Source organism: Centroberyx affinis, unplaced genomic scaffold, assembly GCF_046629955.1.
Source record: "Centroberyx affinis isolate AG114_WGS23_722 - 3 ecotype Tasmania unplaced genomic scaffold, CSIRO-AGI_Caff_v1 ptg001095l_1, whole genome shotgun sequence".
Lineage (NCBI taxonomy): Eukaryota > Metazoa > Chordata > Actinopteri > Beryciformes > Berycidae > Centroberyx > Centroberyx affinis.
In genome coordinates this window covers 47569-162876 of record NW_027279640.1, presented here as the reverse complement: position 1 = coordinate 162876, position 115308 = coordinate 47569, and the positions used below count along the sequence as shown (strand labels likewise).

The window sequence follows — 115308 nt, the reverse complement described above, 5'->3', positions numbered from 1 at the left end:
ACTAATTTTACAACTTTAAATAAGAGAAAATTCTCCTGATGCAAAATAGAGGTTATTACAGTATCCACTGTTTTCAAAAATGTGTGGGAAGCCTGACCTTTACAGTAGAATACACACTTCATTCAGAGAAAAACAACACTAGTGACTGTTTTACAGTTCAGAGGGGAAAAGCAGTTTATTGGAAAGGGGAGTGGGACCTAAATCTAAACTGAAGTCATTCACAGACTCAGGTTTTCACTTCCACAGGGTCTTATCAGCCACAGCCTGGTTCTGGACTACACATTTAGCGGTTGTGGGGTTAAAAACCTGTGACCTCTCAGGCATGGGACAGTCACTGACCATTATGCCATCCTGCTGTTCTGCCAAGATAAAATAGTACTGTAAAAGTCTTATGGCTGCACACCAGACCCTCAAGCTAGGGCCACTGAGGAGAGACTGGCAGGCTTTTACACTTGTAGAGAAGGTCAGTGTTTAACATCAGCAGTGTGTAGGATAATCACAAATTAAAGGTTTAAATGAAATGAAAGGTTTCTGCTTGCAGTGTTTCCTTTGTTTCAGAGCGGGACACTGATGCATGATCTTGCTCAATAACACAAACCGCAATTTATAACATTCGAACTACCTGAAGAAGATCTTCATAACACATCAATAAGACTGATTCAATGCTTATGTCAGCTATCATAATGTGTTCATGTTATGGTGTATCATTTTTGACATATCAGTTGAACAGTGTGTTGAAACGTGTGATATGAAGCTTTTTTTTTTTTCAGACATTGTATTCCGCTTGTTCCTGGAACCATCCATTTATTTTTACCCACAGTCCAAATGCAAAACCAGCAAGCCACTGGTGACTCACTAATAACTCACTAGCTAGCCACCTACTTTACTGAAAGGACTTTTCATGGCTTTTCTTTGAATCATGTTTGATTCATAGGCCTAGTTAGCTGCCTGTCAATTTCGCTTTTCTGATGCTAACGTGAATGTACAAACTGAATGTACAAAATGTGAGGGACACTTACTCTTTTCATGAAGTGCACCAATGAGGTGAATCCAGGAAAAAAGACTTTATCCCTTACTGATTTCCCTTATTAAATCTATACCAATCACAAAGGAAAACCAGATTTTTAAGCCTTGAGACAATTGAGATGGAGATTGTGCAAAAGGGGCTGCAACTCAATCATAGGCGATTTTACCATAAGGCATAGGTAGGCAATTGCTTGGGGCCTCGTTCGCCAAAGGGCCTCATTAATTTTTTTTTTTATGAATTCCACCTGTTCTAAATGAAGAGCCAATGTATTGTTCTGTAGTATAGTATCCCCTTCTGCTTCCCTCATCTTGTTCTCCACACCTAGCAGTCGCGGTGCTGTGCATCAGATGAAGAGCTCTGAGTGTGTGTGTGTGTGTGTGTGACTGAAGGTCATTTGAAGTTATTCAGTTAGAACAGTTAGAATTCTCATTTGGGTCTGTCCTTTAGTTCTGTGGCTTTGTTAACTGAAAAGAGCTGCCTCCAAATAGTTTATGTTCACTAGCTATGATTGCGTTAAGCAAAATGGAGAAGGGCCTCACACATTGGTCTTTGCCTGGGGCTTCCAAATCACTAAAACCGCCCCTAAACTCAATATCAGGAAGATATTTTGTGCATTCAGTGTAGAATTACATGTATATAGGACAAAATGTACTTGTCAATGTTTCATAGACTTTTACTAATCGCATAGAGCAATTAAGATAATCGGTGGAAGGACAAGATGCAAAACCTTATTGCCACACTAATCCGTTTCACTCAAGACTTGAGCTGCTTTTTCAGAAAAGGGTTTTTTATTAAGGGATTTGATCCCTTAATAAAATGTTCTATGTTGTTGTATGGCTTTCTCAATATAATGCATCTTTCACAAGTTCAGCTGTCACAGTGGGAGCTGTCGCAAACAAACCAGTGGCTGTTTACTGTGCTGTGTGTCACCAAACCCTTTGAGGTTCATTACCAGAGCTAAGTACAGAGGATAAATCACTCAGGAGGGCTGCGTGTGACGCATCTTTCCCATCAACAAAGAAGTCATTAACTTAATGAGCAAAGTTGAGCAAGTACAGTTAACACATGGTGGAAACTATTGTACAACAAATGGTTCACTTGAGCGCCTTGTTCAGTAACAAAGTTTAATGTGAAAAGAGACATGTGACAACATACCCAACACAAGCCAATCAGACACAGGTTAACATGACAGTATGAAAATCTGGATGGGTGCTGTGTTACTCAAGGCTCAGTCATGAAACGACATGAAAGGACAGTTAATAGCTTTTTTTTATAACCATAAGCTGTGAAAGTCTCACATCAGCCTCACAACCTAAAACATTCAAAGAAAGATAAAACAGGAACGAAATAAGAAATATGAACAAGTAAGAAATAAAAACAAAAAGTGCCAAGTTATTGTGTAGCTCCAGCATGGACAATTATGCAATATTGGCACATCATCTGATAATGCACCTGGATGAGGTTTTAGTGATATTTTCCTTTAGTTGAACATTTCTTACTTTGATATAAAACCATAAAACTACCTTTTCAAAACAATGGGAAGTTTGTTCCTTTGTTGCCAACACTGCAGAGCACAAAACAAAATCCATAATAATGCTAATTATTCAAAGCACACCACTGTAGTTTAAATATTAAAACATTTTTATGTCTCTTGACAAGATATTTATAAACCAGTCATTATTTGTCAGATTTCAGCTCAATAGAGCCTTGATCAGTGTTGTTTTCTCTTACCTTTTGAAAAGTCTGACACTGAAAACAACATAATATTATCTGGGTTGCATCAACATTTTACATTTGTGTTTTAAGTATGGCTTTTTGGACTGAGGTCCAAGCATCAGAAATCCAAATCATTTTGAATCTCAAGAATAAAATCAAACACAGGAATGGAGTTCACTTCACTTTCAATCTTCCTGATTGTGAATCTTTCAAATCAAGAATTGGAAAGGGTTCATTTCAGAATCTGCTCTCCTCCAGAAACCTCTCTGATCCTTTTCGTTTTCAAAAAGCTGTCTCCAGATGAAAAATGTTCCTTGCACAACTGCACCACTATGTACCTAATGACCAGCCCTAGCTTTTTGGGTGGTCTAAACTGAAATATGAGTTGTGGGACCCAAATTGCACACTGACAAACCTTTAACATGAGAGTGTACATTATCATGGGTGGTAACTCTGGTAGTGAGTCATCTTCAAATTAGGGCCAGTCAGGGCGTTGCCCCGTCAGACCATGCTAAAACAATATATGTATGTATTTTAATGGCATTTGGCATGCCATTTATTAGACAGTACAGTTGAAAGAGACAGGAAAGGGGGAAGAGAGAAGGGGATGACATGCAACAAAGGTCCCTGGCCGGGTTTGAACCCACAGTCATATGGCACGCACCTTACACAACTGAGCCACCAGGATGCCCCCATGTTTTTTACAGTTGTAGGATTGACTTGTGGTGCAAGTGTGCCTCTCTGCCTAGCAATGTGGCCTTTTGGTGCACCTTTGGTAAGGCCAGCCTTATGGTGATAGAGTGCTGAGTATGTGAACTCCCAGTGCACATGTGCTATATAGGGATTTTCAGTTCCTGATGTACTTCACTTCCTGATTTACAGTGACATTACAGCCTGTATTCTTCTGTTTTCTCATAGAGCTGTGGTCGCCTGTTTTGTTGCCTGTAACCACAGTGCCAGCTAGTGGCTAAAATATTTATATATAGCTTTTTCATATGAGAATGAAACCATGAAGAAAGATATGTTTTTCTGAATGAGCACGTGTTATTGGTTAGCTGGTTAGGTAGCTCATTCATTAATTTTCTTAAAATGTTTATTCTTCTTCAGGGTGAGCGGGAGTCAGAGCCTATCGGTTACACTGGGTGGAAGGCAGAGAAACACAAGATGTCTCTCACAGGATGGACTGGGATAGACAGACAATCACTCACATTCATGGACAATACATATGGACAGTTTAGAGTCTCCAGTTCACCTGACTTGCATGTCTTTGGACAGCGGGAGGCCAAAGCACCCGAAGGACACCCATAGAGGAGAACATGCAAACTCTACACAGAAAGAATTGAATGTGCGACCTTGTTGCTGTGAGGTGAGAGTGCTAACCACTGAGTCACTGTGCCGCTGTTGGTCAGGCAGCTGATTAAGTTTTAGCTTTGAAAAGATTCTGGAAGAAGCTTTTGTATTCGGTCGGCAGGGTGACCTAGTGAGTGGGAAGACCGTCCGTCACAGTTGTGTATGAATTGTGCTAAAAAGACAAATAAACGTATTCCAAATCAGAATGAAAATGATTAATATAATATGTCATTATTTTTTTAAACCAAACTTTTGTATATGCGGGTCATTTTTGACCCTGGCCATGCATTGTAAAGGGTTCCAATAGGCTGTGCTGGGTTACGACAGTTCTTGTTTAAGACTAACTTCACTGACCAACTTGTGATCAATGTTTGTTAAATTTCTGTCAATTTCGGCTTAATGCTGTGTTGTGCTACAAATGGTTTTGTACTTGCAAGAAAAGTTGTGTATGGTCAACAGTCAAGCCATAAGGCAGCCTGAGTGGACCCAAATGCAGAGATGAGGCTGGAGACAACAACCAAGAAAACTTTACTGGCAGACTCTAGGCAACAGTACAAAGCCTGGGCTCAAGATCATAACACTATAGGCATGTGAATTCAGACTGCACAATTAAAGGATAACATAACAGAACTTAAATAGGCAACTCAGCATGTGAAACTAATGACGAAATGACACACAGGTAAAAATAATCAACACAAGGATCCCCAAAAGAAAAGAGTCTATGCTGCCCCCAAGTGGCCATCTGAAGCAGCAGCAGGAACTCTAATGTTCAGAAGCCACATTTAAGAATCTGGAATCTGAAACTCCTCTTTTATTGATCTGATAATGGGAGCCTCACAAATTTAACTAACTAATCTAACTGTGTGAACAGGTGGATTACTGCCCTTAGATGCAGAGTGATGCAAAACTTCATGGATTATTGTTAATTTGGGGTCACGTTTTATTATTCAATTTCATAGTCTAAACAATCTACCTTAATAGTTTTGTCTCAGTGATCTAAATTTCATATGTTTAGATGCAGGCCATTATTTGATTGTCTTTTGCAGAACATGATATATTTAAATGATTGCAGTATATCAGTATACAGTATCCACAATGTGTCTGGCCAAATTAACTTGTTCAAATCAATCACAGCCAGTAAAAATTCCCTAGATCTAGTTTTCCCATATATCATAGTCTGCATAGTCTAATATCAATATTGAATCTATATAAGCCTAATAGCATTGTTTATTGAATTGAATTAGAATTAGACAATGAAATCTTAACATAGATTTTGAAAGAACAACATAATGTAGGCTAGCAGATAATAGGAGGGCTCTCCACATTGTCACAAACTGAGGTGTTCAATGCCAGATTTTGTGGTGACAAAATCCATTACTGCCACCGTATCACTGCAAGAATGATCATCAAAAAAATATGGAAAAGTATTATCAGGTGGTAAAATACTCACTGTAAGGATTTCTTTTAATCTAACCCTATCACCCTGATCTTGACTGTGGAAAACACATGACAATAAAACTCATACTGTTCATGATCAAAAACAGATTAATTAAGAACACTGAGTTAAATGGGAGGGCTAGCTATAGTCTCATGGAGCATGGAGCATATAACCTTTGGGAATACGCAACAGAATAAATTTCTACTATGTGAACATGAAGACAAAGGATTGACAATATCATATCACAATATCATATCACAACATTGGGTAAACTAAGGGTAAATCTTTATTCATTTTGCATAGATATGACATTGTTTTAACTCTGTTTTAACTCAACTCCATGATCAATATCCATGATTCAGAATAGATGTCATCTGGAAGAAAACTCCAGAATCCCAGGGGGGGACACATCTGTGCACATTTATAGTATGTATACTGGAACTTGTCATAATTTTCACCACCAAGAGTTCATTGTCAGCCTTATGTCTAAACCTAACTTTACAACATGGCTGAAAACTGTTAATTTGACTGGAAATTCTACTAATTTCCTAAATGTATATTCCCTAGATTTTCAAAACTGAACCAGGGTATGTTCAATCTGAGGTAGAAAGTGTTCTGGTATGTTCTGGCCCATTTCCAGCAGTGCTAGTCCTTGGTGTGTGTGCATTCTGACAGAAACATGTCTTTGGATGGGTATAATATAGGTACTAATGCATTCATGTATTATCAGTAATATGATCTGGGCCCATTCATAACAAAATGATTCTCTCTCCTCTCATAGTTTGACAATGGTCAAAAGACTAAAACTGAAAACAGTACAGATTCAGTTTTATTTCAGTTAGATTTGGAGCCAGATATTTTAGTTACAACTTTGGTACAAGTTTGTGCTTTTATTTCAGTTTACTATGTTTCTTTTTTATGGTTAGTTTTATTACTAGTTTTAGTTAACTATAACCATGATGTGCTCTGAAGAAAGGACAGTTACCAGCCACATACAGTATATGGCTGGCCTCTGTCTTTTACCACCCACTACGGACACAAGAGGGCAGCAAAATACACAAAATACAAATGATCCAAGTATTATGTTGAACAGACTCATGAGCTTCCCATTTATTTATTGGTGTTAACTATTAGTATACTGTATTTGATAATTATGTGCTCTTATTGCCTTAATTGGTCAATTGTAATTTTGTTGTTTCAATTTTTCAGTTTTCCGGGGTTGTTAAAATCCCTTAACCGTGTGAGCCATCTGGGTCCCTTTCAATTCACCAAATGAGATCCAGATGATTTCTTAAGTTTAAGATTTTGACAAATTAATTTCTGTTTGGCTTCTGCGCTGTTACAGGTTGGTATAATGTTCCTTCAAATCTAAAACTATGATTTAAATTCTCAGTAAAACTGTACTGTAACAAAACAAGATTAAAGTGTCTTAATAATGCTTCATATCAGCTACACAACACTTTTTTGAATACTGATTCATGCCTGTGTAAGCTTTCACGTGGTGTTCCTGTAATAAGTCATTGATTTTTTGGTGGTTTCAATTTGTGTCAAAATGAATTAATTAATGTATTTATTTATTTAACCTTTATTTACCCAGATCAATTGAGAACAAATTCTCATTTACAGTGATGACCTGGCCAAGAGACAATAACACTATATACAAGTCTATACAAATCACATAATCACAATAAACAAACAACATGAGTCGGTTTGAAACATCACAATATACATAATATATACAACAGCAGAAATCTATGTATAGTAGCAGGGTCAGAAAAAGCAAAAGTCAGAAGTAAGTGCACTAATCAGAAACTGTCTTCTAATGATGATTTCCCTTTCATCTTGATCCATTGCATAGTTTTACAGAGATATGCCTAACTCACATCAGAAGTTTTTGCAGTGGCAGCTGAGTGGCTCTCTCTATGCTTTTCACCCTGTGCACATCAAACTTCAAATTCTCAAAATTCAGGTTTAAGGAAGTACATATCTATCTATCTATCTATCTATCTATCTATCTATCTATCTATCTATCTATCTATCTACATATATATATATATACATCATATTAAAATAACAACATAAATTTGTAATAGCATGTAATAATGTCATAACAATCGTTGGGATGTTTACATGCTTTGATGAGACACTGAACTCATGATTTTACCTGTGAAATGGTGTTAAATAAGCTTTTTCCACATCAAGAGTGCAATCCTTGCAGTATACTGTTGTATTAGCTGGCAACAGACAGTAGTTGTGTTCATTAGTTTTAAGGTGGTTAATGTTTTTCTAAAATATTATCTGGTGTGAAAATAATTCTTTGTTGGTTGATCTATCTTTTATGGAAGTAATGTTGAAGCAAAATTTGTAACTACATAAATAAAAGCACAATGAGGTCATGCCATTGAAAACACAATCATTGGATAAGAGGCATATTTAATTCTCAAAGCAATAACAGATGACATTGCTTTGAGCATGAACACTGGTTATTTATTTTGACGTCATTGCTTATGTTCAAAAAGACCTGATGGATAGTATGATAGATGGAACAAGTAATGGATGAGAAGTATGATCGAACAAGTAATTTGCAAATGTGTTTCATGACTAGTAATATAATTATGAAACAATACTGAATAATATGGTCAAAACATAACAATGACAGGAATTAACTAGTAACTGTATAAGAATTAGACTATTTGCCACTGATAGTGTTCTAGAGAAAAAAAAAGTGGATCCCTTCTTATTGCAGAAATAGACACTGTGTTGCCCGGAACATACTTAGTTTGCATGTGCATCATGCGAAAATGAACTTTTGTCACAAATATTGTTCTTTAAAAAAACATAAACTCACCACAACTGTATAATAATACACTAAGTACTTGGGACCTTATTTTTTTGTCTCTGTTAAACTCCAACTGAGTTATAAAGTAGAAAAGGATTCTGCAGTTTTATGATAATCTACTTAACAGTTCCTAATGATAAAACAGCCCCAAAACAGAAACATTTTCAGTGACACAAAACAGATTAGGTGGGAGAAGAAAATCTTGCCACAATAGTGGAAAGTTCAAGTTTGCTGAATAAATGTACTGATAATACACTAGAATGGAAATATTTTTTTGCTGAACAAGTATTTTTTGCTGAAAAAGTATATTACTTTTTCCCGGATTTCTTGTGTTTTCAGCCCGTAGATTATTGGATTCAGTGTCGGGGGGAAAATTAATGTCGAAACCCCTATGAACTTCCTTAAATGTGGCGAAATGCCCCTCAATCTGTATGAAATGATGGTGAAAAGACCTAGACATTCCAGCAGGAGGAAAACAGTTAAATGTGTCGCACACGTCTGCAGGGCTTTGGCTCTTGTATCGGATCTTTTGCTCCTGAAACATGCAACGAGAATCTGAAGATATGTGTACAGAATCATTCCATTACCTACCAGCTGTGTAAGAGCGACCGTAAAAAGCCCATAAATGTTATTGATGGTTGTGTTTGCACAGACCAGACTCAGCAAGGAGGGATTGTCACAGTAGGTGTGTGTGATTAGAGATTTGCAGCGAGGTAAACGCAACAGCAGGAAAAAAAGCACACCCATTAGAATTAAATTAAACAGCCACACTAGTGTGATTATTTTCATAATGTGGGCATGGGTCATAATAGTGTTGTATTTCAATGGGAGACATATGGCAATATACCTGTCATAAGCCATAGCAGTCAGAATGAACACAGCACCCAACCCATAGATATGAATAAAAAAAGCCTGGGCAACACAAGCAGAGTGTTGCATGGTCTTGGTGTCCGACAGTATTTCTTTAATCACCTGTGGAAAGAGTGCGGTGGAGCCTATAAGGTCGTTGATGGGAAGGTTCAGCAGAATCATATACATTGGCTGGTGCAGGCATTTGTTCAGGACGATGGTGAGGATCAGAACAAGGTTGCAGAGAAGTATAATCATGTAGCTTAGAGTTGCAAAAAGAAATGCAGGAATGACACTTTGAGAGGAGAGGTTAAAGCCTTGCAGTGTCAAGACAGACGATGTGTTGTAGAGGTCGCCCATTTTTTATTCTATTCCTCCTGAAAAACCTAAGAAAATGATCAATATTATCATTATTTAGTAGCATGGGAATTACTTCAAATTCATAATACATTCAGCAATAATGTGGAAAGATTGATAGAGACAGACAGTAATGTGAAAAGAATACAAATTCTAGTCAAATTTTATGAGTAGCCATAAATTATGATTAGCCATAAATTGTCCAAAGGAATACATTCTGGTAAGGCAGTGAAGAAAGATCTTACCAAATGAATGCAGGCATAAGCTCACACCACTTTACTTTGTGTCCAGTGCCTCCAACAGCACACACATCTCAGTTAAATATGACATCTAAATTACGATTTGGGGTTACAGTTTTGCACTAAAAGAAAAATACACAGTGAAGGCATATAGAAGTAAGAAGTAAGATTTCAAGCTGAATAAATATTTGAGTAAAAAACATCACTGTACCCTCACTACCCAGCACTGACAATAACAACTGGTAATGGTTTAGTAGGGTTTGTGGCTTTATAGGAGTAAATAGGAGTAGACTCCTTTGAGATCATACAGCTGATCATTAGATTGTTATGGAAATGACTTGAGCGTTGTCTCACAAGGGGCCATGTTTTGGAAAATATGAAATTCAATAGGTTGTATGTTTTGTTACATGCTTTGTGACATCTGGCTTTGCAAGAGGTAGATGAACCAATATATATTAAATACAACATTTATTTTAACAACAGGGTATTCACAGACCTGTAAAAAGTCTAAAAAGTCTTCAATCACATTCTCGAAATTTAAGACTTTAAAAGTATTAAAAGCTGTTAAATGCAGTTTGTAGGTTTTACATTTTAAGGGTTATGGTTTTCTTTTTTATACAGTTATGTTGTTGTACAAATGGCTTTCCTTTTGTTGGCAGAGCAAGCTGCCAACAACTCATTATCAAACTCTGTTGAAAACTTTTGAAAATTATGTTTCATATTGTAGGTTTCATGAAATTAGAGTCAGTTTGGTAATGACAGAAAATAAAAACCGACCTGCATTTACCTGGATTTATCTTCACCTTTTCTGAGTCCACAATTTCCTAATCATTTCCTAGAAGGAACTGTTAATTTCTTGGGAAGTTTCCTGGAAAGAACCATGAAATTATGTAGTACTTATTTAAGCAGTCCGTTTGGTGGAGTCAATAAGATACTGTAAATTTCTGCAAAAAAAGTACTGCAAAACTATTTATTGGAAAAATACAAAAACAGAGGTCAATTTGGTAACCCACACCAGTAGTTATTTGTTGAACGTGTTAATTTTTTTTTTTGTATAACTACTACATCATTTCATGGTTTTGTCTTGGAAACTCCAAAAGAAATTATCAGGTACTTAACAACTACCAACTACCACTGAACTCTTTATCTATTTCCCCTCTACTTAGTACATAATGTAATGGTTCTTTCCAGGAAATTTCCTAAGAAACCTGGGGACATCATGCCCAATGTTCACCCAGGGACATCATGCCTAATGTTCACCCAGGGACATCATGCGTAATGTTGACTGCGGGACATCATGTAGGTGTGTTGACCCAGAGACAATATGCCTAATGTTGACCCAGCAAATGTAATAATAATGTTAATGAAAATGTTTATGAATAATCTTATGACATAGTGCTTTGTGTTAGAAATGTGTTTTTCTCATCTTCACAGGAATACACTCTCCACAATCCAGCAAGTGCTGAGGGAAAGGCTGGGAGAGGATTTTTCTTGCACTTTCTTTTGGAAAGTTCACATTGACATTTTAAAACTTTTTATAATCTACACCCTTATGATACAATGTATACTCTTTTATCTACAGGGCATTATGAATTTTAAAATGACCTCATCCATTGAAAACAATTGCATTTCTATTTTTCTTAATCTGCAAGCTTGACTCAAACACATCTTTTATCTTATCAAGCTTAGTACAATTTTAATATACTCCGTTTGATAGACTTTATGCTTTTCATTTTAGCCTCTTATGTTTCAGACTATGAATGTTAGTGCATTTGCATTTAAAAACTTTTCAACACACTGAAAAGGTTTGCTGTCACTCAGTTTGGTTCCGCATTTCTAAAACTGCGTGATGTACCCACTCTAATATGGCCTGTTCTGTCCTGGCACAAGTTCTTTTCTGGCTTTCAGTGTAGTATTGTATGTACTATTTTGGTCCTTTGGCCCACAATATTTGTCAATATGAACAACTCTCTTCCAAAGGTAGATAATGTAGTGAATTACAGAATGTTTTGTGTTCTGATCCTGTGTTTGTTTCTTTATATTCAAATGAGCTTCATTTTATTGCAGGGTAGACCTGAAATTCTGCTTGTAATCTCTTTAAATCATCCTGGCATTATTCTCACTGACTATACAAAATATCAAATATGCATAGACACATACTCAGCAAAGTTTAATTTGCCGCTGAGATTACTTTTATTAACATTTATCAAAGAAATCATAACAGTTCCACACATTAAAACAATTTATATATTTTTCTTTTCCACATGAATAGTTCATCTTTTATTTCTCATGGACTATAAAAATATCAAATATCCGTAGACACATGCACAGACATTAAATTTGCTATTAAATCATTTTAGTTGCATGTATTACCAAGGAAATTACTAAGGTTGCATACATATAACATTTTTCTCCCATATTTTCAGTTCAGTTCTTTTTCATTTCAGTTCCTTATCTCCAGTGAGATTAGTTTACATTCTCAACTGTCATAACATAAATTATATGATAATTTTCCTCATACATCTCAGCAGTTTTTCCATTATGTCAGGATCTGTCATTAACATGATTCATTTTCTCTGTCTTTCCTTCACATCAGTGCCTGTCATCATTTTCCTCATCATATATTAATATGAGAAATTACCTCAGCTGTTGCACATGATCCTTAATATTTCCAACCATATAGGTTATGGTAATTTTCATACATACGTATGAACATAGAGAGAGATATAGAAATGTGTAACTTATTCACATTAATTGTTTTTATTTTTACATGATATGGCAAGTATTCCAACATTATTTTGCCTGTACAAAGAGGCTTTATCTCTGCTGGACTTTGATGTCAAAATGAACACAGGCTGTGTCCATACAACACAACATGATGCATTGATTCATAATGTTGCCATAGAAAAATAAAGGTTTGATTACCCCACCTATTTGGGAAAGGTAATAGATACAGCACAAAAGCCAAAATTCAAGGCTTGTGCTTCTTGTTACTACTGGCTTGATCACACATTTCTTTTGAAGAAGACCATCATACTTTGCCTGAGTTCTTTTGTTTTCAGTCCGTATATGAGCGGGTCCAAAAAGGGGGGGAAAACTAGAATTGACACACCAAGAACCCTTCTCATGTAAGGGGACACACTCTCAAAGCGGTGAGAAATCACTGAAAAGGCAGAGTTGACCTGAAGGATTAAGAAAACTACTAGATGTGTGCCACATGTCTGAAGGGCTTTCCTCCGGGCGTCTGACTGCTTCGTCATTACACAAGTACGCAAGATCTGGATGTATGTGTACACAATCACTGTCAGTGATCCACCCAGCATGAAGGCTGTAACAAATAACCCATAGTAGTTGTTCACACTAGTGTCTTCGCACACCAGCTTCACTAATGACGGATTATTACAGTATACATCCACTATATTTGTCCTGCAAACTTTGAACCGTGTGACCAGACCAAGCAGTAGCAGGATCAACGAGAAATCTATGAGCCATATGAAAGTAATAATTCTCACCAAGTTATTTTGAGTCATGATAGAGTTATACCTCAAAGGAAAACATATAGCAATATACCTGTCATACGCCATGGCAGTTAAGATGAGTAAGTTTCCCGAACCGTAGAGGTGAATCAGCAGAGCCTGAACGTAACATGCAGGGTAGGAAATCGATCTGCTCTGTGACAAAATGCTGAGCACGAGCTGAGGGAAAAAAGCAGTGGCGCCCATCATGTCGCTTATGGGCAAGTTGAAGAGCAGGATGAACATGGGCTTATGCAGCTTCCTATTCATGGCAATAGTCATTAATACCAGCAAATTGCAAAAGAGAATAATTACATACGTAAGGGTGCCAAAAAGGAATGCTGGGTAAATATTTGAAGGGGATAAAGTTAATGATTCCATTGTCAGCAAAGCCCCACAAGTAAGAGAGCCATTTGTACACATCATTATTATGATAGTATGTTGTTATTGCTGGTTCCTCCTGTTGAAAAAAAGAGTGATATTTCTCAAAACCCTTGCACAGTGCACAATCTTAAACTGAAACAATATCATCATGCTTACAAAACAAGCAGTCTTAGATTAATTGCAGTAGGTTAATTTGGCTGTCGTCTCTTATCTTACCTCTTGCACAGTACGGTATGTTAAGCCTCAACAACAGTGGAACTGTAACATAAGATGTGCCGTAAAAGACATGCTCTTTTATTGGCGCTGAAGCACAAGGACAACCCATCAGATTGCCCAAGAGTACATGCAGAATGTTTTTGTTGAACTGAAATAGTGGGTGAAAAAAAATGCTGTTTCAAAATAGTTGCCCATAATGCCACTTTTATACAAGACTAACTTTTTAAAGACAGAAACATAAATGACAGGCAGAAAGAAACATTTTCTACAAAATTTAGATGTCCTTTAAGAACGTGTTGAGAACTTACAAAACAGATGCCTTGTTTTTCATTTGATTTTCTATAAATTTTCCAACTAGCTTGGCACCTCCCTTGTTGTTTAAAAGCGGCCCTCACACCCTCCTATTGCTGAAAATTTTCTCGTGTTGACAGAATCAATGAAGCGAGCGAATAAACTTAGTAATCTAGTAAACTTGCTACTAGGGCTGAGCGATAAAACGATAACGATATTAACTTATACTAAATATAAATATAACACATGCTCGATATAATGGTCGATAGAAATCATTGCTTGGTTGGTTAAGTAAGCAACTCCACACAGCGGAGAGAAAGTCTTGGAACAAAGTTTAGGTTACACTAAAGACCTGTGAGAGAAGCTCTGGTGCTGTTTCTTCATTATTATCTATGGAAAAGTTGTGCTTTCAGCGCTTACAACCCAAAACAGGTACCTCACCTCATTTTAGCGCCGTGAGTGCTGGACCTGTTCTCTCAACTTTGTCTGAAGCGCACCGTTTATCAATGTCACTTCAGAGTTATTAACCAATTAACCAATGAGGATGAAGCAGGGGCGGGACCAAGAGCCAGTGCCGTTTTGTAGCTAACGTTAGCTAGGCTACCGTAGCTAGTCTAGGCTTGGCTTAACATTTATCATAGCAACAACACCCAAAGAAGTCGTCTCAGCTCCCTGCTCCAGCGCTCACGGGGCGCTGCCAAAGCGCTCAGCACCAGCGCTTCAAGCACAGTCCTGCCTCACATTGCGGTGGCCTAGTTGCTGTACAAATCCTACATGTGCTTTATGTTTTGGTTGCTGAAGTTGAGAAGAGTGGTGGAAGGAAGGCAAAGAAAGAAATTAGTTCACTATTCGAGCGTCGGCTCAGAGGGACTCTTTGTAAAGTATGTGAGTTGCCAGATTTTAGATTTCAGGCATTCAATATCCTATTGATTAGTTATGTAAATGCTGTATTTTGCACAAAGGATATATGCTGACCGGAAATGACTACCTTACATTTGTTTTTTGGCAGGCACTTAACAGTAGACCTCATTTTCATGTTCTCTTCTGATTGAAAATAAAAAAAAGCCTCCAAATAAGATTGGTATATTCAGCTTTCATTCAAAAGGTAATTTTTAAGCCTGACCAAAATGATTTAGTTTATATCGTGATATATATCGATCTCGACTGATTAAAAAAATGTTATATCGTGATAAAGATTTTTGCCATATCGCCTAGCCCTACTTGCTACCTACCTCTTCACTTGTCATTGTGGGACATGTAACCTGCAATGGGAGAAAGTTCTGTCAAAGCAAGGCTGGTAACTGGTGAGACTTCGCCACCGGTTAGCTTAGCTATTAGCCTCCGTAGTGGTTTGTGCAAGTTGCTTTGCTGTGAGCTTCTTTACAAATGTGCTGCAGTTCCTGTCGGCCTCTAGTGGTCAGAAAATTTTGCTTATTCCAGCTTTAAAGCTACAGTAGGCTATACAACTTTTCACCTTTAGTTCACAAAGTGTTAGCTAGTCCTGCCCTCCTCGCTCACTTGGTCAAGTTCCCATCCAAACACTTGTCACTCATCTTGATGAGCTGTCTACTTTGCATCTAGGCTGAAGCTGAGGTAATCAGCATCTGTTTAGGGATTGAAGAAGCAGATGCTGAACGCAGACAATCTGCAGTAAAAAACAATGCCAATGTTTTTGAATGAGTTTTGTCTGCTGCACGTTTAACTTCACTGTTCTTTCTAACTGCTTCCCACCATTGCTGTTGTTGTTGTCATGACTTCCCTGCGCTGTGCCGCTAGCCTCATCTTGATAGCCAAAAAACAGCTCACCACTTGCCGTGCTCGATAGAACGATAGAAAAACGATAGACACACAGGGTCACAGATACACACAGACTGGTAATATATAGTATATCCTTTTTATTTATTGTTATTTTAATGTCAAAAAAGTTGCATATTGCAGCTTTAAATTTTGTGCTGATAGATAAGTAGCCAAGTGCAGTAGAGTGGGGGCTCCACCGTTCCACCGTATCCCACATATGAGTATTTTTCTCAAAAAATAAAACTTCTGCTCAATGTGAATGATGCAGCCAAGCAGGTCAGCGTTCAGCAAGGGGACAAGGCACAGCCAGGAGACAAAAAAAAACAAAACTCTGCAGCCAGATGATGATCGGATAAAAAACAGAACCTCTAAGAATATTAGAAAATAGATTTGCAAGGTGTAGAGACAATGAAAAAAGCAGATAAGATAAAGCTCCAATATGCCACTTTTCTGACACTAAAATAACAATAGATAAATAGGATATATTATACATTATCAGTCTTGGGCCATGTACCATTGTTTCTCTTTTCCTTCCCAGTGGTATAAAACTATTATAAAACCGTCCTTAAATCGTCAAACAAATTACCTTCAGGTTCCACTGCAATACTGAGGCATAATTGCAACAGCATAATATTCATAATTGTCTTGAAGTGTCTGGGTTTCTATTTGACAAAATATGGTTTTCAGAAAGTGAGAGCCTATACTGAACATATTTAATCAGAAACATCTGTCATTATGTTATATATTTACAGTTCATTGATATACACCTTCCTGACAAAGAAAACTTGTATGCTGATATTTGATATAAGCCTGAAATAAGAGAATATTTTCTCAGTAAGAATAACAATTTTGGATCTCCTGTATCACGCAGCCAAAGATCTCTCTTTGCAGAATTAAGGTTGTTTATACTGCATTAGCTATAGAAATACATATGTTCAGTGGTAAACCAGAGGATGACAGAATATATGTGATCTAGCAAAACTTGAAAGGTGAAATTCATTATATTCTGGCTTGAATAAGTTGCACTTTTGTTAATTTGTTTTGATTAGATGATATGAAAGAGAAAATTGGAGTCTATATTGCACATTTTGTTTGTGAAACGTACTGAAAACATCAGCATTCTTTGTATGTGTTATGCTTATTTGTGTTTGTTTTGGATTATCTTCATGTATGTATACAATTGCAGCACGAAGTGGATCTAGAGTTTATTGCGTTGTACACTCCCGGCAGGCTAGGCACCTCAGAGTAAATGATACTTGAATAAAAATAAGTATCAACATCACTGCCAACACTACAGAGTTCGCTCTCCTTTATAAAAAATAAAACAAAACCTCTCATTAAATGGGGAGAGGAATAGACTAGAATTCCAGAGGCAGTTTAACTGAACACTTTCAATAAAAATGTAATTAAAGGAATTGCATATAACATATGTATGAGACTGTAATACCTCAGGTCTGCCCAGGTTCACATAACAAACACAGATGTACATACTAATACAAACACAATACAAGAGATCACAATGAAAAAACATTTTATTCTAAAGTTGTAACAAGAGTACATAGCCTATTAACATGTTCTAAAGACTACCTTGAAGTAACAGCCTTATATATTAAAACCATATTAACACACATACAATTAGTCAAGTTTTAACACTCTTAAAACTTGCCTGTCTATGTTCCCCAAGTTATACAAAATCAAAACCTTTTTTTTACTTTTCCATCATGTTGTATAGAGTAAAAAAAATGATAGTTAATCTACAGCATAATTTCCAGCATTTCCACACAAAAATGATGTTTCTAAATGGTTCCTTATTGGGTTAAATGCTTGTTGGTGTGTTTTTTTACTGAACCTTTGAAGCACCACTTGCCATTTGAGATTCAATCAGTCTTTTCATATAGAACAGACAGGTTTTCAGTGGTTGTGGTACTTGAGTGATTGTTATGGATCCATGCATAACTGTTCATATCCATCAGGTTCCAAAAGTATCTGTTAAGGTTCTTGAGTAGATGGTTCTTGCATCAAAAGGAGTTATGTTTTACAATGGTAATGTGGTCTAAGCATCTGCAGAGGAAGTAAATTATCCATCAACAACATTTTAAAACCCTGGGTTAAATCACTCTGTTTGGTTCCATCAGACAATATGAATAGTAAACCTTTTTTTTTTTCAGTGATGGGAATAAAGAACATTGTTTTGCACAGTATGATGTTGGTTTTCCGTACCTCCAATTGGTCTTTCACGGTGGTTGTGAATCAAAAAGGTTACACTGTTACAGTAAGCTCCTGTGTATGATGACAAAGATTTAGACTGACACTTTATTTTCAAAGACTCTCAGGAGAGTGCTTCGTATTTCACTCGTATTCAGCCCATAAACAATCGGATTCAGAAGTGGAGGCACAAGAAATATTAGCATGCCCATTATCTTTTGTAAGTCAGCCGAGACGTTTTTGAACCTGTGTGACAAAATGGTGAACGTCCCCACAATCTCAAATATGATGAATATGACCAACTGGGCAACACATGTGTTCACAGCTTTCGTCTTTGCCTCAGACTTCCTCGTGACCAGGCAAGTGATCAGAATCTTCACATAGGAAAACGTCTGAACGGACACACTTACAAGTTGCATGACAGCTGTGTTAAACAACCCGATGATATTATTGATTGTGGTGTTGCCACATGTGAGCTTCAGGAGAGATGGGTTGTCACAGAACACATTCATAATAGCAGATTTACACCTGGGAAGCCTCGTCTGCAAAGAGAACAATGATACAATCAAGACAAAGTCAAGACCCCAAGCCAGAGAGACGATACAAACGACGACTCTGGGCGTCATTACTGAGTTGTAGCGTAACGGCATACAGATGGCAACATAACGGTCAAAGGACATCGCTGCAAGAATAAACAAAACTCCTCCACCATACATGTGGAGCAGGAAGCCTTGTAAAACACAGAGAGGATAGTAAACCTTATTTGTCCCTGTCACAATGTCTGAAAGCACCTTCGGGAGCATTGCAGTTATGCCGATCAGATCATTGAGCGGAAGACTAAACAGGATGAAATACATGGGCTTGTGAAGGTTCCTCTGCAGAATAATTAAAGTCAACAAGGTCAGGTTGCAGAATATGCCGAAAAAGTAAATAATGATACCAAGTAGAAATATAGGATACTTTCCTCCAGGTGGAATAATAAATGGGTCCAGGCTTAACTCAGAGCTGTCACCAAAGGATCTGTTTTCCATATTTACTTAGCGGTGTTTCTGAAAAAGCTAGGAGAAAAAACAGTCATGAAATCACAGTATTGTAAAGCAAGTAAATGTCTGAAGCAGTTAAGAGTTAGGCTACATCTCCTGGACAAAATATGAGATGTCACTTTGAAAGTGTTGCTACATAAAATGTTCTGAATTGCCCTGCCCATCTTGCTGTCTTTAATATCACCACAAGACTTGTTTACATCACCTTTTTCCTCCTCTGGGATGGTGGGGGGTTTTGTGTAAGTCAGATCAATAATATAAGATTACATGACGGTTTTGATTTAAAATCCTTTTAATCCTTTTTAATGTTTACCTGAAGTGTGACACACATTTCAATCATAGGTTAGCAATCCACTATGCTTCAAAAGAGTGTGATATGTTAAAGATATAATGGAAGAAGTGGTTTATGTTGGTGTGATATGGATTGGTTGGATTTGGAAAACCATTCAGAAGATGGGTTCAGAACCAGCCAATCTACATGTATATTCTATCTAATCTTTGTCATTTTCCTTTCTTTTTGAGTTGTGGCTAAATAAGGACAGTTAGTTATGGATATATACACAATATTGTTATTGTTAAAGGCCCACTTTTTCCTCCTTACAATGCTTCTAACCGTGAATTACTTCGGCACTATTGCTCAGTCCAGGAGTGGCATAGTTTGGAAATGTGATATTCTGTTCTATTTTCCGATACACAGGATGTGATGTAATAATCCTTTTGGAGGGAAAACATCCAATCGGCTGGCAGTACATCTTTCAAAAGAAAGATGAAATGATGAAAGAATGACAAGTTCAAGAATGGCAACTCCAACTAGGTTAACACAAACACTGAGGCCTTATTTCAAATAAATAAAGGAAAACAATATCCAAGCTTAGTCTGATGAGAATGGTTTTATGTGGCACCTTTCTCAACTTCAGTAGAACAATAATAACCCTCTCTTCATGGGTGCAACACGGTCCAGTTCAAACATTTCGTACATACATTTCTCAACTAAAACGCTTCAAAAAAAAAAAAAACCTTACAGAATCCAGACCCTGGTTATGGTAAGAGGTGCAAGGAGGATTTGGAATGAGGTTATTCTAAGCCACTATACCAACATACTAACAAAACCAATGTACCAGCAAATATACTACCAACAACCAGGGGAAGGTTGTTGGGAATGATTTTGTGCACCAAACCAACACACTAACCAACACACTAACAAATTACTTTATAAGATGTGTTTTTTAATTTATTTATTTATTTATTTATTTTTGCCTTTATTAGATAGTTCAAAGTTGAGAGAGACAGGAAAGATTGGGAGAGAGAGAGGGATACAATATTTAAGAAAGAAAGTCTGCACACCATAGCTCCCTTTATGTGGGGTAGACTTACTTTCTTAAATATTATATCACTTCTTGGTCCAGCACCTGCCTTGAATGGTACTTACAATAATTGCATCAGTACAATAAGCTTATTCCTAAATCACCAACATTAAAATCAGCTAATAGTGTGGAGCTCAGAGCTGCTGTGCCAAAGGAGGCCATGGGTGCCGTAAACCACTCTAACAAGCTGCACTGCTTGGGTGAGGGCAAAAGAGCTTATAAGGCATTACAAGCCTTTGCTAACCTACAAAAAAAACATGAAGCCTAGCCTAAAGCGACACAGCCCCCCTCCCCTCTCTGAGTGCTCACAATACGAGCAGAGTCTATAGTGGTGACAGGATTCTGATTCAGCAAATACTGCAGAGTGCAAACCTGCAGGATCAAGTGGTGGCTGCGATATGGGCCTCGCATGACAGCTGATTGTCTGGGATTACAATGTAATTCTTGTCAGTCTGGGCAGGCGACACTGTGGTGTTGTCAGTGGTGATGGAGAGGTCTTGCAGAGAGCAGGATGTGTGAGGGAGAAAGAGCGGCTCAGTCAAGGTTGAGCTTGAGGTGGTGGGTGGACATTCGACTGAGGAAGTGTCAGAGGAAGGAAAAGAAAGGAAGAATTGACTGTTGTCAGCATAGGAATGGCAAAAGAAGTTGTGGGATGTGATGACAGAGCCAAAAAAAAAGTCAGTGTAAGTGTAGTCAAATGTGTATAAGATAAGAGTGGTTACAAAAAAGTTGTTTAAGTCTTTAATTTACTTTTTAAAGTATACTTAAGTGTAAAAAGTATATCAACGTAATGGAACTGCAAGTATAAGTATACTTTTTTTGTTACTCCTTAGGACTAAATTGACCCACTTTTTAGGCTATAAAAGTACAGTAACTATACTTCAAGTATACTTAAGTCACTGTACTTAAAGTATCATTAGAAGTATAGGCCTAAGTATACTATACTCAGTACCTTTTTGCAAAAGTATAAAGTATTCAACAAGTATAAAAGTACAAGTATAACTTTAAGTACTGTACACTATTCTCAAGTGTACCTTTTGCAAGTACAACAAAAGTACAATAATATGTATATATAATATATGTATACTTGCTCTCTTTTTTCTTTTTTGTTTAAAATAAATGGCCACCTTGTAGCCAGACCGATTAGAGTCCAACAGGCTATTCTGTGACAGATAAAGTTGGTTAAAGGAAGCATGTTTTAAGTGTTTTAGAAAGAAATGGAAGGAGCGATACCAGTCTGTAGTATTTAATGTCAGATGGACTATGGATGAAGGAGCTCTTGCTGACCTGAAGGCCGATGGCATGCATATATATACATATGTCTGGAAGGAGCTGATGATAGCAATCAGAAAACGCTGGTGACTGATTGAGAGACACAGGTTTTATGTTGTAATATGCAGTGTGCATGATATACACTCTTAATGCAAGACTTTCTGTAATGGCTTCCAGTGTAGATCAGGGAATTTCATTCTGAGGATTCTGAGCCTTTTGGTGGCACCTTTCACCCATAGGGGCCCTTTTAAATACTTAAATACTTACTTTTTATATTATATTGATTTCTTTACAGTTACTTTTGCCCATTTTTCTTTCATCTGTATTATTATTATTATTATTATTATTATTATTATTATTATTATTATTATTATCATTGTTATTATTATTATTGTTATTGTTATTAAACCTATATAATCTATAATGACAATAAAAAATAACAGTAATAATAATATTGTTGTTGTTATTATTTGAGGCTTTAGATAGAGAGGAAAAGTAAAAACAAAATTGCCTTTAGAGAATAATATTATTTTCCATGAGCTTGTTAGTTGTTGGGCTGCTGCAACACTATTTTGTGGCTAGAGGATACATTAAAATGTGGCAGGATTACATCAGCCAGCTGCATCATTGTTCTGTAAAAACACATTTATTAATGAGCCCCTTTGAGGTACGATTAAATGATGTGTTATTAACTGTCTCACCTTGTAATTAATCCCTGGACAATTCAAAAACCTCTTGTTGATAATGGGATTCCTTGCTATTTGCTAATGAAGGGTGTTGTTTAATAAAACCCATGGGGAGGCTCTAACATGTGAGATCACCACATTACAACTCACTAGCGTTTGATTTCTGTCAATTTTCAACATTAAATGTATTATGTAAAACATTTCAACAACTTAGGTTCATGATTTAACAGTTGTGTACTACAATCTTTGCAAAACATGTGTTTCCTCCATGCACTGCGGGACTACATTGTATAAATCAGTAAATCCACAGTATGCTGATGTTGTGTTTGAAAAATATTGTCAAACAGCTCAACTTTAGATGAAAGAAAAGTATACTGTATAACAATTGTATTGGTCAGCCTGTCCATATTTGTTAGGATGCCCCAAAGGAAAGAAATTTAAAGGAATACTAATTGAAACTGAACACTGAAGCGGTCACATCAGGGCATTGAGAACAAAGAGCATGTATACACAAAAAAGGCAGTGAGGACATCAGGACAGGTTAATCATCTCACCCAAGAGAAATGGACACGATGGACTCTGAGTTACCTTAATAATTGATTTGAGCCTCTAATTACTTTCTATGAATAACTGCATATGGAGAGCCTGAATATAAGATATATTATTAGTCTGGTACTGTTTATGGATGCCAGATATCTAAACATCACTGCATTGAATTTCAATTTGAAATCTTTACTAAAAACTACAAATTACTACTTTTTACTATTATTATTATCATGATTATTATTAGACACTTTATTGATCCCAGTCAGGAAATTCACTTTCCCCCCACTTTTGGGAGGTCAAAGTGCAAGGTCAGCTACAGACACTTCAGCGTGATGAATTTTTGGCAGATTGAACCAGGGTCCTCTGCTTGAATAATATAGTCTCCCTCGTCACTAAGGCACCCTACTGCCCAAATATTACATAATCATAGTAATACATAATCTAATCTATAATCTGTACAAATACTTAACAACGCAACTTTCAAAATCATGGTCATTATCATGTTAATCCGATATGCCTTCAATTTGAATCATGCAATATGCCCTGAAATATCCTCAAATTAAAGCAGACAATCTGCTCTGTAACTTAATAGTCATTGTGCCATTCCTTAATCAAAGTAATACGAGTAGGGAACCAAAATATCAACAGTGTGTCACTGTCCAAATACCTATGGATCTTACTGTACACACAACAATGCGCTCCAGATGAGTAAGGTCAATTACTGCTGCTGCTGCTGCCACCTGACCCTAACCCACCAACAAATTATAAAATTAAAATGAAAAAAATTATTTTCAATCTTATCTTCAACTTGGAAACCCTGCAAACAAGTATTCAAGAACTGCACATGTCGATTAAAGTTTCAGTATTTTTAAAGACCAGTTACCCAAAAACCCATAATATTTTTTGATATCAATCCTATCCCAATGTTAAGAAATATGATCAAACCTTTACTTGGAGTATAAAGAGACACTATTAGGCTCGACACACAAAACGTATTTGGTTTTCATTTACAAAACTATGCCTTCAAACGTTTTCAGTGTATTGGTATGCCTTTGAAGTATTTTTTGCTTAACCTTAAATACGTAGCTAATGGTATTTATCGTTTGGGTTAGGTATAAGGTCTCCAATGAAGTTAATTAAGGTCAGGGTTCATGTGAGGGTGTGTAACCAGCTGCTCACACAACTTTCTGTTGAGAAGAATACAAACCCGACAGTTGGAATTGATTAATCCCACTTCAATCAACTGAGTCTACAAGACAGTTGATATTCACTATAAGTTAAATGTATTACTACAAGTTAGCCAGCAAACTCCATCCTCACAGCACATGATTCAGTCATGGTGGAAATGTTCACTAGTGTATTGAAATATGCCACTGTTCTGTTCACATTTACAAGGGTTTGTTTGGGTTTTCCAGGTCTGTGCCACGGGTCTCTGGTACCAAGTAAACTTATGAGCCTCCTTGTGTTTGAACATGGCGCTTGCATTGCCAACATGAGCATTAAAGCCTGCCACCAGGCCTATGGAGTCGGTAGACAGAGGCTTTGCCTGCATACCACCCACCATCTTGAAGAAGGTCCATACTCATGAGAAGACAGCAGTCAGCGTTGACATCATCACACTGACATCATGCCACTGTAGAACTATATTGAACAGTACAGAATCCAATAACAAAAACCTAAAATCTTCCCCATGCCCTTCTAGCATCAAAGTTACACTTTAAAGTCAATGAAAAAGTCAATTCAAGTGAGAGAAAGGCACTCAAACATTTAACGTTTGAGTGCCAGTAGCCTCAGGATGCTTTACCTCTGTGTCACCTGTATGTTCAACCAACATTCACTAACCAACATTCACTGAACACAGCATATTTTCCAGTGTTAATAAGTGTTGATTTTTCAGTGGCAATGGCTCTGTGACAGCTGTTCCAAACTATCTAAAAGTGTTATATTTCTGGACTGATATTAACACTGGCAAAGTGTTGATTTTTACACACTTTAGAGGACGATTTTACTGTGCAGCATGCCCATTTCGCTAGCATATGGTTTCAGTCACACATTACACTTTTACTGTAACTGAAACAAAATGGAAGACTGTTACACAATGGCTGTGCTATTATCTATGTTGCAAACATACATTCAAAATAAATTGGAAATCGAAAGTACTAGCTTGGCTTGTGAGAGCTAAAGAGAAAACACAGGTTGATTAAATCATTATTTTTGGTACTTAATTTCATGTTTCTGTCGCCTGCCTTTGTGTCTTGACGTCAGACATTGACACTGTATGCACTGACCTATGGAGCTCTTCATGGAACCTTAACTTTTAACCTTCAGTTCATCAAGACTCTTGAATTTAAAATTATTCTAATAGCATACAATAGATTTCTGTGTCAATCAGCCTAACTCCTGTGAAATAAAACCTTGTGGTACAGCACAAGGAGGAAACCTGTAGATGGCGTCTCCATATCAAATGTCACTCTGACCTCACTGATGACATGACACTTTGATGATGAAAGATGTCACGTTGTGGATAAAAGGGATCAGAGTTAGCTGCTGGGTCTGGATTCCCTCCTCCACAGGCCAGGTACATGTAATATCGTCTCCTGGAGCAAATGCTGTTGTTAATGCACACCACTGTGACTATGCTTGGTTTTAGTTTTTATTGAGCATTTGTTGTATATGCAGCATATAGGCCACCAACTTGTTATCTGGTTGTGTGTACAGGGGTACAAATTGCAAATGAGTGTATGATTACACCAACAACAAGTCTGTATCTTGATGGTATTAATTTAACCTTTTTAATTTAATTGTGCCTGTCATTACAGAAGGTAATTGTGTTTAGATGATGCTGGTATTACTGCGGAGCAGGAGACCAAACATACTAGTATAAAAAGTAAGTACTGTCCACATACTGCATAAAAAGAACAATTCAATGTGTGTGTGTGTATGTGGTTTCTTTTTTCTGTTTTTGTTTTGCTTTGTTTTGTTTGTACCTAAAAATTTAATGAATTGAACAAACTTAAAACAATGCATGGTGTGGCATACATAAAAAATAAAATAGAAACTTTTCTTTTTATTTTTTGCACATATTTTAAAAATGAAAGTATGCAAAAAAAAAAAAAAAAAGAAGAGGCAGAAGAAGACGGAAACAAATTGTTTTGATGCAGATTTTTTTTTCTCGTAGTGTCACCTGTCATGACCATGAATCTTTCTAACATGTTTTCCTTTTGTTTTTCTTCTTACAGGTTTACCTTCACAATAGAGCAGAATGGAAAGCAACATCACAATTTCAAGCAACGTCCTGAAGATGCAGGGCTTTAACATCTCTCCGCAGTTTACATACCCTCTGTTTTTCTTACTGCTGTTTGTTTACTTTTCCCTCCTCGTTTCCAACATCGGGGTGCTTGTGCTCATTATCACTGAGAAGAGTTTGCACCAGCCGATGTACATTCTCTTCTGCAACCTGTCCGTTAACGATCTAATAGGCAACACGGTCTTACTGCCTCGGCTAATGACTGACATCATTTCAACAGAGCGGCTCATCACATACAACCAGTGTGTCGCTCAGGCGTTTTACAGCCACACGTTCGGATCAGCCTCACATATGATACTGATCATTATGGCAGTCGACAGATATGTGGCCATATGTCACCCCTTGAGGTACAGCTCAATCATGACTACCAGAACTGTGATTGGGCTCTCCACCTCTGCATGGGGAACGTCAATAGTGCTGGTGTCTATTCTGATAGGACTCACTGTGAGACTGTCCCGCTGCAGATCAGTCATACAAAACGCTTACTGTGACAACGCATCGTTGTTCAAGCTTTCCTGTGAGGACGCGTCAATCAACAACATCTACGGCCTCTTTTTCACAGTACTGCTATTTTCTTCCTCAATGGGAAGCGTAGTTGTCACCTATTTTAGAATAGCTCTCATCTGCTGGATCAAGAAGAACAAAGAGCTGAACAACAGAGCGCTGCAGACCTGTGCGAGCCACCTGGTCCTTTATCTCATTATGCTCTGGTCAGGGTTTTTAACCATCATATTGCATCGTTTCCCAAATTACCCAGATTTAAGGAAGATTGCATATATTTTATTTCATGTCGTCCCCGCTAATTTAAATCCAATCATCTATGGGATGCAGACAAGGTCATTACGGGATAAAATCGTGCAAATACTAAGCAGAAAGGTGACTCAGTCCTAACACTTCTTGTCTATGTTCTCTGTCTAAAGCAAGGCTTGAAAGTAAAGCCACACAAGGTAATTATTTTCACCTGCGTCGTGATTGCTGTAGCGTTTATGTATCTGTTTTTATACCTTCATAAAGGCAGTCAGTTTCCATTGAATCAATAACTCATTCTTTTGTTTTCAAGACATTACACACCATCAGCAAGCACCTCAGTTGTCTTGGTGTGTGTTTTCTGTGGCCTCTGTTAGTTTAAAGCAAGGGAAAGTGTGTGAGCCCCTGTGATCATCAAAACTGTAGTTCCCTTGCAGATTAAGTAAATTAACTCCAATTAGTAGAAATGAATTAAGACGAGAGTTTAGTTCGCTATACTCTTGCACAGTTCATAAAAAATCACTCAAAACAGTTCCTGTACCCAGCACATGTGTTAGTTTTGTCCTTTTCTCTTTTTTATTCTATATGTTGGGCGCTAATAACTGAACTCCTGACCATTGACTATGTGTATATGTACAGTATATAAATATCTATAATTATTATTTGCATTTATTTGCATTATTTGAACTGCCTCTATGGTTTTATATTATGTACATTACCTCTGTTTTATCTTATTATCTCTTTTCTTTTTTATTATCTTCCTATATCTTATCTTATCTTATCTTATTCTTTCCTCTTTTTTACTGAGAATACCAAACATAATCAAATGGTTGGATTTTCACATGAAATCAAACTGTAACTGTAATTGAAATTGACTGAAATATTGCCAGGATAAAGAGTCTGAATAAACATATGATATTTATGTATTTATTTTCAATGAGGTGCAGAGATTATGGTAATGTTTCATGAGTATTTATTTATTTTTTAAAACTTAAAACTTAGCTGTCAGTAATGTGTTCTGTGGAAATTACTTACAGATTATTTTGAACTGTCCTAAAACTCCACAGAACTATTTTAACAGTATAACCACCTATTACAACACCTGTATAAATGCCCAAACTGAACAGCAGTTACTGTTTGTGACTGTGGTTGTAAAATGAATTGACATCTTTGGCACATTAATATGGATGAGGATTATGAACTTTTTAAAAATATATTTTTCATTATTCTTCTTTCTTATTCACACACCATGGTGGTTTTATGCTAACTGGAGTGCATTAAAGAGATAGTCATTGTGTGTTTTCAATAAAGATTAAGTGTACAGGACCAATAATATTGCAGTATCACTGAGACAGATTCCTGTACATTTATTGTATTTGGCCAATAAAGAAATTCTACGATTCTCAATTTGAACAAATGACTGTAAAATGTATGTTTGAAATAATTGCAAATACTGTCAGTATCATATGTCAAGTAATTCTATTCATAGTGCAAATATCTTCTGGCAGCATTATTGTGTAACAGGGCCAAACCAAAACAGAAGTGTAGCCCTGCCTCCAGAAATAACGTGTGTGTAGCCAGAAAGAGAGATGAGGTAACACTTGTCCCCCTTTGACACCTAAATGGCCTCTAAATATAGAACAAGACTATGACAAGCATGCACATTTTAGCTGGAAGACCCCATCAGTGCCTTGCTTCAAAATAGGGTAACTAAAAAAATATTTTACAGCCTCAGATAACTTGAACTGCCATCTTGGACCTGATATATATAAGTATAGTGCTATAGAAATAGTATATCATAATACTGAAACTTCTTGGGTCAATACTGTTCTTCATATATATTTTAACCCATGATCATATACTTCATGCCATCTCTTTTCATTTCTGCACAATAGTCAGCTCTCCCAGAGTTAAACTAAATGATCCCAGTGAGATTATGGTATTACATGTCTGTCTGTAATATTGCTTCATTCAACTATATTTCTATAAAACTGAGGTTTTTGTGGTTGGTGCTGAACTCAGCTGTCTCTTGGCCCTTTACTCTGTCCATCCCATAAATCACAATTCTGCAGTAATCTTTAATTCTTGTTTAAGTCTTGAGCAGCATACTGAAAAGCTTGTTCAGATGTGCTTTTACTATTTTAGGAACAATGCAAAGATTAGTTCAGTTTTATCCTTGATGCAACATAGTAGCAGAAAAAATGTTGCTGTCATTTCCAAAGTCGTATTTTCAGTATTATCCTTTGGATCATGCCTTCTAGTTGTTTCTGATTTTGTGACTTATACTAAATGTTTAGGGTAAAAAAAGACACAACATACAGACTGTACATTTTTAAACAGTGAAAGAGGAAAGTAATTGCATGTCATGTTTAGATTATTTTTTTCTCTTCAAACCAACTTTCAGAGCGCAGTCATCAACTCTGAATAGCTTTTGTGTATGTCTGTACCTGAAAGTGCATAAATGTCAAAACTGATTCAAAACAGAATTCTACTCCAGTGACTAACCATAAACTATTTTCCTTTGGTTTGGAGGAAAGACTCCAGCGTGCAGCATAAGGATCTGGGATAATACACATCAAAACCAAAGCAAATGGTTGTGACCTAGGGGATTAAACAGATAATCCATGTGATTTACAGTAAAACACTGTAACATTTGTTCTGATTTCATGTACATAACCTAGTCTGATTCTAATTCTTGACCTATTGACCTATTGACTCTCATCCTTGGGACCTCAGTATGTATTTTACAAAGCTGTTGGTGAACCAGCAGTCCCAAAGACTTCAACACAGAGATTCCTCTCAAAAGGAAACGCTCCATCCAGCCAGGGGTATCTTACTCCACAATCTGTTATGTACAGTATAGGCGTTGTGATCACAACTGTTCACCCCACATTCATATCAGTGCATATCAGTGTGCCTGTATGTATTTGTTTTTCTGAAATATGAAAAGCCCTGTTGTGGCCATTATATTGTCATCTGCAGTCCTCTGCTTTACAAAAGACAAATTACACAAAATGTACATGTACTGCAGAGGTTCTCAAACATTTTCATTTGTTGATTTAATATTGAATTGTATCACTGTCTACACCTGTGGTTCCCAACTCTGGTCCTTGTGATGTATGTGAGTACTGCTGGTTTTCATTCTAGCCATCAAATAAGGACTGATGTAGACCTGGGACACCAGGTGAATGCAATTAACTACCTGGTAGGATAGAAAACCACTGGTCTGCACCGTACATGGGGAGAAAATAGCAGTGAGAGTGAAACCTATGATCAGAATATTCTTCTCTGATTCCAGACCTCACTGCTCTCATGGAAACATCAGGACAACATCAGTTTTTTATTGCCAGAATCACATCATTGTGTGTTTTATTTGTGTCACAACTGTCCTTTGGTGTCAATAAAATAATGAATTGGTTTTGGGGCTATCCACCTGTTGTTCTACTGTCCTGCTGAGACACAATATTCTTAACAGGCCTGGCTATTATCATTTGCTCATGCCAGAGTATTAATGTTATTATTTTCAAATTTCAAGTTGAAAATATACATAGTGATGTCATTATGTTTACATCTATTACCACTTCTTTTTATCCCTTTTTTGAATCCCTTGATTTATTATTTCAGAAATAAAGAAATACAAGTTGTATGAAGACTCATACAGTAAAGCTGACCCTGATGACAATTAAAAGCACAAAAGTGAATGGATATGGTGGAAAATACACCAAAGGTGGACTAGTATCAGTAGCTCAATCTGTACAAGTTTATTAATTTGTCAACACACTTGCCTTTTCTTTGCAGAGCTAATTAACCTTCACACTGCATGGGGAAGAAAGTTAGGGGATGCAAGTTGTCACAACAAAACCTATAAACAAGAAAATTATAAAAGATGCAATTAAATTCTACTCATGGTGGAAGTAGGAGTGCAATGGGGGTGGGTGGCAAGGTGAGCAACAACTCCAGAATCTGAGTGTTTCTCTTAGCTATACATGACCACATAATTTACCTCAACCTTTGTTGTATGATTCCTTAACTTGTTAAACAAATGTACATTTGTAGAAATCAACCTTGTTGCTTTTTCTGATTTTCCTACTCGGACAAACCTGAAATGGTGCTATGTGAAAGAGGTTTAAAAATATTATCTTTCACATGCTTCTTTAAACCTGAGAAATTTCAATACAGTGCAACTACCATGGTTATTTGATTGATTACATAAAACTGAGTACATAATAAACCTTGTACAGACTCCTCAAGAGTTCTGCGGTTAGATGGCTTTACCCATGATGAGAAGGCTCATGAAAAACACCATTATGAAAAATATCCACATGAAGAAGCGGTCTAAAACCTTGGCTACCTTTTTCCACTCCCCAGTTCTTTTCTGTGTGGCCCTCTGATCTCTGTAACAGTTGGCGATATACTCAATGTTACGCAGGAGCTGCTTCTCGTGGCCTTGGGTGTTGCAGGAAACCTCTCTCTCTTTATTCTCTCCCTCACTCACACCTCCCTTCCTCTGTCGGCTTGTAGCCCCCGCTGAGTCTCCACAGTCCATGCTCATGAACATGCCATTCTTCCAAGTGCTGTAGTGGTTTGTAGGGTTCTTCCCCATTGAGCCTATTGGACTCATCATCTGCTCCATGTCCTCTCTCTCTTCTGTAATCTTGGAGCCCACGCCCTCTTGTCCTCTCTCCGCTCTGAGTAAATATTCCTCTCTGCTCGGTCCAGCTTGTCCATTCATGGTACAGTTGGTGTTCTTCACAGGCGGAGGCTCCTGTTTCTCTGGCTGCGGTGACATGCAGTTCTCCCCTACTTCGTAAACAAAGCACATTCTGGCCAGATACTGCAGAATTACTTTCTTGGCCCACTTGGGCACAGGCTTGGCGTCCGGGCCGCAGTGGTGTATGTTCATGATGAAGATGGTCAGGGCGGTGGAGGCTGTGATCATGGTCATGGTCGCAATGTAATACTTTCCTGTGGAGGAAACAGACAGAAACATCAACATGTGCAGAATTCTCTGTGGAGTTGTAACTTACAGTCCTCACTAGGGATGGGACAGTATATCGAAATTCAATGTATCGCAATACAAAAATGTGATAATACGTATCATGGGGCAGAAAAATGAATCGCAGTATTAGCTACATTTTATTCTGCTGTAGTAATCACAAATCAGCCGGCTTGACCATCACAATTTCACAAACTCTCCATCAAAATTATATTATTTTCACTTTGTAATGACATTTTTACATTGTTGTTTACATTCTAGCAAGCCAATGCCATTGCTAGAAAGATGTGGGACTCAGAAATAAACATAATTCTGCATGGTCAGACTTTGTTGTCATTGAACTTTTATATATTACATAATATTGTGGTTTTATCGAATCATGAACCCCATATTGCGTATCGAATCGTATCGTGAGATAAGCATATCGTCCCATCTCTAGTCCTCACACATAAATTAGAATTCATTGCCACACATTCTTCCCCATGGTCTCAATGTGAACCCATTTGATCACCCTTACCAATAAGTGGTACATTCTCGGACGGTGGCATGATCTCTGCAACCAACAGCTGGAAGACAGTGAGGGCCAGCATCACAGTGACGCCCAGTGACACCTTCTCCCCAGAGTCAGCAGGCAGGTAGAAGCCCAGTGGGGCGAGGAAGGAGATCATCACACAGGGGATGAGCAAGTTGAAGACGTAGAAGGACGCTTTCCTCTTCAGTTTCAGTGTGTAGGTCACATCAGGGTAAGGGTCAGCGCAGCAGCCGTACTGAACGACGCTCTTCTTAGCCGGCATGCCCAGCAACTCCCACTCTACGTTCTCCACCAGGTCGGCCAGGTCGGCGCTCTCCATGGCGTTCAGGATGTCCAGCTGGTTGCCGTTGTAGGTCCAGGAGCCGTAGGTGAACCGGCACTGCTGGGCGTCGAAGGGGAAGAACGACACGTCGACTTTGCAGGAGCTCTTGGTAATAGCTGGGGAATCCCACATTATCTGGCCATCATGCCGGATCACCACATTGGTGTCCATGGGGCCCGTGAAATGATCATCAGCACTGAAAAACAGAGAAAACACTTCCAGGAAAAGAGATTAGAGTAATGAGTTTCACAGTCATACCAAAAACAAATTGATATTTTGGATTAGAGTGATCATTTCCACAATCATACCAAAAACAGTGCTATTTTTAATAATTCACACAGAAAAATAAAGGCCCCAAAATTGTTCTTCGGAGTGATGCCATAGAAGAACCATTTCTGGTTCCACAAAGAACCTTTCAGAGAACCATTTCTGTTCTCCTCTGCACCTGTATTGTGTTTTTGTTTATCTGCCCTCGTATAGCCTCGTTTGCAAGTGCACAATATATTTGAGGGGTTTGGTTATTTTCCACATTTATGCCATCACCCACCATCCAATAACTAAGAATTAAGAACCTTTTAGTTCCTTGGGATGAAGGTTATTAAATGGTTCTTCGATAGGCAAAACAAAGCTAGCACGAGATGATGCACTTCACCCATGCATGGTACTTTAAGCTTTTGAGGGAGTGGGTGAGTGTGTGTGTGTGTGTGTGTGTGTGTAGAAGCACTTTGTCATGACCTTCTTAGGAGTTTTTATATTTTAATACTATTTTGAAATTATAATGATACTTGTTTTAAAGTATTTGTTTTGATGTCTTATGAATCTGTATTGCTGTGATGTCTTGTTTTTAACTGTGGATTGTTGAATCTCCCGTGTGCACAACAAATTTACCCTTGGGTACTAATAACGAAACCTTGACCTTGACCTTGATGACTCCGAAGAACCATTTTCGGTTCCAGTTCACACCTTTATGTTTCTGTGTGTTCAGGAGGAGTTGAGGTTTTGATAGATCCTGTAGACCTACATATATGTAGGTCCAATTTCTCGTAGTAGATGGAGAATGATTAAATAAGAAAAGTGATCAGGAGGCAAAGGCACAAGCACACCAACTGAGAGAAGAGTCAACACATTCTGCAGAGTTGCACTCCTGCCTCAGTTTTGTTTCTGCGTTTTATAACTTTCCAGTAATGCTAAATGTCTCTATACTGGGTATCTGTGCCAATGTGTGATTACATGATATCAATTGCTATCAAGTCATCATAACCAATGTGTTGTAATGGCAGGGGCACCACTAGGAATTCTTGGGCCGCCGACAAGATGTGGTCTCCCCACCCAATGCATCTACTTGGGTGACACTGTAGTCTTTAAGGGCCCCCTCCTTTTTACCACACTAGCGGTGCCTCTGATTTGAACAGTTTGACATCTGTTAATCTTTTTATTGCCAGTGGATAACTATTCGTTACTTCACTTTCAGTACACTGGTGTATAAAAAGCAGACAGAGGTCTGAACACTCCCATGAATAATGGCTTCAAGGAGTGTTCAGCTTGTGCCTTTACACTGACAGAGAGGAGCTACTGTGGGACAGAGGGAGCACAGAGCTTTGTCTGATTAACCCAATACCAGTCCGACCTACTTGTTATATAGGACTATATCAGGTCTCCATACATAACTACTAGGTATGCGGATGGTATCGAGTCCATCATAATCATCTTTACTCCATGTGAGGTGTGCATCAACCCACACCTGCCGTATCCATAAATATGCAGTCAAAATTTGGTTACGCTCATCCTGTAAAACATTGTAAAAAATAAAATGATAGACTAGCAAAAGGAACATATAACAAGAAAGGTACAAAAACAGAATGATGTGATAAAATATCAAAAAAGCATCATTGAGTATTTGACATGTAGTTACAGAGATAACTTGCACTAGTGAAACTGCGCAATCTTGTGGCTACTTGTGTAAACTGCAGTGTTTTACCATGTCGATGATTTGCGACAGAGTGACCTGCAGGGTAACATTCAGTATGGTGTTCGTGTCCTCCACAGGCCTCAGTGCACTGGTATAGTTGGTGAATAAATCATTCAGTAGCTTCTGTGCGTATTTCCCATGGGCACACCAGCAGCCTAGGACAAGGGGAGAGGTGAGAATTTACAGTAACCGCTCCACAAGGCTTACCTGCTGCATTTCAATTGATTGTCACACAACAGGTTTTCTATGTCTTCTCTTTCAGTCAACACAAATCAAATGCTTACGAGGATAATCTGATTTGATCATTATCTAACTGAGCAGTGGAAGCTGATGCGTTAAATGAAAAAGCATTCTGTCCATTAACATGCAGCACAAAGGCAATGACATGGATGCTGGGGTGGGAAAAAAGGGAGAATATCAGAGAACATGTGAACAAATGACAGATGGTGAAAGGGGGGCAAAGGGGATTTCAGGCTGCCCTTCTGTAAAGCTGTAGAAAGAGATCAGGCAAATCTGCCATTATGAACCAGAATAGACTATGGCTTCCTCTGCTCATCCTGGGCGGGCATGTGTTGATTCAACTATTAATCCATGGGAAACATATCATATCAGTATCAAAATGAACATAAACAGCAAGCTTATACACCGATGGGCTGTGGCCACGGTGATGTGAGAATCCCAAGTCACTTTTAAATGATTTTTTTGGCTTTTGCTTAAGATATAGTAAATTCCATATTTAAATTCGATTGCGCATGTTTCATACGGGAAGTAGTCCTATATTACTTCTGCATTCATTCCACAAAATCACGTGAAAACTTGAAAGAAGGAGCATGAATGCCTGTGAAAAAGAAAAAAAAGGGAATCACTAAGTTCAAAACACTTTCAGAGGAGTGGATTTGGGCAAGCCAGATGTCAACCGTGAATCGTTGTTTCAGTAAAGCCTTTTGAGCTGATACAGAGAAAGTCCACATGAAGGATTATGGTTGATAGCACAATCCCTAAACAACTGGATTTAAGTTTGCGTGGGAGAGGAATGAAAATCTGTCTGAGACGAAACGGTGGAGGTTTGGATGCTCTATAGAAAATTACAAAAATATGAATGTTGTTTACGTCTTTTTATAAAACACATTACAGTTGATGAGGACCAAATTACAGGCTATGCAAATTTTCTTAACAGCTCATCTGCATCTTCACTCAGGCAATCTTAGCGATGCTCTTTCTCTTTCTCCCAGTCGTTCTCTTTAATTGATATTTCGTATAATTAAAACAGAATTAACCTTCGTATAATTAAAACAGAATTAACCTAACAGTGGAATCATTACAAGAAAAAAAAAAGATAATGTCAACATCTTACATCAGTTGTAAGGCAAACAAAATAATGAAATAAACAGAAACTTACTTGGGAAAACACTGATAAATAGCAGAAACCGAAATAAAGTCTGGATTCTCCATAGTTTCATCTTGCTGAAACAGGTTATCTCGATCCAAAGACCATTTGAACTGGTTTATAGCCGAATATATAATACTGCAGTTACATGGACATGTCCAACTAGGCTACCAAGTGCTTTGTTGATGCTTGATAGAAAAAGAGAGGGGCGGGGCGGCGGATTGACAGATAACCCAAGTTTTAATATAGTGCCACCACGTGTTTCCCCCCATACAGGCTACCATTATAGCCTTCCTTGGTAATAGACTCACAGACAGTAGGTTATACACATATTTATTTGATAGCAAACTTGAATATGTTTTGAAATATACATGTGAAAAATGTACATATCATCCCTGTTTTCTCACGTTTGCACAGCTTCAGCACCAAGGAGAGTTCCCGTCGTCTTGTGCGGCATCTTTCTAAAAATAACCCACTCAGAGCAGTACACAATGCATTGTTTTGTGCTTGTCGTTGTAACAATATCTCGTCTTTTGAAAGGGACACATCTTTCATGCATTATTCAGCGCCTGGTCCTTGATCTGTGCATGATTTTGATAGGCTGCGCCGCCCAACCGGAGCAGGGCAACGCGAGCTCACGGTGTTTTCCTGCCTCCGCTCACTTTCTCTTCCGGGTACTGCATGGCATTTCTCCGCGCATTTTCCTTCTGTCATCTGTCGCACAGCGAGGATATGATACATGTAGATGCAGGCCTGTCATTTGATATGATCGATTGCACTGGAAAACTACGTGGAATAAAAATGTCGTAGGTTTTAGACTGTCCTAGGATGGGTAGATGATGCCCAGCCCCTTCTGAGGCATTGCACTTCTTTGTTGGTATGTGGACTATGCAGATCCATCGTGCAGCCTGCTATAATAAAATCAATTGTAATAGCGTAGTTATCGACAAGCCCTGTGCGTGTAGTTTGTGCGTAATATAGGCTTACCCACAGCACACAGAGTGGAGGTAAGATTCATTCCCTTTTTTTTTCAGATGTTACATGTTTAATTAATCTTATGCATCAAAATGTTCCAAGATAACTGTAATTGGATAATGATAAACTGTGCACACCTGAGGCATGTTTTGCATTAATTGTCTTATCTTATCTTCTCATCTTTTTTAATCATTAAATTTAGCTAATTTGTATTGTTTTCTGACTTGGGGAAAGTTATTTGTGACACACTCATTGTAATATCAGCCTATGTCCCTTCAGTTTTCTAAGATCATAGTGTACAAAAGGTTAAAATGTCTCTAAATCAAACTTTTTATCACTGCTGCAGATCCAGTCTAGGATGCTGCAAGGTTCACATATCTTCGGGCATGAGAGGCCCCTGGTCATCAGATTATCATTCTCCACCTGTGTTTTGGGAACTGTCTGCCTACCACTGCTTGGCCTAACAACTTGTGTCTTCATATCCTCCTTTTTCCATTTTGAGGACTCTACTGGCACACATTGTCAGGTAACAAGTCCTTGCTTTGAAGAATGTTCAGTCAAATGTGTTGCTGACCTCACACTAATCTTTACTGTGTGTCTTTAGGTTCCTAACTACCTGCCGTCTATCAGTGCCTCGATAAGCCTGAGCCCGGAGTGCCACATCTGGCGGTTCTGCATCGGACTGCACTCGGCACCAAGGTTCCTGGTGGCTTTTACCTACTTTAAATTTTACAAGACCCGCTTTGCCTCCAGGTTCCCGGAGAGTTCACTCAGCTGCTTGAATCTTGCTTTTTCCATCTCTGAAAACTTTGGCCTCTTGCTCCTCACTTATGTGTCGTCCAGTGAGACGTACCGTGAGTATGATCTATATTTTTTAAATGATTTGAATAATGAATCCTCTTTATTTTAAAGGTTCACTTAAGCATTGCACTGTGGTTTTCCCTTTTGAAACACTGCAGGCAGAATTTGATTGACATTTTGATACAATTATTGACTGTATATGGGTTTTAAATGTATTTTGAGGCTTTAAAATATGTATGTTGGTAATGCTTGTAAATATAGAAAGCAGACCTGTGGGTTGAGTTACCATGGTTTATGAAAACTGTAAAATGTTTATATTCTACATATAAGTCAAACTCTTCATGATCCAATCAGCAAAATTAAGAAATCCTACTGAATTACCCCAAAATTTTCAATACTACTACAACAAAATGAGAGCAATAGCAAATTAGCAAGTTTAGACAATTAATTTTCAGCTGTGTCTTGTACAGAGTTGGTTCATTATGATCAATCAGGCAGGTTGATGCAAAGTTTATTCAAAGTTTTAAATTAGTTTGACATGTATTGATTTTTTTTTTACATCACATCTCTGTTAAAAATACCCTTTCCCTCTCTCTTTATATCAATTTTCTCTGTAGTTGTACATAAGGAAGGCTTTGTCCTGTTCATTGTCAGCTCCCTTATCTACATGTTGATAACCTGCCGGCTGTGGAATGTTATCAAGAAGTATTCACTAAGTCCTGAGGTGAGGAACGCCCTCTCAAACAGACTGACATCTCTCATGCCGTGTGCATATGACACAGTAACTGTATGGTTTACTTTTTCCTGTCATTTTTAGTAGACATTTCTCAGCATGTTGAGATATTGCTTTTGTTTCTAGGAGCAAATTGCAACATTCCTGAACTGTGACTTTCATGATTAAGGAATGAGAGGAACACTAAATCATTCAAGCACAGCTTGAATTACCTTTTAAAACTATTTAAAATCCTTAAAGGCATAGTTTTGCTCATTATCACATCATGCTGCATTGGATATAAAACAGTTCCTGGTACCTACAATGCAGTTTCCAATAAATCAACTCAGAACAATCTCAATGGAAATGAAATTTTGAAGTCCAAATACAAGGGACTATACCAAATTACACAGTCAGATTTACAACCAGTGTTTATACTGTTGATAAAAAAGAGGTTTATCTTGTTCTAAATGCTGTGCTTATTTTATCAGGTATTTCATCAGGCATATTTTGGTGCTTAATACTAATTCAGTAGTAACTGATTATCAACCATATATACTTTTTCTCCCTTAGGACGCTAAGTCTTACCATTGGAAAGTCCGTTTCTTGCTTCTCTTCGTATCCTTCTGCGCTTTTGCTGCATACTTTTATTGGAAGCACAACATGTACTGTGAATCAGGGAGTAAGTATAGCATCAACACATTCTGAGTTAACCTGTCAGGCTTGTTGACTGTGCTTAAAGGGAAATGCCACAAAATGTAAGAAACTACTGTACATGTTGCTCATATGAAAAGTAAATAATTGTGAAAGACTGAAAATACTGTAGGCTACTAACTTGATGGCAAAAATGTTGATGAAGATATATGTCTGTTATCCTATTGTACCCCTCCCCACTTCTTTTCACAGGCTACACATTCTTTGCCCTGTTTGAGTATCTGGTGGTCTTCTCCAATATGGCCTTCCACCTCACAGCAGTGTGGGACTTTAAGAGCCGAGAGGTCATGGTCATTTCATCCTCTGAGGACAAAGACTTCTGACTAGAGACTCAAGGAGTAAGTACCGAGTGTACAACCGCTCCACCAACACCTACTGGTGATAATGGCCTTGACCCTGTTCAAGAGGAAGAAGAATGGAAAGAAGGCTTTTTCCATATATTTCCATGATGACATCAAGTCCCCAAAAGTGGGTAGATGTCGGACTTAAAGACAAAAACATGCACTTGTGCTAGTCTACTCAATCAATTAGCTGTAAGTGCATTCCTTTGCCTCATAGTCTCATTCATGGATACCTCTACCTACCTTTGTTATATGTAATGTGAGATTTTAACTTTTGTACAATATGCAGCAAATTCGTGGTGAAATGTGTGCCAGAGTAAAGTTGTGGTTCTGCTTGACTTTTACTTTGAAATACTGAAATAAAAAAGAAGGTCTGCAAATGATGTGAAGTAGATCAGTGCTACAATGGAAGTCAGGATGCCTACATACAGTATTTCTATTGTATTCCACTGCAACCCATAGTGGAGTAAAAACTGGCATATAGGCTACTGTAGTTTGCCCTGTAGTAGAATTAGAATGTATAGAAAGGACATTCCCATATAAGTCAATATCACCATTTGTAGGTGAGGCTGGTACACTTAACATATCTGCCACTGATTGTCACAAAGATTAATATTGGTGTATTGCATCATATGAATTTCAATGTGGTATTTATTTTGAGCATTCCAATTTTCTGAGTCAGACACACATGAAACAATGCTAGAGTCTCTGCCAACATTATGCCATTTTACAGCATTCAAATTTACCAAAAGTGATTGCCATGATACACCAAGAAGCACTCTTTCTATTACAGCTTGCCTGGCTGTTTGGGTATATTTATAAGGTATATAAATGCTGCTTTTGTGAAAACATAATGACTTAATTAGTAGCTTTCATTTATTTGTATTTATATTTCAGCAGTATCTAGTGAAAGTATTTTGATAATTTGAAGATTACATTTATAAAATAGTCTTCAAATCTTCAGTATTTTTTATTCTCTATATTACATGTGCCCTGTTGTTAATCCAGGTATTACGATCACACACCTCTTACCTAACTGTGACCTACAAGTTAAGGCCACTGGCAGGGTGATGGGGGGGGGGGGGGGGGGTGAGAGGGATGAAAGCACAGATATCACATGAAAAGTAGATATTCCAGGGATTACACGAATTGACACATCTTATCTTACTAGGAAATATTGTAAAATGGTTTTAAATTCAATGGAATTTTAGATCTGTAAATAAAAATGAGAAAACTGAGGTTCTCAACAACACTTTTGGCTCATTTGAAATGTATTAATTGTTGATAGAGGATATTGGTCTGATTGCACATTGTAAGTATGAAAAAATAATACAATAAGAAAAAAAAAATCTAGTTTTGTAAAAGTATTTACTTTCTTCTTTCATTTGGATAAAACTGCAATAGAATGGTGGTAATTAGACTTGTCCTAACAAAATAATCGATATAACATTCCTATAATAATCCTATTGGGACTTTATGGTGTTTTTATCTCCTGCGGCATGACTAGGGCCTATATAACATTCCTATAAGATATACAAGTTACTTTATAGGTTTGCTGTGATATTTGGATAGTAGATAGATAGTGGAATAAAAAATAATTCATTTTACTATAGTGATCAGGACGATGTAACATGCCCACCAGACAATGCATGCCAAGCTGGTTGGTAGCTACTAATCCCCGCCAGATGGCATACTTGAGCTTTTTTTTTTTTCTTTTTAATATATATCTATAGCCATATATGCACATCCAGTACACACTCCAGAAATTAGGGGGCAGCACTTGTGACTGTACCAGAGACTCCGCTGTCTAACGTTAGAAGAAGACAAAACCCACATCGCTCCACATTTCTGCGGTTTTCCCGTTCAGTCAGTCGGAGGAAAGACCGAAAAGCTTCTGCAGGAGGTGGAGTCCGCTGTGCTTTGATTCTGGGGGACCAGACATCTGCTGCAATGTTAACACAGAGCTGAACCGACGGATCTGTTGGCTCGGGTATATGACAGGTAACTTGTTTGTTTTTTTTGTAATTCTATAACACAATATGCCAACAAGCGTTACTGCCCATAAAGACGTATTAGCCTAGCTTAACTACAGTTGCTGTTGCTAGTAACGTTAGTCGGACTTCGGTTACGTCCCGTGCCAGGCAGGTTAGCTTAACGTTAACGATGGCTAGCAGTCGTGGGAGTCAGAAAATGCAGTGACAGCCGACAGTGACATGAACTCAAAACACGGAAATGTCGCTGCGATAATTTTGTGATGGCTTGGTATTGACGCTGGTAATATAACATGATGTCAAAATATCCCCCTCCCTTCCCTCTTTCAGCTGACGTTATCTACCTAACCTAGCTAACCTAGCTAACGTGGGCAGTTAGCAACCAGTAGCGGTGGTGTTGACCAGGCAGCTGTCACTTTTCATAATCTTGTTATATTTGTCTGTCGCTTGCAAGCATGCTGGAAAGAAACAAATTGTAGCCAACGTTAGCAAACAAGATGACGTTAGTTTCACTTGAGCTAACGTCAATTCCTTATTACCAAGCTTGGCAGGCAGGAAGAACAAAGACACTTTTTGAGTAATGCTGGCGTTAGTGTGTCTGCTGCAAGAAATCTTTATATAACCTTATTTCTTGGTCTGCACTAGCCCCGATTCGTGCCGCTTCTGTCTCTTGGCCTCTCCTGAGTATTTTAAGAGACAAAGAGGATACGGTACGAACGGTGGCTGTTTAATTATTAACCTTAATTAATTGTTTACGCTAGTCAAAACGCTGTAATGTAGCCAGCCGTGTCAGAATATTCAAAGTAATCTTGTGCCTCTTTTCCAGCAAACATCAGTCATGGAGTTCAGCAAATTGGCGACCTTATGGATTTTTTGCTTGTGTCTCTTTGGGGAAAGTCGGACTGAAAAACCAAGTTCACCCACATCGGACAATCCGCATGTTGATTATGTGGTGTCAGGTGAGTACCCGGTGGCCCAATAATTCGCAATACCATTTTTAGGGATGTGTTTGGATCCATCGATCGGGCTAACCCGGCACACGATAGACCAGCAGTACCGATATTACGTGACATATCTGTTAAATTGTGCATGCTCTAAATGTAGCCACGCTGAGAATAGTCGGGCAGGCATTCTCCATTAAGCCCTGTCCTCCAACTTAGATCAAGGCACCCAGTCAAACAGAAGGGAATAACTAATTCATCTTGGTAGTTAGTGGAGGGAATGAGCAGGGCTTTCAGTAGCTTTTACTAATCTGCTATAAAAAACGATTCTCAGTGTATCATGAGTATGAAAAACAATACATTGTAGTTATATTTTTCTTCACAATTTGACTGTATAATACCCCTAACGATGTAATTGTTACTCTTCATAACACTTTTATTGTGTAAATGGTGATAAGAAATCAGCCTAACACAAGTCTATGCAGAACGCACAATGCTACACTGGTCTACATAATTAGACCTAACCCTAACCCACATGCACTCACAAACTTACCATGTGTGTCATAACTACTTGCTCAGTAACCTACTATATAGGCTTGCATTCGAAAGAGCCAGCATAAAAACTAAGGTAAAGTGTACCCTCTCATAACAGCGTACTTATGCAACAACATATAAACTAATGCAAACTATAAACTAATAAGCATTTGTTCACTAAATTGCATAGATGCTTTTTTGATTTCAAGTACTAGTCAACATAAAAATGTGCCATCATGAAAGCGATACATTCTTTAACATAAATTCAGTTTTGTCAGGTCCTGGTTCACTATACTGGAAAGGTACAGATCTTTTTAGATGAAGTCTGCTATCTACAGCTGCAATGATTAATCGATTAATCGATTAGTTGTCAACTATTAAATTAATCGCCAACTATTTTGATAATCCATTAATTGGTTTGAGTAATTTTTTAAGAAAAATAAATCTAAATTCTCTGATTCCAGCTTCTTAAATGTGAATATTTTCTGGTTTCTTTACTCCTCCTTGACAGTAAACTGAATATCTTTGGGTTGTGGACAAAACAAGACATTTGAGGACGTCATCTTGGGCTTTGGGAAACACTGATCGTCATTTTGCACCATTTTCTGACATTTTATAGACCAAACAACTAATCGATTAATCGAGAAAATAATCGACAGATTAATCGACAATGAAAATAATCGTTAGTTGCAGCCCTACTGCTATCACCTTCGTACTCCCTTTCCTCACTCCGAACCTGATTTCACATGAATGATGACGGCATTAACAGCGGTTGCCTGTCATAATTAAGCATATCTTGCACTACCAAAGGATCTGCTGATAATGAAGCCTGAATCTATTTCCCAAAAAGTATCAAGTGCTTATAGCATACTGTCCCAAATTTTTTGGAAAATGTTAGCAACCATAATAATATGAATCTGTTTACAAAAGGTCTATTGCTCTAATATACATTTTTAGATATTTGATTTTGACAGTAAATATCAGTTTGGCAAACAACTGGGCAAAGACCACTGCCCACTGCCTTGGTTGTGATAGCTTGGTTGTAATACTTGTTAGTGCCACTGAACATTTTGGTAAAACATGGAAGACGGTTGAGACATTATCTATGCAGTATGTACATACTGTGCACATAAGTTATAAGTTTTATTAATGTTTCAACGTCACAGAGGCTACAGCCGAAGAAAGAGTTGATTCTTGACAGTGGCATTCAAAGCTTGCTAGGCATTTTGAGTGACGATAGAAAATGGTAACTGCTGCAGTTAGGAAGTAGGGTCGGTGTGTTCCCCATTTACATGCAGACACACAGAATGATTTGCGTAACTTAAGGTCTTTTAGAAAAAAAAGCCAGGCTGGTATGTAAATATATTATCCTATCTAGTGTACGATGAGTTGTAGGTGGTAAGCTTGCTGTAGGGTAACTGTCATTCTTTGTTTAACATGGTGTGTGTGAGTGAGTGAGAGAATTAATGCCTTTTTGGTATGTGGTTTGGCAGGTACTCTTGTTACTCTGGAATGCCTACACACTGTTGCTCAAAAAAAGTTCACTTTTACCACCCGGAAGTCTATATTATACATCCTCCTTTTGCTGTTGTGGCTTCACGAAGAGCAACGGTGCAAAATACAAACAGCCACAGTTCATTTACATTTTACGTATTAAGCTGACTCATCCAGAGCGACATACAGTGAGTTGCTGCTGGTTGTTGCAGGGATTTAAACTGTGACAGGCTTTACTTTTTGTTTTGTCTCTCTAACCACTTAGCCAGCCTACTTCCCCATGACAAAGTTCTGGGAATTGAGGAAACATGGGCGGGAAACATGAGAGTTGATGAGTGGGAGGGAGCATCGCGTTGTAAGTGCTGGCCCAATGCTTAGCACTAGCAACTGATTGCACAGTATTTGAGTAGGTGGCAATAATTAACAATGAAACAGTGTCAATTGAAACATATGCACCTGAGCTTGGACATCTATTAAGGTGCCGTGAGTTTCATTCTGCTCACTGCCACCCCACGCAGTTGTGAGGATGAGGCAGGCAACGTCAAAAGCAAAGTTTATGTCTGGAAATTGATCAGTGTATTAATTTAGAATGGGGATTACATTTTGTTATAACCAATTCAAAAGTGGGTGTTTTGACCAGGTGTTGCACCAGAAAAATACCCATCTCATAGGCAGTCAGAATCAACTAGAATCAAGTATTCTATTGAATAAAGCTGTTATGTAGTGGTCAGAAATGCTCTATCCCACTTTTTGCTGCAGTGCAGTGGAACATTTTGTGTTGGCAAATTCTTCTTTGATTGAGCTGTGTTTAAGCCTTTTGGAATGCACCATAACCTTATAATTGAATCAAACAAGGCTATTGACTGTGAGAAGTTTTTTTTTTCTGCCAAGGCTACTGCCAGAACCTTAAAAGGAGTCATTTAGTTAGTTTGCTGTCTATACCTGTGTTATGTAATATATTCTTTTGTAAAAGGTTGCTAATTCACATCCTGTCTCTGGGAGATGATGTAAAGCAGGCGAAAACAATCCTTGAATCAGTTGAGAGTGAAAGCCACTTACTTGCGCATGTTTGAAAGCAAGGCTAACTCCTTAACCCTCGCTTTTTGTCATGATTTCTGTGTAACTTGGCAATAGAATTCAAACTAAAGTACTGTATGCTGTATTGGAAATGTGCTTCTGAGGATTTAAGGGGCAGTGAATTCAGTTCAACCAAGCTGCTGTGAAAACGATAAAATACACATTTAAACGTGTTGTTGCAGGTAGCTTGTCATGCTCTTTCACATAACTCCTGAGTGTCTGCAGAGCACGCCAAACAAGGTTTCCTCTTAGTGGGAGTGGCGGCATTATCTCTGATCTGTGGCAGAGGGTTTGTAATCCCTCAGGAGAGAGGGGGAACACAGAGGGCAGACAGGCTCCACTAGCTGGCTGTTTCATAACCATGACAAGGCCAAACCATTGACTATCGCTGGCATTTGACAGGTTCATGAGAGTAGTGAAAATAGGGTCAACTTCGTGCCTTGGCTAGTTCTTTATTGTTTGGCCTTGAGCAGTTTACAGAATGTAGTTTATTTTTTGTGTTGCTTACTGCCGTTTGAAGCAGCCTCCTTGAAGACTGTACTAAGGCAGTACGATGATGGCAAAAATGATGATCCTGATTCACGATTATCAATCCTGGATCACGATTATCAATCACGATTATTTGCTTCGGCTTCAGGAAACAAAATAATTTTATTGCACTTTTGCACCTTAACATATAATTTGACTTCTGCACTTTTTTCAGTGCAGTATTTTTCAAGTAGCAGCAGCTAGAAAGTCTTACTTTCACTCTCACTGTCTCACTCAATTAAAATATTAAATAATTACTACTTTATTTCGTTGTGGCGCAGCTACAACCGTAAGGCAAACTTTGCACTGAATCTGTACTTGTTTGTCGTCATCTAGTTTAAAACTAAAGTATCTCCAAATGACAGACGATGATCCCCTTTTAGGAACTACAACAAAGGATTTTTCTTTCTAATGCTGTGCCTATCATTTAATTCCACTATGCTCATGCTTTCCCAAAAATGGTCTATGTAAGTTTTCGCTCTTTCTTTCCCTCTGGAGCTGGCTGCCTCTCCATTTTAAGTCTCGCTTTGGTCACATGGGTGCATACAAAATTCCGAATTTACGTATAAACTACTGACCCTGCCTATCAAAATCCTAAAATACAACTGAAGGTGCACAAAATGTAAACTAATAAAACATATTTAAACTAACAAACCCCATTTTGAAAGGTACCTGAAAATAAACTGAAATCAAAATGGATGATAAATAAAAATGCAAAGCTGAAAATTATTAAAAGCCTTACGCCCCTGGGCATGGCCTGTGTTAGGTCTGTGTAGTAGGTCATCTGAATTCTTAGTAACATCCAGTCAATGAATGAAAGGCCTAATATAAACAAGGCTGTTGGCCAAAGGGATATTGCAGTTCAGTTTCCTTAGCAAGAGAGAAGGGGTAAGTGCAGGGCAATCCCCACAGGGGACGTTGCAAATCTGTCTCTTCTCAGAAAGCACGAAAAGTTAATAACCATAAAACTTTGCGACCACATCATAGGATTACTTTTCTCAAGAGAAGTTTCTCAAGAGACCTGTTGTATAGTTGAAATGAGTACTAGAGTTGTTGACACAAACGCTTGATTTTAAATATACCTCTTCAATCTCATGCTTAATTGTATATATTTTTGCATGCATGTCAACAGCTGTCTTGACAGGGCTGACATTTCCTGTTATTTATTGAAAAGAATTGTTTTGTTCCTGATAGTGCTGAGATAAGAGCATGACGTGCTTGGTGCTGGGTTAGGGTTTTCCTCTAATCGTATAACAACAGCAGGAACCATGACTTGGACTTTCCGTCAAATATCTGCTCAACATCATTCATTCTAGCTGTGGTTAGAGTGCCAAAACTGATAATGTAACTTCTCGCTTTCAAGAAGGATGCGAGTTTAGTTGCTGTTTGGGTAGTTTGGAGACTCGGAGGAAGAGGCTTTGGAGTAGTTCAAGCTTTATTTGCTCCCATCAAGTTAACAAAAACATTTACATTCTAAGCCCTCATGCATTTCAGTGGACAAGCTTTCACCCTTAACCTGGTGTTTTGTTTTGTTTATGATACCCTGCTAGGAAAACAAATGGAGGTTTATAGATTAAGAGGCCAATTCTCTATAACGGAGAATGAAGGCTAATGATTTCTCCTCTTATTTTGTTATCAATATTATTATTAGTAGTAGCAGAAGCAACATATTTTTGTGGTTACACTTTCAATCTTAGCAACAAAATATTCTGTGACATACTTGTTTCCAAGATCAGTAGGCCAAAAGAAAAGGTTTATTTTCACAGAGAAATGCAAATACTACTGACAACGCTGTGTTGACCAATCAGTATCAAAGTTGTCTCTCAGTGCCATCTTGATATGACTGTGTTTCTCCACCAGAACTCTGTCGCATTGATGAGCCACTGTGCCAGGACGAGAATGCTGTTCTCAGCTTCGAGGCTATCCGTAGTATCCACAAGCAGATGGATGATGACGCAAATGGCAACGTAGATGTGGCAGAGACAGACGGGGTAAGTACCAGCCTGGAGTGTCATCGTCTACAGGTGTTGGTGCTCTGTTGAAGGAGATACTCTGGTTTGTACGGTCACATCATCTAGCTTTACTCAGTGTGAAGAGGCTTACAGGTATCATTACTGTAATCCCGTCTGAGGGTTTCCTTGCCAAGATGGTCAAGGTAAATGGGATAAGTTACTGATAGCTGTAATGTCCTTAACTTGCACAGAGTTAAGTGAAGGATTTGTCGCCCACTTAACATTTTCGCTTCAGTGCTCCTCTTGTTGGTGTTTTTTGGCAAATAATTAACCTAATTCACACTAAGTCACACTCTGTAGCTTGCATGTATGCTGTAGACATTGGTGTTGCTACATTTGTACTATGTGGTTTGTATTTTTGGCTTAATCACAATTTTTGTAGTGTTGGGTGAATTTGTTTCATTACAGTGAACAATTGTGAACTTCAACGAAAGCACAGTATTAGAAATCATAGCTTAAATGTGCGAGGAGTGCTTGTGAGACGTTGGGTTTGGTGCTACATAGGGCTGGGCCATATGGTTGAAATCAATATCACAATAATCATAAGGATTTTTCGATATCGCTTTATATCACAATATGGCTCATGTATGCAAAATCACATGTTTAACAATCAAATTAATGTTCATCCCATTAAACCGAATGGTAATGTTAGGTGTGATGTCAAACAAAACTGACATTTCCAAATAATATCCCTACCATACCTCATTTTTAAATAAAAAAAATGCTTGTTATCATACATTTAGACAGCAGAGTTGTGTCACAATATCCCTAAATTACCATATCATAACGATATGATTCCACTGAAAGACAATAAATGATAATATTGAATTATCGCCCAGCACTAGTGCTACACTGACAGCAGTGTGGCCTGCAGCAGACAGCCTGCAGTCCTTTTAGCTTACAGCCTGAGCTCTAGTCTAAACTCTATGTAGTGGCCTTGAGGAGGCCTCCTCTGGAGCCTCATGCTGGTTTGGTTCAGTTGGTTGCGTTTGGTTCAGGCTAGACCAAAGCAAGCAGCCGTATCACAGCAGTCTCTGTGCTTTTGGAAGAGGCACTTGGCATGCAGAGATCCCTGAGGCGAAGAATCAAGTGCAGTGCAGTGAACACTCATATCAGTAGTGGCTTTGTGCCAAGAAATGGAAAGCTCAAAACGATTAAGAGCACTTCAAGACAATGGTCCTGGTTCTTGTTATGTTTCAGTGATTGAATAATGAGGTTAGGTGATTGCTATACTGAGGTTAGAATCTGCACCTGGCTCTTCTAAACTGAACCTTGGGCCTCTGCTATATTACACAGAGAAGCTGCTATATTTCTAGTGAATATGTTTTCAGGAGCATGATATTTCACCTGCAGTGCAGACCATCTTTCAGCCCTGTAGTGAAACCCTCCCACACAAATCTATCAAGAAAGAAAGGCATCATCATAATGACGTATTACTGTCCTCCACTCATGTTGCATGAGTTGGTTTTTGTGGGGGCGCAAGTCGTTATGTAGCCAAGATTTTCCTCTTCTGAAAGAAATCCAACCTGGTGGTTAAGCTAGCCTACAACATAATGGGCAAACAGTAGCAAGGTTTCCATTGGCCAAGTTTTGACCACTAAATACAATGGTACACATAAAACATTACAAAATGTGTCATCAAAACTGTGTTTGATGGATATGGATATTTGATGTGTTCTTCTGTATACTGACAAGGAAAAACACTCCATTGGAGGTGAGATTGGAATCCAGAGTACCAAACATTTTGGTACACTGTGCCATGTGACATGTTTAGGGATGTAACAGTATGAAATTTCACAGTACGGTACGGTATCTACCAAAATACCACGGTATGTCACGGTATAAATTTTTTTCCCCCTTTTAATTAAACGTACTAGGGCCCATCGAAAAAACAAACAAGTATTTTGCTTTGAGGAAAAATATTGCTTTATTGAACTGAAACGTGTGTGTGTGCCTGTACGTGTGTGTGTGTGTGTGTGTGTCTGTGTGTATTTAACTGAAACTCATGCATTAGCATTGTAACATTTACATAAAAATATTTAACGCAAGGGTCCTCCTTATGACCTAATATGAGAACGTTTACACAAGGGTCCTCCGTTATGAACGTATTTGTTATTTTGCATTAAAGAGGGAAAATACACATAACAATCTTATAATCTAGTGCAGTTTAATAATGTATATTAAATTACAAAGTCCACTGTTCCAATTCAATATTGCTAGCAACTTGAAGTGTGATGTTTCATTTTTCCCCCTGGCTGTCACGAGCGGAGCTGTGGATAGGTAACCCTCCATTGTAGTGGCGTGCGGCGCCGTGCATATGCGCATTGCGCAACATAAATTTATACCGTGGGCACAGTATTACAGGGAAAGGCTTACGGTTCAGAACCGTGGTTGCTTGATACCGCGGTATACCTTAAAACGGTATACCATTACATGCCTAGCCATATTATCCTGTGTGCAATATGTATCTGCTTCTCAACCCTTGACATCTTTATAGTCCTCACCATTAAGTCCTCACCATCATGTTTTTAATAGCTCAACAGACAGCATAAATGCACCTGTGAACATTTGTCTAATTTGCCCATACAACCCAGTATTTTGTAAAGGGCAATACACATTCCTCTGGGAACAGGTGCATGGTAAATAGTGAAGAAAGCAGTCGCAAAATGGTCTTGTGTTTCTACACAATTGCTTGAATGTTGGTTTAGACATTAGAAAGTAACTAAACCAGAGAATTCCAGTGAAACTAGTGATGACTGCAGGTCGAAACTATAGAGTGCAGACTGTCCTATTGGGTGACTCCCTCGAATCATTTGCATTTTTTGTTATTGGAAAGTTCAATTTTTGGAGTGATGCGTCAGAACAAACAAAGTATTTGGGTTTTTTTCGCAGGCTTTAGGCTGTATTTGTTTTAATAACATATCTTTATCTTTACACTATCTTTACTGGGTGATTAACACACGGATGTCGTATTGTAGAATAACTGAGTGAAGAGGGAATTTTGTGCTGTTCCAGGCCATTAAATCTCTAGTGGGAAATGTTATGCCCAGGCTCAAAGATACAGATTTCTTTTACAGTAATTTTCCTGCTATGGTAGTGTATAGTTGAGATATTTATAGTGTTTTATGGTCCTTTCACAGTGAGTGAGGCAAATATACACATAGGCCATCTGGATTGCCTTTTATGCAAGATCCATAATTAACCTACATGTTACTGTGACCAGACCATAGTGATAAAACTGGTCACAACGCTCAGTGCTCACAATAAATCCAAGCCAGTCTACAGCAAGGTTGCAAAATCGATTGAAAGTGTCTTTGGCCTCTGGATTTTCAACCATGTCACACATGTTGTTATTCAGCCTAACGCTGAACAGGACTGTTGTTCAGGATGTGTGCATTGGCTATGGTCTGATAAGGTTTGAATCCTTTGTGAGGTTAAAGTAAAACTAAAGCATTCTACTGAGTAGAGCACTCTCATTCCATTGAAATTAAGTAACTGCTCTTGGTGATTCACACTTGTATAAGACTTGATTATCGTTGTAACCACTCTATGAAATATCCCTGTTATCCTGCAGTTCCTAAGAGAGGATCTCAACTACCATGATCCCAAGGCCAAGCATAACAGCTTCCATGGAGACGACCAGTTCATCAGTGTGGAGGATTTGTGGAACGCATGGAAAGGCTCTGAAGGTACTGCACTGAAGCCTCTCTTTTTCCACTGAAGGCCAGCAGCAACTGCACAAAGCAGGCCTTCTCCCAGGCAGATTTTGCTCTTTGCATCTTTTTGCATTTATGAGTCTGAGTTGCACACTGAATCTCGCTCAGCACACTCTGTTCTGCTTTTGATATGCTCTGCCCATCCTGATTGTTTGATGTTGCCTCGGTCTTTGTTTTTTGTTGTTTTTATTATAAATGAAGCACTATCATGATACTTGTGCTTTTGGCTGCCAGTCCCGGAAGACTGCAGGGTTTCTGATAGCCATCAAAGTAGAGTTCAGGTTTTCTCCCATGACCAAAAAAGAAAAGGGTGGGTTCACGGTTTACTCTGTGTAGACTCCTCATTCACCCAACAAGGGAGCAAGGCAGATCAGAATTGTGAAGCAAAGTGCAGTCCACTTATCAGCTCCTGGCAGAGGGGCATCATTGAGTCTGTCAACACAAAATTCACATACACACATGGACATACTCTCACTTCCTTGTTCCTATCTGTTTGGCTGGCCTATCGTGTTCTCTTTAAGAGCAGTGTTCATTACACTCATGGCTTTTCACACCCTTTTTTTTAGCCTCCCTTCTTTTCTCCCTTTTTTGCTTATGGTTCTGTCTGACTTACCCCGCATTGCAGCTTCTTGTTAGGGCTCAGGAGGTTCTGAGCCAGGAAACTGGGTCTTTGTTCAGGCCAGCAGCATGCAGCACATTAACACAGGCAACCCACACTGTTGACTCTCTGCCAGGAGCTGTTTTGGAGTGGATTTCCCTTCCCCTGTTTTTATTGAGAGCAAGCCAGTGTATATATGTTATGATAACGGATACCTCTTAGCTGATTTAGGATATAGGTGTACACGGTCATAAAATGTTGAGTGGAATCACAGATGTCCCTCTCAAGTCTTAAGTTGCGTACTCTGTGATGGATATATATAGCCCTATCTGAGTACTGTAGGTGTCAGAGGAGTGAGAGTCGGTGAGGACTTTACGTTCATGTTTTTGGTTTGTCTTTTTCCCCCTCAGTGTATAATTGGACGGTGGATGAGGTGGTAGAATGGCTCATCACCTATGTGGAACTGCCACAGTATGTGGATGCCTTTCGCAAGATGCATTTTAATGGAAGTGCCATGCCAAGGTAAGTGACGTTACAAGCTGCTCTGACATTTATCCTAACCTACAGCACAGTTCTGAAGTGTGACCAGTTGATCATCAGTGAAATCCAGTGAAAACCTTGTATCTCCAAAATATCAACTTTTCACAAACAAAGAAAAGCAGCCTTGTTTTAAGCTTGGCTACAATTTTTTAATTTTGAGATAATTCTACCACCAAGGATGGTAGAAGTTCAACTGAAGTGAAAACATGAAAATCACTAAAACTGGAGTTATAAGGTTTTCACATGACAACATTGATATGCAATGTGGGACTGGTGTTACCACAAATGATTGACTATAGTGCCAGAAATTAAAAACCCTTAATTTAATTTAACCCTTGGGTTAAATTCCCTATTCAAGTCAATCAACGTCAGCTTTACAATATTTACTTTGTTGGCCAGCTTTTTTGCCTAAAATTAAACTGCTTTTGCAAGACATCTAATCACTACATCTACATCTGTTGAAGTAGCACAATCAGTGCATTAAACAATTAGTGTAGCTTCGATCTAATTGGTAGGATTCTGAAGATTTGTTAAGGGCTTGGATTACACATAATTTGAAATGGATTACACCCTTTATTGATTTGTTGTTCCTGACTGTGGTGGGGCTTACCACCTCTAAAACAATTTTGGACTCAGGTAAGTCATCTGGTCATCTAGTCATCTGCTGTTTTGAATGAAAATATACAACTTAAAACAGCTGTATAACTTGAATACACCTAAATGACTGATGAACTTTGTACAATCTAAATGGAGCATGACATCATGTGACAACTGGGTCTCTCTCTTGGCAGTGTCTATAACATACTTGAATAAATAATAGTATAGGCCAACAGTTGCATATTGATAAATATAAACATTGAGAACATTGAAAATGGAACTGATTGCTTAGTTTTGTATTTTAGCCTTTTTGCTGGCTTTTCTATCTGAAATACTAACAGAAATTAGGCTATAGTTGTGTTTCCAAATTTGGTGATCTCGGACAAGATTAGAATTGTTAAGAGTAATCAAAAATGGCATTGGTATAAATAAAACCCCATTGATTTATATCTGCAGTCACAGCACTTCAAAGGTGAGATTCTACCGAGGCACAGAAACAGTCCTAAGTACTAAGAAATGTCATGGTAAATTTGCGTTTCAGAAAAAAGCAGATGCTCCTGTGCTCCTCACCATTTCTACCAAGTAACAAAGTTATTTTAAAACTGTGCACAGTTCTATTCTTCTTTCTTTGTTCCTCCAAAACCGCTGCGTCTCTGTTCTTCTTCAGGCTTGCTGTGAAGAATGCCACTCTGACGCTCTCTATTCTGAAGATGCTGGATCGCAGCCACGTACAGAAGATGCAGCTCAAATCTTTGGACACTGTACTGTTTGGAGCCCCACTGAGTAAGTGAGGTTCTCCTGTTTTGGTACCTGTAGCTACTCTCTTTGAATAAGCTGTGAATTTAATGTCTGAGTAGGTTAAGGAGCCCTGTAAAAAGTTTAATACTGGAGATCATTCTCATTAATTTGAGAAACATGTCATAGCATCAGTGGTTAGAATATACAGTATTGCACAGTGGAGCCTTGCAATATTGTGGCTTGTGTAATAATTTTAGATCTTATCACAAGGGCTATGCAGGTGAACAGACAAGAGGTCCAAGTTACATTTAAGTTAATAGCCTATACAAAGTGTACAAATATGATGCTAAACTGTGACTGAAGATGCTATTGAATTGTGTGAGAAATTGAACAAATGTTGTAGTTTATTTATGTTAATGGGACCATTACAGATTACTAGCTTCAAGCCAATGAGGAAGGAGAATTGGACAAAGAGCTGCGTGGTGCAGAGATCAATAGTAAAATGTCATTATGCCATGTTTGGCCATGGGCAACACTCATATCAGACAGGCAAAAACAATGGCCTCATTTAGTCAACCTAAGCCTGTATTTACTTTAAATGAATATCTTCCTGATGTTTTAGTCAACTTTTTCCTTTTTTTTTTTTTCATTTCACATCAAATATGGCTTTTAAATCAACGTTGAGTGTCCCAGGTTATCCCCAGCTGCAATATTAACATGTCAGTTGTGACATCCCAACCCTCCAAAATACAATTTTAGTTTACTGTGCCATAATCAAAACTATCATCACGGCATCTTCTTAAGAAATCCAGTTCATTCTCTCTTTCAAAGTGTTTCCTAATGTCTTCTGAGGGAAGCCATTGGTATTCCAGTTCAGTAGTTTAGTTTTTAATAGGATGTGTTTGTTTTTTGTCTTGAAAGTGAAATTTAAATTCATGGTTTGGTTCTTAGGTAGTGACAATAACAGAATTTACCCACTGCTTAATGAAAGGGAGTCATAGATAAGCCGTGACCTGTTTCAAAATGCATGGCCATGTCGTTCACAGTAACACCAGCCAACAACAAAACGTCTTTTGTAGGCTGAATGATGATAAGAAACATGTCATTGTTGCCCCATGACTCCTGTTCATTTATCGTTGGTGGTGGCTATTTTGACGCTGTTCACTGACTAATGACAGAGAAGCAAACCATGCATTCCAGTTTTACCTGGGCCAACGTTTACGCCCCAGCCAAAGAACATATCATGTGCAGGAAAAAATGGGATGATCCTTTAAGTATCCCGTCTAGTCTAGTGTAGAGAAACCAGTTCCCGGTCCACAAGACCAGCTCTGTCAATTTGAGGGGTTGAGGAAGTGAGCTGAGGTGAGAACAGGCTGCTCTGTATTCAAGACACACCTCTCTGCGCACTGAGACAAATAAACACACCACTCCTCCTCTCCCTCTCCCCTCTCCACTATCTCTACTCCAGTCTGCAGCTATATAGAATGTGAGCTTTCAGGTTTTTGGTCTTGTTTAGGGAACTGCAGCATCATCACATTTGACGGGGTGTGTCTCAGCAGACATGCTTTCGTGAATAGCGAAGTACAATGGAAATTGAACTGGTTCCCCCTAGGGTTGACTGCCTTGGCAGTACAATGTTAACATGAGAAAACATGTTCCCAGAATGACTGCCAAAATGCTCAGTGTTTTCATGTGAAGTCACATGATTATTGTGTAGGGCTTTGTGTGGAGAGGTTGAAGCATGGCACGCCTATACTGGGGTTTTGCACTATTAGGCCTGGAAGTAGGGAGAGTATCAGACTAGGGCTTATGTAATGGTACAAAATATTAATGTTGCCCAGAGCCTTCCCTTCCCTTGAAGTTCTGCACACTGTCTTAACTGAGGCAACAGTAAAATATACTTTGCAGACAAGTTAAAAGGGGAATGCTGCATATTTGGAAGAGGAGAGCTGATGAAAGCAAAGATATGTAAACAGTTGTGGAGAAGCAAGAGGAGGAAAATTAATGAGCCCTCCATAGTAAGTGAGCGGTTACAAAGGAAAGTAACTGCAGAGCGGAAGCGTGTTTAGTGGTCTGTGTCTGGCATGTGTCATTGTGCATGTGTTTTGTTGGAGTCCCACCCGAAGGAAGACATTAGAGAGGGCTGTCTGGTTTTGACAGCCTCTCAAAGCCAGGGGGGTCCGGCTAATAGTCACACAGACTGCCTGGATATAGCAGCAGCATTTTAAGACACATTTCACAATGGATTGATCCTAATCTGCCTCAGAAGTGGACACTTGTGTAATGATTAACACAGTTTTACCAAATTGGACTCACTTAGTTCTTTGTTTGTGACTCATTTTCCACAAAATGGAACTGTTCACCAAAGGCATAATAGAACAAAAACACATTTGAGTCTAGTCATTCCCAGTGTAATGGTTAATTAAATGTTACTTTGGACTGTCTTGGTGGCATTCCTTAAAGGCAGTCATGCAGTATTTATGAAGTAGCAAATTACATAGACTAGACTGAGGCGATAACAGAAAAGGCCAGCTAGTGTGTAGGCTGTTTTGGACAGATAATGTTGTAACTGCAGTAATTAGACCAGCATCAGGAGTAGTCTAGCATCAGGAACCTATTTCATATGACCTCAGGGATACACAATATTTCTCTGAATTGGTTGTGCTGGCACCCAGTGCAGACCCAAGGTAAATTGAGCATAAATGTATTTTTTCTTTCTTTTTTTTCTTTTTATTTATTTTGCACAGTTTAAAAACAAGAAAGAGGAGACATGAGAAAAAAAAAACAAAGGTAGCAGTATATAGTGCAGGGAAGAGGCAAGAGGCCCTTATTCATGGCTTCTACCTAAGTAATAAACATCATTACAGCACAGTGTTATTAAATTATTTCAGTCAAATATCATGACCACATACTGTATTTGGGAGTTGTGCGATTGCGGGTAGGAAGCAATGATCGGCTTCACATAATGTGATGAGTAAATATAGCCTAAGCCTCGTGATCTCTTTGCTGTGTGGTCTTGTTCTATAGGACTGAGAAGAGACAGTGGCACAGGCCCATAGCTGTACTGTACTGTACTGTACTGTACTGTACTGTAGGTCCCCAGTCTGCCAGCTTGCCCTGCTGCTTCCAACAGCTTGACTGTACTGCTGTTTTGGCTCTGACTGACCTGTGTTTGATCTGGATTTTGTAAGCAAGCCTACAGAAATATACACACGTCACCCTGGCTGATCACTGAGCACAAACATTAGAGGCCTAGTGATTTTCCCATTACCCTACATTGGGCTCATGAAAAATGGGCCGTGTGCCATGGGGAGAGACATTGGGTCACTAGGTTCCTTGTAAATAACAGCCAGTGTACAGGAATTAGTTTGTAAGGCTCTTTCTCCTAGCCGGCATGTCCTCCTCGATCTTATCTACAGCGATGCAAGTCCCACATAGCCTGGCAGGTTTGCTTTTTTTTTTTTGCCTCATTTTACTTCCTTCTTGTCTCACTACAGGAAGGAAGTAGTGTTTGTTGCAATCTCATTCCCTCACACACCCTTTGCAGGTTTGAAAGAGAAAATAAGCAAAACAGTAAATGGGATTTAGGTTTCATATTGAAATTCATTGAAGAAAGTAAATCTGATTTCCTGTAGCTATATTGTAGGTATGTTTATTTGTTTGTTTGTTTTTTTGAAATCCAATGAAATCCTAGCTAGACTTGTGAGTTGATCACACGTCTGGCCACGCTGTCGCACATGACGTTTGGCATAAGGTCAAATATGAGGAATGCTCTTTTGGTCCTATCATCTTCTTAAGCCAACATTGCAGGTGTTTCTGTTAGTGGCACAAGCAAAGAAGTAACAGGTACTGCAATCAGGAAGTAAAAACAACACTGGTGGTTATGAATCATCATAGTGTTGTTCATCATGATAGACATAGAATCTAATCCAGAAGTAAAGTAAGGTAACAAGTAGGGAATAAGCTCTGTAGTTATAGAAAGTTTATTGTAATTTGAGTTTTTGTTAATGATTTATTGTGAGTGATTTTCATATATGGAGTAATTGGTTTAACTCTATTGCAAGGTGGCAACATCCCCAGGTGAAAATGTTGCAAGCGACAGGAAAGTTCAGCTTGCAAGATCATCTGGGGCCGGATTCGCAAAACCCTCCTTAAGAAAAAAAATCTTCTCAATTGCCATTTTGTTCTTAACTTAAGTCTTAAGAAAAAAAATAGTAAAAAATGCTATTCTCAAAAACAGTCTTATGTATTTTCTTAACTTTCTTCTTATGTTTCTTCCTAAGAAAAAACTTTATTTGGTGTAGGGCCAGGTAGGCCTCTGTCTCATGTTTATTGAAAATAAGATAGCAAATTTTACAGTTACCAACAGCAACCAATGTTTAAGTCTTTGCCCTAGTTGCCCTAAATAGGTTTTTCCCCAATTGTTTTGTAGATTGAAGCACTTTGGATTGCCTCCTAGCCTTGTCTCCTAGCCTCAAATAGGGCCTTAATTCAGGCCCTATTTTGAGAAGTTCTTGAGTTGGAAAATTAAAGAAATTAGTAAGAAATTAGACTGTTACTAAGAAAATATTGAGTAATTGCACTTAAGAGCCTTCTTAAGAACTTCCTAAAATTTCCTCGTATGTCATTTGTTAAGAACTATCTTAAGAACACATTGGTGAATCCGACCCCTTGTTCGCAAGTCTAATAAATCCAGGCTTTTTGAAAACTGCCACATAACAGTGATATTTTCTGATTTGACAAATGACAAAAGGACCAGATTTAGAGATTTAAGATTTAAACCCTAAATTGATTCAGTGTTGAATTTTCCTTTTTTAAATGGCCTTTGGAAATGTTCTCCTTGCTTGAAAGATGATCTCAAATCTCATCTGAGGCTTTGTGGCTAATTATAAATGAGGTGGTTGCTGCCTGGCTGGCTGTGACTGTTTGGAATTGAACGGCTATGAATCCCTGAGGATGACAACATGACAGCATACTCACACCTCACTCCCGACTGCTCAGGAGACCAGAAGGACGAGAGCTATAGTTTGATTCATCACCTCTGCTGTGTAGCAGAATGTCGCAGTTCCCATACTTTGGTTTTCTGTGTGTTGTTTGTTAGCATCAGTTACCAGACTGAAATAGGTTGTGTTAAGCTGCCTTTATCTTGGTGTTTTGGACTAGGGCCAGCTTACCCCAACCTGAACTTGTACTACTGACTCTCTTCTATTTGTGTTGCTTCACAACAGTTGCAGTATGACTAGGCTTTGTTCAAACTGCCATCTTTTTTTCTTCCAGATTGACTTAAACTACACATAGAATCCATGTCAATTTGTTCAGTTAGACAGGCTTCACTTTTTCATCTTGATATATCACCATACTAAAACATATCTCTTCCTCTTTATTCTTCCTGTCTCCCTAGTGAATAGACATAACCACTTGAAGGATTTCATGCTGGTCGTGTCAATAGTCATCGGCATGGGCGGCTGCTGGTTTGCCTACATCCAGAACCGCTACTCTAAGGACCACATGAAGAAGATGATGAAAGACCTGGAGGGCCTGCAGAGAGCGGAGCAGAGTCTGCACGACCTACAGCAGAAGTGAGAGTTTTTCCCACCACCCACAGGACAAACCGTGTTCTGCAGCTGCTTCTGGCCATGCTTCTTGGAGAGTTGTATTATGCAGACATTTGTCTTGCATTTCCACATTGATCACAATATTGAATATTGAGCAGCTTTTGTTTTAAGTCTTCACATTAGAACCGTTTGTACCTCAAACACACACTCCCCATCCCATAGTGTAAAGTATAGATCTCATTCACTGGTGCACCCTTGTAAGTTGGTAATCTTAGTAGTTACAGTAAAATAAATTGGTGGCGGTGTCATTACTGATAGTGGAGGCATTTTCCCTTATGCTCATAGACTGGCAATATTAAATATGAGCCCCAAGAACTTTACTGTGCAAATAAGAAACATTTGATTGTTAAAAGTTTGCATATAGTGAATTTGGTTTGCTGACCCAAGTCATGGGCTTTTGTGGCAACTTTCACAAGACTGGTGATTGCATGTACAGAAGTCCATTTTTCAGAAACAGGAAGTGAAAGACTATATCTGGATCCTAAAAGGCTGGGAGAAGTTGACTGTGATTCACTGGTCAGACTCTTAACAAATGACTACACTAGGGCTGTCAATTGCCCCTAAAAAATTCAATCTAATGAATCAACTGAAATGAGTCAAATTCAACTGAAATGTGAATATTAATGATAACAATTTACATAATATTGACACATGAAAGCAAGAGTGCGAGCAATGGACAGTGTGTTTTTCAGTCATTCAGATTTGAGTTGGTCTTCTGCTGAATCTTACTGAGGGGAATCCAAATGTCTTCCAGACAGCGCTTGCAGGAGTTGTTGGGAGGAGTAGAAATCTCCTCGTCAGGGTGGGTGTTTTCTGCCATGATGCCATTAGCAAGCATGTGTTTGCTAAAAAGGAGCTAGCAGGCTAGTAGATTATCGCAAGAGCAACAGTGATGAGAGTCTAAGGAGCCAAGGCAGTGATGCGTTCAGATCAGTCGGCTGTTTAAAAAAAACAAAAAACACTGCTGTTTTTGACACATTTGACGGGCAGGTTGGGACTTGAGTTCGTTTTGATTTTTTTACATCAAAGTAAACAGCATTACCAAGGCATACAGTCATTTTTGGTTTCAATGTGACTTAAAATGTGCTGCATTCAAGACACCCTGTGCCTCCGGCGTTTACACATGGATAGGGCCTAGATCATTGAGGTGTGCCAACCTCTTGATCTTTTGATGGTTTGCAGGGCCAGTTCGCACAGCGGACATCCCTCCTGTGTTACTCCAGGTAACATGCACCCTTTCCATGACAGGTGCTGTGGCAGCCGGACAAGAACCACAATATCTTTATCTCTCGCCAGACACTGTTGCGCCAAAACACACAACCAAGGGCAGACTCCATTGTGTTGCGGCTTTCCAAACATTTTAGGTGCCATTGACTGTACATGTGACCATCGGGATGCAGAGTGCAGGAGAACAAATGTAAAGGAATGGGAAAAGAAATATTCTGTGAACATTCAATTGATATGTCATGCAGACAAGGCCATAACAAGTGAAAGCACAGAGCTGCAAACTTGAGTGTGAAGCAGTTCTTATTAAGAAACTCATCTTTTGATATAAAACCTGAGATCACTTTAGATTTTCAAAGCATATTTCATGCTTTTGTCCAATTAATGTCACAAGGACAAGTTTCCAATTCAATCTTTGCGCGTTGCAACTGAACTGGCAACAGATTCTGACAGCAGAAGGTAAAAATTATAGTTGAGGCAAAGCTTGGATTAGGTCACGTCACAGTCTCGAACTTTGACGTTGATTGATCAATAATAGTGCAGTTTGATAAATATTTCAGAGGACACACTGTCATTGTGTTCGGTTAAGCAGGGAGTGCAGGATAAAGGGCATCAGTTTTTGGGCATCATGGCCAGAGTAAGGGGCAATGACAGCCATTGCCATGTGGCTGCATAACATTCCTGCCCTGATGCTTAGGGACATTGAACAGCGGTGGATGAGCATCAGACATTTCAGTCTCTTTAACTGCCCTCATTACCCTTACAATTTGCTCTTCATTTCAGACACAGCCTATTTTCAGCTGGCTGTTTTGGAGACAGGTTTTTGAAACATGAGACGGAAAGCTTTTATGATGTACAGTGGATAGCACCGATAAGACAGAAGTCTTTGGTGTCTTCGATTGAACCAAATTCCTTCCTGTCTGTTTTCATCTCAGCCTTTGACCCCAGCTCTTATTCCATATACAGTAATTATTACACCTCTACACACAGCTTGAGCGTGTGTGCGCATGTTTTCTTACTTTTTGTACATTGTGTAGCGTTATGTGAACCTGTTTGTGCGAGCAGTGCAACAAGGGTAGTGGAAAGTATGTCTGTGTGCTTTGCCTGCTGAATACTGACCAACAGGCCCATTCACTGCTCCATGGGGACAAGCTGGGTGGTTCTGTGGCTTTATACTGTAATCAGTTGTGAACACGCACACCTGCCAATGTCAACTTTGAAGTGACATCAGGCATTTCTTTCCTACTAAGCTGTGTCACATGTTTAGTTCACTGGCACAGTGTAGACTAGCTAGCTTTTAGCCTATATCTTTAACACACGTGTTGAATAAAGGCCAACCACTGAAAAGTTTATTAGACCCTGCTTGTATCTGGATGCTGTAAACGGGTAACATAACCTACCATAGCTTGTGCATGTATTACCTTGACGTTTTTATAGCAAAGAGTGTAGTCTTGGAACAGATTTTTGTCATGCCTCTTGACACACCTTAATTGATACAAACACTGCATTATATCCCATATCCTGACAGTGGGAGTGGTGGGTCCTAATGCTTTGTCTGCTCATTCACTCTCACCGTAAAATATCTCTGCCATTATACTATAGTGGTGTGCAACTGGAGTTAAATCTCATCTCTGGTGGGTAAAGGCAACCACACACCTACGATGAATAACACATCTATTTGACTCATCATTTCACATTTATAGTCTGTTTCTCATAAAGTAGAATAATGTGTCTCTTAATGGAAAATAATTTGAAATGTCAATTGCATTTACTAAGGAATTGCAGCAGCTTGTGTATCCATAACTGATATGCAATGTTTTACATTGTTTGGAATTAATGAAAAGCTAGCCTGTGTATCTACTGCCAGAACCAAGTGACAGTGATTCTACTACTTTTTTAAATAATACCTGGAATACCTGATTCCCTGATTCTCTGATATCTCAGAGTTATTGCTAGTCATTTCACTGTTCTAAATCAGATCCCCTATATGTGTTGCTGTCTGGACAGCCAAGTAGTGGAGCTGTAGGGGTACTGTAAGGCATGTATTATATAGTAGGGTACTGTAACTAAGACTACAAGAGGCTGGCAGCTCCTGCAGTATGTGCTCTGGGAGCGGAGGGAGGGAGGGGGGTATGTCCTCTGTGTCTGTAGCCGTGCCTTTCTTCCTGATCCCTCCTGCCAGCTGCTCTCTTTCCAGACCTTCAAGCAGATCCTATGGCAGTATCAAGTAGCCTGGCCCAGCCATGGCTTCCCTGTTGGGAGGCAGTGGGAGGAGGCTTTGACTGGAGCTGGATTTCCTGGGTGCCTTTTACACTGCGGCCTGGCCCAGCCACGGCCTCACTGTTGGGAGATGGTGTTAAGCATGACTGCTTAACATGTCAGCTCTAGTGCTAATTCACCCACATTGGGACCGGGGTGTGCAGACAGACATCCTGGGCAAGGACTGGCAACCTCTAGACAGTAACATTGCATGATTGATAGGCGTTGATCACTGAGTTCACATTAATGTTACTCAGGCAGGTTAGTTAAATACAAATGTCATATTATTAGTGTGTAAAAAAGCCAATGTCAGTTACAAAAGATACCCTGCTGCTGCAAAATCTGCAGAGACATTGTGTTTCCTGTGAACCCTGCAATGCAGATCAACTGAAACAGCATTTGGCCTCTTTTCTTTGCGGGGCTGGGCATTGTAGCCTTGCCAGTGCTTTCAAATCTTAGCTGGAGAATGGCAGAGGTCAGGGTCGAAAGTATTAGCAGGACTGTCCACCACCCACATTTTCCATAGCCAGCCATCTGGATCACCTTTCATGGGGTCTCTACACTCTTCTCTGCCCCCTCTACTGTTATTGTCAGCTTGACAGGAGGAGAGCACTGCTCCCTAGTGACTGAAAAACAATATTACTCCAGCTTTTTTCCTGTTTCCTGCACTTAAATATTTACAAACAAAATCTCACTGCATCTCATAAATCTGTATTTTCTAAAGCTGTACACAAGATTTTTTCAGGGGCTTTCTCATAGCACACAGATTTTGAATATTTGTTATCTATGACAACTTTGGCACTAGTGAGCATATGCGCTGAAACTAGTCAGTTATATTTGAATACTGTAACTTGGGAATTCCAGTGTTATGTTTGCTTAGCTGTTCCATGGACAACTTGGATAAAAGCCATGGATCCCATCATAAGCACAGGCACCTTGAGAGCCCCATATCAGATATAGGTTACAATTAAAATTACACTACTTTTCAGCTCCACAATACGTATCATACTTTTACACACCTGTTAATATTCAAAATTGCTCTGTTATTGATAATATCTTGCGACAGACAAGCTTAAAATGTAGTGTATCTGAGCACTAATGATTATGTCATGCATGACAAAGCCAGTCTTCTGAAAGCAGACCTTTTTTATTTTTATGGACTAGCCTAAGAATATCCCACACACAGGCCACCACATATTGCATGTTCAGGTTACTACAGGAGCATCAGACACTCTGCTGAACTGTTCTAAAAGTGCATGCTGACAGCTGTGCCCTCATTCTTGGCTTTGCTCACTCTGATGTCAGTTCACTGTGAGCTGCCTGGCAGCTGACCGCCCTCCTTTGCTTTCTACACATTAGCCATTGTTTCCGGTGATGCGTTGCTGATGCAAGACCTACATTCCACATTCTATACGTGGCACTCGTATGGTTACGCGTCATGCTTGGCCATAAAAAATGACAGCGTCGTGTCCCTGAGTGTATGTTCTGTATTCTTCTCAAATAATAAAATGAACACTCGTTAAGCCTGGCTGCGGAAATTCATGAGGCGCTTAGGCTAAATTTGATTGTCATAAACAGAGATGTTCTCCTTCATTAGTATGATTTTTTTGCAGCATGGAGGGGTGACTTGCTCTGGCACCTGTTGGATGACATTTCTTTTGTTTGGCCTGTTCAAGCAGCCATTGATGTTTCAGCTGTCTGTCAACTGTCTGATTTTGACTTGGGACAAACTAAGAATTTTTTTTTTTTAATCTGTTTCTCTTTGACCCGTCCATGTCCTCAGGCTGCAGATAGCCCAGGAGGAGCACCGCACGGTGGAGGTGGAGAAGGTGAACCTGGAGCAGAAGCTGAGGGATGAGATCAACTCGGCCAAGCAGGAGGCCCAGCGACTCAAGGAGCTGCGTGAAGGAACAGAGAACGAGCTGAGCCGGCAGAAATATGCAGAGGAAGAGCTAGAACAGGTACAAAGAGTTTTTCCTAGTTCAAAAAGAGGCTTGGGTTGTACCTCAGTGCAGCTGGCCTGGCTTTGTCGTCGCAGCCAATTTAACACCCAAACCCTCTCTATTCCAATGTGATGCTTTTATAGACACCAGTTTTTAGCACAGGCTAAACACTGTCCTGGTTGGGGCATTTTTTTAGCTTTGAAAATCCAATTTTATTCATATTTCCATGCTTAAAAGGACCAGAACAGATACATTTGATACAAGTTTGTCAGTATTAATTCATCACCTTATTTGTTCCCAACAGGGATGTTTAGAAGTGGGAGGGATCTCTTACTTTGATTAATGAAAGATTATTTTTTAACTATTTAACACAATTTCAACTATTCCTTATGCTATGCCAGGATTAGCCCAATTTGGAAACAATGAATGCATAACAAGTTTTCGGGTGTCTAGTTAAACCAACAATGTTAGCGTGTAGGTTCACAACCTTACACATCCAAAGAGCTAAGCTGGTGGCATAGCTGTTGCTGTATTTCAGTTTGGTCACTGTATTTTCACACAGGACAGAGGAGGGTCTACCGGCTAGAAAGATTCTCTGCCTGTAACATTGAGAAGAAGTTGTTAAGAAGCTGTAAATTGTAAGCTTCTTGTTATCTGAAATGCAGCGTCTTCTACACACGGTTCATTTTGGCTTCCTCTCCTGTCACTACTGATAGAATGACATTCGCCCCCTGTTGGTGAAAGACTTAATCGCACCACAATCCACTCTTGCGGCCCTCTTTATATAGGCTTTTATTTAAATGCAATTTCCGAGCCGATTTAAATTCCCTTTTAAAAATCTTCCTTAGGCGGCTCGCCCAAGATTTTACAATGTAGGAAAAATCCTGAGTGCTGTATTGCAAAAGTGGTAAATGTGAGTTAGAGATGGACTTGTGCTTCTCTTATAGGTAAGCAGGTGAATAAAACATGAGGGGGATTGTAGTTGGAAAAAGTCTATAGTTCAGCACAAAGGAGAAGCATTACTATTATACAGATTTAGAGAAGACTATCAACACTTAAACTGAGTAGTGTGTATCAATTGCCAGGGAGGCAGCTGTACAGTATGTTTAGGTTTGTCAGGTTCAGATTGGCTATAGTATAAACACACCCACGAAACTCTTTGTCCATTAGGAAATTGGCAGTAACAGCAAAGCTCAGCCCACACAAGTAAGCAGGGGGCACTTGCTTAGCATTCCAGGACTATCACAGTGATCTAATGCAGACACCTGCGTCACTACTTGATTTTGATTCAGAAATAACAGTTGCTAATTTGCAACATGCAGGGCTATCAAGTTCAGTCTAGCTACAAGACGCCTTCAGTCTCTTGCTCCAGGGTCCATTGCAGGAGCATGTCAGGGATTTGCCTGATCGGAGTGAGAGTCACATTGAGGATTAGAATTGGATTGGAAACAAAGGGAGGTGTAGCACTGTTTGGCTCCTCTCTCAGTCCTGTAGCGGCCACACTGATGTACTAATGTAGGCGTAGCTCAATACCTCCCTGAATAACAACAATGGAGCTGCATTGAAAAACATTATAAATGTAGTCCCATTGCTGTTTGAATGTTGCAAATTTTCTGTCTTTGAGCTGCTTCAGAATATTCCTCCTTTATAAGTCTAAGTGCATGCGGCTCAGTTTTCCCGAATTACTTGTTAAATTGTCTATGCTCATGCACGGATGTTATTTTCTCCCTCAACACTAGGTTTGAAAACTACAGCTAAATCATCCCTCTGAATAAATGACAACATCCATACAGTACTTCCAGATGAAGGACTTATTAAGTTCCTACAATCAAAATAAATCCCTATTGTTTCTGGTTATTAGCAAAGCTCTAGGTTATTATTTATTACCGTTGACTGCCTCTTGAACCTTGCTATGAGTATGAGTGTTCTTGCTTCTTGTGTTGACTGTGAATAGTTTTTAACCTTTTTGACAAGAATGATACATTAATTTTAGATCCAAGAATACTCCTCTGATTTGTCTCGCTGATATACCATGTCCCAGTCCGGACTTGTTAACTGCTACTCCAAAGATACTATAGGACCATATGGATACTGTGTCACATGAGACTGTCTTCCCATCCCATAGATATTACTCTCACTAAATTCTTCGAAGAGGCTGTGAAGGCTGAAGGCCTTAACTTGCCTTCTCCTGTGAATAGCACGCTCACCACTGCTCGCATTCCTGACGATTTGAAGATGACAAGTGTTCAGCACCTTCTGTAAAAAACAAACCTTGATCCATCAGTCCTTAACAAATATCATCCTGCTTCAAAATTATCTTTTATATTTTACAATCAAGGCTGCTCCTAGAACTGGTGGGAAGAAATAACGCTGTACAGAATTTGTGCACATTTTAATTTGCCACCTGCCTTTTGACATTTGTTTTAGGTGCGCATGGCTCTAAAGAAGGCAGAGAAGGAGTTGGAGTCGCGCACTAGCTGGTCGCCCCCAGAGTCTCTCCAGAAGTGGCTGCAGCTCACCCATGAGGTGGAGGTGCAGTACTACAACATCAAGAAGCAGAATGCTGAGCGGCAGCTGCTGGTGGCCAAAGAAGGGGTAAGCCTGTAAACCTAAAGGGGAATACCACTCAGTTTAAGAGTTAACGTTATACCCTTGATCTAGGACAGTCCAGTTAATATCTGTGAATGATATTTCAGACTATTTTACATAGCCAGAAACCAGAGAACTAAGACTTGAATTACAATACTATAAAATGGATCACATTCAGGTTAAAAAAGGGCCTTAGTGCTATAGATCCAGGTCTTGCGAGAGAGCTGAACATGTTGATTGGTCATAGACCATGGGAACAAGACATAAATTCTAAATTTATGTCTTGAGATGAGATGCCCCTTTAACACAGCATGTGGATAATAACAGCAACAGAACGGAGATAAATGTATGGTCCTATGTTTTCACAGGCAGAGAAGATAAAGAAAAAGAGGAACACACTGTTTGGGACTTTCCATGTGGCCCACAGCTCCTCCCTGGATGATGTGGACCACAAAATCCTGGCAGCAAAGTAAGTCTTAGATTGTAGCGGTGACCTGGTTGTCACTTTTGATAAAAACCGAAATCATTACATATGTGGATTTGTAATATAGTGTTAGCTTTATCTTTGTATAATGTCTTACAACAGTGCAAATACTAAAAACTAGAGTTTTCTGCTTCCTTTGATCTCTTGCTACCCCTTGCTCACTGTTTACACCAGTTAGAATGATTTATTGACCACATAATCCCTGGAATCCCTTTCAGTATGTTCAAAGTCAGACTCATATGAGAATCATTTCTTTGGCATTTTAAGATAAACCTACCCAAATTAATCCCAAAATTAGGCACATCTTTGTAAGTGTTGTTTTTATGTGAATCCTAGTTCCGCACAAATCTATATGAAGGAATACTACGTTTTTGTATTTCATGGATGTCATTTCTATTAACCACACATGAAAGCTGCCATAATTGGCACAAAAACAGCGCTGTACAAATACACAATTGTAGAAGATAACTTAAAGATTCTTTATGCAGGATCCTATGTGCTGTGTATGTGTTATACACATTCAAATAATCTAATGCTAGGAGAAAACAAAATCACTAGCCTAAATGATCTCTCATTTTGTCCAGTTTGATCAAACTCAGGCGTACGTCACGGGAAATCTAAGCAACTCTCATGGCGCTTACATTGGGCTGATGGGTCTATACAGAGAACCTGAAGCAGGTTGTTTTTGAGATAAAAATATTGCAATCTTTCATTCAGAATACCACATGAATTTAAACACTACAGTAGACTATTACCTCAGTAAAGTCCCTCTGCCCCCCCTGCCTTCTGCAGAGAGGCAGAGGGTTGCTATTTAAACCCATTTGGCTTTTGTCTCTTTATTATACAGTGTTAATAATTAACAAGCGTGTAAGTCTCTATTGTTTTTCACTTACTGATCCTGCTCCTCCCTCTCTCTTCATCGTTTTTAGACAAGCCCTGGGTGAGGTGACTGCTGCTCTGAGGGAGCGGCTGCATCGCTGGCAGCAGATAGAGATCCTCACAGGTTTTACCATCGTCAACAACCCAGGTCTGCCTTCGCTGGCCTCGGCCCTCAACCTCGACCCCACCTTCATGGGTGGCAGAGCTACACCTCAACACTTCATCATGTCTGACGACATGGACGACATGGACGAGGATATCATGCCGCCCGGAACTCTGCAATGTAAGAGTTCGTCTGAATCTGTCGGCCATACTGTGGGGCTTAGTAAACGAACCCCTAAACACACCAAGGGCCTGCTGGGGAAGTCCAAAAATCAGCCTACATGAGAATTTGGACCTATTTTGCAACAATTACCTAAATTTGTCAATGTGGCCTCCCTGTTGATGGAGGGAGTGAGGGTCACATGTCTGTGATTGAATGAGTGTTGTTTTACAGATGTGCAATATATATATCTTGTAAATTCACAAAATTGTTTTGTTCTTTTACACACATCTCCATTTGAGTGTCTTTTGTTTAATGTTCTTCCATTTTGGATAAAAGTGTTTGCTTGACTCTCAGTCAACGATGGAGATTGAAGAATCCTGTGACTTTGCTCTGGAAATGGAACTTTGAAGAAATACATACTTCTTATTGACACCAAGTTTTTGTGCTGACGTATTTGTAGTGGTTGTGTCCTAATATGTGCTATATGACCCTTTGAATTTGCTATTGATTGGTCAAACAGCTGCAACTGAAGTGAACATGGTTTATGCAAAAAATACTCAATTAGCCCCTCATCAGGAACTGAGAACATTTACATTTGAATCCACATTTAGGTTGAAATTGAAAAGGCAACTATTCAATGCACAAAAGCTGTCCCTCAGTTTTATGAAATGTGTCTATTCAAAAACTAGATTTGTTATTTTCATCACAGAATTGTTGGGCAAGTAACACATCTTACACATCTTCTGCTATCAAGAAAATGAAAAAAAGTCTGGTGACCATAATGTTATGTAGCCTTGCTGTAATAGGCAACATTTGGTTTGCTATTATGGCAGAACGTAACACAGACAGAAGGTTTGACTAACTGCAGAGGAAAGTTGTACTGCCGAATCCCCTTGCGACTACAATAGTGAGTAAGTCTTTTAATCAACATTAATTACACTCCCTATCTCACTCCCCTTTCTCCCTCCACCACCTTTCTGGCCTTTGGCTCCCACCGCTGTGTCATTGGCCTGACTACAGATGCCACCTGGCTGTTGGAACGGCGAGCCAGTGACCTGTGGTCCGTCGGTTCAGACTGCCAACCCCTGTGGAAATATTCTGGTTGGCCATTTATTCATGCCCCAGTTCCGTCCTCAGTCTGACATCCCTGTCTCTCACCTTGAGTCAAAGCCACACAGAGCACCAAACATTGTTTCTAATTGGACGGTGCCCTGTAGATGGACACAGCTGAAAGGAAAAACCAACTCCATGCTGCGTTCATCCAAAACACCCCTGACCCTGTCTTCAGCTGCTTGCTTGCCAGATTAATTCCCTCTTCTTAATCTAGCCCCACCCAGCGCACTCCTGCTTTCTTCCCTTAGTGATTTGCCACTTTTGTTGATGGGCACTGCCTATTATAAAAGGGATTTTTTTGTTATTTTATATAATTTAAAGTTTTAATCTCTCCCTGTAGATGTACTAGACATAAACGGGACTTATCTGTAGTCTTATGTTTATTTATTTGACTTGGTAGTGCCATCACTACTGTTCTCTCCCTTTTGATTAACTTTTTTCCTATAATGCAGTAGGAGAGATAAGACAGAAGTGTTGGGATTTTAACTTAATGTAATGATGATCTGCAGGACAAAACAATTACATGGGCTTGGTCTTTGAGACATAACAGTGTTCCTGGAGGTTGAAATCAGTTTGTCTCAAAGACAAATAGCCCGACAGAAATTCATCCCAACACCTGAGTATCTTTCCACTGATCTCCCACTTTATTTCCCCTTTATATTCTTGTCCATCAGGTTATGTATTAATTACGAGTGGTTGTCGATAATGCTGTTGTTTTGTTCCTACAGCTCCGAGTATGATGTCCCTCCGCCAACGCCACATTGACCCCCAGCTGGCCATGGGCTCCCAGAGGTTGGTAGAGAGTTGCCTGTTGGCGGGGCAGCAGGGCGAGGGCACCCCGTACCCACCCAGGTCTAGGGCCACCCTGAGACAGTCGCGTAGCCAGTCCTTTGGACAGTTTGAGGCTCTCCCTACGCCTTGCCTTTCCTCAGCTGTCTCGCACCCCTCTATCATCTGCACATCCGGCCCAAATCCTCATTCCCTGTCCTCCTTGTCTTCCTCTTCATCCTGCTTGCCCAGCTCTGTGGGCGGCACCATAGGCCCTCATTCCTCCCATATATATCACACCTCTTTCCAGCCCATGGACACCATTCCTGACGTCACCTCCTCAGATGTCGCCGCAGGGTGCTCCCCGTACAGCGGCAGCTTCGGGTACCCGTCTGCTCTCACTCCTCCACACGCATCGCATGTGCGTGAGCGTTTTTCCCCACCTGCTGTCATTCCATTTTTTTAAAACGCATTTATCATAGGTAATTTCTTTCAAGTGTTTGTATCATCATTCTATCTTATCAGTTCTTTTCTTTGCATCTATTTTATTTTGCTGTGCTTTCTTTAGCCTTTCGTTTTCCTTATTGATTATTTTTTTGCTTAAATGCCACTCTCATTTTTATGCTTTTATTTTACTCTTTTCCAACCCCTCCCAATGCTCCTGAAGTTCTTTGCCTGTACTACTAACAAGTGTGGAGTTCCAGTGTCCAGGCTGTGCCCAGAGTGTCCATGGGTTTGCAGACGTAGCGTAGATAAGCCCCGGCATGCAGTGCTTCAACTTTAAACTACTTGGTTCTGTTCTCTCTCTCATTCCTACTAACTTGTTTTATTTCCCCACAGGGACCTTAATCGCTCGGACTCGGACTCCTCCCTGTCCCTGTCCCAAGTCGGTGATCGGCTGTCTGCCTACAGCTCCAAAGGCCACCTAATCAAGCCCACCTCTCTCATGCACGGCCCGTCTGCCCGCGCAGACGAGGTCGCCTCGCTGCACGCCCACACCCACAACGGAGGAAACCGCATTCATGAGGGAGCGGGTCAGGCCGAGGCGAGCCCCGACAGCCCCATACTCATGAAGAAGGTGTACGGCATCGAGAAGTCGGCCAGCCTGGGAGAGATCAACAGTCTGTCAGAGTCGTCCCGATCCCTCAGCCCCAACTCCACCGAACCCGACACGCCGTCGCCTACAGGAGGGCAGCCAGGGGCCGTGGGGGCCAAGGGCAACAGCCGCATCCCACAGCTGTCCTCCAAGAAGAGTCCGCTGGAGGAGGACAGCGGCTCGACGGGAGAAGACACAGATTCCGCTGCCAGCCGCAAGAAACACACCTTTAAGATCTTCAAGAAACAGAGGAAATAAGGGCTATGAACTACGAGCTGTCAAAGCTGTTTGACTGTATTCCTTTTTGTTCTGTTTTTGAAAAAGTCATTTTTTTTTTTTCTTTTTGGTTCATTAATGGTCAAATGATGGCACGATTTGTTTGCCGTTACATCATTTTGTAGGTACCTACTCTGAGGAACTGTGGGAGCAACCGGCTATTCAGTTCTCTCTCCTTATTTGGTCAATGTTGAATATGTGGGTAATGGGTAGGTTTGTATATTGGAATGTAAAGTACTATTTATTCTGCAGGAAATGGTGCCAGTCGCTCAAAGGGAAATATGTCTCCCGGTTGGTTTTCTTTCTTGTTCTTCAATCTATATCAGTTTGCATGTCTTCACTTTTGTTTGACTGATACTCGAATGCTCTTAGTGTTTGCTTGGTTCTTGTCCTTAATCTGCTTAGACAACACTTGATGTTTCTTTTCTTAATACCGAACCGCCTAGCCAACAAACCCAAACTGAATCTACGCTACATTTTGTTTTTTCACTGACTGTTATTTTTCTTATTGATGGCTACCAGTTGGTTCTGTCCGTCTTTTCTTGTCTTCTCCTTGGGGAAAGAAATGGCAGATTCAGGTGATCCTTGTCAACTGGTAAACAGAAGATACACTTAAGCAGCCAACCAAAGTTGTAAACACCGGTAGGAAACTCGGACTAGTGTGATAGACAACTTTAGTAGTTCTGACATATGACCCATCTTTCACTTTTTGCGGTGGGAAAATTCACAAACAAGACTATCTGCTCATGGTACGTCAACAGTTAAATAATATTGGCTTACTGTGTTTCCTCAAAAGTGATCAAACCAAATGCATGAAGGAAAACCAGCTGAATAATAGTTGAATTTGCTACCTGTGTTTTCACTCATCCAAAGTTCTCCAACGAAACATATACAGTGGAGACCTGGACTTGCGAATTTACAAGGACCATCAAAATGCAACATTAGACCATTTGCTAAATATTGAAATATTTATATTCTGAGTTGAGCATTTGCGTTGTTTTTTTGTTTGTGTGTGTGCGTGTGTGTGTATGTGAAATGCTTGGCTAAAATGTCCAGCTTTGAAGCCGTGCCAAGAAAGTGTAATAACTGATCAATTTTTAGATGTATACATCCTTTTATCCCATGAATTACGGGATGGGAGTGGTTTTGTTCCAGCTGACTCCCAGATGTTATCAGAAATAGATGTCATTACCAAAATGTTCAATGTTGCAAAGCTCATAAGCCCGAATCAGGAACTTTGTTCCTTTTTATTTAATTTGTTGTGGTTAGCCATTGTATTTGTGGGAGAATGAACTTTTTGAATTAAAAATATTCACCTTGTAGGAAAATTTCCTGAGGTGCAAGCTGTTTACAACAGTATATGTACAAAACAAATAATTTTAGCAAAAAACTGCATACAAAGCACCTGACCTCTGTCATTTTCTCCTTAAAAACAAAACAAAAAAACAACCCAACACAGCCTTGTTTTGCATTTTGTTTTAGAAGATTTTTCTCTGACAGGATAAATGGTATCCAACATTTGTCTATTGAATGTTAACTGAATCAGTGAAATGGGACTTTAAAGAGTAACTAAACACCAAACCCAACTCTGTGTAAAGCCTGTCATCTAATGGTAAAAAGCCTGCTACTGAATTTGAAATTGCCGTCTGCTGTTGACTGATCTTTGGTGCCAGGTGATGTCACCTTCTATAGAGTTTAACTGGTACCAAAGATCAGCCAATAGAAGATGGCAATTTCAGTAACATGCCTTTTAGACGTCAGGCTTTACACAGATAAGTTAAGTTACTCTTAAACATTTATCCCAAGGCTACTGCTATCCTTTCTATTATCATTTCTGTTTAAATAATCATTTAGGTGGACATTGAATACTTCACAGCAATCAGTATTGGTGAGGAACAGGGGGCCAGAAAGGGCTTAAGAATTGGTGTTCATGCCCCTTGTGACTTGTGGTAATATGAAACCTGGCAAAGCTGCATCAACAGAACCTCTTCGTTATATATCAGCGACAACACCTGGTCACATAGACATAAAAATTATTTTAAAAGTCAATGGAGTTCATGTAAAGATGGTGTTACAAATTTAAGAAGGAAGTAAATCATTTCTAGTTAAATAATTGTCAAATAACAAAATGATTTATAACGGGTATTCAACCGCGTTCCATGAAGGGCTGAGATTCTGGTGTGGTGATCAGTGAAATCATCTGTTGTAGTCTTTGGAGTGAAAACCTGCAGACTCTCTCGACTCCCATGGTACATGGATCTATAGTTGTAATCAAAATAATTTGCTCATAAGACAACTTTCTCAAGCTGTACACCAAATTGTAATTCTGCTTTCATGGAAGATGTAATTAGACATGAAAATTGCCGTAAATAAATATTCTTAAGTTCTGCAAGCAGACTTAAAGAACAAGGCCAGTCATGATAAAGTGCCAATTCACTATTACTGTAATAGGCCTTTCCAATAATTATTTGTAGTGCTTGATCCCTTGAGCAACCTTCAACGCAGAACACAAAGCTACCAGTAAGGTAGCCTCTAGCTTTTCTTTGAAAGGGGCTTTAGCTTCTTACTTTAAACAAAATTATATTTGGTGGCGGTGGGTCCATATATATCATAATTTTAAATGAATGTCTAAGGGTATCGTTTGTGCAACAATAATCCATCTACAGTATGTTTACATACATTACAGAATCAGGAACACAAGCACACATTACCATGTTCCAGAGAAGTACTATCTTTAGATTACCACAACAACGAATATTGTGCCAGTTTTTACTGATGGTTTGATATGAGCACAGAACTATGCATCTATAGTAGTAAGGATTTATCGTAAGTACTAGACTAAAGTAGTAGGGACGCCAGTACACCTATAGTGCGCTCCTGATTATATTGAACAACCAAAAAGTGCTGCAAATGACACCGTCAGCCCCCCAGCAGATGCCTCATAGTGTAACAGATGGTATGGATGAATAAGACATGACTAGATAGAAGCCAGCTGAAAACATGAATTTCCTACTGGTACTTTTTTTAAAATGTCATTTGTACCTCTTTTGCACGATGATTATGCTGTCAGTGAGTGTGTGTGTGCGTGTGCGTGTCAGTCTGTCTGCTCCCAGTATAATGCACTGTAATGTTGATGCATGTCAACTGCTGTAACAAAACCTACATTGGGTTAGAAGAGTGGATCAACTGGAGCATTTGACTCTCTCCGCCCTATCTTTTCCCTCTATTTCTCATTTTGAGCTTCTATTTATGAATACATATATTTGTACAGAGAAAATGATAATTTTGCATCTTCTGTGATGTTCTAGACTTTTATGGCACTCCTGCATGATAGCAATAAACTATTTTGAATGAAATATGAACTGATTTGTCATAGGAAGTTACACCACTACATATTGCACGACACTTGTGATTTCTTTAAAATCTGTAGAAATATACAAGGTATCTCGCCTTAGACATTTCTAAAAGGTGTCAATATAGGTTATGACATTACAAAAAAATATTACTTTATATATTACTAATATTACTCGTCAGTTGTGATTAGAATGGATTCAAACTGAAAAACATGTATACCAGGTGTATAAAATGAGTTTACATTTGTGCGTACATTCTTCTATTGATATAGCTCCATATCCACATGGCTCCACCCTGTGCATAAATAGGTGGAGCAATGTGCTGTTAAATATTTACCTAAGCACCTGCATCACTGAGGTGAAGCAGGATTAGGTCCGGATCTCAAGACTTTCCTTTTTGTCCTCTTTTCTTTTCGTGGTGCAATGCAACTCCATAGACAGCTACACTGTCCCTTTGTTTTCACATTTTAAGGGACATATTCATGAAAAGAGCGTGTGGACCATGGATTACCACAGACTGTACAAATATGTCTGTCAGTTTTGCCTCAGTATACAGGTAGGAGAAGAGGTTTTCCTTCACAATCTGTTACACAGTGGTGACTTCTGTTGCTAAAAGATGTCAGTAACAGCTATCTGCATGTTCTTCTGTCATCGTGCCTACAGATTGTCTGGGGTTTAGATCAGGTGATCCTCCTGAATCCTCCAGAGGAGCCTGTATCAGACCATCTTTTGGAAGTGCTTTACTCTTGTGATAAACCTGCTGTAGTGCAGCTGGCGTGTGTTCTAACTTTTGACACTGGCGCAACTTCCACACTTCCGCTAAGACACTGGAGTTGTGTTCCTGGAAACCCCAAAATAAGGACTCTGAAGTTGAGCTTGCCAGATTGGTTGGTGTACCAAGCAGACGGGACAGTTCCTGACTCTCAGTGGGTGCTGAGCTGTATCCTTCAAGTGTCAGTCAGGTGCAGTGGATCTGATGACAGTGCGAGGTCCGTCCTGGATCAGGATGTGGCAGCCTTGCAGCCTAAACCCCCTCTTAGCCGTCCTCTCAAGCAGCATCAACTCTGCTTTCCCTGGAATACACAAATGCTCCGAATAACGCAGCGATCTTCAAAGACACAATGCCCACTGGAGAAAGGTAAGGTTGGAGAAATGAGTTTGTGACCAGAAGTGTTCAGGGGACAACTACTGCTGAACTGCTTCTTGAGTAATCCAAATAATGTCCTAATGGCGCCTAATCCCCATGTAGCATTAGAAGAGCAGCTCAATGGCCAATACAACTACAACACTGGTTATCCTGGGTAGTGTATAGATTATAAGTGTGTGAAAGATTCCCTTCCCCTGCTGTCACATCCTCAAGCCATTTCTGTAATTGTGATTTTAACTTGCATGGTTTAAAGACAGTAAAACAATCAAAACAATCAAAAAAGTATATTCGTAGTCTTGCAAACTTCAACTAACAAAAGCTTCATGTTGTCATTTAGAGACAGTGTATTTGCTGTCCTCAATATATGCTTCAACTGGAGAAAACTTTGGCATCACAAAGACATTGAATGCCCACAGCAGCGAGGTTCTGGAGGTTTTGCGTCTCAAGGCTATCTCTTTTCCATGGTAAGAAAAACTCACACAATATAATTTAGCATTTTATTCTGTTTGTAAAGTCACCAGTTAGGGTCAGTTCACCAAGTGTGCTTTCATTGTTGCCAGGTGTATGTTTTCCATCTGGATATTTGTGATCAGACACTGCCAGGAAAGGACGTGTGGAGTGTTTCACCATCTTGACTCCCAGGATAACTATGTCACACCAGCACTGTTCCTCACCAGTTCAGGTATAAATAAAAGATTTCTCCTCCTCCCACCTCTCAAATGTTCTGATTGCCTTTTTTAAAAATGTAACTATGTACTTTTATCTGGATTGTTAATGAGTCTCTCGCCCTTCCCTCCTGTCTACAGGCCAGCTCCATGTCCAGATGACTGGAGAGTCTGGGGAATCCTCTGCATTCCTCTGTCCATTCAAAGTACCTCTAAGTCAGTGGTGCCAACTCAACATGGTGCTGCATGGTAGACTGGTGAGTATAATCTCTGTCAACGGAGGACATCATATGACAACAGATGAATGGGAAGACTTAAAGCCAAACAGGTAAATAAAACGGTCATCTTCACTGCATCTCAGGTTACTGTCTCCATGGTGTGCATGGATAAGGAGCAGCGAACGGTTTATTCTACAGAACACACGTAAGTCTATTCTTAGAATTAAAAAATACATGTATTTAGTGTATTCTGCATTATCTGCTGTCAACGTTTCAGTGTTTGTTCTCTTTCAAGACACCTGGGCGCGCCATGAAATTAATTAATGGTCTCTTACAGGTTCAGACACACTGTAGTGTTGGATGACTCAGAAGGATATTTTGTGATTGGAGGAGGGAAATATTTGAGAGGAGTGGAAGGTTATTATGGGCCGGTGGTATACTACCGCAACAGAATACCTCCTTACAGCATGGTAATGTAGCTGCCCACAGTCAACATCTATGTTCTGAAATTGAATACTGTACATTTGAGTCTTATATTTGCTCTCATCTGCAGTTTGAAGTTAATGTTCCAGAAGTTATAAAGAATGTGAACCTGACTGGATGGCTAAAGACCTGTCAAGATTTTCACCTTGAGCTGAACGTAAAAATCAGTGGATATTCACTCAAGGCCAAGCAGAAGGCAGAGTCTGGTAATAGACTTACACTTATTATCCACTAGATGGTGCTAAAGTAATCTGAAATATTTTTAGGAGCCCCTTGTAGTGCTAGGTACACAGACAGTTTGAAATTTCTGTTTGTTGTTTTTCAGAGAGCTGTACTGATGCTTATCATGATTGGATGGTAAAGGATACGCTGCCACTGAAGTTACAGTGTGAACCGTGGGAAGAGAGTGTCCCTCAGAGACGGCATGCCGCAAAACTGGCTAAGTTATTGGCTTTCAAACATGGTAAGAGACAATAAGTTGTACAAAATGAAGTGCCCTACAACTGTTAGATGACAACATAAATGAAATCCATTCAATTTATGTTTACATAGCAGGAGGAAGAACTGTTAGCCTGGCCGGAGTGGGCAGAGCCTTATACTCCTTATCACTTCATAAGCTGGGCAAAGCGAGCAGCATTGGAGCGGTCAGCAGAATATTACCACTGCTGCTCCAAGCTGGCTGCTTAGCAGAAAACCAAGCTCTGCACTTGTCATCTGTGCTCTACAGCGCTGGCCTGGGAGTCAAGAAACAGCCCAATAAGGTGTGTGTTAATGTGTGAGCCTGAAATTTTTTGAAATGCTGGAGTATTTGACTTATGGCATTCTCCTCACATGTCCCTGTGTTATGTGTAGGCATGGCTGCTGACCCTGCTGGCAGCCCAGAAGGACTATAGACTGGCCCTCCTGCATCTTGGGCATTTGCACCACCAGGGAGACCATGGCATCCCACCAGACCCTGACCTGGCCTATGCGTATTATGCTAACATTGCTAAACAGACAACTTCAGACCGTCACAATCCCTCACCCAACCAGGTAATGCTCACACTGCTGTGGCACTCTGGTTTTTCGTTCCTTTTTTTAATCAAGCAAATCTGATACATCTAAATACTTCCACATAGTCCCAAATGGTTTATCATATAGGTTAATGTCTTTTGCTGCTTTTCTTTTCGTCGCTGAATGCCAATTAGTGGCCCCCTATGAATTTCTCACTTATTGCCTAAGCCATATGTACTGTAGTTCTCTAAAGGCATGATTACAAGTATCTTTAACATGTTATTATTATTATGTTTTTAATATTTAATGACAGAAATGAGCAGAACATAGTATCTGTACAATCCTTTCTGTCATGAATGGCAGTGACAGATGCAACTCTAATAGAGCATTGGGTGAAACACAACTAATCTACCCATATTTTCCCTATAGTAGGTAGCTGTGGGCTTATTACACCTTATGAGTTGTGTGATATGATGTGCTAGTAGTATGCACTCATACACACACAACTTCTACTGCTAGTACATTTGGTACTACTATAGGACCCAAAAGTGGTTCCCCTTTTGTTTAAAGCACAGAACTACATTTTCAGATTTAGAGAGCCAATGAGCAATTGAAAATCAAAATTCATTGTCCCTTCTTTTTCTAGACATTTGTCGAGTCTGTTTACCTGAACAATGAGGAGGTGTTGAACCTCCAGACCAATGAGAACCATCATATCTTCCACTGGCTGAAACTGCAGGCCGGAAATGGAGCAGCTGAGGCTGAGGTACCAGGATCCATCACCTCTGCTTTTCAAGTTGCAGGTTTATTTATTGAGTGCGTTTAACCATCAGGATTGTCACCAAGTGCTTTACAGAAATCAAAGCACACAAAAACAGATAAAACCAAAGGTGATAAAAAACCTTTCGGGGGAAAACATGTTGGCCACAGGCACATGAACAAGGTGAGCAGGCTGTGTAGTTTGATCTTAGTAATACTTCAACCACTATCTTGCAGCAAGCTATTGCCCGCATGCTGTTCTGGGGTCAGCAGGGAATGTCTCCAAACATCCAGAGGGCTGTGAGACACTACAAAAGGGGAGCTGTCCAACTGGAGGACCCAGTGGCAATGTACAACTATGCCATCGTCCTAATGCAGGTCAGATTTACATGTGATGCACACTGATGCAGAGTTTGGAAACATGACAACTGATATCTTGATCCTCTGGAAGAGTACTACCTAGTCTGGTCTCGTCAATCTTGAATATTAATTATTTGCTCTGTAGGGGCATGGAGTCAAACAGGATGTCCCAAGAGCCATCACTTTCCTGAAGAAAGCAATGGACCAGGTGTTGTATGGTTCAATGTTACTATGTTACTATGTGTTATGATCTATACTGTAACCTGTCATCATGAGCCAAGTTGCTGCTGCAAAATCCCATTCAAAGTTTGCACACCCTGCATTGCTTCTCATGATATTGTGTCCCACAGGGCTTTGCACCTGCAATCAATGCCCTTGCCTGGTACTACGAGCAGTTTGAGCGGGACTATGAGCGCGCGGTGCAGCTGTGGGAACAGGCTGATCTCCACGGGAGCCCAGATGCTGCTATGAATCTTGGTGTCATGTACTCCCAAGGCCTGTATCCTGGCAAAGCTGCAGATCAGGTTAGGTCAACCGTGAATGCATTCTGTGTTCATCTACACACTTGTCATAATTTGAGTGTGTTGTATAAAGAGGGAATACTTTGTCTTTCTCATAGTTTATGGCCTATAAGTATTATCTGAAGTCTGCGGAGAGAGGGCATATCAGTGGAGCAATCCAGCTAGCAGAGATGTGGACCACCGGGATTACTGGCCATGTCAAGAGGCGTCCATCACATGCCGTATTGTTAGCCACTTACCTATTATTTGTGTGTCACTTGAGATATTAGTATGCTATTATATTTTTACATTACTGCTAAAATGCTAAAATTTCTATAATGGACTGCAGGTGGGCTAAGTGGGCAGCCGAGCACAACGGATACCTGGGCAGCATCTTACGGAAAGCCTTGGATTCCTATCTCAAGAGTGACATGTAATCATTTTGTTTATTCATACTTGCTATGATCCTGATTAGGCCACTTGATTGCAATTTTAGCGAATTCATCTTCTTTTCAATAGGTTGAGGTCATTATTATATTACATGATTGCTGCGGAGTCAGGCTATGCGGCGGCCCAGTTCAATGTGGCATATATATGTGAACAAAATGTGGTGAGTTGGAGAAATGTACATCTGAACTTCCTCTGTATTAGGCGTACTGTCATAGTATTATTACTATTTTATGCATTCATCAGTCATTTTTAGAAATGAATGTTTCTATTGTGTATGTCAACAGGGAAGTTTTCTGGATCCTGCTTTTGCATCAGATTGCATGTGGAGATATTACAACCTTACAATCAAGAGTCAAAATCCTGACGCCTATGGTGAATTAATAGCCTTTGGAACTTACAATTTAGAGTCTTGTGTATAAACACACACCCCACTGAGCAATTTTACGTTGATTAGACGTTTAAAACACGTCTAAATGGCCATAGCCGTCTAGGCTAAATTAAGTTTAAATGGGGTTGAAAAGTGAAAGTTTATTAGATGTCTATACATAGACAATATTATCCTGGACTATACGAGAGCTACGCATAGACGCAATGTTGAAATTACTTCTTGTGCTCAGATAATTATCTTGTAGGCTAGTCTACAGAACTTCTCTGGTGCATATTTTTGGTATTTACAGATGTTTATTCATTGTAATAATGTATTTACTGCTTGGTCTAAAATAGGTCTATACATAGATCTATACAAAGTCTATACAATGATCCTGGGCTGTATGAGAGCTAAAGCATAGACGCAACGTTGAAATCACGTCTTTTGCTCAGTGGGACAGTTTTGATCTTTTTATTTGACATATAATGCTTAACTTCTAATTCTGTTCTTCCAATTCTTTCCAGCACTAAATAGAATGGGTGACTTGTTGTATGAGCGGCAGGGTGAGAGGCAGAAAGACTTGTTTTCTGCAGCACAGATGTACAAACTGGCAGCACTAAAGAACGGGCCACAGGTACACTTCTTTTAAATGGGTTTCTTGGTGTGTGCGTGTCTGTGTGTGTGATACACTGTATGTGCTTCTAAGATTGTGTGTATTTGTGATTGTGTCTATGCATGTAAGCCGTACTCTTCTTCCACAGGGATGGTACAACCTTGGGCTCCTTGCCGAAGAGGGTTACAGGCTGCCATTGTCAGTTTTGATTGAACTGGGCCTTCCGGAGCTATACTTGGCAGACAACACCTTGCTTCTAAGTACTTTCTACAGAAGGTGTGTATTGACTGTGTTGTTTGTGTGTGTATATGTGCCCTTCACAACATTTACTGGTAAATTGGATGAAGCAGTCATTATATATTTTTCTTTCAATAGATGCAGAGACTCAGGAGATACAGATTCCTACTTGCCTTGCAGCCTTGCCCTCTTGAATGTTTATCTACAGTCATTCCAAAGGGACTATAGTGCTGCTATTAAGGTTTGTATGATTTACTGTATATAGGTAGCCTACATTTGTAGCCATTGTAGAAATCCACATTCATGCATCTGTCCTGCAGTACTACTGCAGATATTTTTGTTTCATAAAAGAAAGAAACAAGTATTTTTAACACAAAAACATAATCTTTTAACTGACAAGTTACTAGACCATTCTATGCATCTTTTGACAGCTTAAAATAGAGCAAACAATGCCTTTTTTTGTGAGTGAGGGATGGACCAAAGCAGCATAAAGTAAAAGCTGGGACTCCTGCATTGCCTACATCAGTATATATGTAGTTTCTTGTGTTGTAGTATCTTGTAGTATCTTATTTTTGTCATCTTCTTTCCCACAGTTCTCCAGTGCTGTTGCAGTAGTTGCAGCTCCGTCGATACTCTTAATCATCCTTGGCGTTCTCAGGAGGCGTGGCTTGTCTCTTCACTAGAACCAAGAGACTCTCATCAGGGTAATCAATGCAATGAACTGAATGACTCAACAGTATCAAAACCGTCAAAGTCAACTGGCACAGCAATATTTTCATTATTGTCATAATCTATTTGCACTGTGGGATCACAATCTATAATGTGACTGTTATAAGAATGAATCTTGCTTTTTTTTTTTTTTTAAATAATAATAATAATAATAATAATGATTGATTACATTTATATAGCGTTTTCTAGGTACTCAAAGCGCTTCACATATCGGGGGGGGGGGGACTCAACTCATCCACACACAAATACATGTCTGAAATGTGTTTTCTAAGTTTCTAACTGCTTAAAAGAATGTATTGACATTTACTGAAAACACTGTAACTTGATTCAACAGAACAATAAAGCAACCTGAATATTTTGATGCTGACAGATGCTGCTGCTTGGCTTGCAGTTAGTTTGAAGGTATAGGTAGATCAAAGACATCGACTGTCCCTCAGTATAACGATTCCTTCACCCCATGGAGGTCTGTGAGTGTATGAACAACAGGATTTCGGGTAATGAATGGCTGCTGGAGCCCCAGGTCCGGCATGAATAATGGTTACAGCAAGCTGGCACCTGCACTCACACACAGTGGGATCTGGAAAGTGCTCTTGCTCTCCTCTAATTGATACAGTGTGATATTGCCGAATAATGGTACTGGAGTAAAACAGTTTACTTATTTTATACAATATCACTGGTTACCATAAAGTGCACAAAAGCATTTTCTGCTTATTTTCTCTGCATTAATTTATCATACAAATGACAGCAGCAGTATGTGCATATACTAAACAACTATTGATCAGGTCATTTGAACACCAAGCTTTTTCTATGTAACACATTTGTATGCTTTAATAAAAAATAAGCATTTGGCTCTTTCATGATCTTATTTCTTTTAAGCATACCTATTTGTCATATAGTGTTACTGCTTCACCCACTGCTGCTGTTATGCACACTCTCCGTTTCTCTCCATCCAGCCATGCTAATTCAAGGATTCAGAGCTCCCACTGTTCACAGGGACACATTTCTCCACATCTTTCTTTGGAATTACCTTTTGTATATCTTCCATTACCTATAGTATTGCCATCTCACTGCTGCTCAACAAGTCTGCACAACAACTATCCCAGCAAATTTCCACCTCATATTCAGTAAACCAAAATGAAGCAAGCAATTACGGACACTTCCCATGAGGAAAAATCCATTTAGCACACAACATCTCATTAACACCAGAGGACAAGTTTAATTACTTTGCTTCTCTGTGTGGCAATGATTCAGTAGGTGGTAGAGGTCGGCTGTTGATGGGCAGGATGGGATGAAAACAGCACTGAATTGCTTATTTTTAATCAGGTTTTAGAAATAATATAGACACAGTAGAGACCAAATATTGACCACCCTGTTATCACTGACATTATATATTGTCAGCTGTTATTACTGCTTTTAACCCCACTTCATGCAGCACATGTTCCACTTGTCCTTGTACAAAATTTTTAAACAAGCTGCAGAAGTAGAGGAAGAGCAAAGTAGCCTATTTCTGAAATAGATTTCAAGGTTCCCAATTCCCTTGATTTGCCTTGTAATCCCTTGATTTGCCTTGATTTCCCTTGAAATGCTGTGAGTAAGGCAGAGGGATGGCGCCATATATATATTGTGTTATAAGTGTTATTACATATATATCTATAGATGGCACATTGTTACCCTAATACCTAAATGGCATTGGATAATGCTTGGCTGACTGCTAATACCTATATTAGAGTGTTATGCAAACTGCTGATTTATTGGATAAATTACTTCCAGTTTTGGTAGAATTAAATTTTCATTTTTAAATTCTCAATTTTCATTGTGAAAACAAAGAAATTCTAAACAAATTGCAAGCACGTAATGGAGCCTTAAAATAGGCCTACTGCTTCTTATTTTCTAAGCACTACACATTCAGTTTGGTTCCTCAATCCATACTACTGAGTGAGCTTTGTGTAAAACGATTGTGGCCAAATGGAGTTTGATAATTATAGAAAGGATTTATGTGACAACTTGTGTGTTCTGTTTTTCAAGGTAAGCAGCAACATTCTGCAGTGCAAAGAGGCTTCAGCAGGCAGCAGGCTGAAATCACTTTGGACATGGGAACAAAGATTGTGAACAAAGTGGATTAAATAAATTAAGCCTCAAAACCTGAACTCTGGTGTTGACTCTTGTCATTTTGTCTTGTAACTCTGCTTGCTAAAAACCTAACAACATCTGTATTGGCTTGTGTAGGCTTCTGTTTATCAGTTGATATTGGTTAATACTGGGGAGACAGGATGGGTGGGTCTAGGAACTTTGTTTTGTTTTTTTCAATAAGCTATATTGTGGTTTCTTTCAGTCTGTTAATTACATCAATGAATACTACAAAACTTAAAAAAAAAAATAATAATAATAATAATAATACTATGTGTTATTGTTGTTAGTGTGTGTTAGTGTTAGTGTTGTCTTATCATTAGATGGTCCCAAATTTATCTGTAAATAGATGGTGGATAGGCACGCCAGGGGCTTCTCACTGGAGTTGGTAGGGAAAAACTACGAGCGTGGCAACCTGGCCTGTCATTGGTCCGTCCCACTTGGAGGTCACGCCCACTTGGAGGTGCTCCAGGCTGTAGCTTGGCGAGATGTCACCTTTCTGTAGACAGGTGTGGTATCACAGTGTGGTACCCATGTCTTTTGCACAATAACTTCTTCGACAACAAACTCAGGGAAGCCGAAATGTCACTTCTGCCAGCAGGAAGAAAGACTAAAAAGTAGGTGTATCTCTACATAGGTAACGTTAAATTTACAGGTAAGTTGAGTTATGTGGCCAAAGTAGCGACATGGGCTAAACTTCATTCTGTAGTCATGGTAACGTTAGCTAGGCTAAAAGTTGGGACGTGAAAACAAAATACATTTTTCTGTAGGCATCAAAATGTTTTGAATATTTTGATGCCTACAGAAAAATCTTATCTATTGTTAATCTCCGTTGTAGCTGCTTTGGCGAATTTGCGTGGAAAAATAAAATCCGCCAGCTAACGTTAGGTGAGCTAGCATAGCAGTTTTCGTAACAGATGGATGCTAATGAAACATTATGGCAAACAGGCTACAGTATTACTGAAATACAGATAATGTACCGGAGCAATATAGTAGAGAGCATCTATTCTTATTGACAATATATTGGATGAATGGTGGTTACCCTGATTATTCCAGGTAGTGGGTGGTGGGGATGGTTGTGCAGACATCAGCAACACACTTTACTTGCATTGACAGTGCACTTCTGTGCAGAGTTTCAACTTGTGGAAAGTGACCAGTCCATCTGAACTTGAATAATCTCTGCCCAAATAGATACTGTGGGCCTATCCCCAAATGTTACTGTCGGGGCCCAGGACTTGCAGAAACAACTGCGAGGTTGTTAGATTAGAGTTTTTCACTAAGCCATAGTCACTTAATGAATGTGGCGGTGGGTCTCTGCCAGCCCTCATTGGGCCTTGGGACCTCTACAATGCACTTCATTGTGCATCAATTGGTGTTTCAGTTCGCTAAGTGACCGAATTTCAACTTAGTGAGTGACATTCACTGTCTTAGACTGGCCTTTTGACAGATCCAGTATGTGAAGAATAGCTCTATCCTTTATTATTATAAGTGAATGTATGTCTGTACATAGTGTCAGGCAACAGAAATCCACACCCCTCTGCAAGAAAACAAAGGGATCATTTAGTAGGCTCCACTGTCAAGAATGTCACTTTCCAACGCTCTAGACTCCAACATTCATTACCTTTATTTATTGTACTGTATTGGGGAAACTGAAATTGGAGCAGGTTTCATTCAAGAATCATTGTTTACAACAGGAAAGAAATGCTAATGAATTGACCATGCCACTGACCCATTTTTTCAGCCTAATTTTGAGAAGTACACCCAATGTCTTCCAGAGTGTGTTGTATTAATTATGCTGATGGACTTTGCGAGTCCTCACTGGAAGTGAGAGTACAGGATAGTGCACTTTGCAATTCAAATGAGAGACAATACATCAGCCTTTAACAGGTGTCAAATTTGTGATTATCTGCAATGCCAGAAAAACATCACACTCTACATTGCACCACTTGTGTCCTGTGTTAATATTTTGCTGTTCCAGCAAAATTAAATGCAAATGAATTTGAATTTACAGTGCAGACATGAGCAACAGGCTCATTAATCTGTGCATAACAGATTGTAAACTATTGTGACAGATTGTATGACCATTTTTTGACAACAGAATACTAGCTATACAGTGCCTTCAAAATATTCAACCTCCTTGACTTTTTCCCCACATTTTGTGATGTTGCAGCCTGAATTCAAAATTGATTAAACTGAGATTTTTTTGTCAACAATCTACACAAAATACAACATGAAAACGTGTTTCTAGAAGAAGCACCTTTGTAGAAGCACCTTTGGCAGCGATCACAGCTAGGGGCGCACTGATCGACCGGCCACCAATCATAATCACCCGATTAAAAGTTCTAAATAGGTCATCTGTGATCAGCCGATCACTGTTTCAACTGCCCTATCAAAAAAGTGTCCATTGCCAGATCAAGAAAGTGGCCGAAGGTATGCTGTAAGAAGTATGAGCCAATTTGTGTCAGTCAGCCGGATGTTAGTAGTGTAGACATGTTGTTCATCTGGCACTGACAGTTCATTTCTGATGTTTTGTGTTTCACAGCCCATGATTATAGATTATAACCAGTTTAAAACTGGACAGAAGACAGAGCTTTACACACTGCCAGTGGCAATAGGTGAGTAAGCACCTCAATCATCAAGCACATACTAACATAGAATTACTATGTTGAATAAGACTTATGATTTATTTACACATGGATAGGTTAGCTATGTCATGCAACCATAAGAGCAATCTGTTAATCACATTGAAGTTTGATGGTGAGCGTCTGTGAACAACTTTCTTCAAATCTGGGCCACGCAAGGACTTTCACATTCTTGTTCTGAAGCCATTCCACTGTTGATTTGTCTGTATGCTTAGGGTCACTGTCCTGTTGGAACATACATTGCTGCCCCAGTCTCAGGTCTTTGGTACTCTGAAGCAGGTTCTCTTCAAGAATTTCCCTGTATATGGCTTCATTCATTGTTCCCTCTATCCAGTCTTCCAGTCCCTGCCGCTGAAAAAACACTATGACATTGTGAGTTATTGTATGTAAATCAGCGACCGAAAATCATAGTTTAATCTATTTACAATTAATACTATATGTATATATATATATATATATATATATATACATATACATATATATATATATACTATATATAAAGAGATCTCAAATATGAGTTGCTACATGGTGTTGATGTATTCTATTTTAAGCATAGGATCTGTGAATTCAAAGGTGATGATTGGATACCATGTGACTAATGTACCATCTGGGCAGCAGGGTGTCATAGTCAGCGGGGAGACTGTCCTTCAACTGTAGGGTTCAAGTCCCTATGTCAGCGAGTGTTATTGAATACCAGCTCCAGGGTGCTGCTCTGTAGCTGACCTGTGCTCTGACCTCCCTGTGGTAGGGGGCCAGCAAATAGATTATTTACCATATGGAAACACACTATTATTATTACCAGTAAGCCAGGGATGCTCATCTTGGATGCGCAACCACACACACTGTATTTATAGTCAAGTGTCCATCATGCGTGAGACAAATCCAATAAACCCACAATAGTATTATGAATTGATTCCCTAAAGTGCTTTATTCATTATCACCTTGTCAAAGTTGAGTAGCCCTTGTTAAAGTAAAGCAAAACAGACAGCTCAACATCTGAAGTGCTGCAATAGGATCCCTTCAGTGGTACCCATCAGAAAAGCTTCCCATCCTGCATCTATCCTGCAACTGTCCTCTGCTAGTACTGCAACAACCACTGCAGCCTTTTCTTTCTCAAATGTTGTAGCTGAATGGGCATATTGTAACACAAAACTCTAATCTCTCTACTATAACTACTAATTGCTCTACCGTTCTTTCCATCTTTTGGTGGTTGAAAATGGAACGAAATCTGAGTTTTCCCGCACATTTCCTCTCAGTTGTAGAGCAACAATGCAGCAGTAATGCAATGAGCACTATGCTATGCAATGTGGGACCTCTGCAGTGGCAACATCTGCACATTTCTGGGCTGTGCAATCTCTGATACACATCACACATCACCTCTGTCTGAGGATGTTTTGAAATATATTGCAAATTGCATTCAGATGTATTCTAAATTTGCCAGGTAAGCAGTGGTGATGTAGCCTAGCCATTACTGAAGCAATAATGCCTTTGTGATGTTAACTAGTATGCAGAATTGGATAATTCATCACTTTGTTTAAATCCAATGTGGTCTGTCACCACTGCTCTGACAGTTCTGAAAATGCCCATACGCTTTTGCTCCCGTGTAACAAGGCTTTTTTTAAACTTTAATTTATCCAGGAAAGGTTTGCTGACCTGTTTTTCAGAAATATTTTTGCTGCACACTCAGACACACACTTGGGAGCTGCCCAGTCTAGCCACACTCCTCTGCTATTGGCTGTTGAGCAGCTCCACTGGAGTAGTGGAGAGTTAAATACCTTGTGTAAGGGCACCTTGACAGAAGTTGTTGAGGGAGGGGAGGGCTTCACACATTCACTTTCCCCACATAGTTATTCCCAGACAGCCAAGCAATTTAAACCAGACACACAATCCCACTTCTACTGCCCCTGATAACCACCATTTCATTTAATCAGTTCTGTAATCACTTAACTTAACGGCTGTGGCATGTGACATCTGTCACATACTATGTGCTCTCATTCAAAGTTAAGGAGGAGCAGGTTTTCATAACATTTCTATTTTCTCTCTATATTATTGTGAATTTCAGATATTCTCCATGACTGTGCAATGAGAGGCTATAGATTCCACTGTCTAGTGCTTCAACGAGATCTTGTATAGATTGTGATTTAAGTGCACAGCAGCTAGGCTTGTGGTTTGGAGCTATCAGAAAGCTCAAATGTGAATAAATGAATGGAAAGGAAACATTTGCGCAGACGAAATGTAGAATCGAATTAGTTTAACTCTGACCACTCCTTGTGCATTGGCTTATCAAGAATTCAGCCCCCACGACAATCTCCATTACCAAGGCAATCTGTCTCTGTTCCTCTCTTCCTTTTCTTCTCTTTCCCCATCCACCGCTTTCCCTCTCCTTTCTCTTTTTTTCCTTTCTCTCCCTCTCTTTTCCCTCCCTCTGTCTTTGCAGATGGGCTGTTTGGACAGTGAGTGGGAAGAGAGCTGTGCCAGTTGTGAGTGTACAGCGGAGGCAAAGAGAAGAAACTCCACGCTCACTCCGACAGTAGGCGGAGCTGGACTTGCTTGTGGGATATACAGCAGAAAGACAACACAGTGGTGCAGCGGAGACCACAGATACAGGTACTACATGTGTGTGTGTGTGTGTCTGTGTGTGGAAGAGAGAGAAAGGGATGGAAGTTTGTGTGTGTGTATGTATGTGATGCTTGGGGGTTGGGGGTGGTGTTAACTGACCATCATGCAGAATTGCTAAACATCTTTCAAGCTAGTTTTCTTCAGTGGGGGTCGGTAGACAGGTGGAATAGAAGTATGGGACATGCTGTAAAGTAGTAATTTGTAGTCATGAAATACAATTTATTCTTTTTGTGATTTCTATTAAAAAGTTAGACTTTCATAAATATATTACTTTATTAATGACACTATTAAAGATACAGTTTATGCAGGGGTTCAGGTTAATACTGAAGTATCGAATACTGAAGACTTGCAGTATATATGAGACTATTCTTCTCTGAAGAGTATTTAGGCTCACTTAATATTAACAGTGATAATCTATGTTCATAGCAAATTTCAAAGTACAGTTACAAGACACTTTACAAAGGAATAAGTAAAAGCATTGTAAGTAAAACATTTATCTCAGAGCACTCATCATTGTTTTTAGTTCATTCCTGATGTATCTAAGATTAACTGTTACATGTCACATGTCTGAACTAATAACGTTTTGAATTATGCTGAAAGACAATTACCTCTTTGTCAATTAGTTGAATGGTTTTCGTGGATGAGTATTGATTAACATTCTGATTTGAACGTACAACTCAACGTATAACCCAACACAGTACAGAATCTCTGCAGTAATGTAAAGGTATATGAAGACATGTACACATCCACACACTATTTCTGTCATTTCCATTGTTTTGAAAATGACAATTTCTCACCTAAGCTGTTTTCATGATTTGCAAATGTTTATGCCATTAATATTCCAGTTTCTGGGTAGAATTGCATAATGTGATCAAATGTGATCAAAGTCCTGCATAAAACAGCATTCTTTCATGGACATTATCTGTTCTTTTTTGTTGAGATTCATCGAAGCTGTCATGCTGTTATGGAGATATATCCCTTTATGTTAACGTTTATTTATTGTTACTTTGCTGCAAGTTTGGCAAAATCTGAGATTGGCTAAATTAATTTGCTAGCTACCCTTAAAGACTGATTGTAAACACCATCGTGTTGGATGAACACTTTATCTGTTAACTGGAATTAAAACTACAACTGAGAGTCCTAGGTGGAATTAGGTGTGTGAAAATGTGTGAAAACCATCCAACAAATGTGGGTACGCTTCTTATTTTAATCCGAGGATGTGTTCTCATAATAAAACTTCAACAGGGGTAAAATGGGTGGAATTAAACAAATACATGACTCAAGTCTTGTCTTATTCATAATTACACTCAATTTGTCTTGCATGTAAACACGATTATCTCAGATAATAGACTGATAATCTCATTCTGCTTCATCAGAAGCAAGGAATATTTTATATAGATGTTTTTTTTCTCATTAGAGTGACTATCATATTCTGTGCACAGATTCTGGTCAGTCTGCTGACATTACTGCAGTGGTGACAACACAACCACAATTATTCAGAAAGTATTAGTATTAGGCTGTCTGTGTTCCCTGCCAGTTTGTTACCAGGCGTCTTTTTTTTCTGTGTCATTCTACGTCTGTATTTTCTGTGACTCAGCAGGTCAAGAGCCTGACAGTTTTTTAGCAAGAAAATATGAGGAGACCAGATCAAACCTTGCTTTGTGCATGTGCTTGTTTCCCCACTGCAGGCTAAGATAACGCTAGCGCACTAGCAGGCAGATTGATGGGAGGAGTGTAATGTTATTGGAGAGAGGAAGGCTGAAGATTAACTGACTAATGGTGCCACCTGGCTTAGGTTGCTCTTCTCCGCCCCTTTTTCCCCAAGGGACAAGAAGCTACCATATACATAGCAGATTTAATCACAGTTTCATACAGGGTTAGATGTTTTGAATGTCTGACTAAAGTGTTCAATTCCATTAGATGTACAATGCTTGTGTTTTTTAACCTTTCTGACAGCAAAACCACTACATGCTGCTAGATAGTAGAGTAAGAAATCCTGGATGAGATGTGATGGCTGGTGATCAAATGTATTGTTGTCCTGTTGTCTGCATGGTCTTGTTCTGTATTTGGGAGCAGGGCAATTTGGTTTTATTTAGGTGTCAAATGGTGCAAATGGTTATACCTGCCAAGTAATTAATCTTTGTCTCGGGCGTCTAGATGTGAATATAAATGGGAGTGTTAGAAGTGTTGGCCTATTGATTTCATTCTTCCTTTGCAAGCTTGTTGTGAAATGTCAAAGTGAGTGATAGCACTTAGTGATCTCTGCCATGCAGTGTACATTAGTTATTAGTCTGACTGGATGTAGCTTTGCTCATGACTTGTGAAAAATATGTTCTCTCTAGACTAAAGACAGCAGTAGTGACATTACAGCCAGAATTTTGAAAGGTATCTGTTGTGCTATGATACATCTGTTTTGTATTTGGTTGTCCCAAAATGGATTAAAGGCATTTACAGTCAAAGTAGTAGCGGACTACTCTCCACTATAAACTGTATAAATCTGACCCATCAGCCTAATTGTGAACTAGATAGTGGAAACATGAAGGAGATGTCTTTATTCCACCATTAAAGCTCCACCATCAAAGTTCCTCACCTTTTATTTTCAAACCTTCAAACCTTGACAGAGCAGCTTACAGAGATAAATGTTATCACTCCTTTATAGAGGCAGTTTAAATTCCCCACCTCCTTTTCCAACATCTACAGAAGGAACCAAAAATGGATCTGTGTCAGTAAGTTGGCCCTTAGTTTCTCTGATGGTAGATGATGTATCCTGTGTTTAATTAGGGAGGACTAAAGGCTGACCTGGTAAATACTATGCATCTCTGGGGAATTTTAACAGTTTCTGAGTTGAACCTCATTTATGATTTATGACTCTTTCATTTGTTTAGGGTTCAATCTGCCAAGGTGTTTACTTGTCCTGCCAAGTTTTTAGTTGTTTACAGTTTATCTACTTGGTATTTTATTCATAATGACCATGAAGAAATAACACTTTATTAAGTGCAATGGTAACACAATAAATTTCCTTTCGAATGCATGTTTACAAATGTATTGTTAAGATTTGATAAATTGTTGGTCAATAAAAGCTTTTTGTTTTAATGGCTGTTTTAGTTGGACCAGAGGCTAATATTTAGTGCTACAACAATTGGCAAATTAAATGCTCAGCCTGGTAATTTATCTTTCCTGTCTGGCCTCAAGAGCCCATAAATCTCATATTTTATAATTTTTTAATATTATGTGTTCAACTAGTCCATACCCGGGGATGTGCGTGCCACAACTACGTGCAGACTTGCCAAAAATGCGCATAAACAGAGTAAATTTGGGAAAATGGAAAAATCAGCTTTGTCAGTCCCTGCCTATGCCAATGCTCAATGCCCATGTGCAGTTTCAGATTGATTGGCCAACCCATTGAGGAGCAAAATGGATGCAGACAGACAGACAGACAGACAGACAGACAGACAGACAGACAGACTGAGTTTTCCTCATTTTATAGTAGGATGGTCCTTTTCACCTAATTATCTCAAATAAGTTAAATCGGATGTAGTAGTGCCTTTCAGTATTTCTCCTGTTGTATGCTGTTTGGTACTAGATATAATCTTACTCATACATGCAATGACCTGTGTATTATTTTTTATGATGGGTCACCACTTGAGAAAGTTGATGTTTTTAAATATTTGGGTGTCTGGATTGATTCGGAACTTTCCTTTAGGCCCCATATTGATTTTGTTATCAAAAAAATAAATTGCAGTCTGAGTACACTATATCGTTCAATAAATTGTTTCACTTTTCAGGTAAGGAAAATAATTGTTTCTCAGTTAGTATTACCTATACTTGATTATGCAGATATTGTTTATCAGAACACCTCTGAATCACATCTGCGTCCTCTAAATGTAGTTTATAATAGTCAGTGCAGATTCGTTTTGAGGTGTTCGTATCGAACCCATCATTGCTTTATGTATGAATCGCTTAACTGGCTATCGCTAAATTCTAGAAGGCATTTTCACTGGCTGCAATTTATTTTTAAATGTATTTATTTTAACTATCCTTCCTATCTAAAACAATACCTAGTTCCATACAGATCCTCATACACACTTAGACATGCTCAATATCCCCTTTTTTTGGTTCCCAAAATTTATAAAGAAATTGGGCGTCGGGCCTTCAAATTCAAAGCCCCATCTGATTGGAATAGCCTGCCTGACTCTCTCCGATCCATTTCTTCGCTTCACGTTTTTTTTAGGACATCACTATTTGCTCATCTTAAAGCAACTTGTTCTTGTTTCTAATTGTGTTTAATTCATTATAAAGGGTTTGTGGGATGCGGGTGGGTTGGGGGAGCCTTTGTATATGTATTTGTACGTGTCTATGTGTACCTGTAATTTTCTTTCAGTTGTATTGTAGATGTATTTGTGTTTCAAGGACCACCTTGAAAAGGAGATGATTCATCTCAAGGGGTTTATCCTACAATAAAGTTCAAATTTCAATACCTTGTTCTTGGCATCTTTCTCAAAACAGGATGGTGCCAAAATGGCAAGTTCTCAAAGTCTTTAAAAGAACAGGCTTTTAAACTCTTTATTTTTTTCCCCAGCATCCAATGGTGCCATGGCCACCAGGTGCCAGAGCAGTGTGGGACGTAGAGCTCTCCCACTGGGTGTGCCTCTCCCCACCTTCCAACTCCTTGTAATTCTCTGCGGTCGCTTACTTGATGCCCAGGGTCAAGGTAAGAATCAGATGGGTTTTTTTTCTGTGCTTCTTCATGGCATGGTTGATAGAGAGGAACTACGCACTTATCCGAAGGACATTAAGTGTTGCCATTTCCCCCATATGACTACACATTTTCTCCATTAATTTATGTGTTCATGTTCCTGGCATGCTATGGTACTAGAGCCTCGCTTTTCAATGTAGATTTTTGTGTCATCTTGGTCTTGGGACTGTGATTGGGGTTTTCAGTTTTGGAATTTTGTCTATTCATCATTCAGCCACCCTCCAGGGGTAATGCTGAAATTTGCCGTACAATATTGTGTTTTCCTGGATGCCACGTAGGCTGGTTGCTAGTTTGGAGACCAGATTTAATCCTCACGTCCTAGGGAGACAAGGCCACTATGCCCTCTGCTGTCAAAGCACTCCACTGGCTTCCATCCCTCCCAGTGGCTGGTTTTATTTATAGCATGGCGGGAATTGCCACACTAACAAGTGACAAGGGCTCAAAATACACACACACTCTCACACACACACACACACACACACACACACACACACATACACACAAACATACACATGAACCGTATGGCTGCCAAGTTTAAGGGGTGGTAAGGGGCAGCAACAAGGTTAATGCACGAGAATTGGGAGTAGTGAGTGGTTTAATATTCAGCCCTTATAAAATGAGCTCTGATTAATGGGCCTCAATGGTGGCATATGTCATGGTGAATCGTGTGGGAGGACAGGCGAGGACAAGTGCAAGAGCAGGAGAAGATTAGAGGCATCCTTAGACACAAAAATAAAACATTTACATGACATTCAGAGTCATGAATGCATAGTTATTTTGCATGGAAATTGTAAAGTAGTCAGTCATCTGCTTTTTTATCTGCATAAGCTGAATAGTGAGAGCTATTGACACTTGTACTGTATGTAAAAGTTACAGTTGAAAATATATTGTACCAGATAAAAAAAGAAGATCCCAAAAAAGCCTTAACCTTCACGCGTGAAACTTCCCGAGAGAGGTGATTACTTTGTTTTATTTGGCTGTCTTGCATTGAGGAGTGAAGATTCATTGCTGCAAGGGGAGAAATCTGGGAGACAGAGGCAAGACCATAAAATCTGACTGAATCACTTTTGTCAAGAGGAGTAAATCACAATGGGAAGCGGTGGACTTTGTTGGGCAAAAGGCACAAAATGCAAAGCTGCTTCACTTTACTTAAACGTACATGGCTCATATTGGTAAATATTTTTCTGACCTCTTTCCATGTCAAATGGTAGCAGCTAAGCATGGGCTGGTGTAAGAAAATTACATTTGGTTTATGTGTCAGAAAACCAACTTTAAAGGAGAATGCCGGTGTCATTTGGAGTTAATAGCCCATTTACTACTGTCTACATCTAGTTGACATTTCCCCAATCATTTTGCAGAGCATGCTGTATGTGATTAGATTTATTTTAACAGTTACTTGTTTTTTGTTATTTTTAAAATACAAACGTTCAAACCTATCTTGAAATTAACTGGTGTCCCGGCTAATAAAGACATGGATGTGACAATAAAGTTGGATGTGACAATAGAGTTTGTAAGACAACATGATTTTGGGGGATTATTTCCTGACAGACACTTCCATTTATTCCCGTGGGTGTGTCAACTGATTGACAATAAGCAGAGTGTAATGTAATGTGTGCGCTGATATGAAAACGCTCAACTCAGGCACAGTGAAATAAATAACAGAAACTTTGATAAAACCAAATTAAGACTTCATGTTTACTGTGATGGGTTATCTAGCTTGGGGAATTTGCAAGTCTGTGGAAGTTGTTTTACATACTGTACAAAAATGAATGGCAGCAAATGGCTTCTTCTGAACATAGGAAAACAAGCCCTGATATCTGCAACTACGCTGTGCAGACACCATCAGGAATAATGTGAAAGAGAGGGACAACCTAGATAATTGGCACAAACTTAACACTACTACCAGTATAATTTGAAACTTGATGACTTTGCCGACTCCTTGAATCCCTTAGTGGTAATATTTTACATCACTGTTGCAAAGACGACTTGTCATTTCTCCACCCCTCCTGCAGAGAGAAGACAAATATGTATACAGAGGAGGTGACATCAACTTCTCATAATGTAAACTGAATAATGGGAACTGGAATAAACTTATGTAAGGAGGCGAGTTATTTTTCCCACGGCACAAGGCGTGTTCTTCAGAAGGCAAATTCAGACAGTTGAACCCTGGATAAAACTGTTTAACCATGGTCAATTCAACATCCGCCACAATACTGGTTGTGTTGTTGGTTGTAATAGCCAACATTTTACTGGCATCCACCTGCCAGTCTCGCAGTTTATTTAGTTTCATAGATAGTTTCCATCCTGAGGTGTCAGTGTCGGTAGTTAAAGCAGAGTCATGGCCCTCCGAGATTAAAACATGAACCTCACTTCTCAATTGATTATACAGTTCAGGGACAGCAACTTGTGTAAAATATCTTCAATCTGGCGGTTTGTGCTGATGGTCAAGTGTTTTGATCATATCTTTGAATGATTGCATGTCTATTGTATGGAAGGAGACTCTCTTTGGCAATGAATTTAGTTCTCGCTTTTGTGCACTCTGTTTGGAACTGTTGGAAATGTCTGTATGTTTGTAATTTACAGTCACCGAGCGCTTTATTAGGAACACCTAACTAATACTGGGTAGGTATCAGCTTTCAGCTCAGTGTCAACCGGCTACCAAAGTGCCATCCGCCTCCAGGTTCGACGTGTTGCCTTCTGAGATGCTTTTCTGCTCACCACAGTTGTAAAGAGGTTATCTGAGTTACTGAAGCCTTTCTGTCAGCTCGAACCAGTCTGGCCATTCTCCTCTGACCTCTCTTACCAACAAGGCGTTTCCGTCCGCAGAACCGCCGCTCACTGGATGTTTTTTTGTTTTTTGCACCATTCTGTGTAAACTCTAGAGACTGTTGTGCGTGAAAATCCCAGGAGATCAGCAGTTTCAGAAATACTCAAAGCAGCCCGTCTCGCACCAACAACCATGCCACGGTCAAAGTCACTGAGATCAATTTTTTCCCCATTCTGATGTTTGATGTGAACATTAACTGAAGCTGCTGACCTGTACCTGCAAGTACAGGTCTCACTGAGCACAAGTAAGTATGTTTGTATTTCTGTGGTCTCTGTATGTATGGAATGTTGTCTTATATTGTCTTATCTATTCTGTACATGTATTCACTGCATCTGACTGTGAAAAGAATGTCCTCTCGGGGACAATAAACGACCTATCCTATCCTATCCTTTCCATCTTGCACTGTCCAGTTGGTATTTGGTGGCCTTTGTAAATGCCCCTGTTATTGACAGTTGTGCGGATGTTGACCCTCTTTTGTGGTGGGACCCACCTGTGCTGAAATTGATGAATGTTTTATTTGTATGTGTGCATCGAAATTCAATGTGTTACTTCCTTTTGCCAGCCACATCTTCAGTCAATGTTAGTGCAAAATTTTAGGCTCCCCATAAGTGTGAAGTATAAATCTAAAATGTTGCCATATCAGTGCAGCTTTTTTAGATTTCATTTTTTGTGCCATGTTTCATCACCTCAAACACAGACTAATACTCTCAAAATACACACACGTGACCACGCCCCCTCCAGACGGTGAATATTTGATCTCCACCTCTACCTTGAACCTTGAAAACACTGTAAGTATCTTTACAGCAGTGACTCTTTCTCTTGCTCTCAGAGCAAACTATGAGCTTCACAGATTAAATATTGGCCTATTCATCAGGTTGCATTCTTTGAATTAAAGTTAATTGGTAGAATTTAGCATTGCTGATTTAGGACTAGGCTACTTTATGATTGGCAGCACTTGTCATAATGACAAATGATGGTATTGTCAGTGGGTAGAACAACAAGAAATTGTAAATGCAGTGTGTCTCTAATCGACATAGCTATGTAGTAGCTATGTATATGGAAATAAACTTTTGTGAGCAGTTCCTACCAACAAGTGCACACAAATGTACCAGATGGCAGGCAGCTTGGATAGTAATACTTGTCAAAAATAATTGTCAGGATTCTTGTGGATAGTGAGCAAGCGGGACAAGGTGTTCACTGTCATGTGTAAAGGGTACAAATATTACAAGAGGGAGTGACAAGCATGGCAGTTTACATTTTGGCAAGGTAACAAGAAATCCAATTTTAACGTGTGTATCAGAGACACATTTTAATGTCAGATGTAAATGTAATCCAGCTAAATCATATGTAGACACAGTCCTTAGACACTGCTATCTATGTTTCCAGATAAGAGTCCATCAACTTAGTTGGATGTTCGAAAGTAATTGGAAAGAAGCTATTTTAGAAACTACTATCACTGTAGTAACGCCCGGTAACTAATAGTAACTACTAATTTCCTAGTAATCACATAGATATTACTCTGGTTGTTACTGCCAAGATTTTACGTGGCACCCTGTAATTCACTCAAATACAGTGCTGTTTCCTTACATCTGCTCCTATCTGCTCCTTTTCCCTCCGCTTTGGGGCCAGAGAAGTTGAGCTGTATCTTGCTATAACCACCGGAGGTCAGGAATTTATCTTTCTCTCCATCCATCTCATATTTGCCTGCAGTTTTCTCTTTTCAATCAATACATTCTTACCCAGCTGTTTCAAGGATGTTGTGTAAACGGAAAACAAAACAAAACGTGCTATTATGCAGTACTTACTTAGTAGAAAGTTGTACTTTATTAATGTTATGCGGCACTAAAGCTTGTGGAAAAGGTAGAGCTTCATTATGGCTGACATCTGGTTATTTTTTCTGCTTCCCTTATGCTCCTATGCCTTCTGCTGAGGATATGGCATTCTTGTCAAGGTGAACTATCTGCTGCAGAGACACAGGCAGGAGAGTGAGCTTGTCCCGTACGCTGACAGTTTGCCATGCCAGATGTGAATAAAAATAAGTCACATTGGTGGCAGAGATAAATGACTTCATATTTCAGCAGTCACAGTGTCAATATGAGCAAAAAAATGTAAGTGTATAAGAATAACATTACATTACTGTCATGTTTTTTCAGAATGTTACATGGGGTTTTTATGATGATATATATGGCAAAAATGGTGGTCCTTAGCATTGTTGTAAATCTAATCAGCCAAACAGATACTTCAGTTTTTTTCATTGTAGGCTGACAGAACAAAATGTCCCAGCAGTAACTCATCTCCTAAATTTCAAGAATTCATCATGAAAATTGCACAGGTTTGGCCATTACAAGCCCCCTCGCCTGTCTTCTTGCAATAAATTGATGGGCAATTGGAATTACAGGAGTCGAATTGCTGAGCAATGGCCTTTCAAAACAAACACACATGAAAATGCAAGACCAACATCCAAAGAGTCGTGCTTTTGAGAGATTAATGTCAAAGGGTTTGTCCCAGATGGCTTTATAGACTCCATACATCTAACCATGAACACATTTTTCTCTTGAACGGACAAAGACTCGAGACTATATACTGTATGATGATGATGATGAACAGAAGCATTATTCCTCCATGTTTTCAATCCACCATTTGAGCCATGGGCCAACAACAGTTTGTGACTTTGTTTGGAAATAAAGATACATTTTTGGCATTTTTGCCTTTACTAGACAGTTCAAAGTAGAGATAGACAGGAAAAACCTAGAGACTTAATTGATGCCTCGTAACGTGCATCTCGTCTGGCAACTGCAAGGAATGCAAGATATACTATATACTATTTTCTCCAGCTCTGATTGTGTTAATTCTGCAGTTAATAAGACAGTGATAACATTGAAAAAGTGAACTCTTCATGCTATAAATCACGGAACCTTTTTATTGTGCCAGGAGTTCAGTTTCCTGATTGAAGCCACAGAGTGAAATGAAAAAACTGAGAGTTGGGAGACAAATTAAAATATTTAAAATGAATCCACATTCCAGTTGATGCATGACTCACCCATAACTGAGATAAATTACAAAAAACACTGAAGAAAACCCCAACGTGGCGTGACCGTAACACATGGACGGATGCACACGCGCCGAAGCCAGTGGACATTTGCCTTATCTGATGAAAAGTTCCATGCATCATTACAGAGCTACCACAACTGAAGGAAGTGTACATGCTACCGATTCTTTTATTTTGAACAAGCCCCTTCCCTAGCCTGGTATCCAGCCCCTATGATTCGTAAGGCTTATGAATCGGCATGCAAATTCAAAGAGTGCTGAAAACTGCGATTCATAGGGGCTGGATACCAGGCTACCCCTTCCCCCCTGCTGTCACCTTCTGTCCACCAGATCATATCCTCTCTCTTCTACTCTAATTGCTCTCAAAAATTCACTTATGTCTCTCTCCTTAGCTTTTAGTTTATTTGTTTTCCTTGTACTTTCCCAGTAATTTACCCTTGCACTCCTTACTATTGGTTGCTTTAAATCTTTGAGATCTAGGAATATAAGCCAATCGTACTGCTGCACTCATCAATGTAAACCACCCTAGACAAGAGCATCATCTAAATGCCTAAAATGTAAAACGTACTGTAAATGCTATTCTCATGGCATCTTGTTACAGTGCCACACAAGTGTCATACATCTGTTTACGGTAATTCAGCCAATGTTCAGCGTCTCTGATTAAACAATCAAGGCAAACGATGTGCAAGTCATTTCTCTCATACGCTGGAAGACCGTCTATACAGCACTGGAGGCACTTCCAGCGCCTTGTAATGTGCCAAGAGCCAACTCTGCCTTATCAGCAGCTGTGGACGCCTGCCAACCAACATGCAGATTGATTTTTTTATTACCAAGAATAAATGGATATTGAATCTGTGAGTAACGGAGCGACCTGGCAATGAAGACACTAATGTATTTAAGTCTAGTGTGGGAAAGTACAGTTTGACGGCCAAGCTGATTCTATTAGGTGTAGTGTTTTACATTTACGCAATGAAAAGTGCCAAAACCCACTAGTAAGGACATTGAGAGACTCATTACATTGCCAATGGTCATAGTTTTTCAACCCTTTTTCTAAGTACTGTATGACTTGTCATGCTCTTTTTTTGTTTTAAAGTAATTGTTAGCATGTATAAACTGTTGTAGAACTCATTCTACTTGAGTTTTTGCTGCTAAGCAGAAAGGCATAGGCTTTCTTTTTTTGTGGAGAAAAAGCTTGTGACTGAGTCAGCCTTGTGCAGTTACTTTGATTGAACATTTACCCTCTCAATTAACTGAAATGTGTTAAAAGAAAAAGCTACGCTAAAGCAGAATGTGCCTTTAGTCATAATAATGGGCCAGTTCAATCTAGATTTGCATACAGAAACAAGATGTCTGTAAACATCAAGAGACAAATTGTGTTGATATGGTTACAGTTTAGATGACACCCTTATTCAGAGTGAAATAGAATGAGTAAGCAGGTAGGGGTTCAGTGTCTTACTCAAGGACATGTGGCTGACACAACATTGGTTGTTGCTGTAACTGTTAACCTGGGACCTTTCAGTTACGTAACAGTCTTTTTAAACCACTAGTCCGCTTTGCTGCCCACTGTAGGATAGGAGACTGGCTTTGTAAACACATCACCCATGGTGATTTTATGGGGATATGGGTACATTTACTGGTTCATAACTTATAACACTAAAATAAACAGAAATAAAACTCACACTTGTAGAAAAAAAGCAAATTTATCCTCAAATTAATTATCAGTGGAGCAGGTTCAAGATGTGTCTGTTGATGGCATCACAAGTTAGAGCCTTGGTTCTCTGGTTTCTAGCTTGGGAAGAGAATTACTGTGTTGGTCACTGCGACTGAATTGTTTTCGATCATAGAAATTATATATATGTTTTCTAACATAGTGAATTTGTATTTTACATGGTGTGTTGATGTGATGGAATGAACCTCAACCCTCAAGCCTATGTTATAGCTTTGCCAGTGTAGTAATACAGAATCTGCGTTATCCTCAAGTTATGTACTATATATTTCAGTTATATATTTTGACATTGCTCCACTTTCTCTCTCATGTGAAGGCCTAAACATTAATGTTGTACATCACATCTTTGGGAGATATGCTGGGTTTGCGAGCACAATATGTTGCCGTATGCCACTTTCTCATCACACTAGATGGCACTATTGCTTTGTTTAAGTGCAGCAGTCCACTCTGGTTTTCCAAGTGGGGTAACAATGAAGTGTCAAAAGAACCCAGACTGTTTTAATATGCTGAATTAATTGAAAAGTACAAATTACAAATGATGTAGCATGCAATATTGCCTTATTGATTTAGGTCTGTTCCCTCATACTTTGTTTTGCATTCACATTGGTTCAGCCCATGATTGCTCTTGTTCATGTCCATGCCATGGGATGCTTTGCAGATTTGATTTGTGTTCTGTGACTTCCATTATCTTGATAAGACTCTTTAAATAGATCCATTAAATATAGAAGACATAGCTGTTTAGATTGGGTTGTGTTTTTGTGTTACTCCAGACCTGTGGGGCTGCAGTGTCTCCTTTTAGTGTGTAGTCATCTAAGATTCATTAGCCCAAACATGGCTGTTGTAGTCAATTGAAAAAAGCCCGCAACACAGCAGGGTGCAGCTCCATTACAACACAAATGACTTCATAAAGCCATCTTATGAAAACCACCATTTAGGGAGTTCATTTAGGATGCCTGGGTGCACTTGCTCATTTGGATGACCTTATTGTCACGGAGCCAAAAGACATCATGCAACTGGAAAGATTTTTGTGGGAGTGTTTATTTCAGAAGACCATGGTTTCTCTGCTCTACTGTGCATCTGCTTCACTTTTTTTTTACCCATGTATAGGGTCATGAAATATTACAGATGGCCATAAAGACCATGGCACATCTACGGCCCAGTACAGAAGAAGGGGGAGCGACGTCCCAGTGGACTATGACACAGTCACAGCCTCTGACTCCCTACACACAGCATGGCCCATTAAGTCTAACTCTGTGGCTTTACACTTCCCACTAGCAGCACCTCTATTTGAACTAAAATTGCCTTGATAATAATCTTTATTTCAATTTAAATTAGAAAAATGGTTGAAATGTGACATCAGTGTGTATTAGGAGATTGTGTCGTTTATAGGATAGTGTTTCCCTGGAGAGCCGTGGAGAATAACAAAGAAATTACATTTGAATTTTTACATTTTTAGTCATTTAGTCGACTCTCTCATCCAGAGAGCAACTTACAGTAAGTGCAACATTAGAATAAGCTTCAGTTCCTAGATCATCAATTTCACAAGCAACCAATACTCAGGAGTGCAAGGGTGAGAGCCATACAATATTTTGTCGTGTCCTTGGATAAAACAATATAAGAATGTGTGTGATTTTTTTCATAGCTCCTACTATTGAAATGATAAGTTCCTTAATTGTGTGGACACAATATCATTGTGTTGTATTGGCCATATTTTGCATGAAACACCAAAGACATGGTTTGTCAAGCTATGGGTAATGAATCCAGTGTCACTGCTTCCCAATAAGGTCAGCTTAGCTTTCTCTGACAAATATAACCCTCCTGTGGAAAACAAGATGAATGGGTTGCAACTGAGATTTCATTTTCTTTACAAAAAATTAACACTTATAAGCCGTAATGGAACATGTTACTGCGATGTGACCTGCCCTGAGGGAAGAGTGACAATTACACAAGAAAAGCTCCGGGGTGCCTTGTCACCCTACAGCATGACCTGTGCTCTGTGTACTCTGGTGTGATGCCCTGTCTCCCTTGAGAGGAGCCCAGATCACGTTCTCCCTTTGTCATCCTCTGGCTGTGATATAGCTGTGGACTCAGGATTTAGGGACAACACCGCCTGCCCTCGGAGAGATGATCTTTAAGGAGATCTGTTTGATTTTTGAAATGAGACCCAGCCCCTGTACTTGCACCACCGGCTGATGCTGCTGACTGTGCGTGCGAGTTTGTTTGTGCTGGCTGGTGTTTGCGATTATGAATTTCGCTGTGCCGCCTGCCCGAGTGGGAGAGCTCCAGATGTCCTCGGAGCATCGGAGTGTTTGTCCTCTGCGCGTAACGGTGTTGTGGTAAGGGGTGTGGCGGTGCGACCTGGCTCCTGCAGCAGCACTGACACTGTTCTTCAGCATGACATTTGAGGGAGGAACCTTTTACCGAATGCATCACGGTCTCATCAAGTGTTGCAGTCTGCTTAGATTAATGGGGCTGAGAGCTGATTATGCAGGGCTGTACATCATGTCTGTCTAACTGCCTGCTGCTCTCCCTGCCTGTCAATGCTCCACCCTCCCATATCCTATCCTTCAGTTACAAAAAAATAAAAACAAAACAAAAAAAAGAACCCTGCAACTGTGGAACTGTCGCCTTCAGCAAAAGAGACTCCCACAGTTTACCTCCAGACTTATGCAATATGATGTGGTTGAACAGTTTTTCTTTTATCTCTGGGTAAAGTATGGGTGTGGTGAAACATCTGACTATCTACTACTACTACTACTACGAAGTACTACATATATATTGTATCATAATCTCTTGCGAGTGCATCCATCTTTTTTCTGGTTTTTGTTCATACACACACACACACACGCATATACACATATCACTTACTAATGAACTATGCTGAGACACAGCGCACAGGAGGAGAATGTTTGGGGACCCATCTATGGAATGTCCCAGAATAAACACAATAATAGATAATGTGCAGAAAGTCATAATGTATGGTCTACATGGCAGCCTTGTGGTTTTAATTTATGACAGTGTCAGACTGGAAAGTTTAAAGTGTAATTAAATGGATTGGAACTGCTAATATACAGGTATTTTACAGCTCCAAAGGCCCTAACTGCTGAGTTGGGCTACCTGCATGTGTAAATTACCTCTGTCGCCGCACCCTGTGAGCCCAGCCCCGTGTGGGGGACGGATTAATCTTCCCAACACATTATTGAATGTGTTCTCTTGCTTGGGAGCAGCCGATAAATTGTGCTTGTCACAATGGCCCTGCACCTGCTCTCCATAGCCTTGGAATTTCTAACAAAGCGTCACATTTCTGCACACAGCACTCAGGGCTAGAAAAAATAGTCACAACATGGATAGAAAGTGCTTGAGGAGGCTGGGAGAGTTGGAGTAGGTGGGTGGAGGGTGGAGAGATAGAGATGCAGTAAGGAGGGGTGGATGTTGTTAGTTGTTGCATTACATTGTACGCCATACCTAATTTGGACAATTGTATTACTTATTCATTCTTTAAGAGAAAACATGGCAAAGGTTCCTGCTCCCCAAAATATTAAATTCTGTCGAGAGAATACTAATGGTCGAAAAAGCTGAAGAATGTGCAGAAATGTCTTAAATGAAAAAAAACAACAACAACGAATGTTGAATACCCTCAAGGTCGCATCAAAAATCTAAATAAACATGGCTGAGCCTGAAAACACTATTGTGAAGAAAACACACAATGGGCATAACCTACTGAAGTAGTCAACATTTGTCCACCCTCCTCCAACAATTGAAAACACAGGTTATGAAACGTGTTGATTAGTGTCTACAACTTACCAGTTTTTTGGATGAACACTTCAGTAGTCAAAATAAATGACAAATTTTAAGTTGAAAGTATACTGACAGTGGCTAATGGCAAGCACAACACTATGATGTGAAGTCTCAAATAGCAAGTGGTGGCAATATAAGTATCTCACTCAGAAAAAAAAAAAAAAACACCTACCAAGGCTACATCTGTCCATTTTTTCAGAAATCAAGACCAGATAGACAAAGCTTTTTGGAAAGCTGTGTGCCCTCTTGTCCGTCTTGATGACCTTTAGGCTTAGGAAAACATGTCCTTGCACATAGTGAGACTTAAATTATGCAAACATAATGATTTCCCATCTTTGTTTAGTAAATTATTAGCAAATTACAAATTTGAAAGGCTCTGCCGAATTTCTGAATCTCTGAATACATCTTTTCTTTGGTGTTTGCCTACAAAGCCATCATTTTCTCCATTCATTTTCCAATCAGAGGGGGGAAAAAATGGTGTCCCATAACCAACAATCCTCCATGGATGCCACAGATGCAATGGAAATTGTGTTTTCCAAAACTGATTGCATGGTCAATAAAACACTTTTTTGACACTGATGCATTATATGCCAGCACCTTCCCCAATCCCAATATTTTGCCATCTAAAATTAGCTCTTGCTATCTCTTTAAAAAGAAACCACTGTAATATGATTACTAAATATGAGCACCAACCATGCAAATTGAATCTGTAACTTCAAGATTAGATGTCTGCCTCAGAGCTCTAGATAATGAGTTTATTACAAATTAGGTATTTAGCTGACGTTCTTATCCAGAGTGGCTTGCAATGAATGAACAGGCTGGAGTTTAGTGTCTTGCTCAAGGACACTTCAGCAGGACATTTGGCTTTCGATGGACACATTAGCTGTTGTGAGGATTTATATCTACAAAATCACAGGTCTGTGACGGTCTCTCTAATCACAAGGCCACTCTGCCGCCCACCCACCTACTCTGACAAGCTTCTCATTTCTTGGTATAAATATTACTCTTGCTATACAGACTCATACATAGAGTACTCCTTGTAAACTGTAATGGCTCTATAGGTTTCTCATGGAAGTGAAATCCATGGCCACAAACAGTTATGAACAGTCCACTGAGCAGAATTAGCCAGCCAGCTCAATCTGATACGCTTAAACAAGCATCCACTATGAATATTTCACATTTGGAAACAAACACAACAAAATCAATGGGCTCTCTTTACATTCCTTGCCCTGCTCAAAGATTGAAAAAGCTCCCACACCCAGATTTATTCAACCAGTCTCCCAGCAGCCATACCATGCAATTATTTTTTGTCATCCAAATCAATATGCTGTTCACTCCATTGAACTCACTAAAGACTATTGAGTTTATGAAAATCTTGGGAATTTCTTTCCCCCCCCCATTGTTCTCTTTTTTTGCTCCTTGGTTCAGTTGGCGTTAAACCATGAGAAAACATTCTTCTTATGCAAACCATACTATGTAGTTTCACTGAATGGATGTTTGAGCCTAAAATGCTTTGTCTATCTTTGACTTGTGATGAGGTACATGCTGAAAAAGATGCTTTTTCAGTTTCACCAATAGGGGGAGCTTGCACACTTGCCATAACCTGAGCTCTTTCTTAGTCTTACTTTCATGATGCATCTTTCTTCTTGCCCCCCCATACAGTCATTTTTATAGCCTTTGTTTTAGTCTCCATCTCAAAGGTTTATACGTAGTCTGTTTTCATTATTTTTGTTTATTTTGCCACATTAATTGTTGCAAATGCTCCGCGGAGGTCACACACTAGCAATTACTTTGCTTCATTTCAGAGTCACTGAAAATGTTGTTTTTCCTGAACAAGACCATTGACACCAGTTAAATGAATTTCACTACATCTCCTACTCCATCTTCGCCCTCCTCACTCCTGTCTCTTTGTTTTCACTCACTCACTTCTCACTCTGTCTCTACTCCCTCCACCAACCCTCCCCACCCTGCACCCCCACCCTGGCTGCACTCATGCAGTTTCATCCCCAGAGGTGAAGAGCAGACTCCTATAATTACCCAAGTGTCTGTGAAATGAATCATTGGGCGGCTGATTGAGCTGCATGATGGGAAACATCCATCCTGAGTGGTACGACTGAGCGTTCGCAGCCACCCCTCCACCCCCACCTCTCTGCTGACGCCCAGCACTGGCATGTGCGCATACTCACTGCCACTGCTGAGAGAGACAGGGTGTGGTCTCCGACCGCTGCGTGCTGCAGCAGCAACCATGACAGTTGACAGGGAGATGTAGTAATCGTGGTCACCCTTACATAAAGAACATTAAGAACACCTGGTCAGATATTCTTGACGATATGACAAAATACTGAAAAATATTTTATTATTAATTTCAAGAACAGTTGCAACAAAATAGGTGTTATAGTTTTATATGTCAGCATAAACGTAACAGTTTGCCTTCAAATATTCAGTAAAAACTAAAAAAAATTATCTCTCAGTTCTTTAGTTTGTAAATAACAACAGTAACTCAGAGAGATTCAGATTCTGTATAAAATATAAATAGTAGGGTCCAGCCTTTTAATAAGCTGTTTGAAGCCTTCCTTCTCAACTGTTTGGATTGGCATCATATCTTTAGCCAAACAAAATGTGACGGCTTCGGTAATATCATTCCAGCGTTTGCTTTTTCTGTCATACGGAGTACAATTTGCCAAAGATTCGGCGATGCTATGCTGAACCAATGTATTTTGTCTGCTTGGTTTTGAACTCACAGTAGCTGTTGAGCTCTCCTCGCGGGATTTTTGGCTCTCCTCATACTAAATCGGGTGCTTCTGCTTGAGGTGGTGAAATAAGTTTGATGTATTGTCCCCTTTTGTTGTTACAGTCTTCTTGCACTGCTTACATATTACTGTGGTTTGTTGTACATCTGCTCTTTTGTAACCAAACCACTTCCACACTACTGAAGTCGCTCCCCTTTTTGGAATTAACTCCTCCACCGTGGAGCCACTTACAGCCATGCTTGTTGTTGCTGTGCGTAAGTTATGCACGTAACGTACATCATACCGTTACGCAGCGTATCGGTGTGACGTCATTATGTCAGCAAGTCGGAATATTGCCATTATCACGATATAATTTTTTTTTATCATATAAAAAATTATACCGGTATTATTGTGAACGATACGATATGGCACACCCCTATTTCATAATACATTAGGGATGGGACGATACGCTTATCTCATAATACGATTCGATATGGGAGATGGGGTTCACGATTCAATACAACCACAAACGTGGTAATAAATAAAAGTTCAATGTAACAAAGTCTGACTGTGCAGAATTATGTTTATTTCTGAGCCACAAATCTTTCTAGCAATGGCATTGGCTTGCTAGAATGTAAACTACAATTTACAAATGTCATTACAAAGTGCAAATAATAATATTTGGATGGGGAGCTTGTGAAATTGTGATGGGCAAGCTGCCCCACGATACGTATTGTCACATTTTTGTATTGCGATATATTGAATTTCGATATATCGTCCCATCCCTATGATACATACTTACATATGGTAAATACATGGTAAGTACAAGACATATAGTTCGGTTTTCCCTGATCCTTTCCCTGAGCATTTTGACATAAAACATTCAGTCGATGTTGCAGTCAACATACGTCTGTGCTATGTCCTGAAACACCTCGACACCCATGGATCTTGTGTCAGGATTTTGTTTGTGGACTTTGATCAACACAATCATTCCAGAGCTGCTGCACAGCAACCCCGAAAAGTTTAAAAGTAGCCCCTTTCATCCACCATTGAATCTGTGACTTCCTGATAGACAGGAGGCAGCATGTGCAACTCGGCGCTTATCTCTATGAGCATAGGTACACCACAGGGCTGCTCCTTGTACACCATCAAATGAAAGTGCCACCAGTGACCCTTTTGTCAAATTGCTGAATGTACCAAAGACACCACATTTCTGGGCTTAAAAATGACCAGTCCAACCCGAGACAGGTGACCCGTCTGATGCCATGGTGAACCAACAACAACGTGAAACTCAACAGTCGCCTAAACTGTTGAGATTGACTTCCACAGGAACATGCCTGATCATCTCCCACTAGAAATAAATGGCATAGCTGTGAACATGATTGAGTGGTTCAAGTTCCTGCGGTTCAAGTTCCCAAACACCTTCAGATTGGATAACAACTTGTTCCACTTCAGAGCTCAATGGAGGATGTTCAGTTGAAGGGGCTCACCGACATTGGTTTCACAACCAATGGTTTCACAAGCGATGTTAGTATAAATCTTTAATTGAAAGCATCCTTACCCTTCATTGCCAGTTTCGTGCCTCTTGCGTGCCACCTCCACCTCCAATATGTCCATATTTAAGGTTTGGCACTTGACACTTTATTACTTTACATTTTATTTAACCTTTAATATCCTAGTTAGTCCAGTTGAGATCAAGAATCTATTTGTAAGGGAGACCTGGCTAAGAGGGACCAGTTCAGATACATGCATAACAATAAGATAAACATTTAATAATTAGCGAGAGACCCTGAAAAGTGTCCCAAAGTGAGGGACAAAGATGGAGAAGGCAGAGGGTGTTGGAGGGGAAACGGTGACACAATCCTAAAACATTCAACATACTTTTCCATATCCTATAATATGTAAAATATCTCTGCAATATTATGTTAACTTGCATTTTTTATGATGTAATCACAATTATAAATTGGACTACTGAACTTGGACACTTCCATTTCAGTTTCCGCTGTACAACTTGCAGTAACATTATGGGTGACATTAATTTTGAATGTACGAAACAGTAGGCCTATCTGTCTTGTTTTGCACTATGTCCAAGGCTCTATACATCCGTGCACCAAGTATGTGAGTAAGTGCTGTGTCAAACTCTTAATGTCTTCTTCAGCTACATCAAGTGAAAGTCATTTAAAGAATTTTTTAAAGCTGCAGTTTCCGCAGTATAACTTCAGACATATTAATGCTCAGCAATTTAGCTTAAACTCAACACTCACAGAGCTTTGGTTTGCTCTCTCACAGCTCACAGTACGCCTGCTGCTTTGATGCTGACTCTGTGCTCACAGCGACGAAGAGAGATAGGGGCACAAACAGTGTGTGACAACAGCCCTTCTCCCTGGCTGGCATCAGACATGGGACTTTATACTGGGGAGAGGATGAGTGCTGTGACAAAGTCAATAGGACAGAGGGGGAATGGGACTCCATGGGCTTGATTGTTTAATTAGCCTTTACTTCATGGCATGCCAAGCCAAATGAAAAAGAGAAAAAAAAGGATTGAAAAAAAAAACAAAAAAAAAAACTGCCTGACATTCTTGGCCAGAACTCATTGTCACAGATTGCGATGGGCTCATGAGATTCTGGTGAGTTGCTGATAGTGTTGTCATTGTGGAGGTTGCACTTCTGCTCTAAGCCAAAACTTTGCACACAAATAACAGTCATTTTTATTTTATTTTCATTTTTTATCTGCTAACTGAGTTGAGCAGTGTGACATTCAGCATTTCACTGACCATGCCTTCTCTAAGCCCTCAGCCACCACAGAAATGTCACCAGTTGGTGTCACCTCCTGACTCAGGAAAGAGCCACAGATCTTAGATCTCAGAGCTCCACTGGTGTCATTTCGGGTTAAGATGGCCTAGCTTATCCATTGCCTCATGAGCTACACATGGACAGCTAGGTTCTCTGTCACTGAGCCCTGCCTATGGTACACCAGCTGGTGAGTATGCAAGTGCCTGATAGAGACCCTGCTCAGTATAATCCCTCTGGCCAATGAGGTCTCAGGCCAGACTGAAAGCTCTGACTTTCTGGGCACTGAGATCCTGCACGATTAGACCATGGGTGAGATAAAGATTTCCTCAGATATAAAAGCATGTACATGGTTTCAGAGTTGATATTGATGGATGAGATCAATTAAAACATGTGAAGAGTGAAATCACTATTGCCACATGTCTGTTCAGGGTATTTAATGGTAACATGACTTTCACCCCTCCACTGAGCATGACAGTATGAAAAGACAGTGGATTTTTCCCTACAGGCGTGTCTCAATGTAATTCACTTGCACCCCTGATTTACTACAGATTGGAGAGCGATTCCCACCTGTCTTGAGAAATTGACAGCGTGGTGTTCTGTGACATCTGTTTGCCGTTGCCAGGAACTCTGGGTAATCCAGTGCATTTGTATGGAGCGGCACCCTGACAACTGCAGTGGCTCCCCAGCAGTCTGAGAGGGATTATGACTGTGCAGTTGATATACCTGACTATTGTCAGAGCTGGCACCTCCACCCACACGCACTCAAACACAATTTCACCCAGCCCTCAGAGGTGGAAGGAATAATAATTGAACTCTCCAAAAATTACATTCCCTCTATTCTCCCTACTACCCTTCTCCCCAAGCTTTATCATCTACAATCTGTTGATTGTTTCATCGTTTCACACTGTTTCTAAAGAACAGCCCAACATCTACTTTCAGTGAACATGTCTGCTTCTCTTCCAGTGGAGAAGATGGTTAATGACAGAGTATTGAAAATGTTACCATCAACCTTTATTGTAATATATTCATTCATATTTTGAAGATGACCACTATATGCTATATCTACATCTGCAAGAAATATATTACATTTTTCATATGGATTCTGTTCTGAAACAAACAAAAGATATTGCCTCGCTCTTTTTTCTATGTTTAATGCATTACTGTTTGAATAGAAGTGCTTATGAGGCCAGATAAGGTCTGTGGCGTATGACACTGAGTGTAATATCACTGCTGTAGCCATCGCTTGTCGAGGCAGTGTCTGAGATTGGGACAAAATGCCTTCAAGGGGAAACTGCACGAGGCAGTTGGAGTGTGAAGGCGCGACAGGATTGGTACAGATTTATTGAATTTTCAATAGGAAAGGGGAAAAAAACACTTCTCAAAGTAATATAACACCACAGGCTATTTTCCTATAGGGCAGTATTTATGACTTTTTTCCTCTTGTGGAAAAGCGCCCTCAATAAGCACTGAGTGGCATAGGTTTGTGCATTTGCCTGTAGGCTATGTTGTAATTATGAACCCCCTCCGCCCTGCTAAGAAGGGGCTGAGTGAGGGGCAGTCATGCTGCATCCAAAATTACTTTTCTGCTTCTTTTATCCTCCTGTCATGCTGACGCAGTTATTTTCAAAGTCTTTCTTTTCATTTGCTTCCCTTTATTGCAGTACGATTTACATATGCTGCACTTCGGAAAGAAAATGCTGAAGTGAAACAAAGAAGTGAATGAAGTTCCTTTGGTGTACATTATGTGTGTGCTGTATTACCTGTGTGGGGGTGAGTGTACTTTTTGTGTGTGTGCGTGTGTACATTATGTGCATCTGTGCTTACTTGATTGTGTATTTTGGACTACATGGTTGCGATATAGGGGGAGAATATCATGTTATTATGGCTCACACAAAATTATATCAAATTAATATATAGATATGCTGATATACAGTATAGTCTCATTTTAATGTTTCTCCATTGGTGGTTTCAATTGAGTCAGTGTCACATATTAACAAATTATTCTACAGAGACACCATTATCCTGATCTAGACCTTTGAGAACAAGACATTTCAATTGGCTAGCAAAGCCCCTCCCGCGTCTACATTCTCTCTCTTTTTAACAATGACAACTCTAATTATCAGAAATTGATATTTTAAATGCTAAGTCCAGGGCT

General features: G+C 39.4%; 8 protein-coding genes across 12 annotated transcripts; 4 read left to right on the top strand and 4 right to left on the bottom strand.

The window, feature by feature from the left end:
* Window positions 1-8625: 8625 nt before the first annotated feature.
* On the bottom strand, window positions 8626-9579 carry LOC139647645 (olfactory receptor 52J3-like). The gene has a single exon (XM_071523579.1). The coding sequence runs from the start codon at window positions 9577-9579 to the stop codon at window positions 8626-8628; it is 954 nt and encodes a 317-aa protein (XP_071379680.1).
* A 3241-nt stretch (window positions 9580-12820) lies between these two features.
* Window positions 12821-13753, bottom strand: LOC139647668 (olfactory receptor 52B2-like). The gene has a single exon (XM_071523609.1). The coding sequence runs from the start codon at window positions 13751-13753 to the stop codon at window positions 12821-12823; it is 933 nt and encodes a 310-aa protein (XP_071379710.1).
* Window positions 13754-18318: 4565 nt separating this feature from the next.
* LOC139647679 (olfactory receptor 52B2-like) lies at window positions 18319-19254 on the bottom strand. Its single transcript, XM_071523625.1, has one exon. It carries the CDS (start codon window positions 19252-19254, stop codon window positions 18319-18321), a length of 936 nt encoding a protein of 311 aa, XP_071379726.1.
* A 6380-nt stretch (window positions 19255-25634) lies between these two features.
* On the top strand, window positions 25635-27332 carry LOC139647674 (olfactory receptor 52N4-like). Of its 2 annotated transcripts, XM_071523619.1 has the most exons (2): window positions 25635-25651; window positions 26423-27332. In XM_071523619.1, exons 1-2 carry the CDS (start codon window positions 25635-25637, stop codon window positions 27330-27332), a joined length of 927 nt encoding a protein of 308 aa, XP_071379720.1. The 2 variants fall into 2 exon arrangements, with proteins under 2 accessions (XP_071379720.1, XP_071379719.1); XM_071523618.1 differs by lacking the exon at window positions 25635-25651 and having other exon boundaries at window positions 26397-27332.
* Window positions 27333-31449: 4117 nt separating this feature from the next.
* Window positions 31450-36467, bottom strand: chrna10a (cholinergic receptor, nicotinic, alpha 10a). The gene is made up of 5 exons (XM_071523617.1): window positions 36407-36467; window positions 35017-35162; window positions 34670-34824; window positions 32702-33234; window positions 31450-32153 (listed from the first exon to the last, which is right to left on the bottom strand). Exons 1-5 carry the CDS (start codon window positions 36465-36467, stop codon window positions 31450-31452), a joined length of 1599 nt encoding a protein of 532 aa, XP_071379718.1.
* A 1257-nt stretch (window positions 36468-37724) lies between these two features.
* LOC139647680 (post-GPI attachment to proteins factor 2-like) lies at window positions 37725-39919 on the top strand. The gene is made up of 5 exons (XM_071523626.1): window positions 37725-37895; window positions 37974-38223; window positions 38788-38894; window positions 39456-39564; window positions 39789-39919. The coding sequence occupies exons 1-5, from the start codon at window positions 37728-37730 to the stop codon at window positions 39917-39919; spliced, it is 765 nt and encodes a 254-aa protein (XP_071379727.1). The 5' UTR covers window positions 37725-37727.
* A 1884-nt stretch (window positions 39920-41803) lies between these two features.
* Window positions 41804-76546, top strand: stim1a (stromal interaction molecule 1a). 4 transcript variants are annotated; one of them, XM_071523614.1, is made up of 14 exons: window positions 41804-41938; window positions 42755-42887; window positions 48363-48493; window positions 52089-52203; window positions 53239-53350; window positions 54633-54748; window positions 60105-60282; window positions 65585-65762; window positions 68172-68339; window positions 68702-68802; window positions 69747-69979; window positions 70982-71062; window positions 71803-71866; window positions 72683-76546. In XM_071523614.1, the coding sequence occupies exons 2-14, from the start codon at window positions 42767-42769 to the stop codon at window positions 73194-73196; spliced, it is 2112 nt and encodes a 703-aa protein (XP_071379715.1). In that variant the 5' UTR covers window positions 41804-41938; window positions 42755-42766; the 3' UTR covers window positions 73197-76546. The 4 variants fall into 4 exon arrangements, with proteins under 4 accessions (XP_071379715.1, XP_071379713.1, XP_071379717.1 ...); XM_071523612.1 differs by having other exon boundaries at window positions 71803-72226; XM_071523616.1 differs by lacking the exon at window positions 70982-71062.
* Window positions 76547-76999: 453 nt separating this feature from the next.
* On the top strand, window positions 77000-84160 carry LOC139647671 (protein sel-1 homolog 3). Its single transcript, XM_071523611.1, has 23 exons — window positions 77000-77123; window positions 77231-77705; window positions 78052-78178; window positions 78275-78396; window positions 78521-78636; window positions 78741-78802; window positions 78935-79067; window positions 79151-79286; window positions 79406-79543; window positions 79636-79841; window positions 79933-80112; window positions 80720-80839; window positions 81070-81210; window positions 81338-81400; window positions 81543-81716; window positions 81812-81939; window positions 82042-82125; window positions 82212-82302; window positions 82427-82514; window positions 83034-83143; window positions 83271-83398; window positions 83498-83600; window positions 83953-84160. Exons 1-23 carry the CDS (start codon window positions 77070-77072, stop codon window positions 84040-84042), a joined length of 3069 nt encoding a protein of 1022 aa, XP_071379712.1. The 5' UTR covers window positions 77000-77069; the 3' UTR covers window positions 84043-84160.
* Window positions 84161-115308: the final 31148 nt, after the last annotated feature.

What these genes read in the sequence shown, in the direction of transcription:
- LOC139647671 (XM_071523611.1), top strand. Translation starts at nt 77,070, where the DNA reads ATGGATTACCACAGACTGTACAAATATGTCTGTCAGTTTTGCCTCAGT. An exon ending in ACTGTTCCTCACCAGTTCAG is followed by an intron (nt 78,397 to 78,520) that starts GTATAAATAAAA and finishes TCCTGTCTACAG; the next exon opens with GCCAGCTCCATGTCCAGATG. An exon ending in GTTATTGGCTTTCAAACATG is followed by an intron (nt 79,544 to 79,635) that starts GTAAGAGACAAT and finishes TTTACATAGCAG; the next exon opens with GAGGAAGAACTGTTAGCCTG.
- stim1a (XM_071523612.1), top strand. Translation starts at nt 42,767, where the DNA reads ATGGAGTTCAGCAAATTGGCGACCTTATGGATTTTTTGCTTGTGTCTC. An exon ending in ACTGTTTGGAGCCCCACTGA is followed by an intron (nt 54,749 to 60,104) that starts GTAAGTGAGGTT and finishes CTGTCTCCCTAG; the next exon opens with TGAATAGACATAACCACTTG. An exon ending in TGCTGGTGGCCAAAGAAGGG is followed by an intron (nt 68,340 to 68,701) that starts GTAAGCCTGTAA and finishes ATGTTTTCACAG; the next exon opens with GCAGAGAAGATAAAGAAAAA.
- LOC139647645 (XM_071523579.1), bottom strand. Translation starts at nt 9,579, where the DNA reads ATGGGCGACCTCTACAACACATCGTCTGTCTTGACACTGCAAGGCTTT.
- LOC139647674 (XM_071523618.1), top strand. Translation starts at nt 26,397, where the DNA reads ATGGAAAGCAACATCACAATTTCAAGCAACGTCCTGAAGATGCAGGGC.
- chrna10a (XM_071523617.1), bottom strand. Translation starts at nt 36,467, where the DNA reads ATGAAACTATGGAGAATCCAGACTTTATTTCGGTTTCTGCTATTTATC. An exon ending in TGTCGCAAATCATCGACATG is followed by an intron (nt 34,825 to 35,016) that starts GTAAAACACTGC and finishes AATGTTTTACAG; the next exon opens with GATGAGCGTAACCAAATTTT. An exon ending in CGAGAATGTACCACTTATTG is followed by an intron (nt 32,154 to 32,701) that starts GTAAGGGTGATC and finishes TTTCCTCCACAG; the next exon opens with GAAAGTATTACATTGCGACC.
- LOC139647680 (XM_071523626.1), top strand. Translation starts at nt 37,728, where the DNA reads ATGCTGCAAGGTTCACATATCTTCGGGCATGAGAGGCCCCTGGTCATC. An exon ending in GTCGTCCAGTGAGACGTACC is followed by an intron (nt 38,224 to 38,787) that starts GTGAGTATGATC and finishes TTTTCTCTGTAG; the next exon opens with TTGTACATAAGGAAGGCTTT. An exon ending in CATGTACTGTGAATCAGGGA is followed by an intron (nt 39,565 to 39,788) that starts GTAAGTATAGCA and finishes TTCTTTTCACAG; the next exon opens with GCTACACATTCTTTGCCCTG.
- LOC139647668 (XM_071523609.1), bottom strand. Translation starts at nt 13,753, where the DNA reads ATGTGTACAAATGGCTCTCTTACTTGTGGGGCTTTGCTGACAATGGAA.
- LOC139647679 (XM_071523625.1), bottom strand. Translation starts at nt 19,254, where the DNA reads ATGGAAAACAGATCCTTTGGTGACAGCTCTGAGTTAAGCCTGGACCCA.